The 122,183-nt window shown below is 44.6% G+C and overlaps 4 protein-coding genes across 6 annotated transcripts; 2 read left to right on the forward strand and 2 right to left on the reverse strand.

Moving 5' to 3' along the window:
- The first annotated feature begins 8,544 nt into the window (after window positions 1-8,544).
- LOC130199078 (glutaminase liver isoform, mitochondrial-like) lies at window positions 8,545-25,944 on the forward strand. Of its 2 annotated transcripts, XM_056422294.1 has the most exons (18): window positions 8,545-8,868; window positions 10,326-10,413; window positions 12,695-12,816; window positions 15,633-15,762; window positions 15,835-15,914; window positions 16,022-16,185; window positions 17,162-17,220; window positions 18,607-18,639; window positions 18,735-18,793; window positions 18,873-18,939; window positions 19,056-19,106; window positions 19,328-19,504; window positions 20,985-21,116; window positions 21,217-21,309; window positions 22,687-22,748; window positions 23,548-23,624; window positions 23,719-23,782; window positions 24,886-25,944. In XM_056422294.1, exons 1-18 carry the CDS (start codon window positions 8,657-8,659, stop codon window positions 25,040-25,042), a joined length of 1,827 nt encoding a protein of 608 aa, XP_056278269.1. In that variant the 5' UTR covers window positions 8,545-8,656; the 3' UTR covers window positions 25,043-25,944. The 2 variants fall into 2 exon arrangements, with proteins under 2 accessions (XP_056278269.1, XP_056278270.1); XM_056422295.1 differs by lacking the exons at window positions 8,545-8,868; window positions 10,326-10,413; window positions 12,695-12,816; ... (2 more) ...; window positions 16,022-16,185; window positions 17,162-17,220 and adding an exon at window positions 17,236-18,133.
- On the reverse strand, window positions 25,942-28,669 carry spryd4 (SPRY domain containing 4). The gene is made up of 2 exons (XM_056422296.1): window positions 28,548-28,669; window positions 25,942-27,202 (listed from the first exon to the last, which is right to left on the reverse strand). The coding sequence occupies exons 1-2, from the start codon at window positions 28,666-28,668 to the stop codon at window positions 26,661-26,663; spliced, it is 663 nt and encodes a 220-aa protein (XP_056278271.1). The 5' UTR covers window position 28,669; the 3' UTR covers window positions 25,942-26,660.
- A 5,321-nt stretch (window positions 28,670-33,990) lies between these two features.
- On the forward strand, window positions 33,991-91,422 carry LOC130200158 (acid-sensing ion channel 1-like). 2 transcript variants are annotated; one of them, XM_056424190.1, is made up of 10 exons: window positions 33,991-35,091; window positions 39,754-39,949; window positions 84,519-84,669; window positions 86,420-86,547; window positions 86,791-86,941; window positions 87,644-87,700; window positions 87,881-88,034; window positions 88,543-88,634; window positions 88,717-88,796; window positions 89,180-91,422. In XM_056424190.1, exons 1-10 carry the CDS (start codon window positions 34,730-34,732, stop codon window positions 89,300-89,302), a joined length of 1,494 nt encoding a protein of 497 aa, XP_056280165.1. In that variant the 5' UTR covers window positions 33,991-34,729; the 3' UTR covers window positions 89,303-91,422. The 2 variants fall into 2 exon arrangements, with proteins under 2 accessions (XP_056280165.1, XP_056280166.1); XM_056424191.1 differs by lacking the exons at window positions 33,991-35,091; window positions 39,754-39,949 and adding an exon at window positions 83,579-83,648.
- Window positions 91,423-92,645: 1,223 nt separating this feature from the next.
- LOC130200166 (layilin-like) lies at window positions 92,646-100,549 on the reverse strand. The gene is made up of 3 exons (XM_056424199.1): window positions 99,712-100,549; window positions 99,246-99,349; window positions 92,646-93,456 (listed from the first exon to the last, which is right to left on the reverse strand). The coding sequence occupies exons 1-3, from the start codon at window positions 100,007-100,009 to the stop codon at window positions 93,331-93,333; spliced, it is 528 nt and encodes a 175-aa protein (XP_056280174.1). The 5' UTR covers window positions 100,010-100,549; the 3' UTR covers window positions 92,646-93,330.
- Between the last annotated feature and the right edge of the window lie 21,634 nt (window positions 100,550-122,183).

A 122,183-nucleotide genomic window follows, 5' to 3' on the forward strand; every position in this document is an offset into this window, starting at 1 on the left:
TTTTGTGAGATTCACAAACAATTGTGTGATTAAAGTTTCCATCTCACTGCTGTGTAACTGAATTTAAATCCTCTCGCATTTAATTAACTGAACATTGTGACTTTGACTTGACTGCTAGGATATAAATGTATTTATTTATTAAAGAGGTCTCAAATAAGACGAGAAAGGACGAAGAAAATCTATTCTTATTTTCCAGAATAATGAGGAGCCGTGTGCAGTTAAACTCTCAGGTTATGGGAATCCAACAATGGGTCAGTGGGGTTGTTTGTTCCGGTCGAATCTCCTGGATTATGGATTAATCCGTAATCAGACTTTAAACAACCTTAAAGTGTTGCGCTGACCAATCAACGGGCCGGTTATGTCGTGTTCACATGGCAGTCAAACTTTCTACGGGCCTTGTCTGTTTGGACAAAGACAACTGGCGAAAGGCTGTGAGATCCTGTTAAAAGAAAAGTACATTTTCATGTATTCAGAAGTTAAATATTATATTCATGTCTTATATCACTTCCCCATATGCATCTTATAACTGACCAGTAGCCATGCAACTAGGGTTGGCTACCGAAAACCAGTGCCGAGCACATCAGCGGTCAGGCTGGGCGCGATGGGGAGACCGGTCCCCCTGAACACGTGGAGACCGATGATGACGAGCAGCCTGAACTCAGATTAGTACCGTAACGTTGATTGCAAGTCTTGCATTCATAAAAGTAGGCCAACAAATAATAAATTAGCCATTCTAATCACGTAAAAGCTAGCTCGTAGCTCCTGTTTAAGCTACAGGTACATATAGAATATAACGCAGTATGTATTTGTACACCATAACATTTGACTTCCAGCATAGTAAGCGGTACTTTAGTTTATTACAAGAAAGTTTTTTCAATAACATATTTTGTGATTGAAACAGAGAATTTGTCCTGACATTCTTCCGAAATTTCTTCTCGATTTTTTTCCTGTCAGCTTTGAGATCGTTGACTCCACTGACACCGTGACATGTGCAGGAGTCGGAGCTCGACCCGTCTGATATCCGTTTTTTGTCAGTGCGGCCATGAGAATGGCTTTTACAGGGAATATGTCCGAAGAGGTTTTTAATGTCGTCATTGTCAATCGTCGTTTTGAGGTTTTTCTTTTTTAAGTATCGGTTCTGGCACCGTTTAGGCACCGGTGTCGTTTAAAAAGTACCGGTTTAGCACCGTTATCGAAAAGAAAAAGAAAAAAACGATACCCATCCCTGCATGCAACCGGATTTATTTATCTTCACGGTAAATTCCTGCAGAAGCAGCACACACATGCCAGAGTTATCTATTGTGAGGTGGAGCCAGACGGCTGATGAAACGCCAGTGTGGTCTTGATCCTGTACCTCTCTCTCTAGATAGCCCAGGTGAGTGGGCTTGAATGGGGGTCTTTGTCATGAGGAGAGGCACAGTAATTCCAGGGTCACGACCCTCCAGAGAGCCCCCCCCCCCCACCCCTCATTCCACATATACAGGAAAGACAGATTCGAAGCCGCCGTATTAGCTCTCGTCTAGCGGATCTACCAACTATTTGGTATATTGGCATTGTGTTTAGGGAAGACTGATCCGGCGTCAGCTCAAATTAGATCCCTGAAACCAAAAATGCATCTCCTCTTTATGTGTTTTGTCGTCTGACTATGAAGAGGGATCATCATAGTTCAGGGGTCCTGGTTTCATGATGGATCTTCTTCTTTTTTTCCGGTATCTCACGTTTACCGGGACAGTGATGAGACCTCTAGCAACTAAAAACATTTCAGGAATTTAAACAGCAAGTTAGCCAGCTGAATAAATAATCTGAGGCGTTTAGACAACAAAGGCACGTATACAGGGCCGTGTGGTGTTAAGTTTGCTGTGCCGGGGGTCAAATCATTGTTGCACGTAAAGAAAGAAGAAGTTGCAGTTTCTTGCTGGAGGGGACTTTAACTCGGGGAATGAATGAGAGCCTATTCTACTACACATGTTAACTTAGGCTTTTACAGCTCCTCTTGAAAATAAGAAAAGACTTCAGTGCAGTGACATAGTAAAAAATAGCCAAGAAACCAAACAACTGATGCAAGAAAGTAAAAAAGAGACCACACAAAGACCGGTTGACTGTTCCTCGTCGGAGAGAAAAACACAGAGGGGCAAACAGACGATGAATCGAGCGATGCTAAAGAATTTACTGCCGCTTTTTTACATCATCCTAAAAGTGCCGAAGAAGTACAATCTCAAAAAAGGAGATCACAGCGGAGAGCCGTGGAGCAATCATTCAACATTCGTCTTGCACACTTTCTAAAAACTTCTAAAAGCACCACGTTGCGGCAACGTCGCCGAGGACCGCTGCGACTTCAACTCCGGAGCTGTATCAACGTACGGCTGTGTTCACTTCAGCTCCACACATCCTTTTTCCTCTCTGGTGCTCGGGACTGTGTGCTGCCGTCTCTCCCGGGGACACACAATAGGCCTCTGTGTGCACGAGCCCGCGGAATGCTGCGAGATGGCAGGCCGGTGGGATAGCTTGCACGGTGAGGATGGGGGGGTTGGTGGGTGAGGAAGGGGGTGGAAGCCGGGGAGGGAGGATGAAGGAGGAGGGGTTGGTTTCAGGGTATATGGGGAAGAGATGGCAGGGGACGGGAGGAGGGTGGTGGGGGGGGGGGCTGACCTTTCACAACTGTACGGGTGCACGGAGGCTCCAGGGGTCTAGAAGGTGTCTAGGTTTCGGCACAGTGACCGCAGCAGAAGGGCCGGCCTGAGGTCCTCTGTGTACACACAAAGCGGCGATGGGAGGGAGGTCAGCCCCCGCTTGAGGGGACGGACAAGTCCGGGAGGGTGGACAGCGTCCCACTAATGTATCCCAGTCCTTATGAAAAACTGAGTGTGTCTCGATAATCTGACTGTAATGAACCAAGAGGGAATAAATTGAGGACAGATAAGACGCCGACAGCGCCCTTAAAGAGCCTTCATACCGTAATAACATCACTTTTGTCATAACAAAAAGAACAGAGGTAGCTTTGATGAGAGAAAAAAATGAAAAATGAAAAATAGTGAAAACCTAAAAACTGTCGTTAACAGGTAATTACCAATGCTACGACGCGAAAGAGCCTCGCCAGCACCCCCGTGAGGCTGTAATGCTCATTGCACACATGAAATGAATGAAGTGGCTTGAATTGCATTTGCTACTCTTGTCTTATTGTTGTACTTTAATGTAAAGTGTTGTTCTGAGCCAAGATATTACCGTAATTAAAAAGGTTTATCGTCCGTACAGTGGCCATCTTAAGACTCAGTTTGTCCGCCTCAGCGTTACCTTGTCAGACTTGGCTCAACTTGCAGATCAACTCCTCAAGGAAATACCTGTCTCTCTCGCTGCTAAATGCTCCACTATGTTCAGCAGCTCGTCTGTCTGCCATTCGCCGAGCCGCTAGAGAACAGTGGGGTTTTTTAGAGCTTTTCCCCTGAACACAGATGCCTACTGCTGGGAGCGGTGAGAGTGAACTAAAACAGTAGTGTGGCTGTCCCGCCGTATATATGTACGTGTTGAAAATACTGATGATATAGCCGCTTTTGGTCCTTTTGATATAGCTTTAAAGGCATTCATCTTGTGGGGGACATTTATGTCCCCAGAGAAAGTCCAAAAGTGTCGGATCAACACTTTGGGCTGACATGGACAGAAAAACCTTTACAACGTTTTAATATCATTTAAAAGATCCCTGAGGTGGAAATCCAACATGACGGAGGGATAAATAGATAGATAGATGTAAAGGTGGGTAGATCAATAGGTGGATCGATAGATAGAAGTATGTGTGTGTGTGTGTGTGACTGAGATGCATCTTACGATCTAACCCTCTACAAGTGTTTCTAAAAAGGAGCTTAGTTTCACATTCTACTGTTGTTGTTTCATACCAAGTCTTACACAGAACTTGCAAGCGGGTTTTATGCTTCACTGAAACAGGAAATGTGATTAAATGAAGGTGTTTTATGCACTTTGTCTCTGCGGTAGTAAAACATTCAGTCCAACATGAGAGGTGTCTCGTAGTCTGAGTCGCTTTTGGAGGCCCAGAGGGGCTTTTGGGTGATTTGGAAAAATAAGCATAAATTCTATGAAAACAGCAAAGTAATTGGTGTAATGTAAATAAGTGCTTTAACTTGCTTTAGAACTAACACATATCTATTTGGATGTTTATTACCACACATTTTCTATCATAAACTATTTAAAATAACCTAACGATTGACGGTCTCCATCTTTGGCCGTCTCTTTTTAAGTTCCTGGATGCCAGAGGTAGTTATTTGTTTTATGATCCCAAAGTAGATATTTGAAACCCAGATGAATCAAAATGCTGTTCCAAACTTATTTCAGCAGTCACTACACCTTTTCCATAAAAATGTCCGTCCAAAGTGGTCTCTAAACCAGCTCTTCGCCCAGACCTCCAGATTACTGAGCCTGAATCAAAGCACCAGACCCGGTATGTTTCTTTTTCTGTGTGAGGTGGAGGTGGAGGGGGGTGGGGGGGAGGTTAAGTTTGTGCAGGCTTGGTGAGTGCAGCGAGGGGGGCTCTCTCTCACAAGATGGACGATGAAGGGACAAAGGTGGCATTCATTGGCCCAGGAATGGAAAACATTTTTCGTCTGAAAACAGAGAAGCTACAACCGGCGGAGGTGCAGCGCCGAGAGAGGCCGCGGGTTAGCGTGCACCTCTTTTGGAGAGATCGCACACCTAGAAGTGCAGAGGAGACCTCCAGAACCTGGCGAAGGCCTTTGTTCATTTGGTAATGGAGATAATACCGTGTCACCTTCAATAGTCCGATTAGAAAATAATACTGCTTAGTCTGCAAAAATGTGACGAGGTAGAATGTGAATGTTTAGCATGTGTGTGTGCTGTGAATTCATGGGCGTGGCGGGATATCACCTGGTTCTTCGCTCTCCTGATTGATTCAAGTTGCTTTCATCTTGAAAAGAGGAACAAATAGTTTGAAAAAGAAAGAAGATACATATTAAAAGATTCATATCATCACGGGTCGCACCTCGGGTAGCGAGGGGCAGGAGCTCATGTGCAGAGAAACAGGACAGGACTCGGTGTGGATAACAAAAAAAACACTGTTTACTGAAGGAAAAGGTTCCAAAAAACAATAAGGTCCAAAAAGGGGCAGACAGGCAGGGTCAGGAATGCACACTAATCATGCTAGAGAGCAACACAAGGCCAAGGGAAGACAGAATTAAAGACAACAATCCAGCAAGAGACATAGGAAAGACTGGTACAATATATAGGGGGGGAAACAGGTGTATGACATGAGACAGTAACGAGGGGAGTGGCTGAGGGCAGGTGCAGGGAATGAAACAATCAAGGAGACAGGAGTAGCTGAGGGCAGGTGAAGGGAATGAAATAATCAAGGAGACAGGAGTGGCTGAGGGCAGGTGAAGGGAATTAAACAATCAAGGAGACAGGAGTAGCTGAGGGCAGGTGAAGGGAATGACACAATCAAGGAGACAGGAGTGGCTGAGGGCAGGTGAAGGGAATTAAACAATCAAGGAGACAGGACTAGCTGAGGGCAGGTGAAGGGAATGAAACAATCAAGGAGATAGGAGTGGCTGAGGGCAGGTGAAGGGAATGAAACAATCAAGGAGACATGAGTGGCTGAGGGCAGGTGAAGGGAATTAAACAATCAAGGAGACAGGAGTGGCTGAGGGCAGGTGAAGGGAATTAAACAATCAAGGAGACAGGGAGGCTGAGGGGCAGGTGAATTAAACAACATCAAGGAGAGATTGAGGGCAGGTGAAGGGAATTAAACAATCAAGGAGACAGGACTGGCTGAGGGCAGGTGAAGGGAATTAAACAATCAAGGAGACATGAGTGGCTGAGGGCAGGTGAAGGGAAAGAAACAATCAAGGAGACAGGAGTGGCTGAGGGCAGGTGAAGGGAATTAAACAATCAAGGAGACAGGACTGGCTGAGGGCAGGTGAAGGGAATTAAACAATCAAGGAGACATGAGTGGCTGAGGGCAGGTGAAGGGAATTAAACAATCAAGGAGACAGGAGTAGCTGAGGGCAGGTGAAGGGAATTAAACAATCAAGGAGACAGGAGTAGCTGAGGGCAGGTGAAGGGAATTAAACAATCAAGGAGACAGGAGTGGCTGAGGGCAGGTGAAGGGAATTAAACAATCAAGGAGACAGGAGTGGCTGAGGGCAGGTGAAGGGAATTAAACAATCAAGGAGACAGGAGTGGCTGAGGGCAGGTGGTGGGAATTAAACAATCAAGGAGACAGGAGTGGCTGACGGCTGGGGCAGCCAATGAAACAATCAAGGAGACAGGAGACAGAGGAGACACATAACAGAGTCTTACACATATTTCCAATTGAGTAGTATGTGGTAAAATACTCCGTCTCAGTCAGCCACTGTCTTACTGAGGAATTGTTCGCACAGGGCGACTGTGGGTCAGTGGTTAGCAGGTCCTTCTTTTAATCAGTGGTTGGTGGTTCAATCCCCGCCCTAGTCACTTAACCCTGAGTTGCTCCCTGTAGCTGTGTCTACAGTTTATGAATGTAACATGATTGTAAGTCTCTTTGGATAAAAGTGTCAGCTAAATGCAATGTAACAGTGGACGACATCAAAGACAGGAAGCCGGGGCTCGATGTCAAGAGGTCACACATGATACAGTAGATTGTGTTTGAAGCACCAGGAACGCTGCCAAAACAAACCGATGGAGAGGAAGAGCCTCAGACACACGGCTGTGACGCAACACCACAGCAGAGAGTCACTGGACAGACGCTACATGAGCGTAAGGGCCTGGAGTCAGTGCGCCACCTAGAGGACCACGGTGAGGTTGCAGTGTGTCAGTGTCGGAGACTCACCATCGGGTGTCACTATTTAACAGCAGTAGAAATGATTCTAGTGTAAACCATTGGAAGCCTAAATCTGACTTATTGCCTATATATTGCCTGCACTAGACCTTATTGCCTATATTTAGTTTGTACTCTAGGTTGAAATGCACTCATTGTAAGTCGCTTTGGATAAAAGCATCTGCTAAATGACATGTAATGTAATATACTTGAGTGACTATAGGCTAGACAACAACACATGTTCATTAAATGTTTAGATTAAATGACAAATAACAGATGCAAAGTTTGTTTGTGTAATTGAACAACATCAATAAGCCTCGCACCGCTTTCACTTTATATACTTCATACTCACTTATAGACACTGTATATACTTTCATTTTATTAATTTTAAAATTATTAAACGTAATATGCCCTGCTATTTTATTTTATTGTATAGTATGTACTGGTAAACAACATTATTGTCTACGGAGAGGAGAACGACCTCATCTTCAACACAGACAAGACCACATAAATAACACTGGACTTCAGGAAGAGTCCCTCCCCTCTACAGCCTCTCATATCAAAGAGCTTGAGGTGGAGAGGCCGGCAGCGACAGATTCAAGGGACTGCAGGTCACATCTGACCTGAGCTGGACTCTTACCACCACAGGCACAGTGAAACAAGCCCAGCATGAGGTCTGAAGCGTCGCCCTCTCACCAGGCCTCCAGAGGACTGGTAGAGAGCATCCTGACCGCAGGCATCGCTGTCTGTATGGTAACACCACAGAGAGGAAGGCTCTGCAAAGAGTCTTAAGGACTGCAGAGAGGATCTCAGGGACACAACTTCCTTCCATGGACTATGTGTATGAGCAGCGCCGTCGGAGACTCGCTCCACCAGCTCACTCTCTGCTCAGACACAAACACTGCACATGCAACCTGAGACACAGCGGAGCGTTCAGCATCATCTCTCAAAACAAGTTTTTTCATCAGGTTTTTCTCTGCCACAGTCAAAACAAAAACTATTGAAACATGTGTAATAACCCCAAACTAACTCACTACACTTATCATGTGCAATATGTGGCGTATTATTACGATCTGTAATTTAAACCTGTATCCCAAACTCTACATACTAGCACCGTTCTTGTTCTTGTACATAGTATCACCTCCTGTTTTCTTTATATTGTGTAATCTGTATTTCTTATTATGGTGATATTTCTAAACTGTTGACTCAGAGAGCCCTGCACTAGACCTCCAACAGGTTTGGACTGTTGGTCTAGATGGAAAATCTGACGAATGGCAAATACAACTTTGAATCTTGAATATATTGTAAGCATGCTTGCTGCTGCTTCAAACACATTTCATATCTATCTATCCATCTATATATATATATGTCTACATATATATAGATATATCTATATGTATATCTATATATATATGTATATATATATATACATACATATATATAAATATATATATGTATATATACCTACATATATATATATGTATATATACCTACATATATATAAATATATATATATATATTTATTTATATATATGTATATATACATATATATAAATTGTTTTTGTTTTCAGCTCTCTTATTACTGAGCAGCTGCAGGAGAAAGTGGACCGCCAGTGTGAGTAGCTGGTTATTGACCCCACCGTGTGGACCAACGCGCTGCCTGTGTCACAGGCCCGCCCCCCGAGGAGCAGCCTGTACTTGTCCGGCTACTTTCCACAGCAGCTGTCATTAAGGCTGCGAGCACCGAGGACAGTCGGTCACAGATATCTCTCGAACGGCTACTAGTGGGGGAAAAAAATCATAAATTATTAAAGATTAAGCCCTTCGTTTGTCACCACAATGCACTGCCTGAAAAGTCTGAGGACAACTAACCCTGGAATCTTGCAGCTCTTTAAAAATGCAGGGGTCTCTGCCAGAGCTGGAGCTGACAACATTGTTTTATCCAGGACGCAGCAACCTGTGCTTCTCCCTTGCTGGGCCGCAGCATCACCCCACGCCCACAGAGCCTTCCACCACCAGAAGGAGCCTGATGTGGACCAAGTTTACCCCAAGTAGGTCACAGCCGGCTGTCTGTAAACGAATAAATCAACATTAATTAGCCCACATATTCCGACAAGATATTCCTGATTGAGCTGTGTGCAATATGATTATTACTACTTTATATGGTAGTCGTATAGTAGTCGTAGTGTTATATTCAGTCATCATGCAATAATGAGTGAAGCCGTTATACAATATTGCATATAATATGACTGAACATGTATTGGCAGAAGCATATTGCGTATATATTCCTATCCTAAATCGTTATCAATTAAATAACCCTCAAGATAATTAGATACCTAATGATACATCATCAATCATATAGTGTGCAGGAAAAGCTTTAAATAAAGTGTTTTTATCCTCGAGCATGTTATTCTGAAGTGCAACAATACTTTGGGAGAATTACTCTTAATGTTCACTTTCTTGTGAAATATGAAGAAATCTTAAACATGAAGCTCATTCACTAACACGGCGATTCTGATTGGTCAATCACGGCGTTCAAGATCCCTCCGCTAGGCCGCTCTTCCTTTTGGCGTCGGTTAGCATGGTTAGTACAACAAACGGTAAAAGTCAATATGAAAACTCGATTCTATTTTCATTTCGCAGTTTCATGCGTGACAGGCACATCTAAAGCTCACTAATCAGGATTTTATATAAATATTGTATAATATCCAATGCAAGTAAAGCCTGAAAACAAGTGGTTTTAAGGGCAACCTCAGGCTAATGACTAGACTTCTAGCTAACGGTAACTCCGTGCCCAGCCATAAAATAGTCCGATAAAAGCCTAGAATAGTCCGGTAAAACTAACTTTTACACTTCAGTTTTTCTAAAGGTTATTCTAACAATATATAATGTGTTAATTTGTGGTACTTTATGTGCTGATATTTGGTTTTATTTATTTTTAATTGTTGAGAATATGAAGGCTAATTTCTTCTTTTTCTTGTTTTTATGCTAAGCTAACATTACGTAACATCAGCTGCTTTAACTCACAGAGAGGTGCTGTTTACTCTTGGCAAGAAAGCAACTAACCTCGGCTAAGTGGGTGTCTCATTCTACATTTTACTTTTCTATTGTATTTTTAATTTATTTGTCAGGTCTTGTTGTTATTAACATAAACATATAGGTGAATAATGTTTCAAAGTGCACTATTGTAACCTATGTTTTAAGTTATGCAAGACCTCAACAGTAAAGAGGTCAGAGAACACAAACCGTACACTGCAAAATAACCTTTTTTCTCTGGTAGTATTTAATATACACACAGCCATGGCATAGGGGCCACCTCCTCCCTTAAACACACACTTTATGTCAATAACTAGGTGAATAGCTGGATGTTTGCCAGTATTTCCATTCGTGGTTATGTTATTGACATAAACTTTGTTGTACTGCCTATTGTTTTGAATTGATACATTGGAGCCAGTCCAAATTCAAAGATAACAACATGCATATTGTGTTTTTTCCTATCTCTTGGCAGAAGTAGATTGATGTCCAGTATGGAGGACCTACTTTTCTACACCATCACTGAAGGAAAAGAGATGATCCCCTTGTCCCAGTTCATTTCTGTGAGTCAACAGCACACTCACATTTCCTCAGTCACGCCATGACTTTCCATGAAATACTCGCCCATATGCACAAACACACTCCTTCTGCCCTACAGCAGTATTGCATTTCAGAAAAGCACCTATGACTGTGGTTAAAGAAACCTTGGGGAGTGATATAGGAGCCCAGAACTTGAACTTAAGGTGTCTCCAGCTGAATGCAGGGTCAAGTTTAAATGGTGTTTAGGAACTTTCTTTTGTAATGGGACTAAATATAGTAGGAGTGACACTGAGGTAATCACCGTAAGAGAACAACGACGACAACACCTTTAGGTTAAACAACAGAACCTAAGGACTAATGTAGATTTCAAGTCACATATATACCTATACATGGGCCTGCAGGCACACACACACACATGCAATCACACAAACACTACTGAGAAGATGTCAAGCTTCTTTGAACTGGTGCCATAGTTCATATTTTCAAAGTATTTTATCGTACACATCTCAGAAGATGAACAGAACATAGATTCGTTGGTGTTTTTGTGCTCTCCGATAAGTTACACGTCAACAAAGCCTCATTTAGCTTCATGTGGTGCGACCTTTCCGACACATTAAAAAAAAAGCAGACACGGACATCTGGTGACCTAGGTGTCTATGGCAACTCAGTCATTTTTAAACGGGGACATGCATTTCGGACAAGAGAGGTGTGTCAACACACATTTGATGCGGCGCCACGGATGACTGGATGTGTTTGAAGAGGTGACGGGATTAGGACATGCATGGTTAAAGTATCTGTATTAATGCGTGTCGATAACTGCAACAAACATTCATCCGAACAAATGACTTACAAGACACTTAAAATAATGTAAAAATAAATAATTGTTCGTAAAACCAGACTTAGGGTTTATTTATTCCATTGTCTGTTGTTTTGTAAATAAGCCAATTTGCATTGGAAATTGAATTAATTGTTTTTGTTACATCATTTACACACACACATATATATATACTGTATATGTTTTCCAATCATGTCTGGTTAAAATACAAATACCTGGCAGTGAATTGTATGGCAAATACAGGAAAGAAGGAAGCTTAATATCTCCTCCGAAACCATTTAAATGGTATGTTTTTATAATATACACTACCATTCAAAAGTTTGGGGTCAGTTAGAAATGACTTTATTTTTCAAAGAAAAGCACTTTTTTTCAATAAAGATAACATTAAATGAATCAGAAATACACTCTCTACATTGTTAATGTGGTAAATGACTATTCTAGGTGGAAACGTCTGGTTTCTAATGAAATATCTCCATAGGTGTATAGAGGCCCATTTCCATCAACTATCACTCCAGTGTTCTAATGGTACATTGTGTTTGCTAATCGCCTTAGAAGACTAATGTCTGATTGGAAAACCCTTGTGCAATTATGTTAGCACAGCTGAAAACAGTTATGATGGTGATATAAGCTGGCCTTCCTTTGAGCTTGAAGTTTGAAGAACAAAATTAATACTTCAAATAGTAATCATTATTTCTAACCTTGTCAATGTCTTGACTATATTTTCTATTCATTTGATAAATAAAAGTGTGATTTTTCATGGAAGACACGAAATTGTCTGGGTGATCCCAAACTTTTGAACGGTAGTGTATATATTGTTATTAATATACTGTATAGCAGCCTGAAACACACTCAAACACTATCATTGAAAATCTAAGTGATGCTTCATTATTGTCTTGATTAATCTTGATTAATTGTGTAATTGTTTGGTATCTAAAACACATGTAGTTACGCAAACAGCTCACAAACCTAAACCGAAAGCATTCAGTTGAAGGATAAATCTCCAAAATAAGTGGACATAAAACAACAAGAAGGCAGCCCCATCTTTTTTTTCCCTGCTCGAACGTTCAGCATCGCTTATGGACATTCGTCAAAAGCAACAGCGAGCTTGCAGCCATGCGCTGGTGAGTCGGTTGGGTCATAGAATGAGTTCACTCGGGAGCCTCTCTGGTTGTCAGTTTGGTGCTCATGGTGTTCCCGAAATAGATGCACGTGGTTCGTACAGTGGCTGTCAGCTTGACGCGTGGCTTACGAGAAGGAATCCAGCGATCTGGTGTACGCCTGTATTTCCTCTTTATTACAAAAGGAAGGCTTTTGTAATAAGCCCCTGAGCCCGTGAAGTCCCCGAACTACGACGTGATATCCTGCTGACTGACATGACATCCACGCTGCTGTGTGCATGACCCACAGTGTTTGATAAAGTCTGTCATCTACAAGTCCCTTCTTTCTTTTACTCTCCACCTCTTCTGCAGGCTTTGAGAAAAACAGGTCTGTTGACGTCCGACCCTCGGCTACGCGACTGTGTTCGTCAGATGCGACAGTCCTCACGTGACTCCGTCGGGCCAGTCATGATGGACAAGGCGCTCTTCAGAAGGTGAGAAAAGAAGTGTTTATTTGTGGAGACGTCGTAACGTACAGAGTTATTCAAAGGGGGCGTATTCAACCTTTACCTGCATGTGAGCAGTGGACAGAACACCCGCGTTTGAATAAACGCTCTTGTGTTGTTTCTAATAGGTTTCTTATTGCACAATAAATGCGTGGGATGACAACGTGCACAGTGAGGTGTAGGGTTTTTCATACTTTTTTTGGGGGGTCAAGTATAAAGGAGTAACAGGAGGAGTAGTCTGTGGCCAGCGCTATTTGAGTCCAAGAGATTGACAGAGACATGTGTTTTAATGGCGAACAGCTGCTACTCACCAAAATCGCATGCACACGTGGCAGCCAAACCAGGGTGCGGAAAGACAGAGGAGACTCTGGGACTCTTGATGAAAGTTGACCTCCAGACTGTTTCAATTACAGTAGTAGACTCAAAAGACCTGTCAGCTCCATGCAAATGGGAAGTGTAGTTCAGTAATTCAGTCGGTCTCGTCTTCCGGCCTGGAGGAGCACCGGGCTACGTCGTCTGGGAGTCTTCGTCAAAACCAAATTGGCCGTGTCCGTCTGTCTTTGCTTCTTTTCTGCGATTTGTGAGGTTATCCTTGAACACGTAAGAGCTCACTATGCTTCTAGAAATAAAGAGTGCTTTCTTTTATATTTCTCTTTTTTTTTTTTCAATGACCCATAGGCTATAAATAATGCAAGCACTCTCCGCTCTCTTCTTCTGGTGTCTCGAAACCTCACATGCTCGCATCGCCTTGGATCAGCGAGAGCTGCAGGCCAGATATTTTAGTTCAGGCCAGCTGTGACAGAATGCGCATACGTTTCCTTGAGAGCTTACAGCGTGGCTGACAAATCACAGCCATGAAAATCTATAATAACCAGTGGTGGCTGGTGAATTTTTTTTGGGGGGGGGGGCGCAGTTTAAATAGCACTCAACAATGAGAAGAAAAGAGGTTTTGAGTAGAATATTGTAAAAAACAAAGCTTTATTTAAAGAACACAGCGTGCTCAACACTGTCCAATAACAACTATCAACACACTGTAACTTTGGGCATGAGAGGTTCAGAGCAGCTTTAAGGAACATTGGGTTGGGTTTCAGAGGTTTGCAAAATAAAAGAGTTTCACCCTCACATGAAAGAGGTTCAGAGCAGAATAGAGTCAGAAAGAGATCACATGTTACATTGGGTGTTTGCCAGAGTAGACCCACTACGTGTAAAGAAAAGTAGCCTCCTCTCTTTAAAGTTGGCAAACTTCTCAATAACTCTCTGGTTAAAGTCAATCATGTCTGTAACCAGCCTGTTTCCATTATTCTGGAGGGAATGTGTCTGTTTATCAGAACTTCTTCGTTGTGTTTTCGATGCCAGTTCGGTCTCCTTCTGCTGCTCTGCTCTGCAAACAGGGTTAGCTTCATGCTGTTAGCGAGTTAGCTTCATGCTCTTTGCTAGATAACTGCGGCAAGATTCGTGCTTTACACTTGTCTGCAGCTCTTTAGATCCCTCCCCCCGTTGTAGTCCAGAGAGTTTCAGTCCCAGGACTTTGGAACAACAGACAGGAGAAACTAAACAGCGCATTACTCACTGAGCTCCAGCTGACCAGCTCCGTTAGCAACCTGCTCTGTAGCTCCGTGGAGCTCTCTGGCTGAGGGAACGATATGGTCTCTGATCTGCCGAATAGTCGTCACGTGAAATAATAAAACGATGTCATTGGCCAATGAGCGCACATTTTTGTGCCCCAAGATTCACGTTTCATCCGCCAATGAGAAGCCGTCCTTGCCGAAACGACTGAAATGTTTACTCGCTGCCGCACACACACGTTTGGCCGGTGCCCCGAAAATGGGGAGGGGCTTCTCTCTGTGAGGATGAGTGGCGATATATTATATTTTTTCACATTAACTTAAGTGGTTGTTGACAGGCTGACGGTCTCCCACACACATTTAGCGCGTCAACACGGTATATTGACTATTTAAATGATTTGGCATACAATGTTTTTTGACAGGATGTATTTTTTTTTTTCTTCTTTTTTTTCATCTCAAAATTTTAAGAGGGGCGGCGCCCTAGTGCCCCCTATGGACGCACCGCCACTGATAATAACAATTACCATCTGCTGACAGAAGCAGGTGTGTTTGTTTTATCTTTTAATCGGTTATTTATCAGTCTGAAGCAGGTCATTTTGAATTCAGTGCGATTGGAGAAAAAAGGAAAAGATGAAAGAGGAGTTGAGCAATTCAATTAAATAAAAATGGATTCGAGGTCCAGTTGCATATTTAGCATTTCTCAGGCGGAACCAGTCTCAGTGATTGAGGCCTTGAAGCTCAACCTTTTTGAATCCAATAAAGCATGGTGTTCTTTCTTATTATATAAAATGCTGTCATGTGAAGAGAAAAAAAAAAGCCACCTAACTTTATTTCAGTGGGAACTAGTTAACACAACTGTTGTCTTAGGTACAGCAGTTACATAAGCCACACTAGCCTGTGGCCGTCTTTGTCCGAGAGCTTAACTTACTACTATGAAAGTGTTCAAATTACACATAAAAAAATATTTTCCTACTCACCTCTAGTGCTTTCTAGATTTAGTTTTTACTTGCAGCGGTCTTAGATATTTGTCTCACAGATTTCTGCCTCTACACCGATACCTCGGAGGTGAAATCACATTTATCTTTAATTTACTAATCAACAAAACACACTGTCACCATTTTTTCAGTGGTTATTCACCACGAGGGCCGAGTGTGACGTCCGTTCATAATAATAATAATTCAGATTTCTATAGCGCTTTTCTGAGTACCCAAAGACGCTTGATAATGTGTCCCGTTGTAGGTGTCTCGGCAACAACATCATGCTGCTGACGAAGGCCTTCAGAAAAAAGTTCATCGTTCCGAACTTTGACGAGATGACTCAGCAGATCGACAGGATGTATGACAATGCGCAACAGCAGGAGGCGGGGCAAGTAAGTAATGAACTAACGCCGCACCGATTGGCCGCGTGCTCGTTCCTTCCAGTAACGCGTGTCTTCATGCAGGTAGCGAACTACATTCCTCAGCTGGCTAAGTTCAGCCCTGACCTCTGGGGAGTATCTCTGTGCACGATCGATGGACAGAGGTACGGGATCGTCTTCACTTGAATGAATGTTTTCATTCTGTGTGTATCCCCGCTCACTCACACTCCTCCATTGCCATGCTCCTCCATTACATCCTCGTGTAACACAGACACTCTGTGGGTGACACCAAGGTTCCCTTCTGTCTGCAGTCGTGCGTGAAGCCTCTGGAGTACGCCATCGCCGTGCACGAGTTCGGCAGCGAGCACGTGCACCACTTTGTGGGCAAAGAGCCCAGTGGGTTCAAGTTCAACAAACTGTCACTAAATGACGAAGGTGAGTGCTTGGCGTCACGGAGACCCCACTTACCACTTATCCTCTCGACACTCAAGCACTGAGTGCTATGATTAATCCTAGTTTTGTAAAAAGATACAAGTTATATACATACAACACACGTTTTCCTCGCCATGTTGTCATTGAGAACTCTTGGCAACCCTTGATTTGTAATTTCTACATACACTACCGTTCAAAAGTTTGGGGTCATCCAGACAATTTCGTGTCTTCCACGAAAACTCACTTTTATTTATCAAATGAATTGAATATTGAATAGAAAATATAGTCAAGACGTTGACAAGGTTAGAAATAATGATTAATATTTGAAGTATTAATTTTGTTCTTCAAACTTCAAGCTCAAAGGAAGGCCAGTTGTATAGCTTATATCACCAGCATAACTGTTTTCAGCTGTGCTAACATAATTGCACAAGGGTTTTCTAATCAGATATTAGTCTTCTAACGCGATTAGCAAACACAATCTACCATTAGAACACTGGAGTGATAGTTGATGGAAATGGGCCTCTATACACCTATGGAGATATTTCATTAGAAACCAGACACTTCCACCTTGAATATTAATTTAACACATTAACAATGTATATATATATATATTTGATTAATGTTATCTTTATTAAAAAAACAGTGCTTTTCTTTGAAAAATAAAGACATTTCTAAGTGACCCCAAACTTTTGAACGGTAGTGAACATAATGTGAGAAGAGCAAATAACAAGCTCTCATTTCACAAAAAGTTGTCTAGTTGAACTTTCATCCCAATTGTGTAACATTTTTTGTTATTATCTCACCTTTTATAGCTATTTGTTATTACGTGTTCGCCTCTGAAGCAGATGAATTGTATTTCATTTGTTCGGTTTATTAGCTGATGTTTTTACGTTCCTCCGTTGAAACATCGCCCGTAACGGCAGCGGTTTATTGCTCTTGTGGTTCGGGGCAAAAGAGTGATAACGTGCTCTCGTTGCAGACAAACCACACAACCCGATGGTGAATGCCGGAGCTATCGTCATCAGTTCTTTAATTAAGGTGAGACAAGAAGGCTTCTCGGCAACGAATGCATTGATGTGATCGATGGTCGATGTGGAGGTTTTCCTGTTAGAATATAGACACAAAACAACAACATAGTCATACGTCATTTCTGAGGAGGTCAGGGGTGAAAAACAAAGAGTGGATTCTCAGACAGGGTACGTTCATCCCCACGGCTCTCCGTTTTCAAACCCAGTTATTCCCCTTCAATTATTACTGCGCAGCACAGCGTTGGACTGCGGTCCCTCGGTGGGCGTAAACACAGTTAAAAAGGACAATCATGTCGGCCCGAAAAAGTAATGACAAAAAACCAGGATCGACATGTTTCTGTGTTCCACCAATATAAGAGTTCAGTCTATGATGCTTTCAGGCAACACAAGGTCACTTATTGTGAAATGTGACACTGTCAGTATTTGCACACTGTGTGACTTCACTGGGGGAAAAATAGATTATCGCCTTCGTGCTGTGAAACGTGTCAGGCTTTCTGCTTCGGAAAATTGCATCACGCTTTCATTCGGTTTTTTTGAAGGCCGACGCGATCATTGCACTGACTTCACGTTCAGTGACATGCCACAGAGGAGTTTGTTAGAAGATTAAGCTCTCAGTGATCACCGCTCTCTATCTAATCATTCTATTGGCCGGTGACTTGGTGCCAATCGGGACTGGACTATGGTCATCATCATCTGACGGACCAGACCGACTTATTTGTGAACTTTGGCCTCATTGCCAGTGGAGTTCAGCCATATATGGTTGTTTATTTTCCCTCTGTGGAGTTTTCCTGCCGTCTCCTAGCTGACTGAAGAGATACTCTGGACTTTTTTATCATTTGTGGGTCGGGTTCAGGAAGGGACTCTGTGGGCCTGACGGCAGGGGCGTGTGTGCTTCTGGCCAATTGCAGCCTCCAGAACAGAAGGTGTGTTAACCTCCCTCACACACACACATACACATACACACGTGTGTGTGTAGGGAGAACACATATATGCAATCATTTCTATGTATACATACTGAGGAGGTTACACACTTACTTAAAATGTTGATCATTTGCGCAAAGGAAAGAGAAAATATAAAGTTGATAAAAGCTGTTATTGACTTTATGCAATATTTATACCCCAGTGGGAGCAGCTGAACCTACAAAAATGTACATGACACAAATGTTGATGTTTTGTTGAAAAGGAATAGTTGTCAGAGCACCAGAAAGAAAGAAATCCACTCCTGTATTGGGCATAAGGTTGAGCCTGAGGTCGCCCTCTCAACTCACAGGAATATTTGATATAATCATTAACATTTATAGGTAGTCATTAAATATGAATGCGACATGGGTCCCCATTCTTCAACTTAACAACGTGGTTATTATACTTTACTGTGTTGTTCCCTCTCTGTTGACAGCCAGATTTCAATAAGGCGGAGAGGTTCGACTATGTGAGTAAATACTTTTCCTTTTCAAACTTCTTCCCGTCTCCACGTATTTGTTTGGTCGTCCCACTCAACCATTTATAAATGTGATGTCATTGCAGGTGATGGAGTACTTGAAAAGGCTTTCTGGTGCAGAATACGTGGGCTTTAGCAACGCAACGTGAGTCCCGTGCTTCAAGGAACGCAACCTCAATGTCACGTGAAATGCAACTTTCTAAATTCCTTTCGTCTTCTTGCAGTTTCCAGTCGGAGAGGGAGACCGGTGATAGGAATTATGCAATTGGTTATTACCTCAAAGAGAAAAAAGCGAGTTATTTTACAAAGTTTTATGTTTATTTACAATCTCCTCAAGTGCTTGTCCAGTGCTCAGGTTTCAGAACAAAATGAATGTCCGAATTAACGCTTGATTTTTATTCTCGCAGTGCTTTCCTGACAATGCAGATATGACGGCAGCCCTCGACTTCTACTTTCAGGTCAGTCTCTTTGTCTTTGACGTCGTAGTATCGTAGTGCGGATGAAACTGTCACAGAAAGGTTTTCAGGCTGTTTCCAGTCTTTATGCTAAGCTTAGCCAGCCAGTTGTTAGCTGTGGTGTCATTTATTTTACGCTTTTCAAATCTAAAATCTTGGCAATGAAGCAAATGAGTGCATTTCCCCAGAAGTCATTCTATTCTTTCAAATGTTTTTTTTTCCAGTTGTGCTCCATCGAGGTGAACTGTGAGTCAGGAAGTGTCATGGCTGCCACGCTGGCCAACGGGGGTATTTGTCCAATCACAGGCGAGTGTGTGCTGAGCTCTGAAGCCGTGCGCAACACCCTGAGCCTCATGCATTCCTGCGGCATGTACGACTTCTCTGGACAGTTTGCCTTCCACGTGAGTCCATTGTTTTTTGGGGGGTTTATTTGATAAGGGACAGCGCACTTTAAAACAAACATTTCTGTAAATGTGCCAGAGTTAGCCAAGAGCCTATTTTTCAGCTGTCGTCCCGAGAGGCAGATGTCATAAAAAAAGCTAAAAAACATAAGATTACAAATACAATGTTTGTCTAATATTGACCCTTTCCAATTGGTGCACACACCATTAATAGTGAGAATAGTGAATATACTCTTAGACATTGTCAAGTACGAACAAGACATGCGACAAGAAGACTCACAAATTCAAAACAGACAAAGACAATAAGATAAGGGACAGAATAAAAACATCCATGTCAGAGACACAGAAGAAAATGAAATATATGAACTAGAATGGGCACTCGGTAGAGCGCATACCTTCGCATATCACAAGATTGGGCATTGAATTATGAACATTTTGGCATTATTTGCATGCCAATTGGATATAAATTGACCGCGCTATGGTAAAAAGAAGATGTTGACCTTTTCATGACCTTGACCTTGACCCCGATCGATCCAAAAATCTAATCAATGTCCCCTGATAATAACCAATCATCCACCAAATTGTGCGCGATTCAAGAAGATGTGACATGACCTTGACCTTTGACCCGATCGATCCCAAAATCTAATCAAATGGTCCCCGGATAATAACCAATCATCCCACCAAATTTCATGGGATTCGGTTTAATACTTTTTTACTTATGCGAATAACACACAAATAAATAAATAAATAAATACACAGCGATCAAAACATTACCGTCCGCATTTTCAATGCAAAGGTAATCAGTCAGACACAGACAAACAACAACAAAAGACATGCATGCAGGGGGAGTGACTGGTCGACAAGCAAAGTCCGAGAGAGACAGAGACCTGACGACAGAAGAAATAGTCAACAACTGACAGAGCGAAAGTTCAACAAGGACCGATTGAGGGCAGTAAGGAGCAGTTACGGTCTCGCGCTGACAGAGCTGACCCGATTTGACCTTTTTCACCTGGAAGTGCTCCTCCAAGTGATATGATATGATATTCCTTTATTCGTCCCACAGTGGGGAAATTTCAACTAGAATGGGCACTCGGTAGAGCGCATACCTTCGCATATCACAAGATTGGGCATTGAATTCTGAACATTTTGGCATTAGTTGCATGCCAATTGGATAAAAATTGACCGTGCTATGGTAAAAAGAAGATGTTGACCTTTTCATGACCTTGACCTTTGACCCGATCGATCCCAAAGTCTAATCAAATGGTCCCCGGATAATAACCAATCATCCCACCAAATTTCATGTGATTCGGTTTACAACTTTTTTTGTTACGCGAATAACACGCATACAAATAAATAAATAAATACACGGCGATCAAAACATAACCTTCCGCATTTTCAATGCGAAGGTAAAAATCACGCGGTGGCACGGCATGAAGCATCGAGTCCAGGTTGAGACCTTTAGTTTGCTTCTCTCGTTCAGGTGGGCTTGCCCGCTAAATCCGGCATTTCGGGTGCTGTCCTGCTGGTTGTCCCCAACGTCATGGGTATGATGTGTTGGTCTCCACCTTTAGACCGGATGGGAAACAGTGTTCGTGGCATTCACTTCTGTCAGGTGCGCAGTCGCCATCACAGTTTCTTTGATGTGTCCTCCTCTCATAATGTGTCCGCGTGCCTCAAACGTTCCCCTTCAAATCAACGTTCGATTCCCTCAGGAGCTGCTGTCTCATTTCAACTTCCACAATTACGACAACCTGAGACACTTCACGAAGAAACACGACCCCCGGAGAAGATCGGACGAAGAACCCGTAAGTTCGGCGTGACGAGTGTGGAGGCTGACAACCGTCATTCTGACGAGTAATAAAACATAAATACTTCACGCATGAAGTCTGTCACCTGAAACTCTCGGGAACATTTAGCGCAGGAGCTAACCAATCACAAGACTCCGCTGGTAACGTATTTAAACCCGAGTCTTGTTCAGGGTTTGCAGTACCGCCAATGCTTTTCATCGTTAAATATTTATTGCAATACGTGAACATTGGGAGAAAGATCGGAGGCGTTTCCTCCACGTAGAAGTTTGATGGCTGTAGGTGTCCATAAGTGTTGCATTACCACAATCAGCTGATTGACCTTCGCACCATCTGTTCCTACATGTGCGAAATGTGTTTCAGAAAGACTGAAACGGTATAGGTAGAAGCAAAAAATGCTTAAATATTCCTATCCTTAATTAATATGAAATAAATCAGAAAATTTATATAAAATAAAGACAAATAACAAAGAAAATAAATAAAAAGATATATATATATATATATATATACACTACCGTTCAAAAGTTTGGGGTCACTTAGAAATGTCTTTATTTTTCAAAGAAAAGCACTGTTTTTTCAATCAAGATAACATTAATCAAAAATACACTCTCTACATTGTTAATGTGGTAAATGACTATTCTAGGTGGAAACGTCTGGTTTCTAATGAAATATCTGCATAGGTGTATAGAGGCCCATTTCCATCAACTATCACTCCAGTGTTCTAATGGTACATTGCGTTTGCTAATCGCCTTAGAAGACTAATATCTGATTAGAAAACCCTTGTGCAATTATGTTAGCACAGCTGAAAACAGTTATGCTGGTGATATAAGCTATACAACTGGCCTTCCTTTGAGCTTGAAGTTTGTAGAACAAAATTAATACTTCAAATATGAATCATTATTTCTAACCTTGTCAATGTCTTGACCATATTTTCTATGAAATGTTCAATTCATTTGATAAATAAAAGTGTGAGTTTTCATGGAAGACACAAACCTTTGAACGGTAGTGTATATAAATACATCCACATACATCTTCCATATAAATACATTTCAATCAAACTTATAACTCTCAAGAATTATTTTATAAATAATTCCTTTGAAAACCAAAAATGAGTTCACCATTCTTATATCCATTTCAACATTATTCCATAATTCGACCCCTACAATAGAAATAGATCTTCTTTTAATCCCCTTTTTAGCCTTTTGTACAGTAAACTTACAAACATCTCTCAAATCATATTTACACTTATGTATTGAAAACAATCTTTGTCCACTCTGGCAGTGACTTTGCTTTAGCTCTGTACAGTATCATTTTTATATTTAAAGTTTAAGAATCAGTCAACGCTCACGTAGTAATGTTTGCCTTTTGATCCATTAGAACAAGTCAGTGGTAAACCTGATGTTTGCGGCGCACAGCGGGGACCTCTCCGCTCTGAGGAGGTAAGTCAAATCATTTATTTTCTCATCGAAAAGCTCAGACACCAGAGGAACAGACTATAACATGTACGATAACATCATCTGTGTGTTAAATATGAAGCTGGAGCAACGATCTACATCTGTGATATTTGTTTGTGTAATCTGTACGAAGGACGTTTATTAATCAAACGAGATATTACACGTTAATTATTTATATATTTAGGTGTTAGGAGGCCGTTTTTTTTAACTCTGACAGAGCCATGCTAGCTGTTTCCCCCAGCTTCCAGTCTTTATGCTAAGCTAACCATCTCCTGTCAGTAGCTTCATATTTTCCATCCAGACGTGAGAGTGGGGACACGTTGGACTCTTCTTTCTCCATTCTCTGCTTTTTAAAACACGCCTGCTTTCATATTCACGAGTTCTTGACTGGTTTCTGACGAGTTTGTCAACCTTTGTATGCAGGGTTCGTACGGTCATGGAAAACCTGGAAAAGTCATGGAATTTTAAAATGGTCATTTCCAGGCCTGGAAAAGTCATGAAAAAAACTTAAATCATAAAAGTTTTGGAAAAGTCATGGAAATTGTTATAATCACATGTTCATTTACGCCGAGTTTGAAATAATTAATACATTTTTTAAAGAAAGACGCTCAAAATATAAGCCAGCGTCCGCTCTCAATATGCACAATTTAAAAAAATGTTCATGTTTATCCCGAGATTTCAGTTTGGTCATGGACATTTGGTTTAAAGTCCTGGAAAAGTCCTGGAAATCCATTGGTCAAAATGTGTAAGAACCCTGTGTATGTGTCCTTGGTTCTTCCTGCAGGTTTGCCCTTTCAGCTGTGAACATGGAGCAGAGAGACTATGACTCTCGCACAGCGCTCCACGTTGCTGCTGCAGAAGGTGACATTTCATTATTCGTTCATTTATTCCACGTTCAACAATCACTGCTGTGATATCCAAACAGGAATAAATAAACTCTCCTTTTGGCTTTCAGGTCATGCAGAAGCCGTCGTCTTCCTAACTGATGTATGTAAAGTGAATCCCAGCATGAAAGACAGGTAGGGATCTTACGTCAACTTGTTATCTGATGAAAAATGTTAGATAAATACGTCCAGTGTTATGATCTGGCTCTAAAACAACAGCAAAGGATTGAAGATCACGCAAAGGATTAACTAAACAAAGACTTCCATATAAAAAAGGAGATGGTAATTTACCAAATGTAACCAACATGAACATTTTCATCAAGAATGCTGCCAGTTTGACTAATGTTGAAACCAAACATCCAGCGCAGGGTGTGTCAGGGGAAAGGATGCCCACCCTCCCCCAGGATGGGGGGGGGGGGGGGTCTTATAGGCTGTAGGCCTCCTATTTGCTTGATGGCCTCACGCTCCAACCAACCAGGAACCAGAGACACTGAAAGCGAGACACAGCAACACTAAATTAAATTAAATTCAGTTTATTTTTTATAGCACAATATTACAAACTAGAACGGGCACTCGGTAAAATGAACATTTTGGCATTAGTTGTTAATTGGATAGAAATTGACCGTGCTATGGTAAAAAGAAGATCTTGACCTTTTCATGACCTTGACCTTTGACCCGATCGATCCCAAAATCTAATCAAATGGTCCCCGGATAATAACCAATCATCCCACCAAATGTCATGCGATTCAAGAAGATTTTGACCTTTTTCATGACCATGACCTTGACCTTTGACCCGATCGATCCCAAAATCAAATCCAATGGTCCCCGGATAATAACCAATCATCCCACCAAATTTCATGCGATTCGGTCTAATACTTTTTGACTTATGCGAATAACACGCACGCACGCACTGACGCACGCATACAAATACACGGCGATCAAAACATTACCTTCCGCATTTTCAATGCGAAGGTAATTCCGAATTTGCCTCAGAGGGCTTTACAATCTGTACACATACCACGTCCCTGACCCTTGACCTCACATCGGATCAGGAGGGGGGGGGGGGGCAGCCACGTGTCTGATGTGCCGGAGTCTTTGAGACGTGAAGTCACAAAGACTCCGGGCAGGAAGCAGAGTTCGTAACGTGCGATGGAGAGATGTCAATTCATGCATAAGTAAAACACACAAGTCCCAACAACGTCTCCATGTGACATATGACATTGTGTGTTTTCTATCAGATGGGGGAACACGCCTCTCGATGATGCCATGCAGTTTGGCCATGATGTTATTATTGCAGTCCTGCAAGACTACCAGCGTGAGTACGCCGACAGCAACGCACCGGGGGCCACGGAGGAGCAGAAGGCCCCGCTGGACACGCTGAAGAGCATCGTCTGAACCACGAGGGATCCGGAGGGTTCGTAATGGAAAAGAGTTTTATTTCATCACGAGAGGCCTAAAAGGACACGGGACGATTGAGAGACCTGATGAATGATTGAGTTTATTTTTTATGTGGCAATAGATGTCATATAATATATTTAGACTGTTGTAAAAGCTACTCAGTGCAGGATTAAGTCCTTCTTTGATGTATTCCTGCAGACGGGAGAAATTATTCAACAGCGTAAAGTATCAACAAAGCACTACATAATCAGGCAAGCTGATAATATAAATTGAAGCCATGATTGGATTGTTTTTGTGTGCTCAGTTTGATATAAAATGCCACTGTTGTAAATATCTAATTATTAAGCCTACTTATTGTTAAAATATTGAAATGTGATTTTCTTAATTATTATTTTTAATCAGGGGACTTCATGCCGCCTGTATAAATATTCCCAACACTGTTCAATAATTATTCTAACTCAACATGAGGTGATTTGGTTGCACTGGTGACGGTTTCATTGTAGTTCACACCATTTCATAAAGGCTCACAGGCCAGATTATCCACTGCAGATACCTCGTTTCGATGAGGTCGTGGTTTTCTTTTTCATCTGCCTGTCGGGGTTATTCTAACACAAAATATATAATAAAATATATTCAAAGCAATGTTGCAAACCAGACACACAGATGTGCTTAAAGTGATACTTTAATTAAAGCTTTTGAGTGTTAGTATGCAGTACTGAGAAGTTAGTTATGCGATTACAAATATTGATTATTCTTCCATCTCGAATGATTGCATTTTATGAATTGTGTTTTATTTCATTTAACTCGGTGAAAGGCGGTGAAATGATTCCTAAACAGTACTTTAGTCTGTCACTGTAAATATGTATCATCCTGGTGTAAATAAAGAGAAAGTAAAAGCCGTTTCAGTGAAGTTATTTTATCAAACAATATACAGCATGAGCATGAAAAAGCTTTGCAACTGTGTAATAACAAAACACAACTTAAAAAATATATTGACAGTTACGGTTCCTCTCAAAAATAACCACACATCTTTTTCATCTCAGTTAGTTTGAGAGGTAATACACACACACAGATATACAGGTTTTGTGATGTGGATGACATAGAAAGTATGAAGTTACATTGTTAAGTCATTATGAACCAACTGGACTGTAAAAAATATACCAACATAATAACAGGGTTCTTACACATTTTGACCAGTGGATTTCCAGGACTTTAAACCAAATGTCCATGACCAAACTGAAATATCGGTATAAACATGAACAATTTAGAACATGTTGCGTATTGAGAGCAGACGCCGGCTTATATTTTGAGCGTCTTTCTTTAAAAAAACATATTAAATATTTTAAACTCCGCATAAATGAACATGTGAATATAACACATTTCCATGACTTTTCCAACACTCTTATGAATTACGTTTTTTCCAGGACTTTTCCAGGCCTGTAAATGACCATTTAAAATTCCATGACTTTTCCAGGTTTTCCATGACCGTGCGAACCCTGCATAAGCTTCAAATGAGTCCCACATGGACTTTGCTTTCTTTCCTGCAGTGTTGTGATAAACATGTGCCATGCTCAATCCCACCACCTCCACCATCACCATCCCAGCTCAGCCCGCTTCACTTTAGGCCTCCCGGCTCTTCCAGACCAGAGTGCGTGAGCAGCTCCCCGTCCCAAAGTCCAAACGCGGGGCAGAGGGGAGTCTTGAACTGGGCCCTGATGGTGTGAACGATTGCGTGTTTCTCGATGTCCATCAGCTCCAGAACGCCCGCTTCGTAGTCGAGCCGGATGCCGATGCGGTCCGGCTTGCCCACCTGCGCCACGGGAACCATCTTGTTGCCGGTCATGGCAAACCACTTGCGCTGAGCGTAGCCGAATACCCAGGAGGAGCCGTTGGTGCCCACGCAGTCCTCTCTGGACATCAGCGCCTCGGCCACACCCAGACGAAACTCTCGGGACTTTTTGACCGTCACCTCCCAGTAGTGACGGCCGCTGCTGATCTTCTCGTCGCCAAACACGACGGCCCAGTCTTGGAAGCGCTCCGGGTTCTTTTGCACGTGGCTGGGGTCCAGACCCAGCATGCGGTAGATGACGGCAGTGTTTTTCTTGAAGAGATCCAGACTGCTGTGAGCCGTCAGCTCATCGAGTCTGAACTGAAGATCTACGGGGGATAAAAGGAAGGGGGAAAAATTGTTCGCGATGACTTTCAGTTTGATATTTAATGGATTTAATGAAAGTCTCATTGATCTTGCCATTTGCAAATTACTCTAAATATGGCTATGCTTGCAATTATCTGTGTCTATAAGAATTATGTGAATATTTGGGGTATTTCTTGCCTTACTGTAGTGAAGATAGAGACAGGAAACAGGGGAGGGAGAGACAAAGGTGACCAGTTGGAATCAAACTGTCGATGTTAAGGTTATGTGCAAAATTATGTAAACCAAGAGTTTAATACACCTCTTTGACTTGTAAAACAACAGTGTGACTTATTACTTCACTTACTAGAGAGGGAGAAGGAGAAATTGGCGATAAAAAAAAGCAACAAGAACTTTCCAACAAAGCATTTTGTGTGATTTGACAGTTATTTTGCACAATGCTGATTATCATTTAAATTCGATAACACAATCATTTTAGACTATTCGCTCAAATCCTCGGTTGCAAGTGTTATTATTCGACAAGTAAAAGGACAGTGTCTGATAATAGTTTTAGGTTCAGTGTCCATGGGCGATATAAAGTGCCGGAGTGTGGGAATTTTGATTGGCTAAAGTCTTTTGACGTCATGGGTGAAATTTGAGATTAAAGTTAGATTTTTCAGATATCAACCCACCTGCCACGAGATATGTTATAAACAAAGTTTCAGGTAAACATGAATTTATAATAATACAAATATTTATCGTTAGTTTATCCTCCAAACAAATAAAGTTGAACTTTGAGTTCATGGACAACGCGGTAAACGTGGACTTCAAAGGCTAGTTTACGTAATATTACCGAGAAGTGAAGGACAGATGAGGATTTAGGACGCATACCAGCAAATTAGGGAGAACATCGGTAGTTGCCTCATCGGATTATCGTTAGAGTGAGTAGGAAACGAGCACAATTGTGACATTTCCTGGTTTTGCACAAGTGAAAAGTAGTCTTTTTCAATTAAAAAAAACCCCGCCACTGTTAAATAATCTACATCACTCCAAGTCTTGTTAAAGTTAGCGAAGATAAAGTATAAATCTGTAAAAAAAAAAAAAAAGACAAGCTTTCTTACGACTTCCTCAACTTCCGTTTTCCTATTTGTTTTACGATGAACGAACTTCGTTACAACCCATTTAACGGGTTTGTTCGCGGTGGCAAGAAGAACCGCTGGTAACGGGACAAAAAGTCCAGAACAATAACCGACAGAACAATAACCGACATCCATCCTTCACTGTCAGCGGCTGCAGCACTGACCTCTGTGCCGCGGCTCGAGAAGCGAACTACCGTTTTCCTATTTAACTTTTGACAAAACATTCACTCACTGTTCCCCGTCGAGGCGGCCATGTAGCATCTCGTCGCGGGCAGACTGCGTGTGACTGACACGGAGGTGACCGTCCGTCCTGCCAGTCGGCACAGACGAGCTGCTCTTACGGGTGTCGCCATGTTTTTTGTTGTTGTTGCTCGCTGCTCACATGTTTTCGTCTTCTCTGGGTCCGTAAATGAAGCGGCGGCGCGCTCTACTGCCCCCTGCAGGCCTGGAGAGGAACACCTGCCACACTTATGAGACATCCAGCAAGAAAGTCTCAAGATTTGCAGTATAAACATAACTCTTAAACCCAAACTGACATTCACTTTATTTTAATTCTGGAAAAATGCAAATAAAATGAACCACAAGACATCTTTAATTTGATACAAGGAGTTTTTGGTTTACTCAGTAATAATATTAAGATAAGATAAGATATGTACTTTATTCATCCCCAGGGGGAAATTACGTAAAGCAGCAGCAATCATGTTTACAAATATAAAATACAATAAAATAAAATAGCAGGACATATCACATTTAAGAATTTAAATAAAACGGAAATAAAAATGTGAAAATGAGAGGTTTAACGAAAGGTAAATGGTAAATGGACTGTACTTGTCGAGGGCGTTCTAGTCTTCTGACCACTCAAAGCGCTTTAACACGACATGTCATCATTCTCCCACTGAATGGAGGAGCTGCCATGCAAGGTGTCACCTGTCCATCAGGACTATCTAACATTCACACACATATTCACACACCGCAGGAACAGCCTGGGGGAGCAGTTTGAGTGTCTTGCCCAAGGACACATCGACATGGACCAGTGGAGCCAGACAATTAAGAAGCTGGGGCCAGGTGTCATTTCTGCCGACAATGACTTGAACGATAATAGTCGTCAGTAAAGAGCGAGGACAAACTTAAAAGTATATTCATTAAAATAAACGACTTTTAAGTCACCGTCACCGAAGGAGGTAACACAATGGTGATTGAGGCTGTGGCCAGCTGATGAAAGTTCTGCAATATTCCCAGTATTACAAACTGGGTGTCAGTGGTGACATTCCTGGAAAGCCCACCAGCCCATTGTTCATCCCGTTCACTGGAACCAGTTTAGCATTACAGCTTGGTGGAATTAGCAAACTAATTTATTTGAACTAGGGAGTTGAAATTTAAATTCCCGACTGAGCCTGAAGTTGGATTTATTTCAACTTGGAAAGTCAGAAATTCTTTAATATCGTGCTAGTTTTAACTTTTAAGAATTGTGTGCATAGTTCTATTGTTTGTGTGTGTGGGGGCAAAACTGTATGACAGCATTTCTTTCAGAGGAAGTCACCACATGCACCCAGTTTACAATACTGCAACTATAAAATAAAAATGTGATAATGATTTCATGAGTGGGCCATAAGCACGATCACTAGAGTGATTTAACGGAAATTTATATCAATGAAAATCTTCAATTTTAGCAAGTTTCGTTTATACGGAAGGGCCCGCACTACAATGATTTTTAATGGGGAAGTCCGTTCTGCTCCTATTGTGTTTCTCTCGACTGCTAAAGTTCAGCTCAAATACATAAAAGTACACCAGCGTAAAAGTAAAAACATACAGATATCCCAACAGTAATCCAACAGTAGCCATAAACAATTCATATTAAAAACAATTTGGCTGATGCTCCAAAAAGCACACGTGTGATGTAGATCATAAATGTCTGTCAGTAGCTGATTGGTTACGACTAGCAAGCGAATGCTGGCGGCAGAATAACCACGTGACATCGTTCCTTCCAGGAAACATTATTGGATCAATTATATTGATCGGTAAACCTGCAAAGTTTGAACGTTTTATTTCTCAACATGCTTACAGGCTCTAATTGCTGTTTCGAATCTCTCTCCACACGATCAGAAGTTACGTTTTGGTGAAGAAAGTTGAAACCTTTATTCATTTAATTGACCTGAAAGTAGTTAAATTCAGACATATTGAGTCTACTGGAATACTCGCCATGTGTAATTATTTTTAACTGACGAGTGCAAAGTCCCCTCAGGTTGCTGGGAGAGAAAAAAACAATCCCAGAAGAAATCATTTCAAATTAGATTTTTTTAAAGTTAAAAGAGTTTGTGATTGGCATCGGGCTCCAAACAGAGAGCAGCGGGGACCCATACTAAGTGCGAGCTTCTAACGTGGTTACGGACAGCTGTTGAATACTTAAACTTCAAACTTGTTTTGGATTCGATAACAAAAAGTATCTTTTGGCTTCTGCAGCATCATCACAACCGTGTGTTACTCCACCGCCGTGGTTGAGGACGTATGAGTTTGCTGAAGCATTTTTAATGTGTTGAACTTAATAAACATCTCTGCATTAGTTAAAGCTTATGCTGGTGTTCTAGATAATATTCTTTTGTTTCATGCTGATGCATTTAAGGTGGGTGATGCATCTAAATGACATACAGCACAAAGCTCGACTCGGCCCTGTTGCACAGTCAGATCCATTTTTCACGGCAGTATCCAGCTGGGGACTAAATGTCATTGTTTATTTATGGGCCAATCTAAAAATGATTTTCCTTTCAGGCGGGGCCTGATGATGGCTTTGTCTCGGAGATGTCCTCTCCTCTTTAAACATCTGCTTCAGACATTTATACAGTTCCTTCCTCTTTTTTAAGACTTGGTTTGATTCATTCAGAATGTAAGAAAAGTCAAAACGTGATTACTTAAAAACATACAGCACAGCATCACTATTCTGTACACTATAGGAAAAGAATGAATCGGTTATTTATGTCTCTTTTGTCTATTAAGGGAACGTTTGGGGACTCATGGTCGCACAAAACAGTCGATTTAAATATATCAAATTGGGCTCTTGCTGTTTTAAATGTAGAAATTTGTTTCTCAATTTGATTTAGTGGTTTCTAAAGACCAAAGAATGAATTGATGAATTAAGAATATAATCAGATTAATTAATAACAAGAATAATTCTCAGTGGCGGCGGTAGTAGGCTGAGTTATATAGTTTAATAATGCAATAATAATGAGAAAAACAGCTAAAATATAAATGTAATCGTGGAGGCGGGCATTGAAAGAGCTCCGTTCAGTTTCATGTGTTGTGTTTCACTCAGGAGATATGTCTTTTCTCACTGTCTTCACATCAAAACAATGTGTTGCTCTCTGAGTGTTGAATTGTTAGTGTTTTAGTTGTATTTCATGTCTTTGTACTCGCTCTCCCTCCAATCTTACACACAAAGTTCAGTCTAACTATCCTGTTGAACCAGTGTCTTCTGCAATGCATGCATCTTCGAGTGCACCCTTTATTTTTTGTTTTAGTTCTCACCGAGGGCATCGTAAGCCCTATTTTAGAGGAGCTTCGGTGAGTTGAGTGAGTTGAGATAAGTGCAAGTGAGGGAACCTAAGTAGACAGGGACTAATTAGGGAATGGGCAACAGGTGAGATGGGCATGAAGACCAGGTGAAGGTAATGAGGGACTAACGAGGGAGTGATCAGAGGCAGGTGAAGGGAGTTGGACTGACGAGATGGGAAGCAGGATCTGGAATGATAGTTAGTAAGACAGGATGAAAACAACTAATACAAAAAGGAAGATGTGGAGCTAAACTGTTACAGTTGATAAATGTTGAGAGTCTCCTGATTGTTGTTATTCATCAAGGCAGATCTCATATTCTCATTCTCAACAGTGAGCCGATTATTCTCCGAACGTTCAAGGTTCAGATAGTTATCAAACCTGATCTAGTTGTTATCCATCTTCTCGGTCAGAGCCCTGACCGAGGCCTTTGACTTCCAAAGGTCATTCTTGAGTTGCTTATTTTTCCATAATAGGATCTTCTGAGTCTCCAAGGTGGTAACTTTCTTCTGATCGATTATGCAGGGGTTCTGCGCGAAAGCCTCTGGCAGCTGCATATCTCCAATCAGTTTCTTGTTATCATCCATCATCTCGGTCAGAGCCCTGACCGAGGTCTTTCTCGAGTAGCTCAGTTTTCCAGGCCTGGATCTTCTGAGTGTCCTCGCTGGTGGTAACTTTCAAATAATGGATTATGCATTATCCATGATTTGAACCTGGCAGGGTCTATTCAAACAATTCTTCTTCTTCTTCTTCTTCTTCTTCTTCTTCTTCTTCTTCTTCTTTAATGGCGGTTAGCAAACAACTGTTTGGTGCTTTAGTGCCACCAACTGGTATAAAGTGAGGGTCAGGATGTCTAGTATTTGCATTATAAAAAATAAAAAGATTTAAATATTTTTACATTTTCTAAATCTCTTTTTTGCCGTGGATGACCACCTTGCATTATTAAAAAAAAAAAACTATCTAGCCGTGGATGACCAAATATGGCGAAACCAAAGAAAGTGAAGAGGAAGTGTGTCTGTTTGATTAGCAATGACACTTTTGCCGTGATGACGATTATAATATATATATATACATATATATGAATATATATTTATTTATTTTATTCCAGACTCATTTGTCGATTAATCAACAAACACAAATACAACCACAATATATAAAATACAAACCAATACGGAGACACAGGTACAATCACTGCAGTTAAAAAGTCACAACATACCGACTCACGCAGTTGTTACGTATGCACACTTTTTCTCTCTTCTCCTGTCCTCTCCATGTTGAAACTCACGAACAAGCTGGTCTGCGTATGTAAAGTATATTACTTTGTTCTAAGAAAGGAATCCGCCGTTATATTATTAATAATATTGTGACTACACTGATTGACCAAGCTTGATTAAGACTGGTAAAGTTGTGGATTATAATAAGAGTGGCTATACCTGAACATTTTTTTAAATTATTCTGTTATAGTCTTGGAAGCTCTGTTTTATCCTGGAGTTTGTTTAGATGTTAGGAAATGAGGGAACAATGGTAGTGAGCAGGAGGTCTCACATGTGCCCTTTCAATAAATTAACATACATTCTTATGATGTATCTCAGTGATAGTGTCCAAATGAGCATAACATATCACTATGACCCTGCAATTCTTGTTTTATCAGATACTGATACTGAATGAAGCAAAACTACAGAGCAAAATCACTTTCTGATTGAACAAATCTTCGAACTGTCAGAAACAATGGCTACCCGGAGCGGGCAAAGATAATCTAATTTGCCACGCCGCATGGGGTTTAGCCCCCCCCCCCCCCCTTCTTTAAATCCTACAAATGCCCCTGGTTCGAACCCCTGGTGAAAGAAAGAGAGGCGAGTGGCGTGATGCCGTTTAGATTGTGCCCTTTGTCCCTTTTAATCGATCCCTAAAGACCCCGATTGAACTGACTTGTGATCTTGAATTGCAATACTTCCCCTTTAATCTCTCGCTCTCGCTCTCGCTCTCGCTCTCGCTCTCTCTTTACTCGGGCTGCAGTTAAGATGTGAAACCACAGTAACTCACAGGTGAACAGCAGCACGCCAGTCCACCCTCCTCCTCTCCTCTTTTCTTCTCCGCTGCTGCCAGGCAGGCGGACACAAGCACGAGCGGAGGGGAAGAAAGGAGAAGAAAAAGAAGCTCACGACTCACCACCGACCAGAAAAGCCCACCCATCTTGAAACCCCTTTTTTCAAATTCTAATTCCAGAGTGGAGAAAATCTTCCTGACTTGACCCGAACCTCTGCGGATTTAAAAGGGCACACGTAAAAGGGCAGCGAACGAGGAACTCTTCATACATGAGCCGGGAGTGTCCAGAGGACTCCTCTCTCTTCTCGCTCTCCGGGTCTCCTCTTGTTGGGGTGCGGCGATGACGCGTGCTTCCCTGGACTCGACCAGCGCAGGCTGATGAAACACTTTGTCAATCCTTTTTTTCTTCTGATCCTCTTTTCCGTTTCCTTCTTTGCTTTACTGCACCCCAGGAAGAAACCTGCAACACATCACCGCGGCGAAAGTTCTTCGTTTTGACATTTGCGTTACGCATGCTTTCCGGTGGCGCGCGGCTCTCGGGTAAATGCGATCACTTCTAGCCCGTCTGACTTTTCCTCCTTTTATTTTGTTCATCTTCTAAAGAGTGATCCAGACGTATATCTCATCATCTGTGCACCGTGAGGGATGGCGACCAGACCGCGCCGAGTCCACGAGTGCTTATCTTCACTATCGCGCACGGTTCGGATGGACGATGACAGCTCGTGCCACAGGTGAATGAGCATCGGATCAGTTTCTCTCTGTGTCCCGAAGCTTGTTTTTGTGTGACTCCGGCGTTCCGGATCGAGCTTGTTGCCTCCAGCGACGATGGATCTCAAAGTAGAAGCCGAAGAAAGGGACACGCATCCACCTCCACCCGTGGAGGTGTTCGCGCACAGCTCCACTCTGCACGGAATCTCTCACATCTTCACGTACGAGCGCGTCTGCATCAAGCGCTGCCTCTGGGTGGTGTTCTTCTTGGGCTCTCTGACCTTCCTGCTGTTCGTGTGCGTGGACCGGATCCACTTCTACCTCGAGTACCCGCACGTCACCAAACTGGACGAGGTCACGACCCCGATCATGACGTTCCCCGCGGTCACCTTTTGCAACCTGAACGCGTTCCGGTTCAGCCGGGTGTCGCGCAACGACCTGTACCACGCCGGGGAGCTGCTGGCCCTGCTCAACCAGAGGTATACAGCCGGTTCCCAAGGGTCTTCTGCAGTTTGATGCTTCTTCTTCATTATTATAAGGTCCATTGTTATTGTTAATCATGTTGCATTCCCTTGATATCAAGTACTTTCCTTCAACCCTCCACCCTTTCCCCCCTTGTCATGTGGATATGTGATCAGTGGTGGAATGTAATACATTCACTCAAACTTGAGGTACATTTACTTTAGTGTTTCCATTGGAGGCCACTTCTCCAATACCATTCAGAGGGGAATGTTGTACTTTTTTACTCCACTGTCAGATTTATTTGACAGCTATGATACTTTGCATATTAAGGTTTAGACACAAGTCCCACAATGTTCTCGTGAAATCTGTTTACGAATGTAACTATTAATGCAAACTTGTATAAATTGTCTACATGTCAACCAGCAAGAAAAAAATGCTGCTTACACATTACTGCATGAGTAATGCTATAACACTCACAGGGGCCACTTTTTTTTTCTCATTTCTCTTAATTTTGCAAATATTTCTTGTATACAGTATATATATTTATATAAAATAAATAAATATATATATAAATATATATATAAATATATATATATATATATATATAGGACTTTTTACTTATGAAGGACTATCTTCACAGTGTTGTAATTCTACCTTTGCTTAAAATGGGACCATAAACTCACGCTTACAATGTTTACTGAGGTCATAAATCAAGAAAGAAGTAGAGTCATTTTCTCATAGACTTCTATAAAATCCGACTTATTTTTGCAACCAGAGCGGTTTCCCCCTGCTGGCCAGTCGAGAGAATGCAGAATGACAATAAAATACCCCGGAACCTTGTTGGCAACACTGGGCTGGGTTTGTCTGTTGGATACTTCTTTCGAAATCCAGCGTACTAATGCAGGTTTCTCCAATGTTCCCAAGCTTTATGTAAACGATCTAAACCCTTCGTGCACTGGCAATTGTATCTCCCGCTCATCCAACAAGCTCTAATAGTTTTTACCTCGTTGAGCCATTCAGTGCTTGAAATAAATGAGGCGCTATAATCACGGCAGCTGTCTCGTCGGTGCAGCTGAGGGCTCTGGAAGCTGAAGCTGGGAGCCGCATGTACCGCATGCACAAGAGGAAAAGAAGCAGCGTCTGCTTCCTTAGATTACAAGTGAAATGACGGATCTCTGTCAGTTATGCATTTAAATGTCTGTAACTTCAACAGAGCTGAAGACAAACAACTCCATTATTTCACAGTTAATCCACTCGGTTTCAGTGCAGTCATAGAATCTAACGTCTCTGCATAGTTTACGTTGATTAGGTTCATGCACATGGCTGTCAGAGAGAGAGAGAGAAGCTTGGAAAGTTGTTTGAAACATGTTGCTCCCCATGTGGTGTCATAATATTGTTCCAAATGAAAGATGGAGTTATTTCCCACCTTTAGTGGCCAGTGTCTGTCATCTGAGTGACGGGGCTGAGATGGCTTGAACCTCCGACAGCATGTCAGTTAGCGTGATCAAAGTGAGCGCTCAGCACACAGCGCTGAAGGCCTCCGGTGGCTTCGCTTTTTGTTGGATATGCAGCCAACTTTCTGTCCTAAATATTTAATGAAGATCCCAGTTCGAACACTAAAATTAGCTCCTTTCTTTTTCTTTTTTTTCTGTGACGCTGGTGTCACTGATGATCAATACTTGCCATCTGGATTAAAACATAACAACATTTTATGAATACATCTCATAATCGCACATTTCCGGGCAGCAGTTCACAAGACGGGGGCTGACTTTCCTTCCCCCGCGTACTCGTCTCAACTCTCACCCTCTGAAGTCGGTTTAGTGCTCGTCATGCGGCCTCCCTCGGGCAAAGCATGGAGGTGATGCAACGGCACACTTAGCGGTTACCCCCCCCCCCAGAAATGAAAGCGCCTGTGGCACGAAATCCATTTAAGACTGTTCTACGCCCACTTCCCGCGCGTTTTGGAGTCACTGGTCTGGGAAATGTCTCGTGGCACGATATTTAAGCGGCACGCATCCTGAAGCGTGAGCCTTGGCCGACACCGGCGGCTCGTTCCTCCAGGGGTCTTATCTCCTAAGTGGCTTCTTGGCGCGTTTGTCCACGACACAAACAAACAGCGGGGATGCGAGTGCCTCTCCTTAATTGAGCTCCACGGATCTGCCATAATGAGGCTTAATTTAATCTCAATGTCACAAAAAGAATCCTTGAACTAATTCCTAAGCATGAATGAGGATCTTTCATGATTTCAGTATGCAGCATACGTGACAAGCTCTTCTTTAAATAAGGGAGAATCTCATTTGTTATAATGTAATCCCTAAAAACATATTCGGTGCAGCGATACTCACACTAAAGATCAATAAAAAACCGTATCCATTCACGAGTGGCGACATTCATAGGAGACAATTTCATTTGAGGAAGTCTTCTGGAGAAAAAAACCCCCAAAAAACGTAACGCAATTTGCTCTTTAATTGGTGAGTCCATTAAGATGGTGACATTTTTAATAATGGCCCAATGGGGGATCACACGAGGGTCGAGGCCGGGTGCATTCACGGCGATTCTGCTCTCTTCTGATACGAGGCAGCGTGGTCAGATTTGTGTAAGCTCCATTAAATAAAAAGACATTTCCTAGTGCTGCGTTTGATGTGGGTTGTGTAGCTCCCCACTCCATCACTTTTATTCCTTATGTAGTTTAAAAAAAGGACTGGGGCTGGCGATGCAGACATCATGAAATATCAAGTGTAACTGAACACACAGATATCATTAATGTGCACATGTGGAGCTGTTACCATGCAAGAAAAACTCAAAGTATCATTAGCGATAAATATATGATGAAATATGAGCTAATACGATGGAGAACATTGTATTAATGTTATCGTAAGACAAGGAAATACAACCCAACACCTCAGTATTATAATGTTAAACATGTATAGTGACTTTAGGGAGAACAGATTAATCGCATGAAATTTGGTGGGATGATTGGTTATTATCCGGGGACCATTTGATTAGATTTTTGGATTGATCGGGTCAAAGGTCAAGGTCAAGGTTATGAAAAAGGTCAAAATCTTCTTGAATCGCATGAAATTTGGTGGGATGATTGGTTATTATCCGGGGACCATTTGATTAGAATTTGGGATCGATCGGGTCAAAGGTCAAGGTCATGAAAAGGTCAAGATCTTCTTTTTACCATAGCGCAGTCAATTTATATCCAATTGGCATGCAACTAATGCCAAGATGTTCATAATTCAATGCCCAATCTTGTGATATGCGAAGGTATGTGCTCTACCGAGTTCCCGTTCTAGTTATAACTATATTTCTAACCCTAACCTAACAAACAAGTAATACCTGCATCTGCATCTCCCCTTGGCTCACTGCTCTCGTAGACACGTTTTCAGCAACAACCAAAAATAAACTCTTAAACTGCAGACAGACACTTTTTTGACACCAGCTGGTGAACATCGTGCAGCATTTAGCAGCGAAACTTCCAGATTATTTTCCTCAGGAGTTGGTAGAGATTAACTTTATTTGCCAGGTGGCCGGGAGCACCACCCCATATGAACGATACGGTTCCTGCTGGATGTGTAGATAAGAATAATGCAATGTTGTGTTCATAGTTTCCGCTGCCCCCAGGTTTTCAGTTATAGCTGTTTTAAATCAAAGTACAGCTGAATCATTAGTTGTTATTAGGTCATGAACTAAAGTATTGGACAAAAAAACATGGTGACCTGATTATTGCACTATAAAAAAATGGATTAGGGCATCACCAAAGTGATCAGAATTCATTGTGAGAGGGACATGAAGGTGTGTACCAAATGGCAAGAGAAGAAATCCGATGATATAAGCATGAGACGTAAAGTCAAAGCATCGTGAACGTATGAAGAAAACATCATCAGGACAACATCATTGTCTGTATAAAATGTTATGGTAATCCATCATCATCATTGATTTTTGCTAATATCGCTTTAGAGGAAAAGCCAGAAGAGTCTCCGGGAGTCATCATCTGGGGGAGCATGAATGTCATCTAATGCTGCATGTTCTTTATCTTTTTATGGAGGATTCAAAATGTATCTAAGTGCCTGAAATAATGAGCGGAGATACTCAGAATGAGTTAATTCACTCACATGATTCCCTTAAAAACTGATTCTTGAAAATTCGATATTTTCTTGCCGTAACTTTAATTTTTAAACATGTTAGTCAGACTTGCTTGGAAACTTCAAACTTGATATGAGAGTCAAACGAAATGTTCTCATGGACAAAAATACTCCAATAAAGATAAACGCATCTTTTCTCCCAGTTTGAATTCAGTTAAGTGGGAATGGAGTTGAAGTGCAGCCTGAAGCTGTCTTTATGGGCCCGTACGGCTAGAGCTTCATTACGTACTGACGTCACAGCGTCACACTCTGCTACCGCCATCAGGCCAGAGACAGAAAATGCACCCAGAAAACCCTCCATATATTTGTGCTCAGTTTTCTGCCTCTTGTGATTCATTCTGGACTCTATTATTTGTAGCTTTGGTTCAGACGGGGAAAGGTTGAGATGAAGACTCATCAACCTTCAATCGTCACGGCGATCGTTCACTGTGAAGTCCTGTCCAATGAAAGTCCTCCATCCGGACCACCTTTTTTAAAATGTACGGAATATTTGGTTGACCTCTCCTTCTGGTCTGTCGGTTTCTCTCCCAGGTACGAGATCAGAGACATACACCTCGTGGAGGAGAGCGTCCTGGAGAGCCTCAAGGTCAAAGCCGATTTTCACAATTTCAAGCCGCGACCCTTCAACATGCGGGAGTTCTACGACCGAACCGGCCACGACATCAGCGACATGCTGCTGGCCTGCCACTTCCACGGCACCGAGTGCAGAGCGGAGGACTTCCAAGTGGTACGTTGTCTCGGCCCCCCCCGAGACCATTTGATCACATCTTTCTTAATACGTAATATGCAAGTGAAATATAACATTTTTGAGACCTTGCCTAAATTCTCTTTACTACAAACCTCTCTAACTTTGTTCAGCTTCACTTCTTCAAAGTCAAACTTTGCAGAGAGACTGCTCACGTATGGTGCTATAATCTGGGTTAGTTTAGAGTTTTGCACTGCATCCTTCCAAGAGATATTCATCCTGAAAGTGCTTTTCATTCAAGGCGAACCTGAAACTTCTATTTTTGCTGTGTTTCATCTTTATTTACTGTCAACCAGTGACCAAAAGGTCACATGGGTCACCTTTATTATAACAGCAACATTATTCAAATAGCCTTTGTGGTAGAGGAGATACACCCTTTTTAAATTTGGGTATGTTTCGAGCAGAGGTACAAAATAAGTCGTTTTTTAAAAGGTTAAAGGATTAGTTTGTTGATTATCAACAAATCCTGCTGAAGACCAACAACAACAAATAAGTCATCCTGCCACTGTCACCACACAGCCACATGTTAATGAAATTAAACATAAGTACATTATATCCTCTTTTTTGACATATTTGTATAAGCCGTCTTCTTCCGTCTTCCGGGTGGCGCCTCCCATAGCAACGGTTGACTGACATTTGAGAGTTGTGGTTGCTAAGGAATGAGGACCACGTCACAGCCCTGTAAAGGTCACAAACGCCGATGCAAGACATTTATTTTCCCTCTTTGTCAACAACAGGGAGGGAGTTTAGTGAAGCACAGCACATACGTGTAGTCACTTCATATCAGTTCATCCTCTGTATGGACGGACTGGTTATTAACCTGCGACTGAATACTGTCGTGGCCATTTGTCCAGTAAATCTAATAAAACTATCAATCTAGTTGCCACTGACGCACCGTGGGGGTTTTGGAGTTGACGCATCAAAAAGAAAGTAATGTCCATTTCCGTAATCCATTTTTCTTATAATATATTTACTAAAAAATAAAATAAAATAAAAAATGTTGACACTGCCTCTCGTATGCTGGTAAAAAGCTGCTGACACCTACATATAACCACAGGTGCCCAGTGTCACCCAATCAGGGAACCAATCAAAAAACTAAATATATTTAAACAACAATCACAATGAATTAAACTAACGTAAATATATTTAAACAACAATCACACTGAATTAAACTAACTTAAATATATTTAACCAACAATCACAATGAATTAAACTAAACTAAATATATTTAACCAAAAATCACACTGAATTAAACTAAACTAAATATATTTAACCAACAATCACAATGAATTAAACTAAACTAAATATATTTAACCAACAATCACAATGAATTAAACTAACTTAAATATATTTAAACAACAATCACAATGAATTAAACTAAACTAAATATATTTAACCAAAAATCACACTGAATTAAACTAAACTAAATATATTTAACCAAAAATCACACTGAATTAAACTAAACTAAATATATTTAACCAACAATCACAATGAATTAAACTAAACTAAATATATTTAACCAAAAATCACACTGAATTAAACTAAACTAAATATATTTAACCAACAATCACAATGAATTAAACTAAACTAAATATATTTAACCAACAATCACAATGAATTAAACTAACTTAAATATATTTAAACAACAATCACAATGAATTAAACTAAACTAAATATATTTAACCAACAATCACACTGAATTAAACTAACTTAAATATATTTAAACAACAATCACAATGAATTAAACTAAACTAAATATATTTAACCAACAATCACACTGAATTAAACTAACTTAAATATATTTAAACAACAATCACACTGAATTAAACTAACTTAAATATATTTAACCACCAATCACAATGAATTAAACTAAACTAAATATATTTAAACAACAATCACAATGAACTAAACTAAACAAAAAAATATCATGAGAAAAAAGCTCTTCTAACATATCAAAATATATAACCTAGATAGGCAATGATTAAACATGATTACTTTACAATAAAACTAAATAGAAATAGGTTGTAATGCATTTTACAATAAATAAATAAAAATGTCTATAGTGACGAGCAATCCGTACGTATACGTTTCTCCTTTATAGACAAGAAGACGGCAGCACATGAAAAGACCTTCACTCATTCATTGTTGCTGAGCAGTAACATTACTAGCTAAAGACATTTAAGAAGTGCGTCCCTACGGTCCATATTTGGGAGGATGCGCCTCGCTGTGCTGTTTGTATACGAAGATAAAGCCAGTTTGACAGTTGTAACGCAAACATGTGTTATTAAGTATACTTAATCAATAATGTTTGTAACTACATCTTTTTAAAGACCGAATAAGAATGAGAGTCAAAATAGACTCCAGTTATGCTGATTCCTCACATCAATAAATCACAATGTGTTTTTGGAGTGGATCCCACAAATGCAGATAGTCCACAACAAATGCTCCTCTCAGTCCTGTTTGAGTAACGCTGTCCCCGCGTTTCAGGAAAGGATCACAGACAGGGGAGTTGGAAAGTAGAGGCGGATTAACTCGTTGGTTTTGGTCAATTCACAGATTATCATTATTTTTTACAATAAGAAGAATATTGAATATCACAAGTCTTTTCTTTCTTCCCTACATATATTTTTTGTAATATATATATATGTTATTATGCATTTTTATTCTTTGTTTGAATCGCAGCATGCAGACAACACTCACTGTATAAATCATAGCACTATCTATTTATAGCGAGTTAAAGAATGATGAAACCCAGACAGCGGAGAGAGAGAGAAGCTCTGAGCCAACGGAAGGGAGCAGACTGTTTTCTAGGTTACTTTCCCCTAACTGGGGAAACCTGCTGGGATTGTGTCTGCGGATGCTGCTGGTTTCAATGGAAACTGGTGTGAATATACCTCACGGTGCATGTTGTATGTCTTTTTATCCCCAGAGCGTGTTTTTCAGATGAAAACATCCGAAGTGTGTCGAGTAGATTTTTCAATCTCCTAAAAAAATATGTTGCATGTATTCAATTGAATCCCCACAGCTGAGTGAATGTTTACATCTTCCCGTTTCATCTTTTCATTATCATGTTCCTGAACTCTCAAAGCAAGAGGGGAGGTATCGTGCCGCTGGTCAAAGAAGCCTTTTTTTTCTTCCCGTCTCCAGTCCACTCACCGATTATATAAAGTATGCCCCTGTTGTACGTTTACTCTGCAGCAGAAACTACGGGCTGTAATGCCTTCAGCCGTAAAAGATTTGCCGGCGCACCCAGACGTCGTTGCCAATGGTCACTGGCATCAGACGTGGGTTCTTTAATTTGGAGCTGAACATTGATCATTCCACACGGCGGCTTCACTCAATAGATTGGATTAAGTGCGCCGGTATTTTATCTTTCCACCAAGAAGAGTCATGTTTTATCTCCGCTGGACATCTGTGGTTGTAGATCCTCTTTTATATATGATTATATAAATGGTTCTTACCTTGATTTAACCGGCAGGGATGTCAAAGAGGATAGCTGTATTTTATTGGGCTGGGGGGAACATTAATACACACATTCATATCCACGATGACACCAAAAGAGGAGCTCAACACGCAGCCTCCTCCCACGGCACGCTGCAGTGTAGTGGCTTTGAAGTGGTCATTTCTGCTCATGGGCAATTTTTTAGAAACGTTCTCACTCACCCAGTGAAAGAGAAACTACCGGAAGCCGCTATGCAGTTTGAAGTAGTGATATCAGTGTGGATCAACTCCGTTTTTAGACGTCTCTGTCGCAACTCTGATGTGTTTTGGTGTCTTTACAACAGCTCCTCTTTGAATTTAGAATCATTCTTGGGACTCTTGCTGTTTTTTTATTATTTTAGCCTGCACTGAAAGAGACTAAAAGTGGCCCATAAACGTGGGAACTCGTGAACACCGCCTATAGTTTCTTCGAGGCCACACCTGTTATAATACATGCATTTCTTACATTCAATATCTATCGCATTTTTTTCAATAGAATAAACTTTCCTGTCTTTAATCTGATTTTCTTTGTGTGAGTGTGTGTGTGTGTGGGGGGGTGTTGAACACTCGCAGTGACGTCTCGCCTCGCGTCAACCCAAACAAGAAGGACTCCAACATCAGTCTGACTCCTAATGAGTCACAGCTGCTTGATGACTTCCTCATTCGCAGCGTATCAAAAGACCGTGACGCTCATCACGTTGCCGTCGCTTCAGCGGCTTTCACAAACAGATGCTCTAAACCGAACGTACGTTTGAGCGAAGATGTGTTCACTGAATTTCCGTCGGATGGATGCCAACATTTAGCCGAGGGGAGAAAGAAAAAAAAGGCCGAACTGCAAAGTCACTGACTTTTAATCTTTTAACTGAACTCGAGGCAATTTGAGTCACGAGCGATTTGTAATTTCCAGACTCATTACTCTTTTTTTTTTACTGCGTACATTCACTAAACGAGTCTACGACTATACTTCCCCCAACATGATCGTAAATTTGAATCGGCTGCAACATTATGACAGTACGGCCTTTATGAAAATTAGGATTTTCTCCGTTGCCGTTTCACACCCATCAACCAGATGCTCTCCGACTTTTCATTCTTCCCTGACTCCTCCACCCGTCTATTCACCTGTTCCACGCTCCCTCGTCAGCCCTGCTCTACTTCCACCAGCTCCTTTCCCCCCAATCAGTTGCCAGTTGTCATGCCTGCCTGGCTGACATTTTTCATTCTCAGCTACTTTCCTTTGGTCTTGCTCCCCTCACCAGGAAGCCTCTCTCCTCTCTCCTCTCTCCTCTCTCTACCGGCGCTCTTCTCCTCTAACCAGTGAACTTTCCCCGGCTGCTTGCCTCCCTCCAGCTGCTGCCTGAATCCAAACCTCGTCACAGTTTCTTTCACTGCGGTAACAAGTTAATTTTCTCTCTGGGGAAGAAAAAAAGTCTGTAAAATCTTTATTTTTAGCATTACACCCATTTACATTTTTTGCCAGACCTGTGCTCAGTGTTTAACAGGGCGGCATTTACTATTACTGAGCTATTTATTTTCGTAGATGTGTCACAACAATCATTTAAATTGTGTGGAAATGCTGCCGATCCGCTTTCTGAGATGCATTTTGTTACTAAATACATTTCAACCTTTAGTTGAGCTATAGAGCAGCTGACCATCTATGGCAACGTTTACATGTGTTTTTAGTACTTTTTGAGCACACATCAATCTCGCGGATGGACGTTTGACACGGCAGACATTTTGACTTGTGCCAGAAGGAGAAACACAGGTGTAAACTATAACGGGCACTCGGTAGAGCGCATGCCTTCGCATATCACAAGATTGGGCATTGAATTATGAACATGTTGGCATTAGTTGCATGCCAATTGGATAACAATTGACCGTGCTATGGTAAAAAGAAGATTTTGACCTTTTCATGACCTTGATCTTGACCTTGGAGCCGATGAATCCAAAAATCTAATCAAATGGTCCCCGGATAATAACCAATCATCCCACCAAATTGCATGCGATTCGGTTAAATACTTTTTGAGTTATGCGAGTAACACGCATACAAATATATAAATAAATACACGGCGATCAAAACATAACCTTCCGCATTTTCAATGCGAAGGTAATAATCTAATGGATGATGGCAAATGGATGACTCGAACGATTTGTTTACGAGTTGTTCCTTCTACGGGAAGATTTATAACCGTGCAACATAACACGGCCTCAAATCAGTTTCTTGTCCTCAGAAGGAAGTTAAAACACGAACACACAGAACAGTTCCCTGCAGCGAGAGGTGACGATCGCGGTTCTGCGGCACGTTAACGGCGCCGCAGTGGCTGGCGGAGCACAGAGCTCGTGACTTTTCCCAGATTGGACTCCAGACAGTCTTCTGGTTCTGAGCATACGCTCCCGAAACATTTGCTTAGTTCTGCCTCAATAATTAATTTCTGCAGTGGAATGTGAAACGCATACATATGCACACACATGGAAATAGCTGTTTATAATGCATCTGTGTGTGTGTGTGTGTAGTCCTAACACCCCCTCAAGCATCGGATTGACCTTTCCATTTGTATGTGGTAATTCCTTTATGTAGCTCACAAGTCCTTGTTTCTTAAACTGTCCTCCTCCTCCTCCTCCTCCTCCTCCTCCTCTCGGCTGTGATGGAGCAATTTCTCTTCTCTTTGAAGAGCATTGCGGCGTTCGGGGAAATTGCATCTGGCCAGAGCGTAGGAGCAGCAGAGAGGTGTTCCCCTTGGAGAGGGTTACGGCCTTTTAGTTCTCCCCTCTCAAACTTCCCTTTGTTATCTACATCGGCTCCAGAAAACTGGAAAATGCTCGTCCTTTGAAGACCGTCTTTGATGCATTGCATTGTTAATCTTCGCATTGTTTCATTGCAAGAGTGCTCGATGAATAAGACAAGAGGTTATATCCCAACTGGCTGTTCTTTTGTGAGAAGATCAAAAGAAGAAGAAAAAGAGGTTGATAAGAAATGTACTTCTGTATGTGAAAAGAATATTCAGCACTCGGCTGAATTGAAAGGCTCGCTTCTTTAAAAACAGAAATAAAGCCCCGCCATATCGGTTGGAAATCAAAAGAGTGATCGCAAGACGCCCCGGGGGTAGACTCTTCCAAATGATGGCACGCACAGAAGGTTGACAGCGCCTTGTCATCTCCATTTTTATGCATCTTCACTGCAAATATTTCCCCCTCTCCTGAAGTGGTGTTTAATAATACACCGGTGTGATGACGAGTGGCCCCCGAAAAAGGGAGCTGGATACGATATCTGTTTGGATAACTGTGCACGCATACCTGATCGCTTCAAATGAAAAACGCGATTCACTTTGACAGGATCGTTCTGAGATTTTAAACTTTTAAAATCAGAGTTTTCTTTCAAAAATAATTCTTGGAGGCCGTTCACATGTTGCGTCTAAAATATCCAACCGCGCACACTGTTACTAAGCAACCAAAACCTTCATGCTGAGATGATGATGGTGGTGATTATGATGATGATTATTAAGTTACAATCATTTTGCAGGAAGCCTGCCTGACTCAACGAAACAAAGTAAAAAAATAAAGGGATTTCCGGCATTTAGTCATTTTTCTCCGACCTTTCCAACCAGATGTTGAGAAATCCTCGGGCAAAAAAGACGGTGACGCAAGTGAAACAGCCTGTGGGACAGATTGTAAAGTTCACGATTAACTTCCTCTCCATATATTTACTGTCGTCTGATATTTATAGAAGATAGAAGAAGATATCTGCCGGCTGTGATTGGTTGTTCCTCGTCACATGACACATGGCAGTGAGCCGGAAACGAGGAAACAGCTCGCTTGACTTTGCCCACAGATAACAAAGCTTATTTTATTACCTCTAAAAGTCACTAATTGACAAATTATATCTCGAACGAAATTGCAATTCAGCGTTGAGATGAACTAGCCAGCCGCTAGCTGCAGCTCCATATTTACAGACATGCAGTTGGAAGCACTCCTCTCATGGAACTCAGAAAGTGAAATCCCCAAAACAACTCACAACCGCTTCAAAGCAAGAGAAGGCAGGATTGCTTTTGTTTTCTTTCGGCGTTGATGCTGTTGTTTCTTTCCTGCGACCCGGATAGTTTTATTTAATGAGACCGGTCGGGCTCATGTGACGTTACCGTGTTCCTTCACCCAGAGAGAAAAAAACCCTTTGAGGAACGGAGAAAATGGCTCCGGCAGGTTATTACGGAGTCATCGAACGCACCCTTCTGCTCCTCAACAGTTGCAGAGAATCATCGCTGCTAATTGGACTCCGAGGAATTTCTGAAGCAGTCGGGTGAAGCTGTGCTTCTAAAAAAAGAAACACTCACCAGTGAGCTCCAGCAAAAAGTGACAGGCCCGCCTCCTTGGTCTGATGCTTGGCCCTCTTTTGTTTGACAGCTCGGGGGGGGGGGGGGGGGGGTATAGGCGTGCGTCTGCGAACTCCCCAGCTCACCGCTGTGCTGTCGTGACAGTCGTGTTATAATCGTGTTATAATAATGTACTCTGATCATGTGAGACATGCTGTACCTCGAAGAAGAAACAAGTGGTGTGAGGCGTGAAAATGTATAAAGGAAATCCCGTTTCAGAAATGAAATTCACTCGTATCTCTATTATGTCACAGTTTCCTGCGGTCGCTGCTCATCGTTGCGTAACACAGCCGACAGACAGCGACTTTGATGTCAAATAAAGACGTAAAGGTGAAGTTTTAGGAAGTATGAATACGCATTTTAAAAAGTGATGCCGTGAAGTGAATCCAATGACTGTCATTGAAGTTGTCATTACATGATGGTATAATTCGAATCTTGCTTTAGTCGGACTCTGCTATCTTTTGGGGGATCTGCTGTTATCCCAATATACATGGCAGTGAGTAATTCGAATCATTGGCCGAAAACATGTCATATCTGATACGATAGGTGGCGCTGTTTTCATTACAACTCGTGGTGATACAGCCATTTCCGCTTGACCTCTTCACCACCACCAACAACAACCAACAACAACAACATCAACATTTCGAGAAAGATGGCGAACAGAGAGCAAGGCGAAGCTACATCCCTCGACTATTCTTGCATGATGTTAATAGTGACATTATCGTCTCTTTCGACTCTTTCGACTTCCGGGTCACGACATGGGAGGGAGGGGGGAGGAGGGCGGGATCTCAAGCATGCGCAAAGACGCAAAGTCCAGTTCCTAATCCAATTCACCGTTACATGCCGCGATAATCGAATTATCAACCGGATCGGATCGAGTTATCCAGGGGTGTTAATCGGATCGTAGTCGGACCGCACATAGTCGAACAAAGGTGTTGACATGAAACGGATAATTCGATTTCAGTTATTCGAATGCATGTAAACACGGTCATTGAAGTGCAGGATCGGAAACATGTCCAGTGTGCTTCCACGTCTGAGCGCTGGTCTTCAGCCACGACCTGAACCCTTCCAGAAGCGACCCGGAGGGTGACGACGAGCTCTCTGACGGCTCCGGCCGAGTCGGGAACTGGAAAAGAACCAGACTCCTCCGGTGTTGGGGGAGGGGAGGACCAGCCCTTCTTTTCCCCTTGGCAAGAATACACTGAGGCGCGCATCTCCTCTGAGTGTTGCGGCCTGAAGGGATAGATGTGAAGCACGCACGCCGCCGCCCCAAAATGGCCGGCGGCGTGCGGGTCAGCACAGCTGCGCTGCGCATCTTTGGCCCCGGAATCTGTCGCATCCTCCTGCGCTGGAGCCAGCAAAGTTATGTCACCTCTCGGTCACAGTGTTTATCCTCGTTTGTTCCCCCCCCCCCTTCCCCCCCCTCCCGTCGATGTCCGCTGCGTTCCTCCTTCATCTCGAGCCCTGTGCCGTCGTTCATCCCTCACATCGGCCCCCGTGGGCGTGAAGATCCTCATTAGGTTTTCATGTGGTGCTCTCTCCCCTCTCCCTCCTCTCTTTGTATCTCCCTTTTCCCTCCCTCGCTCTCGTGCCCTTTCCTTTTGTTTTCTTGCTCCCCTGACTCCCCCCCCCCCCACCTCCCCCTTTAGCTTTTCGACTCAGGAGCCAAGAGTTTTCACACGGAAAAAAAAAAGAAGAAAGAAAAAAAGCATGAATAAATCTCGACGAAGAGCTCCTGAGGTGAGCACATAGAGTAATTAGTGCAGAGGACGTCACCCAAACGGCCTCTTAAATGTATTCCCACCGCGGTAAACATACAAACACACTTTCAGGATTAAATTAATATCCGGCCCCAAAGTGCTGAACGAGGGCTATTTAGTGCTGAGCATCTCCAAAGGCTGATCATGGGCCGGAGTAACCGCATTACCACGGATCAGCAGGTGACTTCTCCGGCCTCGTGACGGAGAGTGAACCCCGTGCACGAAAGTCAACTGTCAGCAGCAGGACAGCTAAACGCAGCAGGAGTGCCCGAGTGCAACTTTGTCGAGCGTATGCCGGGAGATATTAAACCGCAGGAGGAGGAAGGTGTTTAGGAGATGACGTTATTAAAAGAGCTCCGGTCAAAACTTCCACATTCATGGAATCATTTCAGGAATGTTGTTAGCTCTCAATTGCACCTCGTCACATTTATTAATTGATACACTTGCAAACCTGCTGACTTTTGCTTTTGAATGTCCATTGTTTTAATTTCTTTTAATCAGTTTTTTAATGCTCAATTTAAATTTGCACCCGATAACCGTTTGATGGGAAAGAGCTTTCTGTCTTTTTTCTGTCTCTTTGTGTGCCCGTATTAACAAAAACACTTTATATGCCATTATAGGTTCCCATCCCCTTAAGACTGGAGGAACTGAGGTGTTTTAGGAAGTAGTTGGGGGAAGTTTAACCCTCCTGTTACCTTCACATTTACTAACATATTTTACCCTCGGGGTCAATTTGACTCCAGCAATTAAAACCTCCAGAAAATTATTAGAATTAATATTGTTTCCCAAGTTTAAGTGTGAGGTACTTTATGTTTGTTTTGTTGACTACCTAAATAGCCCTTTAAATAAATAAAAAAGTTGATATTTCTGATATGTTTGACACAGTGAAAAACAGCCTGGGGTCAAATTGACCCCAAAGAACACCGACATTAAACATTGAATGGGGTCAAATTGACCCTAAAGGTGACAGGAGGGTTAAAGCATCATCAAGCGCAGGTGAAAGCAAAAGGGAGGATGGAAGAAGACAGGAGGAGTGCAGCATCTTTCACAGGGAAAGGAATCAAATGCAAAGAGTGAGCTTTGAAACGTCATCAAAACAACCCAAAACAAATGTGTTGGTCTCAAACCCCCCGGCGTATCTTATTCCATGTCGTTAAAGCCACGCGGCGTCTCCGTGACTCCAACTGGTTTCTGGTCGGATCAGTCGTGCTGCTCAACTACGCTCTATTTGCCTCGGCCCGAGAGCGGGAAACACTTTTCTCGAAAGACATTTCGGATGAAAGAAGGGAGAAGAGCAAAAAAATATATTTTTTAAAAGCATAGATGGGCTGAAAATAGCCCGGGTTGTCTGCGCTGCTCTTCACATGGATTATTTATCCCGAGGATTAGTGCAGGTGACTTGAAGGCGGGGCTCTGTGTGGGCTGGAGGCCGGCTCACAAAGGGCTAGCTGTGATGGAGAAAAGGAAGGAGGAGGAATGATGCTGCAGTTTAGACCACCAGGCTCCTCTGGACTCGCTTGACCCCTCAAATGAGGCTCAGTTGTGTGTTTCCAGAGGCACAAGGGCTTCAGATAGATGTGACAGAGAGGCTGGGAAGTCAGTGGTGGAAGTTAATGAAGTGCATTCATGAATATTGTTTCTTTTTGTTTTGTTCAAATCTCCACTGTATTTATCTGTTTTCCATTTAAAAACACATTTATAATACACAATGCGTTGGCCTGCTGCCTGTTTGGCTTGTGACCCCCGACAGAAGAAGATGTCTTGGGCTCTTTGTCGTGTTTCAGATGTCTGTGAGTTGTTAGCCTTTCCTTGTCTGGGTCCAGATCCTTGAATCTGGCCACTCTACCGAGTTCAAGTTGACTTCTGGCATTGTAAGATAAGAAAAGGAGCGACGGGCGTTCTAACGATTAGCCAATCAGCGGCGTTGTCGTTGTAGGTGCTCACTATTGCCCGACACTGCGCCATTCAACCAGTTGCGGCTAGTGAATTTTTTTGGGGGGGGGGCGCAGTTTAAATATCACTCAACAATGAGAAGAAAAGAGGTTTTGAGTAGGATATTGTAAAAAACAAAGCTTTATTTCAAGAACACACCGTGCTCAACACTGTCCAATAACAACTATCAACACACTGTAACTTTGGGCATGGGAGGTTCAGAGCAGCTTTAAGGAACATTGGGTTGGGTTTCAGAGGTTTGCAAAATAAAAGAGGTTCAGAGCAGAATAGAGTCAGAAAGAGATCACATGTTACATTGGGTGACAGAGCAGACCCACTACTGTAAAGAAAAGTAGCCTCCTCTCTTTAAAGTGGTCACTTTAAAGTCAATCATGTCTGTAACCAGCCTGTTTCCATTATTCTTGAGGGAATGTGTCTGTTTTTCAGAACTTCTTCGTTGTGTTTCGATGCCAGTTCGGTCTCCTTCTGCTGACTGTAAACAGGGTTAGCTTCAGGCTGTTAGCGAGTTAGCTCCATGCTCTTAGCTAGATAACTGCGGTAAGATTCGTGCTTGACACTTGTCTGCAGCTCTTTAGATCCCTCACCCCGTTGTAGTCCAGAGAGTTTCAGTCCCTTTGGAACAACAGACAGGGGAAATTAAACAGCGCATTACTCACTGAGCCTCCAGCTGACAGCTCCGTTAGCAACCTGCTCCTGTAGCTCCGTGGAGCTCTCTGGCTGAGGGAACGATCTGTCTCTGATCTGCCGTATAGTCCAATCACGTGAAATAATAAAACGATGTCATTGGCCAACGAGCGCACATTTTTGCGACCCAAGATTCACGTTTCATCCGCCAATGAGAAGCCGGTCCTTGCCGAAACGACTGAAATATTTTCTCGATGCCGTACACACACGTTAGATCGCCTCGAAAAAGGGGAGGGGCTTCTCTCCGTGATAATGGCGATATATTATATTTTTTCACATTAACTTAAGTGGTTGTTGACAGGCTGACGGTCTCCCACACACATTTAGCGCGTCAACACGGTATATTTACTATTTAAATGATTTGGCATATAACGTTTTTTGACAGGATGTTTTTTTTTTTTTTTTTTCATCTACAAATTTTAAGAGGGGCGGCGCCCTAGCGCCCCCTATGGACGAACCGCCACTGCGTTCAACCTCTTTTATTCCTGGCAAAACCCAGTGGGTACGCATCAGTGTCGACTTAAAATGCCGTTAGGTTCACGGCTGATACGTTTGTCTCTGGTGATTGGTTTGGGATAATTGGCTGGGACCCAGCTCGTATTGCTGGAGAGAAGGGAGGCGAACCAGAACTAGGACTCAGCGGGGCTAACTGTCAGACCCTGCTGCAGTAAAATGAGCAGTTTTCTTAATGTGCAATACCACTTTCGTCCACAGGGGCCGCCAGAATCAACACCAAATGAAAGTTCCTCTTGGTGACTTTAAGTACAGCAGGACTTCTTCTACCACTTTGTGTTTGTATCAGATGGATCAGGATCGTTAAATTCTTAGACGTGGTGTGCAGGGCACACTAAAGTGTATGTTAAAATCAAGACGGCTCTGTACGTTTCCATGGTTACCAGTCAGACTGAATTACCATCACAAGAGTTTTTAATTTGATGAAACGACACCCCCGTGAAAACGTGAAATATCGGATTTTTATATTCTTCTCAGTGCGAGTGTGATATTGTTTTAATGAAGCGCAGTAGCACCGAGGTGCAGAATATATGAGATGGTGTTAAACACAATGGAAGAAATGAAGCTATGTGGCAAGAATCTAAGAGGGTATCGAGTCAGATGCACAGGAATACACAAACGCGCACACACACACACACACACACACACAGCAACTCCTAATAAGTATTGTCGATCAAATGATCCTGCCGCAGTACAAACAGCTGTGACGGAGACACAAACACATAGAAGAGGAGAGAGAGAGAGAGAATAAACACACGTAGACAGCCGGCGGCTCGGTGTGCGGCGAGGTCGGAGAAACGGACGAGGTGAGAAAAGAGCGATGGGAGCAGTCGTAGTGGCAGGTGAGGACGTGGGCTGCGGCCGCCGTGGGTGTGAAACACGCCGCAACGGAAAGGAAACGGAAGGACAAACGGATGAAAGAAAAGAGGGGAGGAAGAAGGAGACGGAGGGCGCTGGAGGCATGTTATTTAGAAAGGAATAAGAAAATTAGAGGGTTATAATCAGGAGGTTTGGAATGGAAGGAGGACGCGCTGGGAGACGGGGACGAGGAAGTCTGCATGTCTGACATCGGCACAGACATTAATTTTAATGTGCAGGACAAATCCTGCATAAATGTACTCTGCTCATATCAAAGATGTGTCTTTGCCAGTAGGACCAAACCACAGGGCTCATATGCAACACACACACACACACACACACACCAACTCAATAAGCCTTGTTGCAGGAGGCAGTGGCATTCACAGCAGCAGCAGCAGCCTCCCGGGACAACAGCCAGGACACTGATTAGTATTTCCTCCTGGATGTGCTTCTGCACTTTTATATATCAACCTCAGATTGGCATTTCCCCCACAATTACTGAGCTAATCAGTTTACCAGCGCTGGACTGCATCCTGAGTTTGTGAACTTGTTTCTTTTATTTTTTACTTTGTAATGTGTCTGTGGGAAATAACGGCACGTCAGGCAGAAGCCACGACGGTTCACACGGGGCCCATGAGTTGATTTGTGTGTGTGTGTGTGTATTGTTGATTGGTTGAGACCTCGGTTGCCCTCGATGCTGCGCTTATCATGGTGACATTTTGCGATTACGGCAACAGAACACGGTGCAGACTGTCAGGAGACGGATAGAAAGGCATTTACAGGCTGTCAGCGGGGGGGGGGGGATGACAAAATGTCCGTGGAGACTGTTCAATAACTAATTAATAACGTCTGACGTTCACGTATTGGCTCAAGTTATAGGGATTTCCCACGAAAGATATGACAGGTCTTGTTCAATGAGCGCAGAAGACAAGTTACCGAGATGTATCTTCACAACGTTTAACTCACGATGCGCTTTCGGTGTCAACCGCTCTGCACAACCTTCACATGTGATTGCCTTTCTCCGTCAGACGTACACAGCAGTTTAGCATCTCTCTGCCTCCAATGTTTATTTTTTACGGCCTGCATCTTTCGCTGTTGTTTCTTCAGCCCCGCCTCCCTCATCGGGGGCCTTTTTGCTCGCAGGGGGGACGATGTATTCAGCGGGGAAAAGCTCTAAAGACCGACGGGCGAATTCACCAAACATTTACGACCGCCGATATCGCCATGAATTGCGCGTCGTTCGCAACCGTACATCCGCCCCGTCTCGAAGGTCCGGTTCACGGAAGATATTGCCCTATCGTGAAACCACAGCGCAATCACGCGCTTCAAGTTTTTGCGGCAGAGAGAATAATAAATATGATTTCATCCGACCGTGAGCTATACGGAGAGCTGCAGAAGCATTGCTCCACACTTCAGGAGAAGAAATTTAAACCTGTGGTTGGGATTTAACATCCCAGTCGGTCAGTAACCTTGGGGGGGTGGGGGGGATGGGGGGAATGGAGGGGAGGGGGGGGGGGTTCAATTGCACGCTTCCAGACTTCAGAAGATGGCATGATTTAAAACAGGGGACAAAAAAAAGTCCTTATATCTTATTCCCACCAACTATCTGAAGACGTTAAGATTTCCCCCGTAACTGTGGCAGATTTGTGTGAATTTGATTTTTTTTTTTTTTAATGAGGCTCATTTGCATAGAAAGGGGAAAATGGTTCCCCCAAAGGTAATAGCCGGATTCAAATGCATGCAAATAGCACAGGAGCACCGAGACACTATTTGCATGGCAGTGCAATTTAAGGGGTGCATTTCACCCTTTTTTTTTTTTGGTTCCTCCCCAGGCAGTACAACGCCTGTCCAGCACCAACCAGCAGACTGTTGGCAGCTAGCTGGTGCACATTCACCGTAAGATTCGGTGGAGAGAAAAATCAGCGTAAAAAAGGAGAGTGACTATCAGACGGGTATTCGTCAAGTGGACACAAACAAGACCACAAATGAATGCTAATGTTGCTTCGCGTCTGCAACAAACAGGTTTGCTGTGTCAGCGTCTTCGAGGTGATAAAATGTCAGCGGCTTGTTTACGGCCTTTAAATCCATCAAATCGAGTGTAAATAAAAGGAAAAAGAAAACTCATAAGGGGATTGAACAGCTCCCCATAGTCCCCGTAAAGTGGAGTGTATTTCTCCTGTGCTCCTCCATTGATCACTGAGTATCACAAGTCCTCGCGTGTGTGTCTTACAACACCACATGCAACTGAAAGTCCACTTGACCTCCAAGTGTTACACCTGTTATTGCTCTTTAACACGTGAAAGTTCCACGTTATTCTGTGACTTCACACACCACCAGTGTCAGATGAGACGGGGTTAAATGGCTCTGATATATAAATGTGTGAGCTCATTAGAGATGTAAAACGATGACTTCTCTCATCAAAGTGAGACACGAACAAAGATAGTGGAGAGAAAGGAACGTGTCAAACGCGTCATTTGAAAGATGAGACATTTTCCTCCGTTTCCCTCCCACGCACTCATTTCCGACATGATGCAACGGTCGTCTTTGTGCAATGAAATGAAATTAAACGCATCCCTCATGCCACTGTGCATCGACGTCAGGTAAAACTAACATTTAGCGAGTGATGTTCGGATAACCAGCCGGAATTGAGGACATCAGTCACCAACGACGGGTATATCTTGAGAAGCTAATTGGCTTTGCGTGTCGTTGTTTACTCTGTGCCTGCCACTGTTTGTCTGCTGCTCCGATAAGCGGAGTCGCTAGCCAGAGAGACCAATAACTTTGTACGACAAGAATGTATTTTTTCTTTTGTCATTAAAAGACTTAGAAAGAAAAGTCGTGGAAATGACGTAGAAAGCTTAGTTGTGGAAATGACGTGGAAAGAAATGTCGTGGAAATGACGTAGAAAGCAAAGTTATGGAAATTACGTGGAAAGAAAAGTCGTGGAAATGACGTAGAAAGAAAAGTCGGGGAAATGACGTAGAAAGAAAAGTTGTGGAAATTACGTGGGGAAAAAAGTCGTGGAAATTACGTAGAAAGAAAAGTTGGGGAAATGACGTAGAAAGAAAAGTCGTGTAAATGCCATAGAAAGAAAAGTCGTGGAAATGACGTAGAAAGAAAAGTTGTGGAAATGACGTAGAAAGAAAAGTCGTGGAAAGAAAAGTCGTGGAAATGATGTAGAAAGAAAAGTCGTGTAAATGACGTAGAAAGAAAAGTCGTGTAAATGACGTGGAAAGAAAAGTCGTGGAAATGACATAGAAAGAAAAGTCGTGGAAATGCCGTGGAAAGAAAAGTCGTGGAAATGCCGTGGAAAGAAAAGTCGTGGAAATGACGTAGAAACATCGTTTCCTTTTCCTAACAAGACGGGGGGTTAAAAAAAACAACAACTGAAAACAGAAAAACAACCTGAGAGAGAGCGAGTGCAAATTGAAATGGCGGAACTATCCGAGGCCATTTGCGAAAACGTTGAGGAATAATTGGAAGCTGCTGGAAATAAGAAAAATGATTTCAAACAATATTTCACACGACCAGTAAATGATAGAGGGGGGCAATTATAAATAGAGGCATTACAACCGGTGACAAATGGATGTGAAATTGATTTGCATCTATAAACGATCGTCTTTCATTCATTATTTCTCCCTCAAATGACTTTATGGATTTCAATTGTTTTTCTTATCAGTTAGTAGAAGAAGAAAAAAGCTGTGTTTTTCTTTTTTTCCAATTTTTTGCTGGGAACAGGTTCATTTTAGAAATCCCACTGAGCTTTACAGCAATGAGAGTGGTGTTGGTGAAAGTTAAGGGTCAGGTCTGTGCAGCCTCTTCACAGGCTGAGGTTGCCATGGTGACTTATAAATGGCGATATCCGTGGGCTATATCAGCCTGTTTGGATTCACTGTAATCCTAAACACAGATCCTACAGCAGGTGTCAGATTACTGCGAGAGGGCATCCGTCTGTTAATTTCTTCATTTTCTGCGAGTAAAGATGCATTCAAGGTATCCTATGGCGACGGAAAATAAAATAAATACCGCAGTCATCTTTCTCGTCTGGAGGAGCCGCGAATGAGAGGCATCAATTCGAAGGTCGATGGCGTCCCAGTTATCGAAATCCACGACGCAATCAAATGATGACTTGATGAGCGCCTCGCTGTTGCCCAAATCAGAGGGGGAGCAGAAGCACACGGCGGCCCCCCACTCGGAAGCAGCAGCTGTATATCGACAATTTGCAAGTGCTCGTAAAACTGAGGGCATGTGTTTTCTTCTTTTTAAATAGGGGAAGTTTGAATTTGAAACTCTCATTTGAAAACATCAGAATCCAACAGTGAAACTGTTAACGGCGTCAGAATGAAAACTGTCACAGTCCTCCAGAGGATTGGATGAGCTCTCTGGAGGGGAGAGGAGGGAGAGAGGAGAGAAACATGACATCATATAAAATAAACTGTATAAAAACTCCTCTTGCCATGGCACTACGATTCGGACTGGTTGTTTACAGCAGCCGAAGGAAAACCAAAAAAAATGTCCCGCAACCGAGATGAAAAGAAACGGCTCCACTCGAGGATTACTGCGAGGGGTTTTCTTTGAAGCCATACATGTTGCAATATACCAATGTTCTGCACGGTATGGGGGTTCACAGCAAGAAGGTCCAGAGGGTGTCCCAATGGATGATGGGATACAGGTCCTGTCCCTGGTATACAAAAAAAGGGGTTTTCCGGGTTGTTCAGGTACTATTAAACTTCGGATTATTCCTCTTTTCCATTTATATGTCCCTGCACATGTCAGCTGTGATATGAGGTCATCGGACTGTGCCAATAGAGTTGCTAGGTGGGGTATTTTGGGCACTCTGGAAGTCCATAAGATGAACAACTGCATTAGAAACTAGAACGGGCACTCGGTAGAGTGCATACCTTCGCATATCACAAGATTGGGCATTGAATTTTGAACATTTTGGCATTAGTTGCATGCCAATTGGATAGAAATTGACCGCGCTATGGTAAAAAGAAGATTTTTACCTTTTCATGACCTTGACCTTTGACCCAATCGATCCCAAAATCTAATCAAATGGTCCCCGGATAATAACCAATCATCCCACCAAATTTCATGCGATTCGATTTAATACTTTTTGTGTTATAAGAATAACACACATACAAATAAATAAATAAATAAATACACGGCGATCAAAACATAACCTTCCGCATTTTCAATGCGAAGGTAAATATGTCGTCTTGTGTACAGATATGAAAACGTTACGACCGCCACGGTTAAAGACCGCCATAACTCTCTTCAAAGTATGTTATCGGTATATTTATGGAAGCTAAAGATTACTTTGGTGATAAAACTGAGGAAACAGTCCGCAATTTAAACACATTCACACTCATACTCTGGGTCAACTTGAGATGAATTCGGCAAACTATGAAAAAACGATAAGAAAAAAGAGAAATGAGGAAGAACACCTCTGCTACCAACTGAAAAATGCACTTCCTGTTCGGATTCAGCGTTGACCTGTAAAATCACACGTCGTTTCTTATTGAAGATATATTGTTTGTTTATATTGTTGCTTCTACAAGTCTGAGAGGAAAGTTTGTATCGAAATTGCATTTTACAGCAGCGGCCTTTCAGCCACCTCTCTCCTCCTCGGTGATGACCCTTCTCTCCGCTGCCTGTCGGCGTCCCGCGTTCACAACGGGGAACTCGTTGTCTTTCTTCAAACGCTCATCAAGTGTGTAATTAAAACAACGGCGTCCTTAATACGGTGTCAGAGGTGATAACGCGGGGCTCGGATAACTCTTGAAAAAGACGCACGCGGACACGTACATGCGCCCAATCACGGCCTCGTTACCAGGCAACAATAGACGAATAACGAGAGGGACCATCAGGACAGAATTAATTTGAAAGGATTAAAGCTCTGATTGCAGAGTGGTTTTCCAAGAACCAGCGGACCACTTGTATGCAACAAGGTTTTCGACGTCACTGTTTTGGTTAATTCTCAACACTCTCGTGGCGTTTTTCGGCAGCAGAAATCTGTTTTCAACACTGAAGGTGAAGCAGAGGAGAAATAAAAAGAAGAGCAAATATTAGACCTTTAATAATCAGGTAGACAGAAACGCCATCTCAAAATAAATGCTGATGTTGCACCGCCACTGCTGGTGCCTTATGGGTAAATAAGCAACTGTCTGCTAAAACGTTAACCGGTAACGAAGCACGCTGGCATCATGGCGTCAACGGGAGACGTCATTTCCACGACTTTTCTTTCTACGTCATTTCCACGACTTTTATTTCTACGTCATTTCCACGACTTTTTTTTCTACGTCATTTCCCAGACTTTTCTTTCTACGTTATTTACACCACTTTTCTTTCTACGTCATTTCCCCCACTTTTCTTTTTCGGCATTTTCACCACTTTTCTTTCCACGTCATTTCCACAACTTTTTTTTCTACGTCTTTTCCCAGACTTTTCTTTCTACATAATTTCCCAGACTTTTCTTTCTACATAATTTCCCGACTTTTCTTTTTCGTCATTTACACCACTTTTCTTTCTACGTCATTTCCACCACTTTTCTGTCGACGTCATTTTCACGACTTTTCTTTCTACGTCATTTACACGACTTTTCTTTCCACAACTTTTCTTTCCACGTCATTTACACCTCTTTTCTTTCTACGTCATTTCCACGACTTTCCTTTTTCCGTCATTTCCACGACTTTTCTTTGTAATTGCCTCCGATGCCGTGTCCACTCTCGGTTCATCCATTCACTCGGCCTTTCACCCGCTGTCAACCAAACACAGACACGCCCCCTTCAGCCTGTCGGGATGTGAAAAAAGGAGCATTTCAGATTTTCTCCTCTTCTTTCTTATATTAATTTATGATATGTTATGATATGTTATCAACACATAAAAACATGTTGACATTATTTTTTGACTGCAGAAAGAGCTGAATAAAAGTGTTGCGTCGCCCGCTGTTCTTTTCTCTCTTGACAGGACACAGCGGGGGTCCTGCTCCACTTGAGTGTTTACTCCACCCCGAACACACACACACACACACATCCATCGAACCGAGCAAAGAAACAAACGCAGTGTGAGGCAAACACCAAAAAGGATCGATCCTTTGACACACCACGCACAAAAACAACATTAACGAACTGCGGCTCACTCCTCTGAAAAAAGTTAAGCCATTTTTTGAATGTCAGTGTCTCTAAATAGACTTAGCAATACATTAAAATGTAAGCTGCCGATAAATCTTTCAAAAGATAAACTACTTTTAATGCTTATATCTTCTAATGTACTTTTACTGCCGCCTGAGCTCTGCTTTGGTGTAAAACACGATGAGGTCTTTCACGTAACTCCGCTCATCGATGGCGGACTCATAGTGAGCCGCCTAATGTTTAGAAAATGATACGGATGTGTTTTATTTCGTCGCTTGGGGGCCGGCTTTGTGAACACAACATTGTATTTCGTCACCGTTAAGTTGATGGCGACCTTGTCGCTGCAAACCGCAGCAACAGCAGCAGCAGGAACAGCAGCAGTAACGTCGTCTTTCTGGCCACCTGATGGATGTCAGACACACAGGACGAGGCTTCTCTGTTAGTCTTGGCTCCACCTCCTCCTGGGGGAGCCGTCTGCATATTAAGCCTCTAAATGCTGCACCGTGTTCACCGGCTATAGCTGCTAACTCTGTCTGGCTGCAGGTGGTCTCCAGCGGGGGTCTTGAATGTGACGAGCCGGACACCTTAAACTCTGTATGCACCTCCTGTAGCGCTGCAGTGAGCAGCACTACGAGCCCCCCCCCCCCCCCCCACTCCACCGCATCGCAGTACTTTCCCCATTGTTCTAAAAAAAAATAAACATTGATTGTCGCGGCTCCAACACATTTCTTATGAATTTAATTATACCCTGAAGCTGTTATATTCATTTGATGTCAACTATTGTACATCGTAGGATGAAGTTCGACGCGCTGACCTTTTTGTCCGCGCCGTCTCGTTATCGTGCCTCTCAGCTCGAGTCTTCCCCTCGTCGTCGCTTTGAGATTTTGGGGCAGGTCGCGACGGCTTGAGCGCCTCGCTCGCATGCGCCATCTGCGAAACGAATTAATCTCTCGGTAGTCGGCAACGGCGTGTGACGGGCTGGGAAATCTAAAGCCTCAGCGGATTTCTCTCAGCGGAGTGTGACATTTGTCACATGGAAGGAGGTTCACGACAGGGAAACAGCCGCAGGGCCTTTTCCCTCCTCCTCCTCCTCCTCCTCCCTCCGACAGTTTATCTCAACCTTCTAAACTGCACCAAAACAAGCGATGGCAGTCCCCGTGAGGAATGCATTCATTAATTGAGGTTCGTCCCCCCTCTGCCGGGTGGTATTTTGAAAGAAAGTGATGAAAGACGGGGCTTGTTAGCTGCAGAGAAACAAGAGAGGTGCTCCTCTCCAGCAGCAACCCCTGATCTGTCTTTTGATGTTTCCTATAACTAATGAGGGCGATGGATCCTTCTCCGCTGTTGATCAAATTGGCCGCTGTTCAAAACGCTCGGGGGCTGCGGTGGATCTTCCTGTCCAGTTTCCAACCAGGGGCCGATCTAGCGTACGAGCTGTGTTGAGATATGTACTCAGATGTATATGTATATGTAATGTGATACTGTCCTGTGGTATGTATATATGGTTACACCACAGGGTGGCGCTAGGGCTCAGGCTATAAAGGCTAATGTGTCACATGTTATTTGTTCAGTTGAAGTAGCTCTGACCGTGAGACTGATGTGTCTGAAGCTTGCTAAATAAATACGCCGACAACGGCTAAAGATAAATCCATCATTTATTCTTTCCTCCGAATGCAACGGTAGCTGCTGCAACAGTGCTCCACAACTCAACAGGTTATGGGCCCAGGAGTCGTTCGGAAGAAAAGTTTAACAGTTAGAAAGTCGCAACGAACCGCGTGCTAACGGGCAGCTAGCTAAGAAGAAGAGCAAGCTCGCATGATGGAACAACGAGGCAGGAGCAGGTTGCCTCGACCGACATTCGACGGAGACGAAACCAAGTATGAGATTTGGGAAACCAAAACGCTGGGATATCTCCATTTGAATGGACTAAAGGACACTATTCTGAGAGAACCGACGTCAGAACAAGAGCGAGCAGCAGATGCAGGTAAAAATGCTGACGCATACGCAGAGCTAATTTTACTGTTGGACGACAAAAGCCTCTCGTTAGTAATGAGGGATGCGCCCGATGATGGAAGAAAAACTCTGAAAATATTGAGAGAGTATTATGCAGGGAAGGGAAAGCCCCGTATAATCAACTTGTACACCACGTTGACATCGCTTCAGAAGGCAAGCCATGAGAGTATAATGGACTATATCATCAGAGCAGAAACCGCCATCACAGCGCTGAGGAACGCAGGTGAAACGTTAGGAGACGGATTGCTAGTGGCTATGGTTTTAAAAGGACTGCCTGAGAGTTTTAAGCCATTTGCAATACATGTGGCGCATACGGACGATAACATCACGTTTGCAGAATTCAAGACTAAACTACGAAGTTTTGAAGAAACGGAGAAGTTAAACGTAGCTGAGTCGGCGACAGTGTGATGAAGACTCAAGGGAAGAGTGGAAGGCGTCCGCCAAAACGGTCGCCCGTGACTGGAACAAAGAAGACACAGAAATGTCATGTTTCAAGTGTGGCATCAAAGGCCACAGAGCGAGAGCGTGTCGACAGAAGACATGGTGTAGTTTTTGCAAAAGCGACACACACAAAGATGCCACGTGTAGGCGTAAGGACAAACAAGATGGTGTGAGTAAAGTCTCAGAAGATGCCGACGAGGACTACGCGCTCACGGTGAGAGACGGAGGAACCAGAACCCAGCGGCAGCCGGCGTGCAGTATCCAGGAGAAGGGTCTGATGGTGGACACAGGAGCTACCTCTCATGTCATCACTGACATAACCTGTTTCAAAAGTTTCGACAGCGCGTTCAAGCAAGAAACGCACATTGTCGAGCTGGCAGACGGCACCCGATGCAGCGGAATTGCTCAGCGGAGGGGGAATGCTGAGGTTTCCTCATCGACAGCAACGGACAGCGACGAAAGGCGACGCTGAGAGATGCTTTGTTTGTACCGTCATATCCCCAGAGCATCTTCTCGGTGAAGGCAGCTACCACGAGTGGAGCTACGGTTGTCTTCAAAGAAGATAAAGATGTCCTGATAACCAGAGGCGGTACCAGGTTTAACATTCATGTGTATGGAAAGCTGTATTATTTGCATACTGAATGTGAATCTAATGATAAGTGTAATGCCTGTCACGACATACAGACATGGCATGAAATATTAGGCCATTGTAACTATGACGATGTTGCGAAGTTGCAAAATGTTGTTGTAGGTATGCAGATCAAAGGTAAAACGGGTAGGCCCGAACAAGAGTGTGAGGTGTGTATTCAGGAAAGTTTGCCCAAACCAGAAATAGGGACCCTGATACCAGAGCAAAGGCTCCCTTACAGATGGTACACACAGACCTTGCAGGTCCTGTATCCACTGAGTCGAGTGAAGGTTACAAATATGTGCAATCATTTACTGATGATTACTCAAGCGCAGTGTTTGTTTATTTTCTAAAGAAGAAAAGTGACACAACACAGGCTACGGAAAAGTTCCTAGCAGATGTATCCTTATGGGAAGGTGAGGTGCATCAGATCCGACAACGGAACAGAGTTTACATGCAGTGATTTCCAAGCAGTGTTGAGGAAAAATAATATCAGACATGAAACGTCAGCTCCTTATTCCCCACACCAGAACGGAACAGCAGAGAGGGGTTGGCGTACTCTTTTTGAGATGGGTAGGTGCATGATAGCTGAAAGTGCATTAAACAAGCAGCTATGGCCCTACGCTGTACAAACAGCAGCAATGGTACGGAACAGATGTTTTAACAAACGTACAGGGCAGACTCCTTATGAGCTGCTAACCAACAAAAAGCCCAATGTATCCAAAATGCAAAAATTTGGGTCTGTATGTTACACATACAAACAGAGCAAAGGGAAGCTTGATTCCAGATGTGAGAAGGGGCATTTTGTAGGTCACGACAAGAACAGCCCAGCGTATTTGGTGTATCATCCAGATACAAACAAAGTACAAAAACACAGACTAGTAAAGTTTGTGAGGCAGTCAACTGTGGAAAAACAAACACAGACAGGTGAGCCAGATCCAAGCGATAGCTATGATGACACTGTGAGACCCAGGACTACTGAAACCACGCAGGGGGTGAGTAGGAAAACCGAAAATAGTGATAGTCCAGGTACAGAAACGAGGTCTAGTGACCATAATCAAACGCAACAGAGTGTGACAAGTGGCGAACCAGAGAGTAAAAGGTATCCATCTAGAGAAAGAAGGAAGCCGAGTCATTTAGATGAGTTCATAACTGAAAACGGTGTCAGTGATGCGCTTCATATCACAGTAGACTACTGCTGTAGAGCGGTGTGTGGCATTCCACAGACATTTGCGGAGGCAATGGGGTCAGCTAACTCAAAACAATGGACAAAAGCCATGGATGAGGAAATCCAGTCCTTAAACGAGAACAAGACCTTTACCCCGACATCACTGCCAATAGGCAAGGAGACAGTGGGGGGTAGATGGGTTTACGCCATCAAGACTGATGCAGATGGGAGAGACAAATACAAAGCAAGGTTTGTGGCCAAGGGTTACAGACAGAGAAGGGGAATAGACTATGGGGAGACGTTTTCACCCACGGCAGACATGACGAGTGTAAGGGTGGTGCTACAAAAGCTGCACAGGAGAATTTACTCCTACACCAAATGGACGTGAAAACTGCGTGCTTGCACGCTCCCATAGATTATGAGATCTACATCAATCCACCAGAGGGTTATGAAGAAAAGAGGGTATAGTTTATAAGCTAGAGAAATCCTTTACGGTCTTAAACAGTCCGGCCGAAATTGGAATAGGGTTTTGCACAATTGCCTTACTGAGGATGGATTCACACAAAACCCAGCCGACCACTGTGTTTATGCCAAAGAGTCAAAAGAAGGAAAGGTGATCATAATCATATGGGTCGATGACTTGATCATTGCAGCAAGCAATGAAGAGAGACTGAAAGAGGTGAAAGAAATGCTCAGAAAAGTTTAAAATGAAAGATTTAGGCAAACTCAAAACATTTCTGGGTATTGATTTCAGTCAATCAGATGGATGTGTAAACATGTCACAGGAAAGGTACACTAACAAGATACTACAGCGTTTTAATATGCAAGATTGTAGGACCAGAGAAACACCCTGTGAGCAGAAGCTAGAGTATACTGATGATGCAGTAAAGATGGAAGATGTCAGGATGTACAGGGAGGCTGTGGGTAGTCTTATATACCTCACTACTTGTACCAGACCAGATTTGAGTTTTGTAGTGAGCAGATTATCACAGTACTTTGCAGAGCCTACAGAGGAGCAGTGGGTCACAGTGAAGCACGTACTAAGGTATCTCAAAGGCACTGCAGAGAAAGGGTTAAACTTTAGGAGAAATGACAGTGAGGAGCTAGGAATACTAGCCTACAGTGATGCTGACTGGGCGGCTGATACCAGTGACAGACGCAGTACCACAGGATACTGTGTCCGTCTTAGTCAGAACAGCTCTCTAGTCTCGTGGAAGACTAGAAAACAACCCACAGTTGCGCTGTCCACCTGCGAGGCAGAATACATGGCACTGGCTTCAACCATACAGGAATGTCTATACCTGGAGCAATTATTAGGGGTATAGATAACTACAAGTACACACAAACTATTGTACATGAGGACAATCAGGGCACAATAGCTCTTGCCAAAAACCCTGTAAACAGACAGAGGTGTAGACACATTGACATAAAGTACCACTTTATCAAGTCAACTGTGATGGAGAGAAGGGTGATTTTGATGTATTGTTCTACCGATAACATGATTGCTGATGTGATGACCAAACCTGTAAGTAAGTTGAAACTGAAGAGGTTTGCAAGTGCTCTCTTTGGAGAGTGATATGTGTATGACAGAGGTTCACATTCATTCTGTTTTTGTGTTTCTTTTGCTTGAAGTATAGCAACCTGAGTTCAAGTGGGGGTGTTGAGATATGTACTCAGATGTATATGTATATGTAATGTGATACTGTCCTGTGGTATGTATATATGGTTACACCACAGGGTGGCGCTAGGGCTCAGGCTATAAAGGCTAATGTGTCACATGTTATTTGTTCAGTTGAAGTAGCTCTGACCGTGAGACTGATGTGTCTGAAGCTTGCTAAATAAATACGCCGACAACGGCTAAAGATAAATCCATCATTTATTCTTTCCTCCGAATGCAACGGTAGCTGCTGCAACAGTGCTCCACAACTCAACAAGCTGGTTCCCGGCTCATCCTCCTCAGGAATTCTACTACGTTGTTACAGTCACTCGGATGTTGAATCATGGAGCTATTCCTGAAATGAATCCATGGGTACTCTATTGTGCAACTGAGCTGTGTGGGGGGGGGGGGGGGGGAGAGCCCCATTGTGCATCCCCGCATGTATGTGCGGCGTGACCCTCTGACACGTTGCCATACGTCTATACATACTTACGGTCTTCCTCTCGCCTGAGAACATGCTGCGTTTTACTTATTTATGAGGAAGCCGTCCACATCATGTCTTTTGTCGAGCTCTCCCAGCACACGTTAGGAGCCCCTTCCCCGTCACTGCGCTGAGGAAAAAGGGGGTCGGGGAGTCTGTTTAAGCGGATTTGACTTAACTCTGGGGGGGGGGGGGGGGGGGGGAGTCCTTAAAATTAACTTTAAGCACGATGCACAATTTAATTAGACGGTATCGATTCCAGCCGGCGTGAATTATGAGAAGGGTCCGGATGAATGTGCAAAGTGAAACATGCAATTTGGAGAGCCTTCCGGGGCCATTGGAGAGCGCAGGGTGTCTGGTGGAATGACAGCCTCTCGGCTTTCCCAAATGAATGTTCCTCCATCCTGCTGGAAGGTGATTGCGGCTCATTAACATGCCATGCATATTATTAGACATGCACTGAGGAGACATCCGCACATATTTAAATATGCAAATGCTCACGCGTATAGTGACAGGTAGACTGACACCTACACACATGCGTACCGTCGCTAACGACAAACATTTAGCGAGCCAGAAATATTTCATCAACCTGCACCTATTACAGCCTTTTGTCTTGGGCTCTGCGGCCAGACGGACACGCAATCATCTCTAGAGATTAATCCAAACTCACTGAAAGGACCCGTCGTTAATAACCTCATGGAGATTATTCATCTTCATATTATCCATTTGGATCCGTGGTGGATAGTTAGTGTGCTTAGCCTCTAGCAACAGATGAGATAACGAAAAAACTACATATACGTGTTAAAATACACACGCCCACATGTTTCAGGTCATGTGACCTCCAGCCACCACAGGTGTCCTCAAGATGATATAAGGCACAAAGACACCGTCTGGGGACACATTACAAGAGCACTGATGCTGACATAGTGTGACGAGGTTGTTTATTTGCATTCTTCACAAACTGTTTCATGTTATTGTGAATATAATTTTGAAAAAAGTAGCTTATTGCAGAATAATTCGCCCATGAGCAAGAACACTGGAGAGAAAAAACTGGACAAAATGATGACAGCAAGAATGTGTCCGTTTGACTGACTTTCACATTATTTTGATGTTTTTGTTGTTGTTTTCTTTAATAACTTCTAAACTAGTTGTAGCCTTCTCAGTTGTAATCATCACTGCCATTGAGAGCATCCCGACGGGGAACAGTACAACGTGGTTTGGGGCCTTCAGGCGCTGCAGTGGGTGCTGTGAACACACTTACAGCACAGGTGTCAAACACACGGCCCGCGGGCCGAATTCGGCCCGCCGTGTCATTTTATGTGGCCCCTGGCGGCTTGAAAGACATATGATCACCGTTTCTTCCAAAAAAATATTTTTTTAAATCCTGTGCTTTTATTTGAAGGTTTCAAATATAATAGATTCATGTTATAATATTAGAGACATTTTCTTATGTACAATATTTCTACACTCAAATAACAATAATCAAATGCAAAAAGAGTTAGTTAATGTGTTCGGGAGTAGTTTATACATTTATATATTTATGTTGGCCCCTGGCGGCTTGAAAGACATATGATCACCTTTTATTAAAAAAAATCTGAAAAAGTTCCTGTGCTTTTATTTTGAAGGTTTCAAATCAAATAGATTTATTTTATAATATTAGAGACATTTTCTTATGTACAATATTTCTACACTAAAATAACAATAATCAAATGCAAAAAGAGTTAGTCAACAATGTGTTCGGGAGTAGTTTATACATTTATATTAGGGCTGTGAAACGATTACAATTTTTAATCGGGTTAATCACAGGTTTTTGTGGATTAATCATGATTAATCACATATTACCGATATTCTCGGTATATTTTGTGAGAACATAGAGATTTATGACAAAAGACGGATATATACATTTATACATTCTTCTATACAATGGTGCTGCAACTCAGCAGTTATTTAGCAGTTTTCTTCCATATGGAACATTAATACATCTTCATCCTAAACAGAATGTTTAAACAGAACATTTTTCTCTTGTTTGTCAACCATTAACTCCACCATGATACAATCTAAATGCCTCTAGTCTTCCTCTAGCAGCTGCTGAGGCAAACTGACTGTGTGGGTTTTCTTCATGAACTGGGCCGTGAAGAAAGGGACGGCGGGGACACCGCTGCAAAGCTGAAACCTCACCGGCCCGGACACGGGGACAGATTGACAAGTGACTTTTTTTTTGCTCGGTCCCGATGCGCGCGCACGGAGCTCTGTGGCGCGCGAGACGGAGATCGATAAGTGTTAACGCAACGCGAAGAGACAGAGATGACCTGCTGCTGTGGAGATACGATCAACAACAGACGTTTAGTTTAATAAAAGAACAAAGACGTGCTATAGAGAACATGTCAGGGGGCGGGCCAATCTTTTTAATGTCATGCGATCTACCGACACTACGCCGCGATCGACTGGCAGGTCGCGATCGACGTGTTGAGACCCTGATCTACAGGAAGTAAAAGTCGTAACAAGGTTTCCGTAGGTGAACCTGCGGAAGGATCATTACCGATGAACAGACCGTCTGCATGAGAGCGGACAGAGTTCAGATTGAAGTGGTGGATTGGAAGCTCATTTTGCAAGTGACTTTTTTTTCATCCCGACGACCAACAACAGACGGATTGGAAGCTCATTCTGCGCATGCGTTAAATGCGTTAAAAAAAAAAACTAGTTAAACCTGAAATTGAATTAACTGAGTTAACGCGTTATTTTTCACAGCACTAATTTATATATTTCTGTTACAACCGTCTCTTTGAGGGAAGCTATGATGCTGATGTGGCCCACAGTGAAAACGAGTTTGACACCCCTGCACTACAGGATGGAAGCCAGGATAACCTTGTTCAGGACCTCTTCACAGCACCGCTGCGCCCTGGAGGCACGCTGAGAGAAGACGAGGACACCTTCTTCTTTTCCTCACACTGTCGGACACCTTTTTTGTCACGTTGGCTTTATCGTAAGCCTCAAATTCATGTAATCGTGTCCCTCCCTTGTTCATCCATCACATTGGGTTGTTGTGTTTTTTTTGCGTCGCACGCACACATATTCTTTTCTCTCACAGCCTGGACTTTTGCACTTGACACGTGAGAATGAAGTTAACCCCGCTGTCTGCTACTTTAAGTGCCCTCAGCTGCAGGAAGGCCTGACAGTGGCCCGGGGCTGTTTACCACTCGGTGTTAACTCGGCTGAGCGTGACGAGAGGACCACGCACACTGGAGTGATAGAGCGGGCGACTGGAGAGAGCGTGGGCTCTGCAGACGACTGGCACAAGCTGGCAGGCCGGAGATTTGTAGGCGACCGCTGAGGATTGAGACGTGCAGAGGAGGTTGGCACAAGAGAGAGAGAGAGAGAGAGAGAGAGAGAGATTAATGATACATGTCACAATTTGCAAGCAGCGCAAGTACTTTTAAACTGCCTCCGAGCTATTTTACTTAATTTAATTATATGGTCCCATATGTCTGCGTCACGTGACCGGCTGACAGTGGATGTCTTCGCCCCTCCGACGCAGCCGTTTACCGTGTCACTTCACTCTACTTTGTGGGAGAGAACAAGAGGGAGGCTGCTAAGTGCGAGAGCCTCTATCCAAAAAAACAATGACAGTGACAATTTAAAGACATTTAATGTCGCCCACGTCCAAATCCACAACACAATTTCCTTTTACTCACCGACAGGCGTGAGAAAGTGTCTTTTTTCAGTCGTTATTTAAAGTTGCTTTTCAACCAGAAGTGTTCATTCTTTCTTTCTTTTTTCGAGGAAAGGCAGGTGGGAGGAAATCTCAGGGAACCTTCCCCGAGGGCGTTGTTTCCTCAGTGTTCCGTGCGACCGCACGTCCACCACAGAGACCAGGCATTGCATTAAACTGACAATTAGTCGTCCCCAGAGACGGAAGTCGCCCCGCAGGCTCTGCTGCCGCCGCCTGATCGGCTGTTATGTTGTTTGGTTGTGAACCTCCTCCCATTTTCCTCGGGAAAGGTTTTCGCTTTCGTTCGCTGCTCCTTTGGATCCCAGCGAGCCTCTTCCATCATCAGGATTTTAAATATTGGTGCTATATTTTTTATTGATGATACATAATTTTCTGGATTTATTCACTTCAAAAAACGCCAAAACTAGTGAAAACTAATATTGAGTTTGAGCCGAGAGCCACATGTGACATCTTCACACTGTCTAAATCCCAAATATTTTGAGTTTATGGTGTCAGGTTCTTGTCACGGGGTGAGGCTCAGGCGCAGAGAAGGCTCAACGTGAATAACAAAAGGCGCTCTTTAATGAGGCAAACGTTTACCAAAAAAACAACAAGGTCCAAAAAGGGACAGGCAGAGGATCGGGGTTCGGGGGAGGCAGGCTCAGGAATACGCACGAAAGACAGGACGATGGGGAAAAAGACAGAACTATAGACGACAATCACACAGGAGACAAGGGAAAGACTGACACAATATATAGGAGGGGAAACACAGGTGTACGACATCAGGCAGTAACGAGACAAGAGTGGATGAGGGCAGGTGCGGGGAATGAAACAATCAAGACAGAGGAGACACAGAGGAGACATAGGAGACACGGAACACAGGAGAAACAGAACAGGGTGTTACATACAGGACTATCTCAGAAAATTAGAATATTGTGATAAAGTTCTTTATTTTCTGTAATGCAATTAAAAAAACAAAAATGTCATGCATTCTGGATTCATTACAAATCAACTGAAATATTGCAAGCCTTTTATTCTTTTAATATTGCTGATTATGGCTTACAGCTTAAGAAAACTCTAAAATCCTATCTCATAAAATTTGAATATTTCCTCAGACCAAGTAAAAAAAAGATTTATAACAGCAAAACAAAATCAAACATTTGAAAATGTGTTTCCAGGTGTTTCGAGTTAATTAGACGATTCAAGTGATTTGTTTAATACCCTACTAGTATACTTTTTCATGATATTCTAATATTTAGAGATAGGATATTTGAGTTCTTAAGCTGTAAGCCATAATCAGCAATATTAAAAGAATAAAAGGCTTGCAATATTTCAGTTGATTTGTAATGAATCCAGAATGCATGACATTTTTGTTTTTTTAATTGCATTACAGAAAATAAAGAACTTTATCACAATATTCTAATTTTCTGAGACAGTCCTGTATGGTGATTGACTCGCTGATTTTTCTACTAATTGTTTTAGCCCTAAACGTGTTGAAAGTTGACTTTCATTAACTAATTCTGTGTTATTGTACACAATATCAGAAGTAACATATTTCAGTCCGGACCAACAGACTGACATCCAAACCTTGGAGCGCCGTCGCTAATGAGGCTAAAAATGCATAAAAAATATAGATATTAAGCCATTCACTTATAGGTTTTCACTTTTCTGACCTTTTTAAGAACTCCTGGTATAGAAATGGCCGATATTCATGCATTTCTCTGTGTGTGTTGTCAGTAGAGAAGGGCCTTTAGTCTCTTCTCTCATTAAGAGGAGTTTCTGTATGAAGCCTCTTAGCGATCCATACTCCCCCGAGGAGCCCTCGCTTCGCTTCCACCTATTCTATTTTTGACTTCTTTATTTTGACCATCAGAGACTCCGGGTCTGATTCAATGTCCAGGGGAGGCAGGATCAGGAATACGCCCGAAAGACAGGACGACGGGAAAAAAGACACGGAACTATAGACGACAATCCAACAGGAGACAAGGGAAAGACTGACACAATATATAGGGGGGGACACAGGTGTACGACATCAGACAGTAACGAGACAAGAGTGGCTGAGGGCAGGTGCAGGGAATTAAACAATTAAGACAGAGGAGACACAGAGGAGACACAGGAGACACGGAACACAGGAGAAACAGAACAGGGTGTTACATATGGTGATTGACTCGCTGATTTTTCTACTAGCCCTAAACGTGTTGAAAGTTGACTTTCATGAACTAATTCTGTGTTATTGTCCACAATATCAGAAGTGATGTACATTTACTGTAGTAACTGTATCCCCTCTAACCTCTCTTCTAACTAGTGTTGAAGTGGAAGACACACACGCTCGATACAGTTGTGAAATCTAACTAATTAAATTTATTCGAGCACTGTACAATTTTCAGGTAATTGCATTCATATTTTCTGCTGCTTTATACTTCTATTCTACTACATTTCTGAGAAAAACACAATACTTCTTACTCCACTGTGTCACTGATTACTTTACAGATTTTATGTATAATAACAAAAATGAGCAGCGTCAAGTTGTGGCTCGTGATCCAGATGAGATATCTATAATATTATAATCCATATGTGCTATTTTTCTGCAGAAAGAGTACTTTTACTTTTAATATTTAAAGTTAATGCAGGACTTTCACTCGTAATGGAATATGTTTAAATGGTTATATAAGTACGTTTACTCAGGGAAAGGATGTGAAGACTTTCTCATTATGCATCAATACACGCTAAAAACAACCTCTCGCCCTCTTCTCTCACCTGCTGGATTCAATTCAGTTTATTTTGTATAACCCAAAATCACAAATTATGTTGAGGTCTCTATATTGTAACATCCGCCTGATTCAACCCGTATCTCCTGCTGTGCTAGGTCAGCTCAGTCTGACATGTTTAGATAGAGGCACATATAACTTTAGTGAACACACACTTCCATTTTTCTTGGTATGATACGCCGCCCGGCTCCCCTGAGGTGGCCCCTGGCCCCGCGTTATGAGGCCATCGTCTCTGAAGGTGATAAGCACCGAGAGCCCCGGACGCTGTCTGAGAATAGCATGAGCGAGGAGGAAGAGGAGGAAGGAAGAGCGAGGAAGACCATGGAAGGAAGGAAAATGTACTGTAGGAGGGGAGGAAAGATCTTTTATTGTGTGGGAGTCGGTGGTTGAAATCCCAAATTTGATAGATAGAAAATCCCCTCGGAACAGCGGAGGAGGATCTTTATGATGTTTCGTCTATAAAACCGCGGGTAGAGCGAGACAGAGACTGATGATGGTTTCCTTGAAGTATTGAATTCTGACACTTAAACTGATTTCTGACTCATTCTCCTCCAGCGCCGGAAATATTTAGCTGCTGTTTCCTCCTCTGTTGTCAATAACTTCCGATTAGGTGAAGGCTCCGCGGTCCAGCCCTGCAGCCTGCAGAGCTCCAAGGTGTCATCCAACGTGATGGTGTTGATTTGCATGATAAATGCTCACCCATTATTTTGACTCTGACCTCCAGTGGAAACACAATGGGCCAAATTCTGGTCAAATATTCACATGATAAATTGGCTGTGGAGACAAAAGCCTTATAATATATACCAAACAAACACAGACCACAACAAATACAATATTTAGTTGTTTTTGCTAAAAATACTTGCCCAGACGAGGAAATGTCCCTGCTATTTTTTTTTGGGGGTCAACAACATTTTGTACAGACGTCAAATGCCTCAAGAAATAGATTTTTTTTTTTTATGAAGTCATCCTCAGGGGATTGTAGAGGTCATTGCAATAAATCCAGTAGTTGTTGATACATTTAAATGAAAAAAAAGTCAAACTCATGGTGATTCTAAAGGAAAAGTAAGGGGACCACGAGAGTCACTGAGCTTCATCCTCTGGGGACCATGAAGGATGCCTGTGCATAATCGCATGGCAATCCATCCAATAGTTGACATATTTCAGTCCGGACCAACAGACTGACATCCAAACCTTGGAGTGCCGCCGCTAATGAGGCTAAAAATACACAAGCAATATAGATATTAATCATTCACTTAAAGGTTTTCACTTTTCTGACCTTTTTAAGAACTCCTGGTATAGAAATGGCCGATATTCATGCGTTTCTCTGTAGTGTGTTGTCAGTAGAGAAGGGCCTTTAGTCTCTTCTCTCATTAAGAGGAGTTTCTGTATGGAGCCTCTTAGCGATCCATACTCCCCCGAGGAGCCCTCGCTTCGCTTCCACCTATTCTATTTTTGACTTCTTTATTTTGACCATCAGAGACTCCGGGTCTGATTCCATGTCGAGGGCATCATTATTACACACACACACACACACAATTTGAAATTCCCTGCCTATAGTTTATTTTCTCTGTGGAGAGAAAATACTTCATTAGTGCGGTGAGTAAGAACCAAACAGAGGAAGTATGTGTGTGTGTGTGTGGGGGGGGGGGGGGGGGGGGTATGTAGCACATACAGCTATTGGATGGATTGCTATGATATTTCTTACAAACACTAATGGTTCTCCAGACGATGTATCTTATCTGCTTTTTGGCGATCCCCTGACCTTCTCGGTATCGCCATCATGAGGTTGACATTTTAGATTCCCTCTATTGTTGGGCAATAAAAATCTCCTCTCCAGATATTGGTCATATTGGTCATATTGGTCATATTGGTCATGTCATATCTAGATAGCGATATATCTCAGGATATATATTTTCTGGTTCTTCAATGAATAAATGGTGTATTTACTTGGAGTCCTGAAGTATACGGAGTATTTTCTCATTGAATTTTGGTGGAAAATTATCTTGTTTTATTATTTTCTCATTTGTTATTATCAATTAAGACGACATGCTTGTGTATCATGATCTCTCTTGAAAGACGAAGAACGGTCACGTTGAATTATCGTCCGACTCGTCGGATAAACTGTCAAATATTGATACAGATATTTTAAGAAAAAGAGATTTTTATATTAAAATAAATATTCAATTACCCATAATAAACACATAGACAGATAAATGTATTTTATTTATTTATTATTATAATAAAATATAATAATATTATTATTATAATAACGTTTTAGCATGCCGATGTATTTTATTTATTTATTATTATAATAACGTTTTAGCATGTCGATGTTCATCTTCTTTTTTTTATACGGCCTCACAGAGCTGCTGGCTGTTAGTCTTATTAATATGACTCCCTTCATTTACTTCCATAAAGTGTATTCATGTATGAAGGCACCCTGTTTTTCCAGGTCAACTGAAATCCCTTGTTGGATAAAGAGTCGGAAATTAAACGAGCTGCTCAATGAAACGCTGAACGACAGGCCTGTGTTTTACTGCCGGCTGCTGCATTTAAACATCGTTTCACCAGCTCGATATCTGTTGAAGCGAACACGGCGCCGTGACAGTGAAAGTGTTGGCACTCAACAGAGACGGCTTTAACGTCTTTAAAGGAGCGTCCCTGTAAAATAACAGAGCGCTAATGGATTGAACTTCCCGCGGCTGAGAGCGCACGGATTTGTGATTATGGGGTTCTTTAAAAAAAAAATTAAAAAGCAGGCTCTAGAAACAGATATGGATAATTATGTGCATAATGATTAATCACAGCACAGCTCTTGGTGAGTGCTTTTCAATACACGGGAAACTGTGCCTGAGTGACAGCTTTATTGATCGCAGAGCTCTGCAGTGTGAACAGGGTCTAATCTTCAGTCAGTAGGAGAGGTATTCAAGCACGTGTCGAAAGAAGGTTGATTTTCTGAAGTGTACCCGAGCATTAAAAGAGTGATAAAAGCACCCTGCACGGGTCACGATGAACACGCACACTCAACGTTCAGACGTCAGGATCTCTCGTCCTTCGCGCCGTGTGTGATGTTCTGATGCACAAAGACTTTTTTTCTCACACGTGCTCCATGATTTATTAATTCCTCATTACGAGCCAGATGCGTATCGACTGTGTGCATTTGTGGGGCCCTTAGTAACATTGGACACAATATCACAATCTGGCCCATGAGCTCAGGGGGGCCCTGGGCCTGAGCCTCCGCGCGTGACGTCGCTGTGATTAACATTGTATTGATATGAATATGATGATATGACACGATGCGCCGTAGCCGGTATATGCTGGGCTTAAGTCATTCATGTAAGGGTTATAGGTACTGGAACCCAAAAGCACGACTAACAACGGAATGCAGGAGGAGGCAGTTTACTGTGTATTTCAGGCAGGGTCAAAACCAGGTAATCAGTCCAACAGGGCAACAAATCCAAAAAAAGGGGCAGGCAAAATCTTGAGTCGGATAAACAGGCAAATCGGGTCTTAACAGGCAGGTCAGGGAGAAACTCTAATAACGCTGGAAGGTTTGGCGGTGACACACAAGACAATCTGGCAGAGGACAAGTGGAAGTGAGGGAGCTAAATAGTGAGGGACTAATGAGGGGATGGGCTGCAGGTGAGAAGGGCGTGAGGACCAGGTGAAGGGAATGAGGGACAATCAGGTGAGGATGACAGGATCTGGAATGACAGGTGAGTTAATTAAACGTGTAAACAGGATGCATTTAACTAGGAAGGTGGGGAATTCGTGACAGAACCTCCCCTTCTAGGGACGGCCCTTGACGTCCCACTGGGCTGGTCCGGATGAGCACGGTGGAAGGCAGTGATCAGGGAGGGGTCCAGAATGTCGCGAGTGGGGACCCATTGTCGTTCCTCCGGCCCATAGCCCTCCCAATCCACGAGGTATTGAAGTCCCCTACCCCGTCGCCGAGATTTGAGCAGGCGACGGACCGTGTAGATAGGATCCCCGTCGAGGAGTCGGGGGGGTGGTGGGGGTCTGGGGGCGGGGTTAAGCGGGCTTTCCTCGACAGGTTTAACCCTGGAGACGTGGAAGGTGGGGTGAACTCTCATGGATGGTGGTAGACGCAGCCGGATGGCTGCAGGATTAATGACCCGCGACACCGGAAACGGGCCCACGAAACGAGGAGCTAGTTTCTTGGACTCCACTCTGAGGGGAAGGTCCCGTGTAGACAGCCAGACCCGTTGTCCTGGAGCATACTGAGGTGCAGGGAGGCGACGTCTGTTGGCAGACTGTTTGTAGCGCTCGGAAGTGCGCATCAGCGTGGCGCGGGCCTGCTTCCAAGTGCGTCGGCACCGCTGGATAAATGCCTGGACAGAAGGAACACTGGCCTCGAGTTCCTGCTCCGGGAAGAGTGGGGGCTGATATCCATGGGCACACTGGAAGGGTGAGAGCCCTGTGGCTGAGCTGGGAAGGGTGTTGTGGGCATACTCGACCCACAGAAGTTCCTTGGACCAGGATTGCGGGAGGAGAGGCATCGTAATGCTGTCTCCATCTCTTGGTTCAGGCGCTCCGCCTGTCCATTAGATTGCGGATGGTACCCAGATGACAAGCTGACTGTGGCCCCCAGTAGCCTGCAAAACTCGGCCCAAAAGCGAGAGGTGAATTGTGGGCCACGGTCGGAGACCACATCTATGGGCAGACCGTGGACACGAAACACCTCCTGTAACAGAATCTCGGCCATTTCCTTGGCGGTAGGCAATTTTGTCAGTGGGATAAGCCGGGCAGATTTGGAGAATCGATCGATGACTGTCAGAATAACTGTGTTACCACTGGAGATGGGTAGGCCGGTTACGAAATCCAATGCAATATGGGACCATGGGCGATGCGGAAGTGGTAGAGGGTGGAGGAGACCAGAGGCAGCCTTGCGGGAGGTCTTGTGCTGAGCGCAGATTTGGCAAGCACCAACGAATCCCTTGGTGTCCTCCTCCATGGACGGCCACCAAAAGCGTTGCTTGAGCATTGCTAGTGTGCGTCGGATCCCGGGATGGCAAGCAAGGCGAGAAGAGTGACCCCACTGGAGCACCTGCGAGCAGAGGTGAGCAGGAACAAACAACCGGTTAACCGGACAAGCACTGGGAGCAGGATGTTCGGCGTTGGAGCGTTTTACCCTGTCCTCCACCTCCCAGGTTACTGCACCGACAACACACTCCGGAGGGAGGATACCTTCAGGATGAAGGGGGGAGCTCTCAGGCTGGAACTGACGGGACAAGGCGTCTGGTTTGAGGTTCTTGGAGCCTGGTCTGTAGGAGAGCAAAAACACAAAGCGATTGAAAAAAAGGGCCCACCTAGCTTGCCGAGCGGTCAGTCGTTTGGCCGAGCGGATATATTCCAGATTCTTGTGATCCGTTCAGACCACAAATGGCTGCTCCGCTCCCTCCAACCAGTGTCTCCACTCCTCCAATGCCAGTTTGACCACCAACAACTCCCGGTTCCCAATGTCGTAATTCCTCTCTGCCGGGGACAGCTTCCGGGAGAAGAAGGCACATGGATGAACCTTTTGGTCCTTAGCCGACCGCTGAGAAAGGACCGCTCCTACCCCCGTGTCAGAGGCGTCCACCTCCACAATAAACTGCCGGGCAGGATCTGGAAATATGAGGATGGGAGCAGAGGTAAAACGGGACTTTAACTCACTGAAAGCCGCTTCAGCCGCAGAGGACCACCGGAAGGGCACGAGTTGGGATGTGAGAGAAGTGAGGGGGGTAGCCACGGAACTGTAGTTACGGATGAACCGCCGGTAGAAGTTGGCAAAGCCAAGAAAGCGTTGAAGTTCCTTCCGAGTGACAGGCACAGGCCAGTCAGCGACTGCTCTCGTCTTGGCTGAGTCCATCCAAATATCACCAGCATTGATGACAAACCCAAGGAATGATACCGTTGTGGTGTGGAACTCACACTTCTCTGCTTTTACGAAGAGGTGGTTCTTCAAAAGCCTTTGGAGGACTTGACGAACATGCACCACATGTTCCTGTGGAGACTTTGAAAAGATAAGAATGTCATCCAGATACACAAAAACACTAACATTGAGCAGGTCCCGGAGAACCTCATTGATCAACCCCTGGAAGACTGCCGGGGCATTGGTGAGGCCGAACGGCATAACTAAATACTCATAATGTCCACTAGGAGTATTAAAGGCAGTCTTCCATTCATCCCCCTCTCGAATTCTTACCAAATGGTAAGCGTTACGGAGATCGAGCTTGGAAAAAATGGTAGCACCTTGTAGCAGCTCAAATGCAGAGGAGATAAGGGGAAGAGGGTACCTGTTCTTCACCGTAATGTCATTGAGTCCTCTATAGTCTATGCACGGCCGCAGGGTCTTGTCCTTACTGACAAAAAAAAAACCCCGCTCCCGCAGGAGACGAGGATGGTCTAATGAGACCCGCAGCCAGAGAGTCGTTGATATATCTCTCCATTGATTTAGTCTCCGGAGCAGATAGTGAAAACAGTCTACCCCTGGGAGGGCTTGTACCTGGAAGCAGGTCAATGGCACAGTCATATGGACGATGCGGCGGCAACGATGTGGCCCGGGTCTTGCTAAACACCCCCTTCAGATCAAGGTATTCCTTGGGAACCTGGGAGATATCTGTAGAGTCAGAGGGATCAACCCGACTAGGGCCCAATGATGAAACAGGTTTTAGGCAAACAGCATGGCAATGAGCACTCCATTGTAATATAGTTCCTGTAGCCCAGTCAATGTGTGGATTATGTCTCCTAAGCCATGGATAGCCCAAAATGACCGGCTGCTGTGGTGAATGGATGAGGTGAAAGGTGAGTGTCTCACTGTGAGTACCTGACATGGTCATCGGCAGAGGAGTGGATTGATGAGTGACCCTGCAGAGGAGATGGCCGTCTAAAGCCGTGGCGCGGATGGGTTCCTCCAGGGCTATCCGCCCGATACCCAGCTGTGAAGCGAGAGTCCTGTCCAGGAGGTTTGCATCTGCACCAGAGTCAATGAGAACTGAAACAGTGTGATAGGTCCCTGAACATAGCAGCTGAGCCTTAATCAAAGGTCGAGAGGGCGTTTTAAAGTTCACATTCCGGCTCACCAGCGCCCTCTGGATTACTGGTGAGCCGACCAAAAAATCCCTCTCCTTTCTCCGTTCTCGCAGACGACTGTCGATACGGATGGCCAGAGCGACCAACTCATCCAAACCAGCAGGAAGATCTCGAACCGCCAATTCGTCCTTGATGCGGCCCGAAAGGCCGTGGTAGAAGGCGTCAAGAAGCGATTCATCGTTCCAGCTGCTGTCGGCTGCTTTGGTGCGGAACTCGATGGAATATTCCGACACGGGCCTCGCCCCCTGCTTCAGCTCTAATAACCCTCGAGCGGCCTCTCCTCCCGGTGTGGCGTGATCAAAGACCTTCAGCAGTTAGTCAGAAAATAGCTGGACCGAAGAACAGCTTAACGATCCTCGTTGCCACTCAGCGGTCCCCCAGTCCCGGGCTCTGCCCGTGAGAAGAGAGACAATGTATGCGACCCGGGACCTCTCTGAGGGAAAGGCAGAAGGCTGAAGCTCAAAGGCGAGAGAGCACTGGACCAGGAATGGCCGACAGGAACCAGGAGCCCCCGAACAACGCTCCGGTGGAGGCAAGCGTGCCTCTGACCCGGACGCAGGGTGAGGCGGCGGTCTGGAAGAAGAAACAGCATCTGGACCCCAAGCCGCATCGGAGAGTTTCAGCAGATGATCACGGAGAGACTCCATGTTGCGCTCGTGGCGGATGTTCATGGACTCCATAGCCTCCGTTATGCCGGCGAGCTGCTGCTCGTGTCGTTGCGTCGTGTCCGTCTGCATCATAGGTCCTGTCCCGAAAAGTGGGAAGTCGGCTGGGTTCATATCTTGGCCAGATTGTACTGTAAGGGTTATAGGTACTGGAACCCAAAAGCACGACTAACAACGGAATGCAGGAGGAGGCAGTTTACTGTGTATTTCAGGCAGGGTCAAAACCAGGTAATCAGTCCAACAGGGCAACAAATCCAAAAAAGGGGCAGGCAAAATCTTGAGTCTGATAAACAGGCAGGTCAGGGAGAAACTCTAATAACGCTGGAAGGTTTGGCGGTGACACACAAGACAATCTGGCAGAGGACAAGTGGAAGTGAGGGAGCTAAATAGTGAGGGACTAATGAGGGGATGGGCTGCAGGTGAGAAGGGCGTGAGGACCAGGTGAAGGGAATGAGGGACAATCAGGTGAGGATGACAGGATCTGGAATGACAGGAGAGTTAATTAAACGTGTAAACAGGATGCATTTAACTAGGAAGGTGGGGAATTCGTGACAATTCATGTCAGTAACAGGGCCCCAATAGTCCTACTGAGGGATGGATTACCGAACGAGCCTACCGGCACCAGGGGCCCATGAGCTCAGGGGGCCCCTAAGCCAGAGCCTCTGCGTGAAGTAGCTGTTATTAACTTTGTATTGATTTGATGATATGACACGATGCGCCATAGCCGGTATATGCTAGGCTTAAGTCATTCATGTCATGGTCATATAATTCGCGTTATGTTGTCTGCTCAGCTCCGGTATCGTTGTTCCATACGGACTGTTTTGTTAGCGATGTTTAAAAATATATACAGGACTGTCTCAGAAAATTAGAATATTGTGATAAAGTTCTTTATTTTCTGTAATGCAATTAAAAAAACAAAAATGTCATGCATTCTGGATTCATTACAAATCAACTGAAATATTGCAAGCCTTTTATTCTTTTAATATTGCTGATTATGCACAGCTTAAGAAAACTCTAAAATCCTATCTCATAAAATTAGAATATTTCCTCAGACCAAGTTAAAAAAAAGATTTATAACAGCAAAACAAAATCAAACATTTGAAAATGTCCATTAATGCACTCAGTACTTGGTTGGGAATCCTTTTGCACGGATTACTGCATCAATGCGGCGTGGCATGGAGGCAATCAGCCTGTGGCATTGCTGAGGGTTTATGGATGCCCAGGATGCTTCAATATCGGCCTTTAGCTCATTTGCATTGTTGGGTCTGGTGTCTTTCAGCTTCTTCTTCAGTCAGTGATGGTTTGGGGAGCCATGTCAGCTGCTGGTGTTGGTCCACTGTGTTTCATCAAGTCCAGAGTAAATGCAGCTGTGTACCAAGAGATTTTAGAGCACTACATGCTTCCGTCTGCTGAAAAGCTCTATGGAGATGAGGATTTCATTTTCCAGCATGATCTGGCACCTGCCCACAGTGCCAAAACCACCAGTAACTGGTGTACTGACCATGGCATTACTGTCCTCGATTGGCCTGCCAATTCCCTGACCTGAACCCCATAGAGAATTTGTGGGGTATTATGAAGAAGAAGCTGAAAGACACCAGACCCAACAATGCAAATGAGCTAAAGGCCGCTATTGAAGCATCCTGGGCATCCATAAACCCTCAGCAATGCCACAGGCTGATTGCCTCCATGCCACGCCGCATTGATGCAGTAATCCGTGCAAAAGGATTCCCAACCAAGTACTGAGTGCATTAATGGACATTTTCAAATGTTTGATTTTGTTTTGCTGTTATAAATCTTTTTTTTAACTTGGTCTGAGGAAATATTCTAATTTTATGAGGTAGGATTTTAGAGTTTTCTTAAGCTGTAAGCCATAATCAGCAATATTAAAAGAATAAAAGGCTTGCAATATTTCAGTTGATTTGTAATGAATCCAGAATGCATGACATTTTTGTTTTTTTAATTGCATTACAGAAAATAAAGAACTTTATCACAATATTCTAATTTTCTGAGACAGTCCTGTATATATTTTTTAAAAATTGTTATTTTTTTAAAAACATTTTTTTTGCGGGTGGGGGGGGGGGCCTTGACACGTCCAGGCCCAGGGGCCCGTGGTTTCTTAATCCGTCCATGCATGTATGTGATGGTTCACGTATTCATGAAGCGCAGCGAGGGCAGCCGCTGTGAGGTCAGACGCGTCTGTAGAGAAAGGGGAGGAGCCTCTGACAGCTCGCTGAGCTCTAAGCGAGCTGCACGGATTAAAATGTGTGAGGGGACGAGAGCAAGAGAGGCAGCCGGTCGATGGAGGAAGGAGGTGTGTGTGTGTGTGTGTGTGTGTGTGTGCTCTCCGTCTCTAACTAACATGACGTGTCGCTCGTAGCGGGACCAAAACTCTTTCTCAACAATCACTTGGTTGGTTTGTTCTCTCTAATCTTAGTTCTGTCATTCTGAGTATTAGCCAGCAGCTACCCCCCCCCCCCCCCACACACACACACACACACACTTCCCTCTCCTCCCCCTCTCTCTTCTCTCTTCTGTCCCTTTGGCTTCACGTCCCTGCTCTCCGTTGCTCCCTGCTCTCCCTTCGTGGGTCATGTGACTCACACTAAACGCTCTGCCTGGACTCCGTGTTCGCCGTGTGTTTACCGCGATGCACGCCGGGCGGTTTACAGTCACGTGGGCTTCTGCTGGCATCTCACACATTTCCTTAAAAAAAGGAAAAACGAAGGCCGCATTCTTACTGGCTGGGATGCTTTGTCTCCATGGTAACATCAGCTTCATTACAAAGTGCCATAAAGAGCATGCGAGGGACCGTTAAGTCCCCCGCGTGCTGGACTACATCGACCCCCCTGGTTTGACTGCGTAGCCCACGGACCTCTCAGGAGGACTTCCTTTAATCACTTCCGTCTCATCTCTCTCCTTTACTCACCCGCTCTTCTTTTCCCTCTCCTCTCTTTCTCTTCTCTCACACTATATCTGTCCTATACACACACACACACACACACACACGCACACACGAGCACACACACACACACACACGCACACACACGGTCACACAGCCAAAACAGAAATAGAGTTAAACGCTGCCCCCTAGTGGACAAGCATTGGAAGGAAACCTTTCGAAGTTTTGCAGAATTAATACAAAATAAATCTCTCTCTCTCTCTCTCTCTCTCTCTCTCTCAGGTCTTCACTCGCTACGGGAAGTGTTACACCTTTAACGCCGGCGGTGATGGACGCCCCCCTCTCTTCACCACTAAGGGAGGTATGGGCAACGGACTGGAGCTCATGCTGGACATCCAGCAGGATGAATACCTGCCCATCTGGGGGGAGACAGGTGAGGGGTCACAGGTCACAGGTCACAAGGCCTCAGAGAGTCAGAGCTCTGCATTCAAAATCTGTTAGAGTTTGTAAGGATTCAGCAAAATGCAGTAAAAAGTTCTCATTGTGTAGTCTCTTAGGTCCCTCCAGTTGATCCAGAATGCTGCAGCTCGTGTTCTCACTAAAACTAAGAAAAGAGATCACATCACTCCTGCACGAGCTGCTCTGACCTGGCTACCCATGAAATCAAGAATCACTTTTAAAATTCTTCTCTTAACCTACAAAGCCTTGATTGGGGATGCACCATCATATCTTAAGGAGCTTGTAGTACCATATTGCCCCACTAGAGAGCTCACTAAATGCGGGACTACTTGTAGTTCCTAGAGTCTTAAAAAGTAGAATGGGAGCCAGAGCCTTTAGTTATCAAGCTCCTCTTTTATGGAACCAGCTTCCACCTTCAGTCCGGGAGGCAGACCCAGTCACCTCATTTAAGAGTCGACTTAAGACCTTCCTCTTTGACAGAGCTTATAGTTAGGGCTGAATCAGGTTCGCCTGGTCCAGCCCCTTGATATGCTGCTATAGGCTTATAGCTGCCGGGGGACGTTTTAGGATGCACTGAGCACCTATCTCCTCTTTTTTCTCTCCTTAAGGATGAATTTTCATCTCTCAATCACACGTTACTAACTCTGCTTTCTCCCCGGAGTCCTTGACTTCACGTCTCATGGGGTCATCGGACCCTATGAGACGGCATAGATCCTATCTGCCTGATGGATCATCGAGGTCTGGGTCGTGGAATTCCTGCTCCTGACTACGCCACTGTCCTGTTGAGACTCCGCCCACTGTTGAGACTCCGCCCTCCTCCTCCCCACCGCCATCTGCCTGATGGATCGTGGAGGTCTCCATCGTGGAATATGCCTACTATGAACTATTCATACACTCTGTCATATTCATTGAATGTATTTAAACTCTAAATCTGTCCTTCTGTACACATTACATCTATTGCACCTGTCCATCCTGGAGAGGGATCCTCCTCTGTTGCTCTCCTGAAGGTTTCTTCCTTTTTTCCCCTGAAGGGTTATTTGGGAGTTTTTCCTGGTCCGATGTGAGGTTTTGGGGCAGGGATGTCTATGTGTACAGATTGTAAAGCACTCTGAGACAAATTTGTAATTTGTGAAATTGGGCTATACAAATAAACTGAATTGAATTGAATTGAATTTAAATGTTCCCGGTCAGTGTTTCACTTTTTATGTTGTGATGTTTTTATATTATTATTACTGATGCATTAATGTTTATGTTGCATTTCAGTGTAGATGTTTCCGGTTGTGCTGATTTTAACTCCTTAATATACTGTCAGCTAGTTTAATCTTTAACAGAAATGTATCATATCCTATGAGATTGTGTGTCTGTGGCGTGTGTTTGTAGTTAGTTTTTTTTCGGAGAATTTTCTCAAACCATGAAGAAACATTTTAAAGCTTCACATTCAGAAACATTCAAATTCGAAATCAACATATCTGGAGCTGCGTTGTTTTTAACGGAAAGGATGGCTATGAAAAATATGTATCTGGAAAAATAAGTAAAAAAGTAAATATTTGCCTCTGAGATGTCGTTTAAAGTATAAAAATGCATTAAATACTCAAGTAAAGTACAATAACCGACATGTTTAGTACTTTAGTACATTAGTTGAGTAAATATAGGTACATTCCACCACAGCTGAGACAAAACTCTGTGTGTGTTGCGCCGATTCAACGCTCTTTTCATTTCTGCAGATGAGACTTCGTTTGAAGCCGGGGTCAAAGTTCAGATCCACAGTCAGGACGAGCCGTCCTTCATTGACCAGCTCGGGTTCGGAGTGGCGCCCGGCTTTCAGACGTTTGTTTCCTGCCAGGAGCAGAGGGTATACGACCCACATGCACTTGTCTGGAGTTAATTAAATTATTCCTGTCTATTCCATTCTTTTATTCCTGGAAGCGTCCTCTTTTTAATTCATGAATGTTTCTTTTTTATTTGCTTTAATTCCCTTTTAAGCCCCAGGATACATTGTTTTTGATTTTCTACACATAGAGACGAACTAAAAGTGCCAGTAAAAGTATTTATAAGTGTATAAAACGGTCTAATGAGTGACGTGTGTTTGTCGCAGCTGATCTATCTTCCTCCTCCCTGGGGAGACTGCAAGGTGACGGCGATGGATTCAGACTTCTTCGACACGTACAGCATCACGGCCTGCCGCATCGACTGCGAGACTCGCTACCTGGTGGACAACTGCAACTGCCGCATGGTGCACATGCCGGGTAGGCCCCGCCTCTTCCTGTAGCCACTGGGACCCCCGGACCAGCGCAGCCCCGAATATGTTATACACAGCGCTGGGTCATCAGTGTCTGATTTAGAATAAAATATATCAGATTATGTTCATGAACTTACATTTATATTTTATTGAATATTTATTCATGGATAATAATTATAAATATATTTAGAAAAATATCACGTACCCCCTGGAGTGCCTTCACGTACCTCTATTTGAGAACCACTGAGTTAGAGGGTACAGTGAGTGTGTGTTGCATCGGGGCCCAAATGAGTGTACTGTGAGTGTGTGTTGCATCAGGGGCCCAAATGAGTGTACTGAGTGTGTGTTGCATCAGGGGCCCACATGAGTGTACTGTGAGTGTGTGTTGCATCAGGGGCCCACATGAGTGTACTGTGAGTGTGTGTTGCATCAGGGGCCCAAATGAGTGTACTGTGTGTGTGTTGCATCAGGGGCCCACATGAGTGTACTGTGAGTGTGTGTTGCATCAGGGCCCAAATGAGTGTACTGTGAGTGTGTGTTGCATCAGGGGCCCAAATGAGTGTACTGTGAGTGTGTGTTGCATCAGGGCCCAAATGAGTGTACTGTGAGTGTGTGTTGCATCAGGGGCCCAAATGAGTGTACTGTGAGTGTGTGTTGCATCGGGGCCCACATGAGTGTACTGTGAGTGTGTGTGTTGCTTTGACTGCAGGCGATGCTCCCTACTGCACCCCCGAGCTGTACAAAGAATGTGCTGACCCGGCTCTCGGTAAGAAAAGAGGCGCTTCATCCACGTCTAGCCTGAATGTTTTACACAACAGATACAAACACACACACACACACACACACACACACACACACACAGACCATCCCCATGACATGTCAAAGTCACGGCAGCATTGATCTGCTCCAAAGGTCCAACGGAGCTCTTGCTTGTTCTCGTCTGCAGACTTCCTGGTGGAGAGAGACAACGACTTCTGTGTGTGTGAGACGCCGTGCAACATGACCCGGTACAGCAAGGAGCTGTCCTTCGTCAAGATCCCCAGCAAGGCCTCCGCCAAATACCTGGCCAAGAAATACAACAAGTCTGAGCAATATATTAAGTGAGAGTCAATCAATGTCATGCATTCATACACCTTTAGTTACGTATTACAAATACACTGCATTAATTCTGCAGCGTTCAAATATTTAAACATTATATGTTTCGCTTTAGAGGGGAATAAAGAATGAGATGTGAAGAAAAATAATTCACATTTGTACATAATTTTATTATATTCGATTCATATTTTTCTTTAAAGATGGAAAAGAAAAGAAAAAATGCAAATGAATTGCAAAAAAGAAAAGATACATATTATTAAGACAATAATCAGAGCAAAGTAATAATGTAATAATTTAATTTTAATATTTCATAAATGGTTTCAATAGCATTTAGTAAAAAGTATATCCAAGGATAATTTGTGAGATTAAAACTTCTCCTATGAAGACATATTTTACGTCTTTTTTTACATATATTTTTACATTGTTATAATCTATTAATTAAACGCCCATGGATGCTGAATAGTTTGACTTCCCTCAAGTGGAATAATAATGTGTTGACTCTTCTCTCCACAGAGAGAATATTCTGGTTTTAGACATCTTCTTTGAGGCTCTCAACTATGAAACTATTGAACAGAAGAAAGCTTATGAAGTGGCGGGACTTTTAGGTACATGAGTTTATTATGTGGACCTTCTTTCTGTCTTAATGGTCGATGATGTTTTGTATGACCTTGAATCGTATGATTCCAGGTGACATCGGGGGTCAGATGGGGCTTTTTATCGGAGCGAGCATACTCACCATCCTGGAGCTATTCGACTATCTTTATGAGGTGAGACCTCGTCGGGAAAAGTGATTTTATGGAAGAATAATCCTGCTGCATGTAAATATTACTGGACCTCTGAGGTCACTGAGATCATGTAGGGTTTTTTTTCTGGGAATGTTGGTTTTAGCAAACTCAGGGGAGCCAAAATTGCATTTTACAACTAGATTACACTAAAGTGATATTAAAATTGTTATAGATTTGGGCAGATGTAATACAAACAAACGAAAAACAACCTTGCTCACTCTAGTTTTCACCCCTTTGGATTTAGACCTTCATTGTGGGGAAATAAAACCTACAGAGCATATAATTGAATGGTTAAGTGAATAAAATATGAATATATTGCAGGTTATTGACCCTTCTCTGTTTGTTTTTTTACACCCCCCCCTCAGGTGATAAAGTACAAGTTGTGTCGCTGCTCCGATAAGAAGCACAAGCACAACAACAACAACAACGACCAGGGGACGGTCCTGAGCGTGGACGATGTCAAGTGTCACGTCGGTAACTTTCATTAGGAGTCTCGAGGACTTTGTTCGTTGAGGGTTTTTTTCCGAGGCCGCGGGAGCGACCCGGAGGGGAAGTGTCTTGAGCCTGGAGAGAGTTTGTGAGTTCAGCGTGTGGCTGGAGGAGAGGTCATGCACACGGCTGTGGAGAGCACACACAGCAGACATGTTGTGAGGAGTAAAGCAAATTAGACTAAGTGCATGGTCGTCTGTAAACAGCTTCTGGAGACGTAACAGATCCGGTGGATGAACTGATCCGAGGTCGGCGTGTGTTCAGTGAGTCAGCGTTAGAAATCCCAGCTGTGTGTGGAGCTCTTCGTGAAAATATTTGATGCGACGTGTTTGTTTCCACTTACGAGATGTTATTTATTATTTTAAAATATATATAAATAGAGTTTCATCGGTGTTGTTGTTCTTGACTTGTTCCTTTTTTTTCCTCTTTTTTTCCCACCAACTTTCCATTTTTTTATATTCATGTCGCCCAACCTCGTTTCACGACCCACGTCTTCCCTCGTTAAACACCGGAGCATTTTGCCGAGTAAACTGTACTACCTCATCTCGCAGGTTGACGGCGCCCTGAAGAAGTAATTCTCATGTTTAGAAATGAGCAGAATAGGTTGAGGATTTTTTTTTGTTCTGGCCTTGAAGAGAGCCCATGCACATGTGCTGACAGGTCTTTACTTCAAAGGTGTAAATATTAGCCACCATGAGCTACAGCCCACATCAGACACAGGCATCCGAGTGGCCGCCAATTCTGTTCTGTATTGAGAGTAGTTTGACTTTTGGGGAATACATCTTATTAGAGTTAGAGTTAGACGAGAAGACTGAAACCATTCACTCTCCGTAAAATGTAACGCGACGGCCAGGAGCTGGTTAGCTTAGCTTAGCACAAAGAATGTAAACAGGTGGTAAACAGCTGACCAGGTTGCAACAAATCACAAATAAATATCTTCCTTTAAGTCCAAACCCGTAAAACCGTGTGTGTCGTTTTTGCTGTAATTGGACAGGCTAGCTGTTTCCCCCTGTTTCCAGTCATTATGCTAAGCTAAGCTAACTGGCTGTAGGCGTTCTCCACTCTCTCCACTAGAGACCTAAAGCCTGTTTCTCTCATAATGCTGAACTTTTGCTTTAATGCACTTTTAGCATTTTGAAGAACATCCAACGAAATTAGCTAAAAAACTGTATTTTAACATGATAAAGAGAAGTTTAAATAAACAGCAACGGCTAAATTAAATTCACACACACATGTGTACAACCAGGTGCTACGTACTGTATGATTTTACTTCAAATTCCCTTTTTAATGAAAACCCCTGGATACATTTAAAGAAATTAAAAACGCATATTTCCTGACAAGAGGCAAAATAATTGACATTAATCTAAGGCAGTGTCTTACATGTGTACATGTAGGTGCTGTTCATCACATTTAAGGTAATTTTTCTTTTGTTTGTTTTTTTTGCAAGAAAAAACTAATGAGTATAAATATGTAGAATGTGTTTTTCCATCTTCTCGGGCTCTGAGTTGCATGTAGCACTGACCAGTAGGCGCCTTAAGTGTGCTCCATCAATGAACAAGGTTTACTTCCATCTGTCTGTTGAATGTGAATTTTTTTTTCATTTGTGTGTGTTTTTTATGTTATGTTGAAAAATGATTCATAATGCGACCTTCATATCCAAAACACTGAACCTGTTATCAGTTGGTAAACATGTCGGCTCTGGCATGTTCAATACTGGGTCTATTCTAACTATGTTTACAAAAATCGAACAATATTCTGTTGCCGTTAATCCACTTGCACTCATTCCCATTGAGATCCGTGTTTTCTTAACAGGAAGTGGGAAATGTAGTAGTATTATCAAGCACAATCATTCCATCAACCGCAATGTAATGTAAATATTGGATAATAATCTCATTATTACGATGGTCTGATCTGTGTAATGTTGTACTTGTTGTATTTAGACTTTGGGTATCTCTTTCTGTATATATGATTGTACGTTTATTTATGAGAAGTATATTTATCAAATATTAAAGTATGAGGCTCTTTCTATTCCTTTCGTTTGTATTGCTACAGTCACAGCTGCTTCAAATGTATCATCGGTAAATAAAAATGAACAGCTGGATTGTTGTCTCAGAAATGAGCAGTGTTGGGCAAGTTACTGAAAATGTGTAATTAGTTACAGTTACTAGTTACTTATTTTAAAAGTAATTTAATTACTTTACTAGTTACTGTATATCAAAAGTAATTAGTTACTAGGGAAAGTAACTTTTAAGTTACTTTTATGTCTGCTTTTTTTATGTAATGAACTGTACTGAACAGTCAAACACAATAAACATATTTTGTAGACCTATTTATTGCAATCAACAGGGCAACAGGCCTTCAAATCAAGCAGTAGTACAAAAGTCCCTTTTAATACTTAACTTTATACAAAATAACTGTCTAGGGTCTTTGCACCTGCACATAATTTACAACTCACCACTACATTTTTGTCTTTAATTTTGACGAGCGAAAAGTAATGTCCATACTTCCAGGAGAGAAAGCTCGTGCTATCCGCACTGTTGGCCATGATGTGGTTTAATGCTCATTGATTGATTCGATTGGTGTTTATTGTAGCGACCCTGTGAAGTGGCTGTCAATCACAGTGTGGCACCGTGCATGCTGGTCGAGGGGGCGTGCCTGTGATTGGCAGAGTAGAGGGGAGGCGGGGTTAACCTGCCGGAAAACGGGAGTTAAGGTTGGTTGACGGGAACCGTTGTTGTTGACGTTCGAGCTGCTGAGCTGAGAGGAGCACGCTGTCTGTAACATGTAAATCTGCATCATGTAAACACACTGTGTTGGTGGATGCCCAATAAAGTGAGGAGTAATAACGTCGTCCCGTCTCCGTGTCATCAGTGCCATAACGTCCGAGATGTTACAATATCATTGCGCCACCAAGGTCCTGCGATGTCGGATCAGAAGCAGCTAAAGTAGGCCTAGCTTGGCTTCTTGTCTGCAAGTGTTCATTTTTCACAAAAGAGAGTAACGCGAGTAACGAACTCATTTACATTTCAGTAATTGTAACTGCGTTAATTGAGTTAAAAAAATACTTCGTTACATGCTCGTTGCCGCTAAAAGTAGTGGAATTACAGTAACGCGTTACTCCGTAATGCGTTACTCCCAACACTGGAAATGAGGTCATGCATCTCAATTCAAGTCCTCCATTTTTTCTTCAGGCTCGTGTTTGACACTGTGTGTTCCAGTCATCGGACTCTATTTGAGCTGAAGTACATGAAGAACTGGTGGAGCAGACAGATAATTCACACGTTTTATTAAAGCACAAGAAGCATCATAACAATGAAAGAACACAACATTACGAATAAAAGACCCACATTCAGAATGATGGATGTACAAACGACTGAAGAATGTTCCTCATTATCGAAAGTAAAAGCACTCTTTATGCAGAATAAACTCTTTTAGAGAATTATAATATAATAAACAGCTGGTTCTTGGACCAGTATTGCTCATTTACATGTCAGTCACACCTTCACACTGCAGCAGGTTGAGATTTAACAAATCAATGCGTCGTATTTAAAAAGCTCATCACACATTTTATATTTTACTTACTGTGCTGCATGTCTTTGGACTGTGGGAGGAAGCCGTAGAACCCAGAGGGAACCCACGCTCCTACACAGAAAGACTACCCAGACCAGAACCCAGGCCCCTCTTGCTTTGAGACTATAGTGCAGCCGCTACACCACTACCACAGTGCAGCCCTTCTAAACATCGAGGCTTTTAAAAATCCTCGAAGAAGGAAAAGGTTTTTTAGAAGCAAATGGTTCTAGGAGAACCTCAGGCCATTAGGAAGAACATGTTAGAACCCTTATGTCACAGAGAATATAAACTATACCACATCAATGTAGTAGAGTAAGAGTCTAAAGGACTATGAGAGGGGAACAGGGTACTTCACAGCAACGGGTCGGTCCTGGGGTACTTTGGTTCTTTCTACCATTGATGGAGAGGAAGAAGAAAAGGAGGAAGAGGGGGAGAACCAGGGTGGGTTGAAAGAACATTACAGCTCATTTTTTCTCTTCTTGGTCTCCTTCTCTTCCTTGTGAAAGACTTTTCCATCCGACTGCTTCTTCCAGCTCAGTTTGATGACGCCGTTCTGCCCCTGGTCCTCCAGCCTCTGTTTGAGCTGAAACATGGAGAGAAGGACTATTCACTAGACTTGTTCCCTTACCTCCTGCATCCTTTCTCTCTCTGTCCTCATGTGAAGCTCTAGAAGGACTCTTCACTAGACTGTTGTTCCCTTACCTCCTGCATCCTTTCTCTCTCTGTCCTCATGTGAAGCTCTAGAGAAGAACTCTTCACTAGACTGTTCCCTTACCTCCTGCATCCTTTCTCTCTCTGTCCTCATGTGAAGCTCTAGAGAAGAACTCTTCACTAGACTGTTCCCTTACCTCCTGCATCCTTTCTCTCTTTGTCCTCATGTGAAACTCTAGAAGGACTCTTCACTAGACTGTTGTTCCCTTACCTCCTGCATCCTTTCTCTCTCTGTCCTCATGTGAAGCTCTAGAAGGACTCTTCACTAGACTGTTGTTCCCTTACCTCCTGCATCCTTTCTCTCTCTGTCCTCATGTGAAGCTCTAGAAGGACTCTGTGGCAGCGGGGTGTGTTTAAGCTCGGCTGCAGAGTGGGTGGAGCGGGGGTGTGGTTCAGGGAACGGTGTCTGATGACAATCTGGGTTTGTGTATCTGCGAGGCTTTGTCCCCATAAAGGAGCTGGACAGGAGGAAGAGGGGAGCGATGAGCAGAGACACAGTCGGCGGTCGGAACGCTCAAATAAAGAAGTTTACCAACATTCCCTCTGGTTGCTCATTCCTTGGTGCTTAGGGGGCGGAAACCTACTGGTGACGGCCACAATCGTGTCACACTGGAGCCAAAAGTGGGAACCCTTTAAAAAAAAAATTTAAAAAGGAAGATTTTTTTTCTTTCTCCTCAAATGGGGAGCATCGAAGAGGACCCAGATCTGCCAACCCAGCACGCGATGGTGCTGGGGCAGATGCTGTGTCAGATGGCAGCAACGCTGAAGGATCGGGCGGAGGCAGACCGGCAGATACTGTGGAGGCTCCTGGTCCAGGCAGAGGAGCAAACTCGGGCCTTGGAACTGCTCGCCGCCCAGACCGCTGCGGCTACACCTATCCCTTCCCCCTGGGCGGGGGTGGAGCTTAAAAAAATGACGGCGGGGGACGACGTGCAGTCATTTTTGGAGACTTTCGAGACGGTGGCGGAGGCATGCGGCTGGCCAGCGGGGGAGTGGGCGTTTCGACTCCTGCCCCTGCTCACCGGGGAGGCGCAAACTGCGGCCCTGGGGCTTCCCCCAGCTGCACGCCACAGTTACGCGGACGTGCGGAAGGTGGTGATAGATCGGCTGGGGCTGACGCCTGAGGATCACCGGCGGCGGTTCCGCGGGACTACGATGGGGCCCGATGACCGGCCATTTGCTTTTGCGCAACGGCTGAGGGATGCCGCGACGAGGTGGCTGCAGCCCGGGAGCACAAGAGAGGCGCAGGCGGTGGCAGAACGGGCGATCCTGGAGCAGTTTGTTGGAGGGTTGCCGGCTGAAACATCGACGTGGGTCTGCTGCCACCGCCCAACATCGCTGGAGGCCGCCGTCACTCTGGCAGAGGATCACCTGGTAGTTTATCCCGGCGGCCAGGTGGACAGCGGCGGTGCACTGGCTCCAGCCAGGCCGACGCAGCTCCCGACGCGACCCACCGGCCCCAGCAAACACCGGCACCCTTCCCAACCCACAGGTAGTCCCTCAAACACCAGGGCAGGAGTGTTGGAGGTGCGGGCAGCCCGGGCACGTCCGGTGGGAGTGCCCGCTGATGGAGGTGGGCCAGGTGATCCGGGTTGCCAGCTCTCCAACACCCTCCCCAGGTCCGGGAGCGACATACCGCGTACCGGTAAGAATCAGGGGGTATACATCAGGCAATGGTGGATTCCGGCTGTACACAGTCTATGATCCACCAGAGCCTGGTTCGACCAGGGGCATTGGTGGAGGCATTGTGGGTGAAGATAAGGTGTGTGCATGGGGACATTCACGAGTATCCCATACTGTCAGTGGAAATTAGATACGGGGGGAAAAAGCATAACGTGAAGGTTGCGGTTAGCTCCCGCCTTACGCACCCCGTAATCTTGGGAACCGATTGGCCGGGCTTTGATAAGTTAATGGGGAAGGCTGCGGGGGTGCGGTCACGGCAGACAGGGTCATGCGATGTGTGCGTCGTGCTCAGCGGTGACGCGAGGTTGTCCGACACTGCAGACGGGGAGGGGGAACCGGCGGAGCCTCCTATGGCGACTCCTCCGGCTCCCGAGTTTCACTCCATGGACGATTTTCCACTCGAGCAGTCTCGGGACGATACTCTACGCTCAGCCTTTGACCAAGTGATACGAATCGATGGTCAGCTGGTGCACCCTGACGCAGCGCAGACATATCCGCACTTCACATTGATCAGGGACAGACTGTACAGAGTGAGCCGTGACACTCACACAGGGCAGGAAAGCACCCAGTTGCTGGTGCCGAAGAGCCGCCGGGAAATTATTTTTCAGGCGGCTCACTATAACCCGATGGCTGGTCACATGGGGTATGATAAAACTCTGGACCGGATAATGACCCGATTTTATTGGCCGGGCATCCGGGCGGATGCGCCGTTGGTGCGCGTCCTGCCGGAGTGTCAATTGGTAAGCCCTCCGGCCATTCCGAGGGCACCTTTGCGTCCTCTGCCATTAATGGAGGTTCCATTTGAGCGCATCGCTATGGACCTCATCGGGCCATTTCACCGGAGTGCACGCGGATATCGCTTTGTGTTAGTCCTCGTGGATTACGCAACACGATAACCGGGCGGTGCCCTTGCGCAACATTTCTGCAAAGAGTGTCGCAGGCGCTGTTTCAGGTCATCTCGAGTCGGAATCCCGAAGAGATTCTGACTGACCAGGGCACCCAGTTCATGTCAAGAACACTGAGAGAACTTTACGGGTTACTGGGCATCAAGTCTATTCGGACCAGTGTGTACCACCCACAGACCGACGGTCTGGTGGAGCGTCTGAATAAAACTTTGAAGTCCATGATCCGTAAATTTATTAATGACGATGAACGTAATTGGGATAAATGGCTTGACGCTCTGTTGTTTGCAGTACGGGAGGTTCCCCAGGCCTCCACGGATTTTCTCCTTTGAACTTTTGTTCGGTAGGACTCCACGGGGGGTGCTCGACCTCATTAAAGAACACTGGGAGGAGGGGCCGAGCACCAGTAAAAACGAGATCCAACACGTCCTGGACCTGCGAGCAAAGCTCCACACACTGGGTCAGCTGTCACGTGAGAATTTGCTCCAGGCCCAGGAGCGTCAGCAGCGGCTGTACAACAGAGGTGCCAGGCTGAGACAATTCACAGCTCTAAACTCCTCGCCAAGTGGCAAGGGCCCTTTGCGGTCACACGGCGAGTGGGGGATGTCGACTATGAGGTGGTGCGTTCTGATAGGGGCGGAGCTACACAGATTTACCACCTCAACCTCCTAAAAGCATGGAGGGAGGCGGAGTCTGTTTCTCTGGTGTCCTCGGTATCTGAGAGAGAGGCTGGGGCCTGAGGTCCCAAAATCCACCAATCCGGCCTCGCTCCTTTGTGAAGACCGTCTCTCCGGGACCCAGAAAACAGACATTGCCCGGTTGCAAAAGCAGTTTGCTGATGTGTTCTCTCTCCTTCCAGGACACACAAACCTCATAGAGCACGAGATTGAGACTCCTCCGGGCGTGGCGGTGCGTTTACGACCCTACAGGTTACCTGAACACAAGAGAAAGGTGGTTCAGCGGGAATTGGCTGCAATGCTGGAGATGGGGGTAATAGAAGAGTCCCACAGTGCCTGGTGTAGTCCCATTGTTCTTGTGGTCAAGAAGGATGGGTCTATCCGGTTCTGCGTGGACTATCGCAGGGTGAACGATGTGTCACGGTTCGATGCTTACCCAATGCCCCGGGTCGACGAGCTCCTGGACCGACTGGGCACTGCGTGTTTCTTACGACACTGGATTTAACCAAGGGCTACTGGCAGATTCCTCTGTCGCCAGAGTCTAAGGAAAAACGGCCTTCTCCACTCCGTTTGGGTTATACCAATTCACCACGCTTCCTTTTGGGTTGTTCGGGGCCCCGGCCACCTTTCAACGCCTCATGGACCGGATACTGCGGCCGCACGCTGCATATGCTGCCGCCTATCTGGATGATGTGATCATACACAGCACCACCTGGGCGGAGCATGTGCGGCGGGTGGCGCGGTGCTGGAGTCCCTGAGGCAGGCGGGCTACGGCCAACCCGGGAAGTGTGCAGTTGGACGGAGGGAGTGCGGTATCTGGGGTACCACTTGGGCGCAGGGCAGGTGCGCCCTCAGGTGGACAAGACCGCCGCCATCGCAGCCTGCCCGCGGCCCAAGACTAAAAAAGAGGTGAGGCAGTTCTTGGGGCTGGCGGGCTATTACAGGCGGTTCATCCCGAACTTTGCGGAGCTGACCAGCCCCATGACTGACCTGACCCGGAAAGGTGCCTCAGATCCGGTCCAGTGGACGGAGCGGTGCCAGTTGGTGTTTGAGGAGGTAAAGCAAGCTCTCTGTGGGGAACCGCTCCTCCACACCTAACTTCTCTCCCTTTACTCTGCAGACTGATGCGTCGAACAGAGGGCTGGGGCCGTTTGTCCCAGCAGGTAGGAGGGTTTGACCGCCCTGTGCTGTACATCAGTCGCAAGCTGTCGGAGAGGAGGCAGGTACAGCACGGTGGAGAAGGAGTGCCTCGCCATCTGGTGGGCGGTCGACACTCTGCGCTACTACCTCCTGGGACGCACATTCATCCTCTGGTCGGACCACGCCCGCTCAATGGCTCCACCGCATGAAAGATACCAACGCCCGAATCACTCGGTGGTATCTGGCTTTACAGCCTTTTAATTTCAAGGTGATCCATAGGCCGGGGACACAGATGGTCGTGGCCGACTTCCTCTCCCGCTCTCATGGGGGGGAGTAGGTTAGGCGGATGTTGCCCCGGCCTAAGTCGGGCGGTGGAGGTATGTGGCAGTGGGGTGTGTTTAAGCTCGGCTGCAGAGTGGGTGGAGCGGGGGTGTGGTTCAGGGAACGGTGTCTGATTGTCATCAGCTGGTATGATGACAATCAGACCAGCTGATGACAATCTGGGTTTGTGTATCTGCGAGGCTTTGTCCCCATAAAGGAGCTGGACAGGAGGAAGAGGGGAGCAATGAGCAGAGACACAGTCGGCGGTCGGAACGCTCAAATAAAGAAGTTTACCAACATTCCCTCTGGTTGCTCATTCCTTGGTGCTTAGGGGGCGGAAACCTACTGCTGACGGCCACAATCGTGTCACAGACTCTTTACGAGACTGTTGTTCCCTTACCTCCTGCATCCTTTCTCTCTCTGTCCTCATGTGAAGCTCTAGAAGGACTCTTCACTAGACTGTTGTTCCCTTACCTCCTGCATCCTTTCTCTCTCTGTCCTCATGTGAAGCTCTAGAAGGACTCTTTACGAGACTGTTGTTCCCTTACCTCCTGCATCCTTTCTCTCTCTGTCCTCATGTGAAGCTCTAGAAGGACTCTTCACTAGACTGTTCCCTTACCTCCTGCATCCTTTCTCTCTTTGTCCTCATGTGAAGCTCTAGAAGGACTCTTCACTAGACTGTTGTTCCCTTACCTCCTGCATCCTTTCTCTCTCTGTCCTCATGTGAAGCTCTAGAAGGACTCTTTACGAGACTGTTGTTCCCTTACCTCCTGCATCCTTTCTCTCTCTGTCCTCATGTGAAGCTCTAGAAGGACTCTTCACTAGACTTTTGTTCCCTTACCTCCGACATCCTTTATAGCACCTCCACATTGTTCTTAGTAGTCCACTTCATCTCATGTATCACCTGTTGTTCTGTTGTTAATGAGAGGAGGATGTACCTGCTTCAAGAGGTTCTCCATCACCACAGGGTCGTTCAGATCCAGAGAGGAGCTGCTCTTCTCCAGCCTCACCTTCACCACTCGCTTTGAAACAGGAACATCATCTAAAAAACAAACAACCTCATGAGTCACAAAATGTATGGCTCATAATAATCAACATCCTTGAATGTTTAACACTTTGAATGGTGAAAGAGAAAAGTATTGTCATTTTCCATCGGCCTACTCTTTAAATGAGACTGATGCAAGTATAGCTTAGCTAAGCTTAGCTTAGCATGGAGTTAGCGTTAGCGTCGTTGCATCACTGAGGCCAGCACTCGCCATCATCTGCAGTTGATCTGCATCTTCAATGTGTTTTTATCCATAACTTGATATTTAAAAATTTCAATCTATTTGAATGTATTCTTTACTGTATCTGCAAATGAAGCAAACCTGAGTTCACGTTTAAAGTGAGTGGATTATAGCTCACCAATGTAGCAGATGAACACTGACTTGACATCAGAGTCCAGGGCCTCCCATAGTCCATCGGCACTAAAATCTGCTGCCACACCAGTCTTACTGGAACCACGAGGCTCATGAGTTTTCCAGTTCCTCATTGAGGAGTCACTTCCATCAGACCACTTCCATCCATCTCTGAAAAGGCCGATCCAGACTTGTTCTCGTGGGGGTACCAGATTCTGTACTATCTGGTTCTCCTCCAAGTTCCTCACCATGGCCAGGTCTGTGTGGTGTTCTCTGCAGTAGCTCTGGGCCTCAGTCCACGTCATGGAGGTGTTAATTAAGATAAAAGTCTCACTGGGCCCTGAAGGTAGAGCAGAGTGAAGTGCTGCAAACTAGATCCTCAGTATGTTATTCATGGGTTCACGTTCATGTGTTCATATGTAATGAATCAAAAACAAAGATGCCGCATACCAAACTAAACAGCAAAGCCTGGGCTACAAGAGCATATAAGCCAATGTGACATGTGTTACACCCCTGAAAACGGGGGATGAATAATCACAAGTGTTTTGTTGTCTTTTCCTCAGCAAGGGCTTTACTGTTGGCCGTATTTGTCCAACACAATAATTTATCTAAGTACATATAATCCGAAACATCAAAGTAACGTAACCTCTGTGAATCACAGAATGACGGTTACACTTACAGCTAGCTACAATTTCACTGGCAACAGGCAGGAACTCACGTTCACACTGACACACACTTCAATATTCACGTTAAAACTCAACTCTAAATTGACCAAAACAGACCAACAACATTCTCAGGGAACATCGTACATCCATACCAACAAGTTAACCTGAAAAGGGAGGATAAATAAGAACAGGGCTGATCTGGTGTCTTTACTGTAATGACGAAAATATTCTGTTTCCCCCCGAGGTATGTAGGCGGAGACTAAAGCAATCAATCTTAGATTTAAGATCAAGACTTCTATGTAGATCCATGTTCAAAAAAAATGTTCTTGACTTTCCATTATCAACAGTCCATAAAATGTCCTCATCAGTTTTCAGGACTAAACTTGATATAAACTCTGAATATGGACCTGGTGGCCGGTACAGTATCACAAATAGAATGGAATAAAACTTAATTAAAAAAATGGATTCAAGCCGACGCACCAGAACCAACACTACCACTTTAGTCCACAAGGGGCACCAGAACTAACACTACAACTTTAGTCCACAAGGGGCACAAGAACCAACACTACAACTTTAGTCTACAAGGGGCACAAGAACCAACACTACAACTTTAGTCCACAAGGGGCACAAGAACCAACACTACCACTTTAGTCCACAAGGGGCACCAGAACTAACACTACAACTTTAGTCCACAAGGGGCACAAGAACCAACACTACCACTTTAGTCCACAAGGGGCACCAGAACTAACACTACAACTTTAGTCCACAAGGGGCACCAGAACTAACACTACAACTTTAGTCCACAAGGGGCACCAGAACCAACACTACCACTTTAGTCCACAAGGGGCACAAGAACCAACACTACCACTTTAGTCCACAGGGGGCACCAGAACCAACACTACCACTTTAGTCCACAAGGGGCACAAGAACCAACACTACCACTTTAGTCCACAAGGGGCACCAGAACCAACACGGCCACTTTAGTCCAAAGGGGGCACCAGAACCAACACTACCACTTTAGTCCACAAGGGGCACAAGAACCAACACTACAACTTTAGTCCACAAGGGGCACAAGAACCAACACTACCACTTTAGTCCACAAGGCACAAGAACCAACACTACCACTTTAGTCCACAAGGGGCAGAACCAACACTACCACTTTAGTCCACAAGGGCACAAGAACCAACACTACCACTTTAGTCCACAAGGGGCACCAGAACCAACACTACCACTTTAGTCCACAAGGGGCACAAGAACCAACACTACCACTTTAGTCCACAAGGGGCACAAGAACCAACACTACCACTTTAGTCCAAAGGGGGCACCAGAACCAACACTACCACTTTAGTCCACAAGGGGCACAAGAACCAACACTACCACTTTAGTCCAAAGGGGGCACCAGAACCAACACTACCACTTTAGTCCACAAGGGGCACAAGAACCAACACTACAACTTTAGTCCACAAGGGGCACAAGAACCAACACTACCACTTTAGTCCACAAGGGGCACAAGAACCAACACTACCACTTTAGTCCACAAGGGGCACCAGAACCAACACTACCACTTTAGTCCACAAGGGGCACAAGAACCAACACTACCACTTTAGTCCACAAGGGGCACCAGAACCAACACGGCCACTTTAGTCCACAGGGGGCACCAGAACCAACACTACCACTTTAGTCCACAAGGGGCACCAGAACCAACACGGCCACTTTAGTCCAAAGGGGGCACCAGCACCAACACTACCACTTTAGTCCACAAGGGGCACAAGAGCCAACACTACCACTTTAGTCCACAAGGAGCACCAGAACCAACACGGCCACTTTAGTCCAAAGGGGGCACCAGAACCAACACGGCCACTTTAGTCCACAAGGGGCACAAGAACCAACACTACCACTTTAGTCCACAAGGAGCACCAGAACCAACACGGCCACTTTAGTCCAAAGGGGGCACCAGAACCAACACGGCCACTTTAGTCCACAAGGGGCACAAGAACCAACACTACCACTTTAGTCCACAAGGGGCACCAGAACCAACACGGCCACTTTAGTCCACAGGGGGCACCAGAACCAACACTACCACTTTAGTCCACAAGGGGCACCAGAACCAACACTACCACTTTAGTCCACAAGGGGCACAAGAACCAACACTACCACTTTAGTCCACAAGGAGCACCAGAACCAACACGGCCACTTTAGTCCAAAGGGGGCACCAGAACCAACACGGCCACTTTAGTCCACAAGGGGCACAAGAACCAACACTACCACTTTAGTCCACAAGGGGCACCAGAACCAACACGGCCACTTTAGTCCACAGGGGGCACCAGAACCAACACTACCACTTTAGTCCACAAGGGGCACAAGAACCAACACTACCACTTTAGTCCAAAGGGGGCACCAGAACCAACACTACCACTTTAGTCCACAGGGGGCACCAGAACCAACACTACCACTTTAGTCCACAGGGGGCACAAGAACCAACACTACCACTTTAGTCTACAAGGGGCACAAGAACCAACACTACAACTTTAGTCCACAAGGGGCACAAGAACCAACACTACCACTTTAGTCCACAAGGGGCACCAGAACTAACACTGAAACTTTAGTCCACAAGGGGCACCAGAACTAACACTACAACTTTAGTCCACAAGGGGCACAAGAACCAACACTACCACTTTAGTCCACAAGGTGCACAAGAACCAACACTACCACTTTAGTCCACAAGGGGCACCAGAACCAACACTACCACTTTAGTCCACAAGGGGCACAAGAACCAACACTACCACTTTAGTCCACAAGGGGCACCAGAACCAACACGGCCACTTTAGTCCAAAGGGGGCACCAGAACCAACACTACCACTTTAGTCCACAAGGGGCACAAGAACCAACACTACAACTTTAGTCCACAAGGGGCACAAGAACCAACACTACAACTTTAGTCCACAAGGGGCACAAGAACCAACACTAACACTTTAGTCCACAGGGGGCACCAGAACCAACACTACCACTTTAGTCCACAAGGGGCACAAGAACCAACACTACCACTTTAGTCCACAAGGGGCACCAGAACCAACACTACCACTTTAGTCCACAAGGGGCACAAGAACCAACACTACCACTTTAGTCCACAAGGGGCACCAGAACCAACACGGCCACTTTAGTCCAAAGGGGGCACCAGAACCAACACTACCACTTTAGTCCACAAGGGGCACAAGAACCAACACTACAACTTTAGTCCACAAGGGGCACAAGAACCAACACTACCACTTTAGTCCACAAGGGGCACAAGAACCAACACTACCACTTTAGTCCACAAGGGGCACCAGAACCAACACTACCACTTTAGTCCACAAGGGGCACAAGAACCAACACTACCACTTTAGTCCACAAGGGGCACCAGAACCAACACTACCACTTTAGTCCACAAGGGGCACAAGAACCAACACTACCACTTTAGTCCAAAGGGGGCACCAGAACCAACACTACCACTTTAGTCCACAGGGGGCACCAGAACCAACACTACCACTTTAGTCCACAGGGGGCACAAGAACCAACACTACCACTTTAGTCTACAAGGGCACAAGAACCAACACTACAACTTTAGTCCACAAGGCACAAGAACCAACACTACCACTTTAGTCCACAAGGGGCACCAGAACTAACACTGAAACTTTAGTCCACAAGGGGCACCAGAACTAACACTACAACTTTAGTCCACAAGGGGCACAAGAACCAACACTACCACTTTAGTCCACAAGGGGCACAAGAACCAACACTACCACTTTAGTCCACAAGGGCACCAGAACCAACACTACCACTTTAGTCCACAAGGCACAAGAACCAACACTACCACTTTAGTCCACAAGGGCACCAGAACCAACACGGCCACTTTAGTCCAAAGGGGCACCAGAACCAACACTACCACTTTAGTCCACAAGGCACAAGAACCAACACTACAACTTTAGTCCACAAGGGGCACAAGAACCAACACTACAACTTTAGTCCACAAGGGGCACAAGAACCAACACTAACACTTTAGTCCACAGGGGGCACCAGAACCAACACTACCACTTTAGTCCACAAGGGGCACAAGAACCAACACTACCACTTTAGTCCACAGGGCACCAGAACCAACACTACCACTTTAGTCCACAAGGGGCACAAGAACCAACACTACCACTTTAGTCCACAAGGGGCACCAGAACCAACACGGCCACTTTAGTCCAAAGGGGGCACCAGAACCAACACTACCACTTTAGTCCACAAGGGGCACAAGAACCAACACTACAACTTTAGTCCACAAGGGGCACAAGAACCAACACTACCACTTTAGTCCACAAGGGGCACAAGAACCAACACTACCACTTTAGTCCACAAGGGGCACCAGAACCAACACTACCACTTTAGTCCACAAGGGGCACCAGAACCAACACTACCACTTTAGTCCACAAGGGGCACAAGAACCAACACTACCACTTTAGTCCACAAGGGGCACCAGAACCAACACGGCCACTTTAGTCCACAGGGGGCACCAGAACCAACACTACCACTTTAGTCCACAAGGGGCACAAGAACCAACACTACCACTTTAGTCCAAAGGGGGCACCAGAACCAACACTACCACTTTAGTCCACAGGGGGCACCAGAACCAACACTACCACTTTAGTCCACAAGGGGCACCAGAACCAACACGGCCACTTTGGTCCACAAGAGGCACCAGAACCAACACGGCCACTTTAGTCCAAAGGGGGCACCAGAACCAACACTACCACTTTAGTCCACAGGGGGCACCAGAACCAACAAGGCCACTTTAGTCCACAAGGGGCACCAGAACCAACACTACCACTTTAGTCCACAGGGGGCACCAGAACCAACACTACCACTTTAGTCCAAATGGGGTACCAGAACCAACACTACCACTTTAGTCAGAACATTTTACATGCTCACCTCTGGCATCGAAGCAGATTGACCTGATTGTAGTACCACAGCTGATGTCGTTCCATCGCCCACCTACATACATTTGTGTGCAGATGTTCTCAAAACCGTTGTTCGGTTCTCCAGAATTCCATCGTCTGAACTCCGTCTCCCCGGGTTTGTAGAAGCTTGTGTTTGACAGTGACCAGATCCACCTGCTGTGCAGTCCTATCCACGCTCGCTGGAAGCAATATTTCATTGTGATATGAAGAAATAGACTTTCAGATATTTGTACTTCCCATTTACAGTGGCTACGGAAAGTATTCAGACCCCTTTAAATGTTCACTCTTTGTTTCATGTGCTAAAATCTAAACAGTTCATGTTATTTCTCATTAATGTAACTCAGCACCATCTTGACAGGAAAAACATAAATGTAGAAATGTTTGCAAATATATTAACAAAGAAGAAGTGAATCTCCCATGGTCCTAAGGCTTGAGTTGAGTAGAAACCTTTGGAGCTCGTACAGCAGGAGTCTTCTTGGGAATGCAGTGTGAGTTGAATGTGGAACGTTCTCCCATCTCGAAGTCCAATCAGACTCCAATGAAGGAGTAGACCATCTCAAGGAGGACCAGAAGAAATGGACCGCATGTGAGTTCAATATGAGCGTCACAGCAAAGGCTCTGAAGACTTAGGACCATGGGAGATTGACTTTTTATTGTCTAATAACTTTGCAAAAATTCAAGCTAGGGTGCTGAGTTACATTAATGAGAAATAAAATGAACTTCTTTGATTTTAGCAAATGGCTGCAATGAAACAAAGAGTGAAACATTTAAAGAGGTCTGAATACGTTCCGTACCCAATGTATTCTTGATACTGACGATCAGTCTGAATTACAAATCTTTTGTCTTGAAACAGTATTCAGGTCGTAAAATTAATATTGAAACAGGTTTTATTTCTGTCATCACTCTGTTCATAATGGACTAAGTGTCTCACAACAAGGTGACGGCTGAGCTAATGGCTAGCCGCTAACGATGCTAACAGCGCTAACAAAGGCAACATAACTCCACTATATATATATATATATATATATATATATGTATATTAGGGCTGACGTGTCGGGTGACGCAGCACGGAAAGGACTCGTCACACGAAACCTTCACCATGATTTGTCAATCCGTTTGTCTGTCAACATTTAGCGAAATAAACAACCAATGAACACTCAGTAAATCACAAAGGACCTCCCACCTCACAGGTGAGGCTCATTAGCAACCTGTCAGTCAGAGAACCAGAGAACACGGCGCAAGGACAATTGAGCCTCATTGTATATAGCTGAGATTGTTCTGGAATGTTTGATGTATAACACGTGGGTATGTGTCACATGCAAACGCCTTTAAAAGGTGAATTTACATTTTTTTGTAAAATGGAGAAAATGAGCCCAGCCTCCAGAAGGTTAACGTGACATATTTGAATGTCAGTCAGTTTATCAAGGCCACTGGTTCTGCTGTTTATGTTGAAGATCACAGGACCAATGGGGTCTCAAATGCACCTTTTTTTTACCCATCTGGATGTTTCACTGAAGAAACAATTTATCATCCACGATATTAAATACCTCGCTGGCACTTTATATGTAGGAGCCTCTTTGAAAACACAGCTCTGTGTAAAGTTTTGTCTTTAAAAAGAAGAATTTTTAAAAAATCATTAATCGCGATTAATGAATTTCAAAATGTGCGATTAATTAGTTACTTTTTTTTAACCGATTGACAGCCCTAATATATATATATATATATATTTACATGGACAATGTTTGTTTGATGAGATATTAATGCTCTAAATATCAGTACAGATCGGCAATATGTTGGATTAAATCATAATTTTTCTTAAAATCTTAATCTGTAAAATACCTCAAATAGATGTCCCACTGAACTATATACTTTCCCTGTGTGAATGTAAAACGTTCAGACCACCTGTCACTGGCGTCATGAAACTCACTGAGTTGATCGTTCTCTTCAGGGTCTTCAGGATCTCCAGGTCCTCCAGGTCTCGTATGGTGGCCAGGTCCTTGTAGTTCTCTCTGCAGTGACGCTGTGCTTCAGTCATGGTCTTCAGCTCATGAACAACATGGTAGCGACGTACAGTAATTGCTGAGACGGCACACAGTCCTGATGGAAAAACAGCATGTTGATCATATTTAATATTCATAACTTCCATCCATCCATATATATCCATTATCAATACCGCTTCATCCTCATTAGGGTCGTGGGGGCGCTGGAGCCGATCCCAGCTGACATAGGGCGAAGGCGGGGGACACCCTGGACAGGCCGCCAGTCCATCTCAGGGCTCACACAGAGACATACAACCATTCACTCTCACATTCACACCTATGGGCAATTTAGACATCAATTAACCTGACTGCATGTCTTTGGACTGTGGGAGGAAGCCGGAGAACCCGGAGGGAACCCACGCTGCCACGGGGAGAACATGCAAACTCCACACAGAAGGACCGCCAAGACCGGGAATTGAACCCACGGCCCTCTTGCTGTGAGGGGACAGTGCTAGCCACTACACCACCGTGCAGCCCCCATTCATAACTTGACTCATGCAAATGATAATTTACATGAATGTAAAAAAAGAAGAAGTAAGAAAGAAGGCAAGTGAGAGGAGAAATTATTAAACAGTATTATAATAATGTTGAAGATGGTAAAAGAAAAAACATATTAAAGTCTTGCCTGACATGACGATGACGCTCAGAAGAAGTTTGTCCATCCTGGTCTCCTCTCTGGTCCTCTCTGGTCTCCTCTCTGGTCCTCTCTGGTCTCCTCTCTGGTCTCCTCTCTGGTCCTCTCTGGTCCTGTCAGGCACGTTCACGATGTATGCGCATCTCATGCAAAGTTCTACAACAATCATTTGCCTTTCAAACTTTAATATCATTTCACTAACAAAGACCAGACTAGTAGTCATATGGGTTTCAAATGGTTTAGAGAGATGGAAGGGGGTTAGATTTAGGAAGTGGAAGGGGCTTGAGGGATGAAGGGAGGAAGGGAAGAAGGGGTCTGTTACTGTAACACCGTGTTCCGTTTCTCCTGTGTTCCATGTCTCCTGTCTCCTGTGTCTTCTCTGTCTTAATTGTTTAATTTCCTGCACCTGCCCTCAGCCACTCTTGTCTCGTTAGTCTGATGTCGTACACCTGTTTCCCCCCTATATATTGTGTCAGTCTTTCCCTTGTCTGCTGTCCGATTGTCGTCTATGGTTCCGTGTCCTTTTCCTGTTGTCCTGTCCGTGTTCCTGATCCTGCCTGCCTGCCTGCCTGCCTGCCCTGACCGATGATCCTCTGCCTGCCCCTTTTGGCCCTTGTTTATTTTGCAACTGTTTTGCCTCATTAAAGAGTGCTTTTTGTTATTTATATTTCGTCCAGCCTGTCTCTCTGCGCCTGAGCCTCACCCCGTTACACTCCCCGTGACAGAACAATCGGACCATGATTGGCTCCGCAGAGGACAGTGTGCGCTCAGCTCTCCAGACGCAAGAGGAGTGTCTTTTAAGAATTGAGCGGTTAATCTCTGGGAAGTACAAAGAGCTCCACGACCAACAGAATTCTTTGACCGTACAGCTGAGGGATCTGCTACTCTCAAGCGAGCCGGTGCGGGCCGGCTGCGGTTCCCGGTCGCCTAATGGGTCGGCGCCGCCAGCCCAAGCCCCAGCAGCCCTCGCCGTGCCTGTCGGAGCCCCGGCCGTTCTCCACTGCCCCCTGGCAGCCGCCGGCGTTCCTGTCCGGCATTCCCCGTAACCAGTCGGAGCCCCGGCCGTTCTCCACTGCCCCCTGGCAGCTGCCGGCGTTCCTGTCCGGCATTCCCTGTGTCCCGCCGGCTCCCGCTGTCGCCTCGGTGCCGCAGTTGCTACCGGTTCCCACTGCCGCCTCCGCCGTGCTGCAGTCCCGGCCGATCCGACCTCTCCATGCCCCTTCCCCGTCCCGGCCGGCTCTAGTTCCCTCTCTCCCGTCTCCGTCCCGGCCGGCCCCAGTTCTCCGTGTCCCGTCTTTGCCCCAGCCGGCTCTAGTCCCTCCTGTTCCTATTCCGTCCCCTTCCCGCCCGGTGGTAGTTCGCTGTGTCCCGGCTCCTCGTGTTCCACCGCCCCGCCGTTTCCCCCACTCTAGACTGTCCCGTCGCAGTCCCCCCCCTTGCCCGCTTCCGGTTCCCAGTCTCCCGTCGCCATCTCATCCTGCTCCAGTTCCCAGTGTCCCGTCACCATCCCAGCTGGCTCCAGACCCCGGCCTCTCCTGTGCCCGGTACCCCAGCTACCCATCCCTGTACTCCGGCCCGCCCTCCGGCGTGCCTTTCGCCTGGTGATCGCCAGCCGGCCCACCCCCCAGACTGCTTCTGCCATGCCCTTGGTCCCTCCGCCGGCTCCCCTCCACCCACCCGTGTTGATCCTTTGGGACGTCTGGTATCCGTCTCTTAAGAAGGGGGTACTGTAACACCGTATTCCGTTTCTCCTGTGTTCCATGTCTCCTGTCTTCTCTGTCTTAATTGTTTAATTTCCTGCACCTGCCCTCAGCCACTCTTGTCTCGTTAGTCTGATGTCGCACACCTGTTTCCCCCCTTATATATTGTGTCAGTATTTCCCTTGTCTGCTGTCGGATTGTCGTCTATGGTTCCGTGTCCTTTTCCTGTCGTCCTGTCCGTGTTCCTGATCCTGCCTGCTTCGAGCCTGCCTGCCTGCCTGCCTGCCTGCCTGCCCTGACCGATGATCCTCTGCCTGCCCCTTTTGGCCCTTGTTTATTTTGCAACTGTTTTGCCTCATTAAAGAGTGCTTTTTGTTATTTATATTTCGTCCAGCCTGTCTCTCTGCGCCTGAGCCTCACCCCGTTACACTCCCCGTGACAGTTATGTCCCCTTTTGTCTCGTCGAGGGGATAAAGAGGGACGAACACATGACAACCAAAGAATATGTAAAGAGTCAAAAGTAGGAGTAACATTTCACAAAATGTGTTGTCACTCAGGGTTATGGAAACAAAAAGGGGGAGAGGTTGGGATAACTGTGGAAGGGCCAAACCAATGTGAATCAACTCAACAACATGAGGCCTGGGTACCTCCCTCTGGAGAGAAAACAAAATGGTGTCCCATGCTCCTCTAACAATGCTTTACCAAAACAAAGACAGAGGGAGCAGCGACCACTAAACCTAGTGTTTCTAGATATGTTTCAAATAGCGATGTGTTTGCACAAATGTAGGTAAGTAGTATATAACCCCCACAGATGCGCGTGCACGTACTGTGGGGGCTATATACTAAAAAAATATATATTTTTCAAAAAACTTAGTTATGGAGGTCATGAGATTTAGCGTGTAACAGTTGACGAGCATGTGCGTTGCTGTGATAGGTCTAATTCCAATTATCATAGATAGGCGTATTTAGAGGGGGTGTATATACCCACAAGCCCTATATATATATATATATAGGGCTTGTGGGTTTCTGGTCATTCATCAAAAGCTTGTCACACTTGCTGGTGCTGAAGTGTTCGATTGCTGCCGTCAAGGATTCTTTTTTTTCGAGAGAGAGAGAGACAATCTACCACTATGGATGACACCAACATCACCGATTGTTCTAAAGGTACGTCGGTGTCCTTTAGTCCTAATAATGATACAGCTATGCCTGCCGTTGTAGCTACAGATGTGTACACCGTGGTGGATACTTCCATACCTATACGTCGTACATCAGAGCCGGCCCCAGGCATATCGGTTGAGCACGTGGGTGGATACGGGTATGTTTACCAGGTTAGCTATGATAATGGTTCAGTGGGGCTCGTGAGTAAGAATATAGGACGTACCAGGTCATCTGACTACGAGATGAGTATGGTCCTGTCTGTTAGTGATTGGCTGCAGTTTCCTTCAGTTGTCGCCAGCTTGTTTGATCCGGGTCATGTGCAAGGGTGTGTGACCACCGCCCATTGGTACAGTGAATCAGGAGCTCAAATATACCATGTAGATGTTGGCGAACCCCCAAGGTCGCCCGTACGATTTCTTTTTGTAAATAGCTGTATAAACCGTGAGCACATGCGTGTGTGTAGAGGGGGGTCATGGGATGGACAGCAGTCGTCCCCGATCGGACGTAGAGAGTATAACGAGTGGTTTCCGACAGCATACTTTGTCCAATGGTGTGATTGGCAGGCCGTGCAAGGTCTGTTGAGTCAGGTTGACGAAGCGATCAGGGGAGACAGCTGCTATGAAACTTACGGATCTATTAGAAAAAGCCTTGCTTACGACGATCCACCACTTGGCGTCCAAATTGGTATATCTGCTGTCATGCGGCACTGATAAAGTCGACAAACCCCGGTCTTCTAAGAGGGGAAAAGCCAGGTATGTTATAAGTTTGTATATATATATATATGTTGACATGTATAATTTGATACACAACTGTAAATATAAAATGTTTTTTAATTCTGATTTTCAGACGCTAAAAACACCAATGCCAATACCGCATGGGTCTTTCAGGCAACGGACAGTCCACCAATCTATGATGACTCTGCTGATGATGAAGATAGTGAGTTTGATTTCGCCGGGGTACACCGTCCATCTGATCCGAGGTTGCCCTCAACAAATACACAAGGGATTGACATTAATGTTCCATCTGTGCCAAAAAGAGCACCCCCAAGCTTCCAGGAGTGTGTTAAAACAGGGGTTCTACACCTGTTGAACACTGCTCTGCACCGTTACAATGTGGAAATCTGTTATGGCTGTCAGACCAGTCATCCCAGCCAGATGCAACATTGGCTATCATTTATACCACGACTTTATCATGGAGAGGACAGTACAGAAGATTTATTATGATCCCGCTCATCCCGGTGGCCTAGGCAGCGTGGCAAAGCTCCGTAATGCAGTCAGAGAACAAACTGGTGTTATGCCTCAATTATCCAGCGTCAATACCTTTTTATTAGAGCAAGATGTTTACACCCTCCATACCAATGCTGTAATACATTTCCCAAGGAACAGGGTGTTGGTGGGGGGCATCAACAAACAGTTTCAGGCCGATCTTGTAGATATGACAGAATATTCGGAGGAAAACGATAACTTGAGATACCTGTGAATGTGTATCGATGTCTTTTCTAAATATGCGTGGGTGAGATGCCTTTCTAACAAATCAGCCAACTCTGTGACGAATGCCTTTAAAGACATTTTGGACGAAGGTCGTATCCCTGTGAAACTTCAGACAGATGAGGGCACAGAAATTTATAATAAAAAATGTCATCAACTCATGGATCAGTATAAAATCACCCATTTTTCAACATCAAACGAGACTAAGGCTAGTATAGTGGAGCGGTTTAACAGAACATTTAAAACCCGCATGTGGAGATATTTAACGTCTTTTAACTCACGCAGATATCTGGATGTGATTCAGGATCTTGTTAAAGCCTATAATAACTCTCATCATAGGTCTATAAAGATGGCTCCAATAGCCGTAGATAAAAACAATGAAAAAACAGTCTTCATGCATTTGTATAAGATTAGGTGTGAGCTGAACTGACAGGGGGGGAAAGGGCTGCTGACTGGATGCAAATGAGGACTGGGGTGTCACGATCAGCTGGAGTTGACAAATGTCATCACACAAACTGGATAAATGTCATTATGTATAAAAAGTGATTTTATAAAAAAACGTGTTCCTTTACAGGGTTTGTTAGGCCAGCCCTGTGTTTATAAGACAGTCAATTCCAAATGAAATGGAGCCGAATATCCTGTATTTGTCAGAGGCATTAACATACACAGCTGCCATTAACATACGCACCACCAGCCTCAGTCCCCTACAGACACACTGACAGCCCCCCACCCTGAAAACTAAAGAGCGTGCGTGAGCACCCAACACACACACACACTGGCCATACATTTCACTGAAATACAAAGCTTGAAATTGATGTAACACTAAAAAACCTCGGTGCCATGTGTCATGACCATCCATTTTTAAGTGTTACATGGTTAATGTCTAATGTTCTAAGTCTTTGGGCAAAGGCTTTGGATTTGAAGTTGGTGCCTTGATCTGTTTTAACTACTCTTGGCAGACCCAGCATGAGTTGGAGCCGTGATCCTTCGTAGCGGGATGGCCTCTGGGAACCAATAGAAAGCACACATGACCGTTAGTAGAAACTTATTCCCAGCTTCAGTCTTTTGCAATAGCCCAACACAATCAACAACAATCCTTTCAAACGGCTCACCCACTGCCGGAAAAGGGCAAAGAGGAGCGTTGATAGCTGGCCAAAAGAAATGTCGGAGCACTCTTTCATAGATTCTGGTGATCCCATGTGTCCTACCATGGATGGTCATGAGCTAAAGATAGTATTGGAGATTGATAGGATGTAGGCTCCACAACCTGGTAACTCTCACTCCAATCCCTATCTTCTGAGACATTACTGGCCCGGCGACGCCTTAACAGGCCATCATCAGGAAATCAGGCCATTTGCTTGCTCCTGGCCTGCAGCTGAAGGCGGGCTACGTGAACCGTCAACCTGGCATCACCACTCGATCCACTGAACTCTGGAGAAAGGGTCAAAATGAGACAAAGTTGAGCATCACCGTCACACATATCAAAAGCTTCCCCCTGGAGGTGTAGTGGGTGCAGCCTTGTTATCTGAAACAAGAAGCTCCTGGTCCCAGTAAACATCGTCACTCACAGGAGTCACTAACACCTTTAACTCCATTGGGTGTTCTCATGCTTTGTTTCTGATTCCTTGTTGAAGGCCACACATTTCTACTGAAACATTAAAGTGGGATGCAAAACACAACATCTGATCTTTGCAGCATGAATCAACTCTTTAAATTCTTGGATTTAAAATAAAGTCCTGCAAGTCAAAAGTCTTAAACCTTTACTTCTTTTGTATGTTTCTCAAAGGAAAATCCAGACGAGGCCACACATGTGTTGCGTCCCCTTTAGTCTCGTCCAGGGATGAACACATGTCAACCAAAGAATATGTAAAAGTCCACATTCACAGTCACGGTCAACTGGAAAAATGGATTATCATGTAAAACACTTCCAAGGAATTTACATCAACGCATGCAGAGAGAAGAAGATTTAAATCAACTCACTGAGGCTGTGTCTGTGTATGTGTGTGTGTAGGTGTGTGTATGTATGTGTGTGTGTGTGTGTGTTAGATATTGGTTACTGTGGGTGTGTATGTGAATGTGTGTATGTGTATGTATGTGTATATGTGTGTGTGTATGTGTGTGTGTGTTAGATATTGGTTACTGTGTGTGTGTGTGTGTGTGTGTGTGTGTGGGTGTGTGTGTTAGATATTGGTTACTATGTGTGTATGTGTATGTGTGTGTGTGTGTGTGTGTGTGTGTGTGTGTGTGTTCCCCTCTGGTTGCTGTCTGCTCTCCGTCTCTAACTAACATGACGTGTCGCTCGTAGCGGGACCAAAACTCTTTCTCAACAATCACTTGGTTGGTTTGTTCTCTCTAATCTTAGTTCTGTCATTCTGAGTATTAGCCAGCAGCTACCCCCCCCCCCCCCACACACACACACACACACACTTCCCTCTCCTCCCCCTCTCTCTTCTGTCCCTTTGGCTTCACGTCCCTGCTCTCCGTTGCTCCCTGCTCTCCGTTGCTCCCTGCTCTCCGTTGCTCCCTGCTCTCCGTTGCTCCCTGCTCTCCCTTCGTGGGTCATGTGACTCACACTAAACGCTCTGCCTGGACTCCGTGTTCGCCGTGTGTTTACCGCGATGCACGCCGGGCGGTTTACAGTCACGTGGGCTTCTGCTGGCATCTCACACATTTCCTTAAAAAAAGGAAAAACGAAGGCCGCATTCTTACTGGCTGGGATGCTTTGTCTCCATGGTAACATCAGCTTCATTACAAAGTGCCATAAAGAGCATGCGAGGGACCGTTAAGTCCCCCGCGTGCTGGACTACATCGACCCCCCTGGTTTGACTGCGTAGCCCACGGACCTCTCAGGAGGACTTCCTTTAATCATTTCCGTCTCATCTCTCTCCTTTACTCACCCGCTCTTCTTTTCCCTCTCCTCTCTTTCTCTTCCTTTCACACACGTCCTCCTTTCTTCTCTCACACTATCTCTGTCCTACACACACACACACACACACACACAAGCACACACACATGGTCACACAGACAAAACAGAAATTGTTGAGCTGAATCTGAGGGCCTAGTTGTGTGAGACTACATTTCCCAGAGTGCAGCAGCAGCAGCAATCAGTGTTGCTTATTAGGAGCACCTGTGGGGATGCTCTGATGCAGGAGCTGGGAGTCAGTTGGGAGGAGCAAGGAGCAGTCGATCGCAGGAGTAGCTGGCGTGGAAGTGTGACAAATGACAGAAAGTTTGGAGGATTAGTTTCAGCGGAGTGTACATACACTGACCTGTGACTGGACTAAGGATGGGAGGCGATAGTGATGGAGAGGGTGGGAGTGAGGATATGGATCATAATAGCTGGACTGAAGTGATGGGGAATAAGAAACGAGCCAGGAGTCGTAGCAGTAGATCTGGTAGTAGTGGGGACGGGAGAGAGAAAAGCAGGAGGATGAGGGAGAAGATTGCAGAGAAGGAGGGGTTCAAGATAATTGTGAGATTCAAGGACGGAAATGACATTCGGAAAATAAGCCCGGTGGCGCTGACTCGCGGGTTGAAGGAGAAAGTTGGCGAGATTGTGATGGCGAAGGTGCTGGCTGATGGCGGATTGTTGATCCAGTGCAAGGACGAGGGGCAGAGAGGGAAAGCAATGAAGCTGAAAAAAGTGTGCAATATAGTGGTTGAGAGCGTGAAGAAGCTGAATGATGGGCCCTTTGTTAGAGGCGTGATATACGGTATCCCAGTGGAAGAGAATGTGGAGGAACTGAGAGCAAGTATTAAAGGGGGTAAAGTTATAGGGATTAAACGTCTGCAGGCAAGACGAGGTGGAGAAAGGGTGGACAGTTTGTCAGTGCTGCTAGATTTTGAAGAAAGGGTGTTGCCTGATTCAGTTACTGTGGGGTATCTAAGGTATAGAGTAAGAGCGTATGTCCCACCACCTTTGAGGTGTTTCAAATGCCAAAAGTATGGCCATATTGCGGCAGCGTGTAAAGGGAAGCAAAGATGTGGAAAATGTGGAGGGGAACATGACTACGGGAAATGTGAGGCTGGGACAGAGCTCAAATGTGCAAATTGCGGAGGTGCACACAGTGTGGCCTATGGTGGCTGTGAAGTGAGAAAGAAGGCAGTGGTAGTGCAGCAGCTGAAAGTGAAAATGAATATATCATATGCAGAAGCAGCAAAGAGGGCTCAGAGAGAAAGTGAGGGGGAAAGAGGGGGGGGGAGATGTAAGAAGGAAGGAACCGGCTCAACAGCCAAGTGAGCAACTATCGACTAAGAGTCAAAGGGAAGATGAGAATATAATAGATAGATAGATAGATAGATATATACTTTATTAATCCCCAAGGGGAAATTTGTCGAGCCAGTAGCAGCAACACACAAGAATAAAAATAAAAATAAAAAACACAAATATAAGAAGGGTTAGGGTGATCTGGCAAGAGGTGAACTGTTGTAGAGCCTCATAGCCGTCGGCAGGAATGTTCTCCTGTATCTGTCCTTGTGGCAGCGGAGCATGAGGAGACGTTTGGAGAAAGTACTCCTCTGTCCCTGTAGGAGGTGGTGGAGAGGGTGGTCCGGGTTGTCCAATATGGACACCAGTTTCTTCAACGTCCTCCTCCACCACCTGTTCCAGGTGCTCCAGCTGGCAGCCGATGATGGAGCCAGCCTTCCTAACCAGTTTGTTGAGACGGCTGGTGTCACCGCTCGATGCTGCTCCCCAGCAGACAATGGCAAAGTGCAGCACACTGGCCACAACCGACTGGTAGAATAACTCCAGCATCTTGCTGCACACGTTGAAGGATCAAGCTTTCTCAGGAAAAGAGTCGACTCATCCCTTCTTGTACACAGCGTTGATGTTGGCCTTCCAGTTCAGTCGGATGTCGATGGAGACGCACTGGTACTTGTACTCCTCCACCATGTCCACGTCCACTCCCAGGACACTCAGAGGTGTAGGAGCTGTCGCCTTCCTCCTGAAGTCCACCACCATCTCTCTGGTCTTGGCCACGTTCAGCCGCAGGTGGTTCTCATCGGCCCACTTTACAAAGTCGCTCACCACTGCCCTGTACTCCTCCTCCCGTCCATCCCTAATACACCCGACCACTGCAGAATCATCAGAGTACTTCTGCAGATGGCATGACTCCGTGTTGTACTGGAAGTCACTGGTGTACAGGGTGAAGAGGAAGGGAGACAGAACAGTTCCTTGTGGGGCTCCAACATCACTGACCACCGTTCCAGACAGCACACGCCCCATTCTGACAAACTGTGGTCTGCCTGTGAGGTAGTCAGTGATCCAGGAGATGGTGGACGCGTCCACGGCCACCGCAGCTTCTCACTCAGCAGCAGTGGCTGGATGGTGTTAAATGCACTGGAGAAGTCAAAAGTGACTCTCACAGAGACACCGGTTCCATCCAGGTGCGACTGAGCTCGTTGCAGCAGGTAGATGATGGCGTCGTCCACTCCCACATGAGGCTGGTAAGCAAATTGCAGAGGGTCCAGCGACGATTTCACCTGCGGCCGGAGGTGGGCCAAGACCAGCCTCTCCAGCACCTTCATCACATGGGAGGTGAGGCGACGGTCGGTAGTCGTTGAGGCCAGATGGTGTTGACTTCTTTGGGACAGGGACCAGGCACGCGTCTTCCACAGCACGGGACTTCCCCAGCCTCAGGCTGAGGTTGAGGAGGCGCTGCAGCACGCTAGACAGCTGGGTGGCGCAGGACCTTTGGACCCTGGGGCTGATGCCATCAGGACCTTCAGCTCTGCGCTGGTGTAGTTTCTCCAGCTGTCTTCTCACCTGGTCAGTCGTCACAGAGAGAGGGGAGGTGGAGGAGCCCATTGTTATTGAGGGCTCGGTGGATGTGCAGCTCAGCAGGGGGGACAGAGGGGGAGGTGTGATGTGTGGAGGAGACAGGAGAGGGCTGTGAACTGAACCTATTGAAAAAACAGTTCAGCTCGTTGGCCCTCTCCAGGAGCCCCTGGCTGTCTCCTCCCACCTTGAAGCCAGTTATCTGCTTCATGCCAGACCACACCTCCTTGTGTTGTTCAGCTGGAGTTTGGCCTCCAGCTTCCTCCTGTAGGAGTCCTTGCCTCCTGAGCTTCACCTTTAGGTTGCGCTGGGCTTTCCTCAGCTCATCCCTGTCTCCAGACCTGAAAGCAGCTTTCTTCATGTTAAGAAGCGCCTTCAGGTCCCTGGTGATACAGGGCTTGTTGTTGGGGAAGCAGCGCACAGTCCGTGATGGGATGGTGGTGTGTTCACAGAACTTGATGTATTCCGTGATGCAGTCGGTCATACTGTTGATGTCCTCCCGTGCGGTCCACACAACACATCCCAGTCCGTTGACTCGAAGCAGTCCTGTAGGCGTCGTTAGCCTCCAGAGACCACCTCCTCACAGTCCTGGTGGTCACCGGCAGCCTCTTCACCAGAGGAACATACCTGGGTGTCAGCGGACCAGGTCATGATCAGACCTGCCGAGGCGGGAAGGGCAGTGGCGCTGTATGCATCCTTAGTATTAGCATACAGCAAGTCCAGAGTTTTATTGTTCCTTGTTGGGCAGTCTATGTATTGATGGAAGGTTGGCAGAGCTTTATCCAATGTGGTGTGGTTAAAGTCACCAGTGATGGCCATGAATGCTCCAGGCTGATGATTCAGCAGAGCAGACACAGTGGAGTGGATGGTGTCCACAGCTTCCTCAGCGTCAGCTGATGGCGGCACGTACACGACAACCACAATGGCGGACGTGAACTCTCTCGGCAAATAGTACGGGCGCATCCCCACGGCCAACAGTTCAATGTTCGGGCTACAGAGCTCCTTCACGCACATGGTCCGGGTGGCACCACCGTTCATTCACATAAACAGCGATCCGCCCCCTCTTCTTACCGCTCTGTGGCGTCTCTGTCAGCCCGAACAGTCCTGAAGCCGGGCAAAGACGCGCTGTGATCCGGATAGTCCGCGTGCAGCCACGTCTCAGTGAAACACAAGAGACTGCTCTCACGGAAGACCCTCTCGGTCATTACCAGCGCGCCGAGCTCATCCGTCTTATTCGCCAAAGACCTCACGTTCCCCGTTATGATCGACGGTACCGAGGGTTTGTATCTCCTCGTTTTAGCCCTCCGCTTGACACCCGATCTGCAACCGCGAGCCCTTCTCCGTAGCTCCAGCGGGATCACAGGTCTTTCTCCAGGCAGAAGCTTCGGCCTGCACAGCGCGATCAGCTGAGCACGCGAGTAGACGACGGTCCCCGTCATTGTTTTGCTGTGGCTCTCCGATACTCACGACAAAGTGAACAAAAGCCACAGTAGAATAATCGAAAAAAGTAGTTATGGTCCAGTGTCCGACCGTAACTAAGACAAACGTGAAAGAAAAGAAAAAGAAAAAGAGAGGAAAAGTGCAAAAAAAGACAATAAAATAAAAGCAAAACGCCACTACTGAAACAAGCAGCCGTTGGCACAGCGCCATTAGTACTGGCAGTAAATAAGGAGAACTTTGTGTTTTTTATGGCAGAAGTGGTTAACTGCACATTCCAGGCAAAAGGGAGATCTGAGAAAATTGAAATAATAGTAAAAAGTGCAGCAAGATACTTAAATATTCACAGAATAACTGGGATGGCGGTACAGGAAGAGCTTAGGAAACAGGTGCAGTTAACCAAAGAATCATGCTCACAGGATTAAAAATCATGTTAATTCTACAATGGAATGCTCGGAGTTTGTTGGCAAATGGACAAGAATTAAAAAAATATGTTGGGGATATGCCTCGTAAGCCAGATGTCATATGCATACAGGAAACATGGTTAAAACCAAATGTGGACTTCAGACTAGCTGGATATGCGTGTGTTAGGTGTGATAGGGAGGGTGGTCAGGGAGGAGGATGTGACACATTTATTAGTGAAGACGTCACATTTAGAGAGGTGAAGATAGGGACCGAGCTCGAATATGTAACTGTGGAGATCTGGGCAAGGGAAGGAGAGGTCATAGTTGTACATTTTTATAATCCCTGTAAAAAATTAGAGGTGAATAGATTGGCACAAATTGAAAGGATAGGTGGCAACAAGGTGGTGGTATGTGGAGATTTTAATGCACATAGTACATTATGGGGTGGAGCAAGAACAGATCTCAATGGGGAGGTAATGGAAGAATTACTAGAGGAACACAATTTGGTTTGTTTAAACGATGGCAGAGGGACTAGATGTGCACACAGGGAACATGTCGGCGCTAGACTTAACCATTGTATCGAGGAGTTTAGCAGGGATATGCGAGTGGGAGGTAGAAGAGGAAACGTCAGTGGGCAGTCATCATTTTCCAATAAAGTGTAAAATAGCATTACAAAGGAGTAAGGAACAGGGAGAGTTGATAGGTAAGTGGGTGTTTAATAGGGCAAAATGGGAACTTTTCAAATATATATGCGAGCAAGAAATGGATAAAATAGACTTAAATGAAGATGTCGACGAGGTTGATATAAAAATGACATTTACAATACTGGAAGCAGCAAAACAAGCAATAGCTAAAAGTAAAGGAAGGATGAAAAGAAAGGGGGTCCCCTGGTGGACAGAGGAATGTGGGAGTAGTGAAAGAAAGAAACAAAGCTCTTAAGCTATTAAAAAGAACACATAACTTCCAGAATCTGATCCAGTACAAACAAGCGCAGGCAAGAGTACAGGGAACCATTCGGAAAGCAAAAAGGGAAAGCTGGAGGAATTACTGTCGTAGAATTGGGAGATCAACACCTGTGGGAGAGATTTGGGGGATGATCAGAAGCATGAGAGGAATCAGAAAAGTATGGCAGTATCCAGTACTGAAGAAAGGGGAGGAAACGGCAGCGACAGATGGGGAGAGGGCAGAGATGATGGCAAAAGCGTTAACAGAAATCCACAGCTCTGCCAACCTTACAGGAGAGGGTAAATTAGGGAGGGAAAGGACACGGTCGGCTCATCCTGGTGCTCTGGAAAGAAGAGACAATACTAATAGTTCAATGGATGCCCCATTTACTTTGGAAGAGGTTAAAAGGGGGATAGAAAGAGCCGGATTGACATCACCAGGGAAGGATGAAATATATTAAATAATGCTGAAGCATTTGGGTAGGTTAGCAATGACGAAATTGGTATCATTTTATAATAAAATTTGGGAAATGGGGAGACTTCCTAGATCGTGGAAAGAAGCTGTGATTATTCCAATCAGGAAACCGGGCAAAGATTCAGCAAATCCAACAAATTATAGACCAATAGCACTAACCTCTCATGTCGGTAAAATTATGGAGAGAATGATAACCGAGAGATTAAGCTATTATATGGAGACCAGGGGAATGATAACACCTCATCAAAGTGGATTTCGGAAAGGTAGAGGAACTATGGACCCAATTATTTGTTTAGAGACAGAAATCAAAAAAGCCCAGGTAAACAAGGAGTCAGTGATGGCGGTGTTTTTTGATGTGGAAAAGGCATATGACATGGTTTGGAAGGAAGGGTTGATGATTAAGTTGAATATTATGGGAATAGGGGGCAGAGTATACAATTGGATTAAAGACTTTTTACTTGACAGAGTTATCCAAGTCAGAATTGGGACAGCACTATCGAGAAGATACCCGGTGGAGAATGGTACACCTCAGGGTAGTGTAATCAGTCCAATACTGTTCTCCATCATGATAAATGAGGTGTTCCTTCGAGTTCAGAGTGATATTGGACGATCCCTATTCGCAGATGATGGAGCGTTGTGGAAGAGGGGGAACAACATAAACCATATTAAAGGGAAGGTACAAGAGGCCGTGAATGAAGTAGAAAGATGGTCTTCTGCATGGGGATTCAAGTTTTCTGTGGGGAAAACTAAAACAATCTGCTTTACTAGGAAGAGAGGAGTG

The sequence above is a fragment of the Pseudoliparis swirei genome, chromosome 9 (assembly GCF_029220125.1).
Source record: "Pseudoliparis swirei isolate HS2019 ecotype Mariana Trench chromosome 9, NWPU_hadal_v1, whole genome shotgun sequence".
Taxonomy (NCBI): Eukaryota; Metazoa; Chordata; class Actinopteri; order Perciformes; family Liparidae; genus Pseudoliparis; species Pseudoliparis swirei.

Coding starts and splice junctions, on each gene's coding strand:
- LOC130199078 (XM_056422294.1), top strand. CDS start 8,657: ATGCACTGCCTGAAAAGTCTGAGGACAACTAACCCTGGAATCTTGCAG. Junction 8,869..10,325: donor GTGGACCAAGTTTACCCCAA/GTAGGTCACAGC, acceptor ATCTCTTGGCAG/AAGTAGATTGATGTCCAGTA. Junction 19,107..19,327: donor CCCTCGACTTCTACTTTCAG/GTCAGTCTCTTT, acceptor TTTTTTTTCCAG/TTGTGCTCCATCGAGGTGAA.
- spryd4 (XM_056422296.1), bottom strand. CDS start 28,668: ATGGCGACACCCGTAAGAGCAGCTCGTCTGTGCCGACTGGCAGGACGG. Junction 27,203..28,547: donor GGCCGCCTCGACGGGGAACA/GTGAGTGAATGT, acceptor TATCCCCCGTAG/ATCTTCAGTTCAGACTCGAT.
- LOC130200158 (XM_056424190.1), top strand. CDS start 34,730: ATGGATCTCAAAGTAGAAGCCGAAGAAAGGGACACGCATCCACCTCCA. Junction 35,092..39,753: donor CTGGCCCTGCTCAACCAGAG/GTATACAGCCGG, acceptor TTTCTCTCCCAG/GTACGAGATCAGAGACATAC. Junction 87,701..87,880: donor ATGTGCTGACCCGGCTCTCG/GTAAGAAAAGAG, acceptor TCTCGTCTGCAG/ACTTCCTGGTGGAGAGAGAC.
- LOC130200166 (XM_056424199.1), bottom strand. CDS start 100,009: ATGACGTGGACTGAGGCCCAGAGCTACTGCAGAGAACACCACACAGAC. Junction 99,350..99,711: donor AGTGTTCATCTGCTACATTG/GTGAGCTATAAT, acceptor TTTGTTTTTTAG/ATGATGTTCCTGTTTCAAAG. Junction 93,457..99,245: donor TGGAGAACCTCTTGAAGCAG/GTACATCCTCCT, acceptor TCCATGTTTCAG/CTCAAACAGAGGCTGGAGGA.